We start from the raw sequence: 143,453 nt of genomic DNA on the forward strand, positions 1-143,453 counted from the left end.
CAGCGTGTGTGGGACCCGTACCCAGAGAGAGTCAGTGTGTGTGGGACCCATACCCCAGAGAGAGTCAGCGTGTGTGGTTGGGTGTAGGATAAGGAATCGTTGAGAATGGGGATGATTTTTGGATGTGGTATTGCTCTGAGCAGGCAGTGTGACAATGTTGAGTGAGCTGTGATGTAGATGGTGCGGGAGCTGTGTTCTTCGGTCTGTTGAGTATACTTTCTCTTTGACAGATGTGGAACAGGTTGGTACAGGAGCTGAGATGTGAGGTCAACCTTCTGCTCCCCACTCCCCACCCTTTTTCCACCCTCCTGGCACAAACGCTGTGAGCCTCTGATCCTGTCATACAGATGAAGATTTATACTCAGTATTCTGAGGTTCTGTCAGATGCCAACACACTGAGTCATACCTGTAGCTATTAACTCCTTCACTGCCAGCACCTTCTGCTGAGTCTGTGTGCAGAACTTCCTCACTACATTCACCATCTCCGGATATCCCAGATCCTGTATGATGCCACTGTCACTGTGTTGGGAAGCAGGGCAGCCAGTCCGCACCCTGCACAATCCCAAAACAGTGAGAAGTCTCACAATGCCAGGTTAAAGTCCAACAGGTTTATTTGGCAGCACAAGCTTTTGCAGCGCTTCTCCTTCATCAGGAATCACCAGCAATGATTTATTTTGGTAAAAGCAATTACAGATAAAGAATGAACAGAAAGCAGACAGAACTCTGGCTCCTCTTATTAACATCCAAAAGTCCGCATTCCTGACAGTGCGGCTCTCCCTCAGCACTGACCCTCTGACAGTGCGGCACTCCCTCAGTACTGACCCTCTGACAGTGCGGCACTCCCTCAGTACTGACCCTCTGACAGTGCGGCACTCCCTCAGTACTGACCCTCTGACAGTGCAGCACTCTCTCAGCACTGACCCTCTGATAGTGTGGCACTCCCTCAGTACTGACCCTCTGACAGTGCGGCACTCCCTCAGCACTGACCCTCTGACAGTGCGGCACTCCCTCAGTACTGACCCTCTGACAATGCGGCGCTCCCTCAGCACTGACCCTCTGACAGTGCGGCACTCCCTCAGTACTGACCCTCTGACAGTGCGGCACTCCCTCAGCACTGACCCTCTGATAGTGTGGCACTCCCTCAGTACTGACCCTCTGACAGTGCGGCACTCCCTCAGTACTGACCTCTGACAGTGCGGCACTCCCTCAGCACTGACCCTCTGACAGTGCGGCACTCCCTCAGTACTGACCCTCTGACAGTGCGGCACTCCCTCAGCACTGACCCTCTGACAGTGCGGCACTCCCTCAGTACTGACCCTCTGACAATGCGGCACTCCCTCAGTACTGACCCTCTGACAGTGCGGCACTCCCTCAGCACTGACCCTCTGACAGTGCGGCACTCCCTCAGTACTGACCCTCTGACAGTGCGGCACTCCCTCAGCACTGACCCTCTGACAGTGCGGCACTCCCTCAGCACTGACCCTCTGACAGTGCGGCACTCCCTCAGCACTGACCCTCTGACAGTGCGGCACTCCCTCAGCACTGACCCTCTACTGCGTGTTTCTGTGGTTTTAATACAACGAGCTCCCATCACTAGCTGTAACATGTGCTGGGACACGCTAATGTCAGAAAATGCAGAAGAAATCCAGTTTTTGTATCTCTATGATTGAATCAAAAAATGTTTCAAATGTGAGATAACAGGAGGCAGCATGTTCCTGTCAGTGTGGAGGGCAAGGCTGACAGGAGGGCGGAGTGACTGTGTGTGTGTGTGTGTGTGTGTGTGTGTGTGTGTGTGTGTGTGTGTGTGTGTGTGTGTGTGTGTGTGTGTGTGTGTGTGTGTGTGTGTGTGTGTGTGTGTGTGTGAGTGTAAGTGTGTGTGTGAGTTTGAGTGTGAATGAGAGTGTGTGTGTGTGAGTGAGAGTGAGTGTGAACTTGGAGTGTGAGTATGAATGAGCGAGTGTGAGAGTGAGTGTGAGTGTTAGTGTGATTGTGTGTGAGTGAGAATGTATGAGTGTGAGTGTGAGTGAGTGAGTGTGTATGTGAGTGAGAGTGTGAGTGAGCGTGTGAGAGTGAAAGTGACAATGTGGGTGAGTGCGAATGTGAGTAAATGTGAGAGTGATTGTGTGTGTGAGAGTGAGAGTGTGAGCGTGTGAGTGTGTGTGTGTGTGTGTGTGAGTGTATGAGTGAGAGTGTGAGCGAGTGTGAGTGCATGTGTGAGAGTGAGAGTGTGAGTGTGTGTGAGAGAGTGAGAGTGAGACTGTGAGTGAGTGTGAGAGTGAGAGTGTGAGTTTGAATGAGCGTGAATGTGTGAGTGAGAGTGTGAGAGTGTGAGTGAGTGTGTGTGAGAGTGTGTGTGTGTGAGTGTGTGTGCGAGTGTGTGTATGTGAGAGTGAGAGTGAGTGTGAGTGTGTGTATGTGAGAGTGGGAGTGTGTGTGTGTGTGTGTGTGAGAGTGTGTGTATGTGAGAGTGAGAGTGTGAGTTTGTGTGTATGTGAGAGTGTGAGTTTGAGTGAGCATGAGTGTGTGAGTGAGTGTGAGTGTGAGTGAGTGTGTGTGAGAGTGAGTGTGTGTGAGTGTGTGTGTGAGTGTGTGTGTGAGTGTGTGTGTGTGTGTGTGCGAGTGTGTGTATGTGAGAGTGAGTGTGAGTGTGTGTGTGAGTGTGTGTATGTGAGAGTGAGAGTGTGTGTGTGTGTGAGAGTGAGAGTGTGAGTTTGTGTGTATGTGAGAGTGAGAGTGTGTGTGTGTATGTGAGAGTGAGAGTGTGAGTTTGTGTGTATGTGAGAGTGTGAGTGTGTGTTTGAGTGTGTGTGTATGTGAAAGTGAGAGTGTGAGTGTGTGTGTGAGTGTGTGTGTATGTGAGAGTGTGTGTGTGAATGTGAGTGTGTGTCTGACTGTCTGACAGCTGAGGCTAAACCAGTCTGTTTACAATCTGGGGGAAATATTTGACCTGAGTTGAGTTTCCAGTTACATACCTGGTATTTGGATGGTCTGTGTCCATTCTGCAACATCACCAAAGCTGTCCCTGCCTCAGCTCAACCGTGACTCAGTACCTCCGGACCCGACTCTGCAACACCCCCCAACAGCTACTCCCACACATTCAATTGCCAGAAAATCCCATCTGCTTCATTAATGTCCTTTAGGGAAAGAAATCTGCTGTCCTTACCTGGTCTGGCCTGCATGTGACTCCAGAGCCACAGCAATGTGGTTTACTCTGAAATAACCTCTGAAATGGCTGAATGAGGCACACACTTCCTAAAGAAAGGTCAAAATGAAATAAATGGCAGATCACCCAGCGTCAGCCAATGACCGGGAAGCAACAGCGGCAAAGCCAGCCCTGCCAGCTCACAGAGTCCTCCTTCCTAAACGCTCAGTGCCAAAACTGGGGGAGTTGTCCCACAGAAAAATCAGGCAACACAATCACACTGACAGAAGTATACCTTCTAGATAATGTCCCAGACACCACCATCGCCTTCCCCAGGTATGTCCTGTCCCAACAGCAGGACAGACCCAGCAGAGGTGGCGACGGCACAGTGTTACACAGTCAGGAAGGAGTAGCACTGGGACATTAACATGTCATCATCAGCTCCAGACCTCACGGAGTCTCAGGGCATCCGGTCAAAAATGGGCAAGAAAAGCTCCTGCTGATTGCCACATACCATCCCCCTCAGCTGATAGATCATTTCCATGTGGAACACCACTTGAAAGAGGGCAAGGGCATCGAATGTACTCTGACTGGGACTCTTCAATGTCCATCACTAAGAATGGCTCAGTATCACCACTACTGAGCTAGAAAAGCACTAAAGGACATAACTGCTAGACTGGGTCAGCAGCAGGTGGTGAGGAAGCTAATAGGAGGGGAAAACCCAACCTCATCCTCAGCAACCTATCTGTCACAAGAGACCCCTGCACAGTCCCTGTGGAAACAAAGTCCCACCTTTATATTGAGGATTCCCTCCATCGATCGTATTGCGTGGCACTATCACCGTGCTCGATGGGATGTAATGGGATAAGGCAGTGGATGTTGTCTACATGGGCTTCAGTAAGGCCTTTGACAAGGTCCCTCACGGCAGACTGGTGCAGAAGGTGAAGTTGCATGGGATCAGAGGTGAGCTGGCAAGGTGAATACAAAACTGGCTCGGTCAAAGAAGACAGAGGATAGCAGGGAGGAATGAAACTCCATTCATGTGTTTCTGAATGGAGGGCTGTGACAAGTGGTGCTCCTCAGGGATCAGTGCTGGGACTTCTGCTGTTTATAATATATACATGATTTGGAGGAAAATGTAACTGATCTGATTAGTAAGTTTGCAGATGACACAAAGGTTGGTGGATTTGCAGAAAGCGATGAGGACCATCAGAGGATACAGCAGGATATAGATCAGTTGGAGACTTGGGCGGAGAGATGACAGATGGAGTTTAATCTGGACAAATGTGAGGTAATGCATTTTGGAAAGTCTAATACAGATAGGAAATATACAGTAAATGGCAGAACCCTTAAGGGTATTGATAGGTAAAGGGATCTGTGTGTACAGGTACACAGGTCACTGAAAGTGACAATGCAGGTGGAGAAGGTAGTCAAGAAGGCATACGCCATGCTTGTTTTCATCAGCTGGGGCATTGAGTTTAAAAATTGGCAAGTCATGTTGCAGCTTTATAGAACCTTAGTTAGGCTGCATTTGGAATATAGTGTTCAATTCTGGTCGCCACACTACCAGAAGGATGTGGAGGTTTTGGAGACGGTACAGAAAAGATTTACCAGGATGTTGCCTGGTATGAAGGGCATTAGATATGAGAAGAGGTTGGAGAAACTTGGTTTGTTCTCACTGGAATGATGGAGGTTGAGGGGCGACCCGATAGAAGTCTACAAGATTATGAGGGGCACGGACAGAGTGGATAGTTAGAAGCTTTTTCCTAGGGTGGAAGAGTCAATTACTAGGGGACACAGGTTTAAGGTGCGAGGTTTAAAGGAGATGTACAAGGCAGATTTTTTTACACAGAGAGTGTTGGGTACCTGGTGCTTGTTGCCAGGGGAGGGAGTGGAAGTAGATACGGCAGTGACATTTAAGGGGCATCTTGACAAGTACATGAATAGGATGGGAATAGAGGGATATGGTCCCTGGAAGGGTAGGGGGTTTTAGTTCAGTCAGGCAGCATGGTCAGTGCAGGCTTGGAGGGCCAAAGGGCCTGTTCCTGCGCTGGAACAAAGAAAATTCCAGCACAGGAACAGGCCTTTCGACCCTCCAAGCCTGCACCGAACATGCTGCCTGACTGAACTAAAACCCCCTACCCTTCCGGGGACCATATCCCTCTATTCCCATCCTATTCATGTATTTGTCCAGATGCCCCTTAAAAATCATTATCGTATCTAGGCTTTGAAGAAACTAGCAATTCAAGACTGGGCATCTATGAGTCGCTGTGGGCCATCAACAGCAGGAGAATTGTATCAACCACAATCTGTAACCTCATGTCCCAGCATATCTCCTACTCTACCATTATCACCAAGCCAAGGGATCAACTCTGGTTCAATGGAGACTGCAGGACGGCATGCCAGGAGCAACATTAGGGATAGCTAAAAACATAGTGTCAAGCTGCTGAAGCTACAACACTAGACTACTTGTGTGCCAAACAGCATAAGCAGCAAGTGATAGACGGAGCTAAGCGAGCCCACACACAATGGATCAGATCTAAGCTCTGCAGTCCTGCCATATCCAGCCATGAATGGTGGTGGAGAATTAAACAACTCACTGGAGAAAGATGCTCCACAAATATCCTCATCCTCTTACATCAGTGCAAAAAATAAGGCTGAAGCATTCACAACAATCTTCAGCCAGGAGTGCCGAGTGGATGATCCATCTCAGCCTCCTCCAGAGGTCCCCGGCATCTCAGATGTGTTACATATTTAAGTGGTTGCATGATTACTTTAAGAATCAGCCACATGATTTGCTAGTGATATCATTAGGGTGTTTCACAGACTCCTGCTTTAGTTTCAGTTTCTACTCTGTACAGGCAACTGCTCCTTCAATAAACCTCTTATTGTTATTTTGAATCTCGGTGTGCAAGCGCATCTTTTTATTTTTGTTTAAAACCCACAATGTTAACATAGTGAGGACATCACTAAAAGAAAACTGGCGATGAGTCGGGATTTCGTTTCGTCAAGAATATTGAGAACCATGAAATCCCGAGAATCCTCACAGCAAGAGGAGGAGAAGAAAAGAAAGCATTGTGGGTCCTCACACTTTGAACATTAGAAGGCTGCGGAATATCAACAACAGGATTGAAATTGAAGGGCCAGTGCAGGAAGTACACCGGGGGAGAAAAATTCTGTAGCCTCTCTGATCTGCAGAGTGTGTTGCAGTGTGGAGCGGCAGAGCCGGAGACTCACTATGCAGTTGAACTAAAGAGTAGAATTTCTGTGTGTGGTTTTAAGGAGAGGTTTTTTCTGGCCAGCAAAGGCTGAGATTCCAGGCAGTAGCTGGAATATTTGAAAAGGGATGCTTTACTGTACAGCTGGGGCCATTTGAGAAAAACAAGTCAACAGTCTCCAGGATGAAAGGAGAATACTGAGAAGACAGTAAAAATCTATACTGAGCAGTCTCGAGCAGCTGGTGCCTGTAAGGGCAATGCCGGGTCAATTCGAATCCACATGGCCTTTCAGTGAAGAAACTGAAAAGAGTTCCCCTGCAGTGTCTCAGTACTTTGTAAAAGTGAATAAATGAGCAGTTCATACCAGGTTTTCTCAGTAAAATAGGAAGTAAATCCTACAATTTGCTCCAGAACTTGGTTCATCCACAAAGCCAAGGACCAAAATGAACAATGATTTGACAAAGATTGATAGAGTCCATAGAATCCCGACAATACAGAAGGAGGCCATTTGGCTCGTTGCATCTGCACCAACCACAATCCCACCCAGGCCCTATTCCTGCAACCCCTCGCATTTACCCTCCCCCTGATGCTAAAGTCAATTTTAGCATGGCCAATCAACCTAACCCGCACACCTTTGGACTATGGGTGAAAACTGGAGCACCGGGAGGAAACGTATGCAGACATGGGGAGAATGTGCAAACTCCATCCAGTGACCCAAGGCCAGAATTGAAGCCAGGTCCCTGGCGTTGTGAGGCAGCAGTGATAACTATTGTGTCACTGTGCCCCTTGAAGAGTATTACTTTCCAGAGTCACTTATCATCATGGGAGGGTTCAGCTTCCACCAAAGGATTCAAGTGGGAGGCAAAAGCATTGCTCAGTTTATGGCAACTGTAAAATGGCTGGCACAACATTGTGAGTTTGGTGAGTCATTAGAAGATACTCTTTAAGATTGTCTAGTTTGTGGTCTCCAAAATGAGGCTATCTAAGGAAGATTGCTTCCTGGAAATGCTTTGACTTTAAAGACAGCTGTAGAAATCACAGTGTCACTGGAACTGGTTGCTAAAGAGGCTTTACAATTTGGTGCAGGAATGAAGATCCACAAGTTGGGAACTACCCAAAAGAAGTCAAAACAGCAACAAGGATGTCACAGATGTGCCAAAATGGGCCATTCAATGAGTGAATGCTGGAACAAGGATAGTTAACGGGCTATCAGTAATATCACCACAGCGCGGTCTGAATTTAGCACGGCCACCTGATCAGCACAACTTTCGGACTGTGGGAGGAAACCGCAGTACCCGGAGGAAACCCACGCAGACACAGGGAGAATGTGCAAACTCCACACAGACAGTGACCCAAGGCCAGAATCGAACCCAGGTTCCAGGCACTGTGAGGCAGCAGTGCTAGCCACTGTACCACCCTGCGGTGAATCATGTAGGATCTAGATAGTTCTGAAGGTAAGTGGACAACCTACTAGGGTGGAGGTTGATACTGGTGATTTGATTTGATTTATTATTGTCACATATATTGGGATACAATAAGGAGTACTGTTTCTTGAGCGCTTTACAGACAAAACATATCATTAATAGAGTACAGAGGGGAGAAGGAAGGGAAAGGGTGCAGAATATAATATTGCAGTTACAGATAGGGTGTAGAAATAAATCAGCTTAATACAAGATAGGTGCCTTTAAAAGTATGATGGCAGCAGGGAAGAAGCTGTTCTTGAGTTGGTTGTTACGTAACCTCAGACTCTTGTATCTTGTTCCCAATGGAAGAAGGTGGAAGAGAATGTCTGGGGTGTGTGGGATCCTTAATTATGCTGGCTGCTTTGCCGAGGCAGTGGGGAGTACAGACAGAGTCAACGGATGACAGGCTGGTTTGTGTGATGGATTGGGGTACATTCATGATATTTTGTAATTCCTTGTGGTCTTGGGCAGAGCAGGAGCCAGACCGAGCTGTGATACAACCAGGAAGAATGTTTTCAATGTGCATCTGTAAAAGTTGGTGAGAGTCGTAGCTGACATGCCAAATTTCCTTAGTCTTCTGAGAAAGTAGAGGCATTTCTGTAACTTTAATTTCTGAGACTACACACCAACAAAATTGGTGTCCCAGGCCACCCCTCCCCCACACCACCTCAGCTATTACTTGGGTATAACCTGCAGGCCTTGGAGACCTGGGGCAGCAGCATGGTAAAACAAATCAGGTTTCTTACTCTTGGTCACATTTCAGTGATTGGGTTTGACTGTGATGCTCTACATTTTCAGATGGCACCAAGGAGGCCTACCTACTGCGGACCCCCTCTCCCCCACCCTCCCCACTCCCCCACCCACTCCAGGAAGCAGTGTTGTGAGAAATCCCTTCCCCACTTTCCCTTCTGCCAGTCTGACCAACACACTCAGGAATGGCCAGGTAGTCAAGGGGCCATCGCTACCACAGGACAGATGTCCATAGCAGAAAGGAGAGAGTCAGACAGGGGGAGGAGGAGGGGGAGAGAGAGAGAGAGAGAGAGAGAATGTGGCCCATCCCCTTGGGAATTTTGGGGGTCTGTTTATGGCACTGCCTCCCCTCCCCACGATAATCACACAAGGCCACATTGCAATGAGAAACCGATATCTGGGAGTTAATGAACCTAATGTTCCCTGGCAGCCACAAGTTGCAGTGATTGTGTTAACGGCTGTCATTATCTATTGCCTGAGAAAAGCTTTCCTGTCTCACAGCGTGTATGTGTGTGTGTGCGCTGAGGTAAGTCCCACTCACAGCTCACACTGATCTCCACGCCTCCAGCTACCCTGATAAGGAATGCCTGAACTGTGCAGAGTGCAGTGACAGTGTCTGATTACAGGGACACCTCCCACAGCCTTCCCCCCCTCCTCCATCACCACTCCCCCCCACCCCCACCACCATCCTTCTCAACCTCTGACAGACAGCCCTGGTCCAGCTGCTCCCTACAAGACCCCCCCCCCCACCCCCCCCCAGCTACTACTCACCCAAAACAGCTCTGACAGAGTCTGGCAGCCTCTCCCCTGCTGCCTCTGACTCTATTCTTCTGTAACTGAGATTAGACAGCAGATGTGTAGCAAGTAAGAGAAAGCGGGCGAGAGAGACGGAGAGAGAGTGAGAGTCAGTCAGCATCAATCTACAGGGACTGAATGAAGGACTGATCTCGATTGGAGTCGGAGGACGGACAGAGAAGAGGGGTTCGGATAACTGAGAGAAACTTCCACCCTGTAAAACACAAACAATTTCGACAAGTCGGGTCTGGTTGTTTGGGTTGGAGACACATTTAAACACATGGAGTCTAAGAGCTTGGTGGAGCCTGAGCCTGCCACTCTCAGGCAGGCTGTGGGCTACTTTGAGGGAACATTGCAGGAGGCGATTAAGGAGGTTCATGTGGACATTAGCGCGCTAAAGAGGGAGGTGGAAAAGCGCATCGAGGACATGTTCAAACTCTTGAACCCCCTCTCCCAGACACTGAACCACCTCCAACAGGAGAACCTGGAGCTGCGAGATCAGGTACGACACCTCTCCCACCAGCTGGAGAACCTGACAACGGCCAGCGGTAATCGATGGCCCTCCGAGAAAGCTGAGACTAGCCAGCAAACTCCGGACGTACCCACTGTCCGGCCACCCTATCACAGACCCTCGACTACAACCAATGTAAGTAATATATAAATCTGCTGGGGGGCAGTTGCGGTAGAAGGATTATTTAAACCTCATCCTGAATGAGATTAGACCGGTGAGCCTTACGTCAGTGGCAGGGAAATTATTGCAAAAGATTCTTAGGGACAAGATTGACCCACATTTGGAAACAAATGGACGGATTACTGAGAGGCAACATGGTTTTGTGAAGGGGAGGTCATGCCTCACTAACTTGATTGAGTTTTTCGAGGAAGTGACGAAGGTGATCAATGAGGGAAAGGCAGCGGATGATGACTACATGGACTTCAGTAAAGCCTTTGACAAGGTATCTCATGGCAGCCTGGTAGGAAAGGTGAAGGCACACGGGATCAGAGCAGAGCTGGCACACGGGATCAGAGCAGAGCTGGCATACAGAACTGGTTTGGCCATAGAACAAAGTCTGACAACACCAGGTTTTAGTCCAACCTATTTATTTGATAATATACTCGCAAGCTTTCGAGGGGTTACCCTCTTCGTCAGGTGAATGGAGAGTTCTCCATTCACCTGACGAAGAGGGTAACCCCTCGAAAGCTTGCGAGTATATTATCAAATAAATAGGTTGGACTAAAACCTGGTGTTGTCAGACTTTTTACTGTGTTTACGCCAGTCCAACGCCGGCATACCCACATCTTGGCCATAGAAGACAGAGTTTAGCAGTAGAGGGGTGATTTTCTGGATGCAATGCTGTGACTCGCAGTGTTCCACAGGGATCAGTCCTGGGGCCTTTGTTGTTCGTAGTAGATAGAAATGATTTGGAGGAAAACGTAGCTGGTCTGATTAGTAAGTTGGTAGATGACACAGAAATTGGTGGAGTTTGGATAGTGAAGAGGATTATCAGAGGATACAGCAAGATATAGACCATTTGGAGACTTGGGCAGAGAAATGGCAGATGGAGTTTAATCCAGACAAATGTAAGGTAATGCATTTTGGAAACACCAATGCTTGTAGGAATTATACAGTAAATGGTAGACCTCTTAAGATATTGACAGGCAGAGAGATCTGAGTGTACATGTCCACCAATCACTGAAAGTGGCAACGCAGGTGGATAAATTAGTCAAGAAAGCATACGGCATGTCTGCCTTCATCAGTAAGGGCATTGAGTTTAAAAATTGGCAGGTCATGCTGCTGCTGTACAGAACCTTAGTTAGGCCTTATTTAGAACATTGTGTACAATTCTGGTCACCACACTGCCAGAAGGACGTGGAGGCTTTGGAGAGGGTACAGAAGAGGTTTACCAGGATGTTGCTTGGTCTGGAGGGTATCAGTTATAAGGAGAGGCTGTATAGACTAGGATTTTTTTCTCTGGAGCACAGAAGGCTGAGGGGTGATCTTATAGAGGTCTATAAAATAATGAGGGACACAGATCAGGTAGATAGTCAATATCTTTTCCCAAAAGTAGTGGAGTCTAAAACTAGAGGGCATAGATTTAAAGGGAGACGAGAGAGATGCAAAAGTGTCCAGAGGGGCATTTTTTCACACAGAGGGTGCTGAGTGTCTGGAACGCGCTGCCGGGGGAGGTGATGGCAGCAGGTGCGAAAGCAGCATTTAAACGGCATCTAGATGATTACATGGATAGGAGGGGAATGGAAGGAGACGGACTCCGTAAGTTTTGAGTTTAGGCAGGCATCATGATTGGTGCAGGCTTGGAGGGCCTGTTTGTTCTTTGAGACTCAGCACCAGGGCAGCTTTCCTGGGATGTCTGGTCTACAGGGTCAGTACAACAAATACTCAATGAGTCCCCCCACACAGACTCTCACTGGGTTACGCGTCCCACACACTGACTCTCACTGGGTTACGGGTCCCACACACTGACTCTCACTGGGTTACGGGTCCCACACACTGACCCTCACTGGGGTACGGGTTCCACACACACTGACTCTCACTGGGGTACGGGTCCCACACACACTGACTCTCACTGGGGCACGGGTCCCACATACACTGACTCTCAATGGGGTATGGGTCCCACACGCACTGACTCTCATGGTATGGGTCCCACACACACTGACTCTCACTGGGGTACGGGTCCCACACACACTGTCTCTCACTGGGGTATGGGTCCCACACACACTGACTCTCACTGGGGTATGGGTTCCACGCACACTGACTCTCACTGGGGTACGGGTCCCACACACACTGATTCTCACTGGGGTACGGGTCCCACGCACACTGACTCTCACTGGGGTACGGGTCCCACACACACTGATTCTCACTGGGGTACGGGTCCCACACACACTGACTCTCACTGGGGTACGGGTCCCACACACACTGACTCTCACTGGGGTACAGGTCCCACACACACACTGACTCTCACTGGGGTACGGGTCCCACACACACTGACCCTCACTGGGGTACGGGTCCCACACACACTGACTCTCACTGGGGTACGGCTCCCACACACACTGATTCTCACTGGGGTACGGGTCCCACACATACTGACTCTCACTGGGGTACAGTCCCACACACATTGACTCTCACTGGGGTACGGGTCCCACACACACTGACTCACACTGGGGTAGGGGTCCCACACACACTGACTCTCACTGGGGTTCAGGTTCATATACACTGATTCTCACTGGAGTACAGGTTCCACACACACTGACTCTCACAGGGGTACAGGTCCCACACACACTGACTCCCACTGGGGTACGGGTCCCACACACACTGACTCTCACTGGGGTATGGGTCCCATACACACTGACTCTCACTGGGGTATGGGTCCGTATACACTGACTCTCACTGGGGTACAGGTCCCACACACACTGACTCTCACTGGATTACGGGTCTCACACACACACTGACTCTCACTGGGGTACGGGTCTCACATACACACTCTCAGTGAGGTACGGGTCCCACACACACTGACTCTCACTGGGGTACGGGTCCCATACACACTGACTCTCACTGGGGTATGGGTCTGTATACACTGACTCTCACTGGGGTACGGCTCCCACACAAACTGACTCTCACTGGGGTACGGGTCCCACACACACTGACCCTCACTGGGGTACGGGTCCCACACACACTGACTCTCACTGGGGTACGGGTCCCACACACACTGACTCTCTTTGGGGTAAAGGTCCCACACACACTGACTCTCACTGGATTACGGGTCTCAAACACACACTGACTCTCACTGGGGTACGGGTCCCACATACACTGACTCTCAATGGGGTATGGGTCCCACACGCACTGACTCGCATGGTATGGGTCCCACACACACTGACTCTCACTGGGGTACAGGTCCCACACACACTGACTCTCACTGGGGTACGGGTCCCACACACACTGACTCTCACTGGGGTACGGGTCACACACAAACTGACACTCACTGGGGTACGGGTCACACACAAACTGACACTCACTGGGGTACGGGTCCCACACACACTGACTCACACTGGGGTACGGGTTCCATACACACTGACTCTCACTGGGGTACGGGTCCCACACACACTGACTCTCGCTGGGGTACAGGTTCCACACACACTGACTCTCACTGGGGTACAGGTTCCACACACACTGACTCTCACTGGGGTACGGTCCCACACACATTGACTCTCACTGGGGTACGGGTCCCACACACACACTGACTCACACTGGGGTAGGGGTCCCACACACACTGACTCTCACTGGGGTACAGGTCCCACACACACTGACTCACACTGGGGTACGGGTCACACACAAACTGACACTCACTGGGGTACGGGTTTCACACACACTGACTCACACTGGGGTACGGGTCCCATACACACTGACTCACACTGGGGTACGGGTCCCATACACACTGACTCTCACTGGGGTACGGTCCCACACACATTCTCTCACTGGGGTACGGGTCCCACACACACTGACACACACTGGGGTAGGGGTCCCACACACACTGACTCTCACTGGGGTTCAGGTCCATATACACTGATTCTCACTGGGGTACAGGTTCCACACACACTGACTCTCACTGGGGTACGGGTCCCACACACACTGACTCTCACTGGGGTACGGTCCCACACACATTGACTCTCACTGGGGTACGGGTCCCACACACACTGACACACACTGGGGTAGGGGTCCCACACACACTGACTCTCACTGGGGTTCAGGTCCATATACACTGATTCTCACTGGGGTACAGGTTCCACACACACTGACTCTCACTGGGGTATGGGTCCGTATACACTGACTCTCAATGGGGTACGGGTCCCACACACACTGACTCTCACTGGATTACAGGTCTCACACACACACTGACTCTCACTGGGGTACGGGTCCCACATACACTGACCCTCACTGGGGTACGGGTCCCACACACACTGACTCTCACTGGGGTTCAGGTCCATATACACTGATTCTCACTGGGGTACAGGTTCCACACACACTGACTCTCACTGGGGCATGGGTCCGTATACACTGACTCTCAATGGGGTACGGGTCCCACACACACTGACTCTCACTGGATTACGGGTCTCACACACACACTGACTCTCACTGGGGTACGGGTCCCACATACACTGACCCTCACTGGGGTACGGGTCCCACACACACTGACTCTCACTGGGGTATGGGTCCCACACACACTGATTCACACTGGAGTACGGGTCCCACACACACTGACTCTCACTGGGGTACAGGTCCCACACACACTGACTCTCACTGGGGTATGGGTCCCACACACACTGATTCACACTGGGGTACGGGTCCCACACACACTGACTCTCACTGGGGTACAGGTTCCACACATACTGACTCTCACTGGGGTACGGGTCCCACACACACTGACTCTCACTGGGGTACGGGTCCTGTCTGGGGTATGATGATGTGAGCAACACCACTGAAGCAGTTTATCTGCTCACTATCACATTGCAGTTTGTGGATCTTGCTGTGTAAACACTTATTGCTACAATTGCTACATTACAATCGTGACTAAACTTCAAAAAGTACTTTGCTACCTGCTGAAGTTGTGGCAGGCACTATACAAACGCAACTCTTTCCTTTCACTCAGAAAAAACCCTACAGAATTTTAAAGATTGTTTTGAGCTGTTTATCTGTTTGAGCTGGTAACACGGCGAGAGATCATCACTCATCATCACTCACTTTACACTGCAGAGAGCACAGACGGAAGAGACGGAGAGACAGAGAGATAGCTGCACATACATTAAGACGTAGACAGGGTGGAAGAGATATCGACAGACAGCAAAGACAGAGTGATGGAGAATGAAAGACAGACAGAGAGGCACAGAGAGAGAGAGAAACACAGAGAGGGACAGAGAGAGACACAAAGAAACAGACACAGAGAGAGAGAGATACACAGAGAGACAGTGAGAGAGACACAGAGAGAAAGATACTGAGACACAGAGAGAAAGACACTGAGACACAGAGAGAGACACACAGACAGAGACACAGAGAAACAGACAGAGAGACAGACAGAGACACAGAGAGAGACACCCAGAGAGAGACAGAGAGAGAAAGACAGAGAGAGAGACACACACAAAGAAAGACACAGAGGAGAAGAAAGGCAAACTACGACACAAGGTCCTGGAGGACTGAAGGGTTCATGTTGATTTTGTTCCAAATTCAATGTTTCTAAACCTCAGTGATTGGAGAACATAACGATAAAATCTCAGTCAGATAAACAGATTCTCAGAAATCTTCTCAGAAATAGCACTCAGAATGGCCAATCTGAAGCCAGAATGGATGACTCACTGTGCGGTGACATTTCAGTTCATGGTTTGACTGAGAAAAGGTCATGTGGGTAATATCCAAGCTGAGAATGAACTCACACTCACTCTGTACCCACTGTCGGCACAAACAGTCCCAGGACAGGTACAGCACGGGGTTAGATACAGAGTAAAGCCCCCTCTACACTGTCCCCCATCAAACACTCCCAGGACAGGAACAGCACGGGGTTAGATACAGAGTAAAGCTCCCTCTACACTGTCCCCCATCAAACACTCCCAGGACAGGTACAACACGGGGTTAGATACAGAGTAAAGCTCCCTCTACACTGTCCCCCATCAAACACTCCCAGGACAGGTACAGCATGGGGTTAGATACAGAGTAAAGCTCCCTCTACACTGACCACCATCAAACACTCCCAGGACAGGTACAGCATGGGGTTAGATACAGAGTAAAGCTCCCTCTACACTGTCCCCCATCAAACACACCCAGGGCAGGTACAGCACGGGGTTAGATACAGAGTAAAGCTCCCTCTACACTGTCCCCCATCAAACACACCCAGGGCAGGTACAGCACGGGGTTAGATACAGAGTAAAGCTCCCTCTACACTCTTGTTTAAAAATGGCTGCAGGGAAAAGCTTGGGAACTATAGGCCAGTGAGCCTCACATCTGTAGTGGGTAAGTTGTTAGAAGGTATTTTGAGAGACTGGGTCTACAGGTATTTAGAGACACGAGGACTGATTAGGGACAGTCAGCATGGCTTTGTGAGTGGAAAATCATGTCTCACAAATTTGACTAATTTTTTTGAAGGGGTAACCAAGATGGTTGATGTGGGCAGTGCAGTTGATGTTGTCTACATGGACTTTAGCAAGGCCTTTGACAAGGTACCGCAAGGTAGGTTGTTGCATAAGGTTAAATCTCACTGGATCCAAGTTGATTAGCTAAATGGATATAGAATTGGCTTGATAACTGAGGACAGAGGGTGGTTGTAGAGGGTTGTTTTTCAAACTAGAGGCCTGTGACCAGCGGTGTGCCTCAGGGATCAGTGCTGGGTCCACTGTTATTTGTCATTTATATTAATGATTTTAGTGGGCATGGTTAGTAAATTTGCAGATGACACCCAGATTCGTGGCCAAATGGACAGTGAAGAAGGTTATCTAGGATTGCAACAGGATCTTGATTAATTGGGTCAGTGGGCTGACGAATGGTAGATGGAGTTTAATTTAGATAAATGCAAGGTGATGCATTTTGGTAGATTGAACAAGGGCAGGACTTAGTTAATCGTAGGGTGTGGGGAGAGTTATAGAACAAAGAGATCGAGGGGTATATGTTCGTAGCTCCTTAAAAGTGGGGTCACACAGAGGTTGTTGAGTGTCTGGAACGAGCTGCCAGAGGTAGTAGTAGAGGTGGGTACAATTTTGTCTTTTAAAAAGTGTTTAGACAGTTACATGGGTAAAATGGGTATAGCGGGATATGGGCCAAATGCAGGTATTTGGGACTAGCTTAGGGGTTAAAAGAAAGGGCGGCATGAACAATTTGGGCCAAAGGGCCTGTTTCCATGTTGTAAACCTCTATGACTCTACACTGTCCCATCAAACACTCCCAGCACAGGGTTAGATACAGAGTTAACCTTCCTCTGCACTGTCCCCAACAAATATTCCCAGGACAGGTACAGCATGAGGTTAGATTCAGAGTAAAGCTCACTCTACACTGTCCCCATCAAACACTCCCAGGACAGGTACAGTGCAGCATTAGATACAGAGTAAAGCTCCCTCTACACTGTCCCCCATCAAAACATTCTCACCTTTAGGTACAAGTGCCGCACTGTCAGAGGATCAGTGCTGAGGGGGTGCCACACTGTCAGACGGTCAGTGCTGAGGGAGTGCCGCACTCTCAGAGGGTCAGTGCTGAGGGGGTGCCACACTGTCAGACGTCAGTACTAAGGGAGTGCCGCACTCTCAGAGGGTCAGTGCTGAGGGAGTGCCGCACTGCCAGACGGTCAGTGCTGAGGGAGTGCCGCACTGTCAGAGGGTCAGTACTGAGGGAGTGCTGCACTGTCAGAGAGTCAATACTGAGGGAGTGCCGCACTGTCAGAGGGTCAGTGCTGAGGGAGTGCCGCACTGTCAGAGGGTCAGTACTGAGGGAGTGCCGCACTGTCAGACGGTCAGTGCTGAGGGAGTGCCGCACTGTCAGAGAGTCAATACTGAGGGAGTGCCGCAGTGTCTGAGGGTCAGTGCTGAGGGAGTGCCGCACTGTCAGAGGGTCAGTACTGAGGGAGTGCCGCACTGTCAGAGGGTCAGTGCTGAGGGAGTTCTGCACTGTCAGAGGGTCAGTACTGAGGGAGTGCCGCACTGTCAGAGAGTCAGTACTGAGGGAGTGCCGCACTGTCAGAGGGTCAGTACTGAGGGAGTGTCGCACTGTCAGAGGGTCAGTACTGAGGGAGTGCTACATTGACTTTGATCATCTGTGTTAAAATCCATATATGTGACTTAGAGAGAAGACGTATTTGATAAAAATTGGGACATTTTCACTGTGTCTGGGTGATATACACTGACCATCATTTTTATTGGGTCTGTATTTTCACTATCAATCCTTTGTGGATGTTGTCAGGAGTTTACTCCTCAGGAGCAAAACTCTGGGGAAGAAGGTGGGATGTGACTGTCGATGAGTGGGAGCAGATGCAGGCACTGGAGGCAGGGTGAGAGGTTGCTTTTATAAAACCCTGTTTATTGGGATGGTTGCTAGCAGCAGCCTCCCTGTAGATTCCAGGCCACAGACTATTCAATGCTTCAGTTGGGTAGCAGTAAATCATTAGCTGGGATTGGCCTTTGAAGTGAGTGTCCATTGAGAGGGGGAAGCTGGGAATTGTACCCGGTTAACAGGTCACTGCTGTGAAACTGGGCTGGATCAAGTGAGGATTGATGCGGTGGTCAGGTTTACAGTGCATCCTTGCCAGTTCCCACTTTATTCTGCCTAGCCTGACACCCCGTGCACCCCACCTCCTGGAACCTGGATAGTAACGTAAGCCCATCTTATTCACACGGAGATTCAGTATAACTGGGAGTGGGCTCGAGTGGGAGCTCTAAACCTGTCTGTGCCACTCTTCCCCAGTGTTAATAACTGGGCCACTTTATCCCCACATTTTGGATGTAAAGAATCTCATTGTCACTGTTTTGAGGGAGCTCTGGGGTGTTCCCCTGGTATCGCATGACCAACATTCAATCCACATCATAAACAGCAATGGGGTCTGCTCACTTTCACATTGCAGCTGGTGAGATCTTGCTGTGTAGCACAACATCTAAGGCATGGTGGCACAGAGATTAGCACTGCTGCCTCACAGTGCCAGGGACCCAGGTTCAATTCCAGCCTTGGATCATTATATGTGTGGAATCTGCATGTTCTCCCAGTGTCTGGGTGGGTTTCCTCCAGGTGCTTCAGTCTCCTCCCACAATCCAAAGATGTGTGGGTTAGGTTGGTTGGCCATGATAAGAACATAAGAACATAAGAAATAGGAGCAGGAGTAGGCCATCTAGCCCTTCGAGCCTGCCCCGCCATTCAATAAGATCATGGCTGATCTGTCGTGGCTCAGTTCCACATTCCCGCCCTCTCCCCATAACCCTTAATCCCCTCTCCTATCAAAAACCCATCAACCCGCGTCTTAAAAATATTTAGCGAGGCAGCCTCCACCACTTCAACGGGCAGAGAATTCCAGAGATTCACCACCCTTTGAGTGAAGAAGTTCCTCCTCAACTCCGTTCTAAACCGCCCCCCTTTTATCTTGAGGCTGTGCCCCCTAGTTCTATTGTCTTTTTTGAGCGGGAAGAGTCTTTCCACCTCTATCCTATCCATCCCATTCATCATCTTATACGTCTCAATGCGATCTCCTCTCATTCTTCTAAACTCTAACGAGTACAAGCCCAGTTTATTTAGCCTCTCCTCATAGCTCAACCCCCTCAACTCCGGTATCAGCTTAGTAAACCTCCTCTGCACTCCCTCCAAGGCCAAAATATCTTTGCGCAGGTGCGGCGCCCAAAAATGCACACAGTACTCCAGTTGCGGCCTCACCAATGCCCTATACAGCTGCAGCAAGACCTCCCTACTTTTATATTCAATCCCCCTCGCTATGAAGGCCAGCATCCCATTCGCCTTCCTGACCACCTGCTGCACCTGCAAGCTGGGTTTTTGCGACTCATGCACAAGGACCCCGAGGTCCCTCTGCACCGTCGCCTGCTGCAGTTTTTCGCCTCGTAAGTAATAGTCCTTCCTACCATTTTTCCTACCAAAGTGGACCACCTCACACTTGCCAACATTAAATTCCATTTGCCATTTCCTGGCCCATTCGTCCAGCCTATCTAGATCCTTCTGCAGACTCTCAACACCCTCCGCACAATTTGCCGTTCCCCCAATCTTGGTGTCATCAGCAAATTTCGACACTCTACACTCGGTTCCCTCCTCCAGATCATCTATATAAATGGTAAAAAGCTGAGGCCCCAGCACCGACCCCTGGGGCACTCCACTAGTCACCATCCGCCAATCCGAATAGCACCCGTTGACCCCCACTCTCTGCCTCCTATTTGACAACCAATCCTCTATCCACGCTAACACCCTACCCCCAACTCCATGTCCCTCGACCTTCTGCAATAACCTCTTGTGAGGCACTTTGTCAAACGCCTTCTGAAAATCTAGAAAGACCACATCCACCGGCTCTCCTCTATCCACCGCCCTAGACACATCCTCATAGAACTCCAGTAAATTTGTCAGACACGACTTCCCTTCAATGAAACCGTGCTGCGTCTGCTCTATCAAGCAATTCCCTTCAAGATGCTTTGCAATTTCCTCCTTAATGACAGATTCTAACATTTTACCTACCACAGACGTTCAACTAACCAGCCTATAATTTAAATTATCCATTAAATGATAAATTGTCCATTAGTGTCACGACGGATTAGCAGCGTAAATATGTGGGTCATGGGGATAGGGTGGAATTGTTGGTACACGTTCGATGGGCTGAATGGCCTCCTTCTGCACTGTAGGGGTTCTACAATTTTATGACTATATGTCAAAGGTTCTGCATTGGCTTTGGGACATCATGGGGTAGCTATAGAAATGTGACTTTCTATAATTATCCCAGGGAAACAACTCACCGAGGCTCCTTCAACAATTGCTTCCAAACCCACCACCTCTGCCATTTGAAGGACAAGAGGCAACAGATATCTGGGAACACCACCACAAGTTCCCCTCCAAATCACTCAATTATTGCATTTCCTTCACTGTTTCCAGTTCAAATCCTTCCTTAACAGAACAAAATACTGGCCAATACATTCTGTGATGCTAATGACCTGTGAATGAATAACTAAAATGAAGGTTCTTTCTCCAATCTCTGTCTCGGGTCCCTAAGAAGTGCGAGGGGACAGTAACAAGCCTTTGGCCCATTGTATCCATGCTAGCTCTCTGTTCAGCAATCCACTGTCCCATTTCCCCTCTCTATCCCTGTAGCCCTCAACTTTCCATCCAAATTCCCTTTGAATCATTCACCTTCCCCATTTCCACCACCCTCATGGACAGGGAGTTCAGGTCATTACCACTCTCTGCATCTCCTCCCAAAACCATAAATCCATCTCCCCTCATCCTTGTACATCAGCTAATGGGACTGGTTTTTCCTTGTCTCCCTTATCCAAACCCGTCCCAATCCGGTAAACTTCCATCTGATTTCCTCTCAACCTCCTTTACTCCAAAGAGAACAACTCCCGCTTCTCCAATCCTAACACTGTAACTAAAACCCCCAAATCACGGTAGCACTGCTGCTTCGCAGTACCTGGGGCCCAGGTTTGATTCCTGGCGTGGGTCACTGTCTGTGCGCAGTCTGCACGTTCTCCCCATGTCTGCGTGGGTTTCCTCTGGGTGCTCCGGTTTCCTCCCACAGTCTGAAAGACGTGCTGGTTAGGGTGCACTGACCTGAACACGCACCAGGGTGCGGCGACTAGGGGAATTTCACAATAACTTCATTTCAGTGTTAATGTAAGCCTTACTTGTGACTAATAAAAAACTTCTTAAAAAATCCCTGAAACCATTCCGGTAAATCTCTGTCTGAAGATGTGGGATAGTTGGGTGAGGACAGAATTGGGATTTGAAATGCTGGCCCACACAATGAATAGCTGGTCCACAATGCCGTAAGGAATGGTCACTTTGGTTATGGTGTAGATGGGAGCTGGACCCAGACAAGGATCTGAGGGTGGATAACAGAAGGGAAAAGAATGTGAGGGAAGCAGCAGGAATGTGAGAGGAGCCACATTGCTAGCAATCAGAGGCTAATGCAACAACTCTACCTGACATGGTCCCTACTCCAGGTAATGGTCCAAATAACAAAATTTATATAGCGGTCAGTGATGGGCAATCTGTGGCCCAGGGGTCACATGCGGCCCATCCGGGTTCTGAGTGCGTCCCCACAAGACATTTTGTTGACCATTATCCAGAGACAGGGTTTCCAGATTCCGCTGATTCCCATCCACGTAGTTTTTTCCCAATCGTTGTGACTGAAGTGATTCACACGTAAAGGTAAGGGTGAGTGAAGTGAGGTGTGTGCGGATTGTTCACACTGACTGTGAGAGCCGTGCGCTCCCTCTGTGTCCAGAGTGTCAATATTCCTTTTGTTTTTACCATTTGAAGTCGATGACAGTTCTATTAATAGAGAAGCGATGAAGCATTTTCTCTAACTCGCTATGAAATATTTGGTGTGTATTGAATGTATTTAATCGTATCCATGGGGTCACGGTTGGTGAATGATTTCAATCCTGTGTCCCACTCAGGTGGAGGAGCGGTCACTCACGCTGCCCACTCACTAACCCAGGTTGCGAATCATTGCTGTCGGCTCGTTAGGCTGGTTTCTGGGATGGTGGGAATGGGGTTGTCTGAAAGGAAAGGTTGGGCCTGAACTCATTGGAGTTTAGAAGAACTTACAACGTGTAAGATTCGAAGGAGGCTTGATAGAGTGGATATTGAGAGGATGCTTCCCTTGAGGTGGCGTTAGAACCAGGGGGGAACACTTTAACGGTAAGGAGCCTCTCTTTTCGGACCGAGATGAGGAGCAGTTGCTTCCCTCCCAGGGTGGTTTGTTTTGGGAATTCTCTTTTCCAGGTGGAGCTTGGCTCACTGAACACATTCAAGGCCAATTTGGACAAATTGTGATTGACAAGGGATTCGAGGATTACTGGGGGACAGACAGGAACATGGAGCTGAGGCTACACCCAGATCAGCTATGGTGAATGGTACAGCAGACTTGAGGGGCCCAATGGCTACCCCTGTTCCTAATTTTTATGTTCTTAGCATCTTTACCGTGATAAAATACCATAAGGAACTTCACGGAAATGGAACCATACTCAACACCAAGTCACATCAGGAGATACCGGCCAGATGACCAAAGGATTGGTCAGACAGGGAGGTTTTCAGGAGAAAATGATATAAGAAGGATAGAAGTTTCCAGAACTTAGATCCAGACTAAACAAAAGCCTGGCTCCTAGAGAGGGCCTTTGGGAATGGGGGGCATACAAGAGGCAAGATTTGGAGGAGCGCAGAGATCTCGGAGCGTTAGGGTTGAAGGAGGTTACAGAGATGGATTCCACATTATCTGATTGCATATTTGGGTAGAGGAAATCTCAAATTCTCGCTGAGGCTGGGGATTAGCAGAGACTGTTCAGAGGTCAGATGTTAATGAGTATTAATGCTTGTGGAACCATGGGATAAAGGCCAGCCATGAGCTTACTGAATGGTAGAACAGGCTTGAGGGGCCGAATGGCCTCCTATTCTGGGAAAAACGCTAAATCATTCCGATTTGGTGAACGAACCTTTTCACTGTGAAAGTAGGAATTACAGAGCTAATCCCATATTCCCAAAGGAAGGAACTGTCCAAATGAATTCAGTTTACTGTTGTTATTAAACCTGACTGGAGGCAGTTAATGGATCAAATGGTCAAAGGAACAGAGAGAGAGAGAGAGAGACAGAGTGTGTGTGAGAGAGAGAGAGAGACAGAGAGAGAGATAGACAGAGAGAGAGTGAGAGAGAGAATGAGAGAAAGTGAGTGAGTGACAGAGTGAGAGACAGAGAGAGAGTGAGAGAGCAAGAGAGAGAGAGACAGAGAGGGAGAGAGAGAGCAAGAGAGAGAGAGAGAGAGACAGTCAGAGAGGGAGCGAGAGAGAGAGTGAGAGAGAGAGAATGAGACAAAGGCAGAGACAGAGAAAGAGAGGGAGAGACAGTGAAAGAAGAGAGGCACAATGGGAGAGAGACAAAGGGAGAGAGACAGAGAGAGATGGAGAGAGAAAGACAGAGAGGAAGAGAGGCAGTGGGAGAGAGAGACAAAAGCAGAGACAGAGAGAGACAGAGAAAGAACAGAGACATACAATGGGAGAGAGACAAAGAAAGAGTGACAAAAGGAGACAGCCAGACAAAGATGGAAAGAGAAAGACAGAGAGGGAGAGAGGCAGAGGGAGAGAGAGGGAGGCAGAGAGAGCGTGAGGCAGAGAGAGAGAGTGAGGCAGAAGGGCAGATAGAGAGACAGAGAAATGCAGAGGGGAGAGAGACAGCGCTGGCAGTTTAGCATTGTCGAAGGACATGGCCCTTTGGCTGGTGTGTTTGACAGGACCATCTGTTGCTGATCCATGTCTATCATTGTGCTGGCTGTTTGTAGCCTCCCCCGCAGAGTGGCTGGAACATTCTGAGCAGCTGATGTCACCAGTTGCTCCAGCAGCTTTTCTCCTGCAGTTTCCTCTGTTTCAGTGTTTCTCCCAATCCTGGCTCCAGTCCCTCTTCCCGAGCCTCCCCTTCCCCCTATTCCCCACCCCCCCGTTCCCCTCCCCCACTAACAGCTGCCTCACATAAAATCACATTACACACTTGTGATTTTTTTAAAGGCAAGATCCAGTTTGTCAACAATGCACTCACCATGAACACCAGCTGTGGAATCTTATTGCAAGAATCATTCATCTTCCAATTCTCAGCAGTGAGCTTATTTACTGGCTGGCTAATCACACAAACTTCCTGACTATAGGGTGAAAGGGCGATACGTAAATGGAAATCCTTTAACTCACAGAATCACACAGAACAGGAGGCTATTCGGCCCACTGTGCCTCTACTAGCTCTTTGAAACAGCTATCCAACTAACCTCAATCTATCCCTGCCCCACATTTGAAGTTTTCCAGTATTTATCCAATTCCCTTTTGTAAGTTCCTATTGAATCTGCTTCCTCCATCCTTCCAGAACACGACAACTCGGAGTCTCTACAAACACATCTCCCCTCACATTCCTCTTCCCAAATGATCAAAATTTCTCAGTTTGGAACACATCTAACTTCTGCTCAGAAACTGCACATATCACTTTTTATTCACAATAAGAGAGGACACAGTTTCAGGATGAGGGGTCAGACATTTAAGATGAGATGAGGAGACATTCCTTCAGCCAGTAGTGTCATGGGCCTTGGGCAGCATGGTGGTACAGTGGTTAGCACTGCTGCCTCACAGCACCAGGGACCCAGGTTCAATTCCTGGCTTGGGTCACTGTCTGTGTGGAGTCTGCACGTTCTCCCTGTGTCTGTGTGGGTTTCCTCTGGGCGCTCCGCTTTCCTCCCACAGTCCAAAAACATGCAGGTTAGGTATATTGACCATGCTAAATTCTCCCTTAGTGTCAGGTGGACTAGTTAGGTAAAAGTGGGGTTATGGGATGGGATTGATGGGCTGAATGGCCTCCTCCTGCACTGTCGGAATTCTATGATTCTTTGGAATTCTCTACCCTGGAGGGTTGTGAATCTCCATTATTCAGGAAAGAGGGGATTGAGTTTTGGATTCCAGAGGAATCAAGGGATATGGGGAGTGGACAGGAAAGTGGATTTGAGGCAATTTTATTGAATGGTGGAGCAGGATTGAGGGGCTGAATGGCCTCAGCCTATCTCTTAAGATCTTATGTCACTTTGCTCTCCTTCCATTCCCTTTTTGGGAACCCAAGGTGAGAAGACAGCATTGAGACCAAAAACAAGAGAAGTTTTAAAACCTATATGAGGAGTTTATCAATGTTACAAGTAGGCTGACATAAACACTGCAATGAAGTTAATGTGAAAATCCCCTAGTCTCCTGTTTGGATACACTGAGGGAGAATTTAACATGGTCAATACACCTAACCAGCACAGCTTTCAGACTGTGGGACGAAACTGGAGCACCCGGAGGAAACCCACGCAGACATGGGGAGAATGTGCAAACTCCACACAGAGAGTGACCCAAGCCAGGAATCCAACCCAGGTCCCTGGTGCTGTGAGGCAGCAGTGTTAACCACTGTGCCACTGAAGTTACAGGTGGTGAGGATTCGGCAGGTTCAGAATGGAGTGAATGCAGGAGATGGTGCAAAGAATCTTGACATTTCCACAATCCAGGGAGGTGGAAGATTGGGTGGGATCGGGGACAACAGTAATATCAAAACAGTGACTGGATTTCAGTCTAAGACAGGGAAATGCTTTAGAACATCCCAAAAGGTGCTATATAAATGCAAGTTGCCCCTTTACAGATGAGAGTGGAAATGCTGATTAGGCAACAAGCTGTTTTCTGTGACCAGAAACATCGAGACTCTCCTGTCATGGGAACTGTGTCCACGTTTTAAACAGTGTGGGTTTGTTAGACTTTGCACTTGTTAAGGAGAAGAGTTTATGACCAGAAAAGAGACAGGGTCCTGGGCTGGGCTGGATAAGCTCCATTAACACCAGGGGAGAATGGGCCAGGAATATCGATGATTAGATACAAGAGGAGAGGTTAAAGAGATAAGAAAACCTGGAATTGTTAGTGAGACTCATGAGGATATAATTAAACGGTCTTTGGAGAATTGAAAGAAGCCGGGGGAGGGGTGTGTGGGGAAGGGGGAGGGGGAGGCTTTCACTATTCAATGGGGGAGGGACAGCGTAGCGACTCACTCATTACCCTGAGAACTGGAGTTTGTGAGCACTGTTCACTGGAGAAAGGTGATGAGCAAACGGGATCGGATTGGTGAAGAACAAATCCTCACTTGGAGCAGGGGGTGAGTGTGGGGTGGGGTGGGGGGGGGGGGGGTGCGGAGGTGGGAGGGGGACTCTCAGCCCTGAGAGCCTGGCTTAACGGAGAAAGAGTCAAGGAGAATCAAGGGGTGATCTTATAGAGGTGTGTAATAAGATCATGAGAGGCACGGATAGGGTGAGTGCACTCTGTCTTTTTCCCAGGGTTGGGGAATCAAAAACTAGAGGGCAGAGATTTAAGAGGGGAAAGAATGAATGGGAACCTGAGGAGCACCTTTTTTAAACGGAAGGTGCTGTGTGTGTGGAATGAGCTGTCAGAGGAAGTGGTTGAGGCAGAAACATTGACAACATTTAAAAGGCATTTGGACAGATACATGGATAGGAAAGGGATTTGGGCCAAATGCAGACAAACGGGATTAGCTTAGGTGGGGTTTTTGGTCAGCATGGACCAGTTTGGGCCGAAGGGCCTGTCTCCGTGCTGTAGATTCTATGAAGAGTGATCAGTTATAATCTAAGACAGAGCAATGTGACTGAAAGTGGATAGTGTTCATATCTACAGTCGGACATATAGTGACAATACGCTGGTATCTGTTGGTCTGCAGTGATCATAGTCTCCAGACAAGGCCATAGTCTATACTGCCAGCACTGGGAGCCTTCCCTCGCTCGCCAGTGAGTTTGGGCTGACTGGATCATGATCTGGGGCAGCGGACCTGTCCAGTCTAAGGGACATCTGACCAATTGTAGCGCCTCAGCTGCTAACCATGACTCTAATCAGCAAACTCAGACAGACCAGGAACCCAATCCGGAACTTTCTATTCAGAACCATCCCACCTGGTACATTCACCTGCTAACCCATTTGCTAGAAGATGTGATATTGTCATGCCTTATATTATGTTTACAACAAAGCCAACTTGCATTTATATAGCACCTTCAACACAGAATCATAGAACTCCTACAGTGCGGGAAAAGGCCATTTGGCCCATTGAGCCTGCTCTGACCACAATCCCACCCAGGCCTGTAATTCCACATAGTTAACCTGCTAATCCCTCTGACATTAAGGGGCAATTTAGCATGGCCAATCCACCTAATCTGCACATCTTTGGAGTGTGGGAGGAAACCAGAACACCCGGAGGAAACCCACACAGACACGGGGAGAATGTGCAAATTCCATAAGGTCACCAGAGGCTGGAATTGAACCTGGGTCCCAGACACTGAGGCAGCAGCGCTAACCACTGTGCCACCGTGCCACCCTTCCCAGAGTTTCACAGGAACGATTCATTCAGAATTTGACACGGGGCAGATGTGGAGATATTAGGTCAAGTGATCAAAAGCTGGTGGATTTAAGGAGTATTTTTAAGGAGTTTAAAGAAGAGTTAGAGTGACGGAGAGGTTGAGGTAGAAAATTCCAGAGCTTAGGACCCAGATACATAAAAGGCATATCTGCCAATGGTGGAGTGATGGAACACACGAGGGGTCAGATTTAGATGAGTGCAGAGATCTCGGAGGGTTGTCGGGCGAGAAAGATCTGAATTTGAAAAAACAGGAGCAGACAGAGGCCATTCAGTCTTTCGAGTTTGCTCCACCAGTCAACATGATCATGGCTGATCCTCAATCTCTGCTCCCATGCTCTCCCCGCATTTGGGTAATGGTTTAATCGTCCTATTAGAGTACAGTCAATCATCCCTCCAAAATCACAGCCAATGTTTGGGGCAGCACGGTGGTTAGCACTGCTGCTTCACAGCACCAGGGACTTGGGTTCGATTCCCAGCTTGAGTCACTGTCTAGGTGGAGTCTGCATGATCTCCCCATGTCTGCATGGGTTTCCTCTGAATGCTCTGGTTTCCTCCTGCAATCTGAAAGACGTGATGGTTAGGTGCATTGGCTGTGCTAAATTCTCCCTCAGTGTACCTGAACAGGCGCCGAAGTGTGACGACTAAGGGAATTTCACGGTAATTTCATTGCAGCGTTAATGTAAGCCTACTTCTGATAATGACTAATAAATAAACCGAAATGTTATTTCAAACAGGGAAACATGTCTCTACAACACTGACTCACAATTATTAATCCAATGTTTATCACTCATTATTCTTAGTACCTGTCCAATTACCTTCCAATCTCTCGTCTTACTCTGCCACCTCCGTGGAACACTGGGGTACAATTCCCACACTTGGGACTGTCCATATTTAGTGTCTGAGCTGCAACACTCGGTATTTTGTAAACTTAGCGGTGGTAGATTTTTATCCCACATCCTGCCCCCCCCCACCGCCCCCACCACACTGCATGCTCCCCACCCGCTCCCCTCCACCTCTTGGTTACCCTCCAATATACTACAGGACCAGCTAGCTACTCCTCCCATTAATTGCAGTTGTGTGAAAATCAAAGAGCTTCTGTAAAGGATGAAGGTTAACCAACCCTACCAGCCAGGCAGTGATGAGGTCCCCAGTGTCTCAGTGTGGGCTGAGCAACTCTTAACAGATCCTGCAGACTCACCCTCTAACCCAATTCCACTTTTGAAGAATGCTGCCTCCCAGCTCTGCTCCCTGGGCCTCTCAGTGTCATTCTATTTAAAGATCATTGTTTATGCTCCATCTGTCATGGATCAACAGTTATAACCGGCTCATCTTTCTCCCTCTCTCTCACTCTGTGTCATCATGCAAGACGTAACGTTATAAACAGGGTACAGTTCAGGAAAAAACTGGGCTTTCAGTGCTGCAGTGAAAGTGTTAGAAAGTAAATATTGGCAGGGAGTGTGGCTGAGGTTCTACACCCCACACCTTGAATCAGCCTCAATACTGTTAACAATTGGCAAAGCTCGGAATCTGAGACCTGAGATCGACCCAAGTCTTGTTGGGTAAGGGTATTGCATGGAATTGAGGGATCAAAGAGTGGATAACAGATCGGCCAGGGAATAGGTTTGAGGGGCTGAATGGCCTCCTTTTGTCCCTAGCTGATTGATAAAGGATCACACACGAATCTTCCACCAGTTGGTACAGCTTCACTGCTGCTGAATGATAGTGTCGGGGAAGGAGCTGCGTTGTCCCTGACCTGGGGATGTCCCAGAACGTTTTATAGCAAACCAAATATCTTTGAGGTTTAGTCACTGTTGTAAAGCTGGAAACACAGCAGCCCATTAGTGTATGGCACAGTCACATAAGCAGGCTTGTAATAATGAGCGGATAGTGATGCTGACTGAGGGGTGAATGTTACCCAGGACACTGGGGAGATCTCCCTTGCTTGCTGCGGGATCTTCCACGCGGAAGGTGGTGTGTAAATGGAAAGAGCTGCCAGGTTGAGGCAATCACTAATCAATAGCAACATTTAAGAAGCATTTGGAGAAGTACTTTGATGGGAAGGATTAGAGGGATATGGGCCAAACGTGGGCAACTGGGACTAGTTGGGAAGACAGGATGGTCAGCTTGGACCGGTTGGGCTGTAGAGCCTGTTTCTGTGGTGCTCTATGACTCTGTGTCCCCCAGTGAGGCAGTGCCTGCAGCAACGCAGCACTCCATCAGCCAAAATGTTCTGTCCAAGTCTCTGGAGTGGATTTTGAAGTCACAGCTTCCTGCCGGAGATGGGAGTGCTGCCCGAGGCGGACACCTGGAACGTCTGAGATTTCACCCACTCTCCTGTGGTTTAACCAGCTGCGTGCTGACTGCCACAGGACCATCCTCACTCACTAACCACACAGCCAGAGACACCAATGGTCAGAAATAAGAGTTTAATTCTTCCCTCCTCTTGCCCTTGTCCCTCCCCCACCCAACTGTTTTTATTATTCAATGGGATATGGGCATCGTTGGCTGGGCCAGCATTTATTGCCCATCCCTAGTTGCCCCGGGAGGGCAGTTGAGAGTCAACTACATTGCTGTGGCTCTGGAGTCACATGTAGGCCGGACCGGGTAAGGACAGCAGATTTCCTTCCATAAGGGATATTAGTGAACCAGATGGGCTTTACCGACAATGGTTTTGTGGTTATCATTGGATTCTAAATTCCATTTTTTTTTATTGATTCAAACCTGGGTCCCTAGAACACTGGTTGAGTTGCTGGATTAACAGTCTAGCAATAATACCACTAGACCATTGCCTCCCCAGCTCAGCCACCATCTCAGTTTGGTTTGGGAGTGTCCCATACTGGGTGTTGAATGGGAAGCTCTCTCTCTGCTCAGGTCCTGACCATCCCACTCACTCTTGCTAAGCCTCATTTTTAATCACCACAGTAAAATCCAGCTTTTCTCACTTGATTTTCTCACATATGATTACTTTCTCTTGTTTTCCTGGCCTGACATATCTTGAAGAGGTAATTCTGGTCCCAGCTCTCCTGCAATGGGTTCATATTTGATACATCTCAATGTGGAACTGGGCTTTTTTCCTCATTGATAAAACGAGGTGGGAGATGTGCAGAATCTGCACGTTCTCCTCGTGTCTGCGTGGGTTTCCTCTGGGCAATCCTGTTTCCTCCCAAACTCCAAAGATGTGCAGGTTAGGTGGATTGGCCATACTAAATTCTCCCGAGATATACAGGTTGGGGGGATTAGTGAGCTAAATACGTGGAGTTAGGGGTAAAGCCTGGGTAAGTGTCAGTGCAGACTTGATGGGCCAAATGGCCTCTTTCAGGATTCTATGATACAAAAAAGTGCCAACCAGTTGAATGACCTGTTCTCAGTTGCATTTTCTTGACAATGTCCTCCTTGGGAGGGATGGATCTCCCTACTCCCCGGGACGGATCTCCCTACTGCCCAGGACAGAATTCCCTACTCCCCGGGATGGATTTCCCTACTCCTCAGGGTGGATTTCTGTACTCCCCGGGATGGATCTCCCTACTCCCCAGAACGGATCTCTCTATTCTCTGGGACAGATTTCCCTACTGCCCGGGATGGAATTCCCTACTCCCCCGGACGGATTTCCCTACTCCCAGGGACAGGTTTCCCTATTCCCCGGGACAGATTTCCCTATTCCCTGGATGGAATTCCCTACTCCCCGGGACAGATTTCTCTACTCCCCGGGACGGATTTCCCTACTCCCCAGACGGAATTGCCTACTCCCCAGATGGAATTCCCTACTCCCCAGAATGGATTTCCCTACTCCCTGGGATGGATTTTCCTACTCCCACAGACAGATTTCCCTATTCTCTGGGATGGATTTCCCTTCTTCCAGGGACGGATTTCCCTATTCTCTGGGATGGATTTCCCTACTCCCCAGGACAGAATTCCCTACTCTCCGGGACAGATTTCCCTACTCCCCGGGATGGATTTCCCTACTCCCTAGGGTGGATTTCCCTACTCCCCAGACGGATTTTCCTATTCTCTGGGATGGATTACGCTACTCCCCGGGACAGATTTCCCTCCTCCCCAGGACAGATTTCCCTACTCCCTGGGACAGATTTCCCTACTTCCCGGGACGGATTTCCCTACTCCCCGGGATGGATTTCCCTACTCCCACAGACAGATTTCCCTACTCCCACAGACAGATTTCCCTACTCCCAGGGACAGGTTTCCCTATTCCCCAGGATGGATTTCCCTTCTCCTAGGGACAGATTTCCCTATTCCCCGGGATGGATTTCCCTTCTTCCAGGGACGGATTTCCCTAATCTCTGGGATGGAATTCCCTACTCCCTGGAATGGATTTCCCTACTTCCCAGGATGGATTTTCCTACTCCCACAGACAGATTTCCCTATTCTCTGGGGTGGATTTCCCTACTCCCCGGGACAGATTTCCCTACTCCGCGGGACAGATTTCCCTACTCCCCGGGACGGATTTCCCTACTCCCCGGGACGGATTTCCCTACTCCCCGGGACAGATTTCCCTACTCCCCGGGACAGATTTCCCTGCTCCCCAGGATGGATTTCCCTACTCCCCGGGATGGATTTCCCTACTTCCCGGGATGGATTTCCCTACTCTCCAGGACAGATTTCCCTATTCCCAGGATGGATTTCCCTACTCACCAGGACAGAATTCCCTACTCCCTGGGATGGATTTCTCTACTCCCGCGACAAATTTCCCTACCACCCAGGATGGGTTTCCTTACTCCCTGGGTCAGATTTCCTTACTCCCCGGGATGGATTTCCCTACTCCCCGGGATGGATTTCCCTACTCCCCGGGATGGATTTCCTTACTCCCCGGGATGGATTTCCCTACTCCCCAGGACGGATTTCTCTACTCCTTGGGATGGATTTCCCTACTCCCCAGGACGGATTTCTCTACTCCTCAGGACAGATTTCCCTACTCCCTGGGTGGATTTCTCTACTTCCTGGCTCCAAATGCTGTGAAGTTTGACTTGCTGGGTTTGTGAAACTTAACCTATTTTCTTGATCTTCTTCCTTTCTTTTAGCCTGATGTACAGACAGCAGAGCAGAACGGGACAGACGCTGGCAAAGTAACCAAACTTAGTGCAGAAATGAACATGCTGCACTCCACTCGAGGTAAGGCAGGCGGTAATCCTCCCCTCAACAGCATTGCTTCCATATGGTCACATGGTCTTCATTATTTTTGGTTTTCTAAGGCAGTGTCCAGTTCTTCACCTCTTCCTACCTCCTCGCCCCCATCCTCCTCCCACCTGCTAGAGGAGCAGTTTCTCAGCTGCTGTCTGAATATCCACTATAAGATTCCTTCCATCTGGACCTCAATCCTGGAGCTTGTTGTGGTTCAGTGTGTAGCCATCATGCCTCAAGTGTCACCAAGCTTTGGGTTTGAGTCCAGCATTCACACTGACTGACATCCCCACGTTGAAGGCTAGGGGCAGGTGCTGCTAACTGGAGTTAGGTGAGAGGTCAGGCATTTCTCATGTGTCAGTGCGGACTCGATGGGCCAAAGGGCCTCTTTCGCACTGTTTGATTCTATGATTCAGGAGCAGTACTAAGGGAATGTTGCACTGTTTGTGGGAAGGTGATGGCCTTGTGGTATTACCACTAGACTATTAATCCAGAAACTCAGCTAATGTTCTGTGGACCTGGGTTCGAATCCCACCACAGCAGCTGGTGGAATTTGAATTCAATAAAAGAAAGAATATCAGGAATTAAGAATTTACTGATGACCATGAAACCATTGTCGATTGTTGTAAAAACGCATCTGGTTCACTAATATCCTTTAGGGAAGGAAATCTACCATCCTTACCAGGTCTGGCCTACATGTGACCCCAGTGCCACAGCAATGTGGTTGACTCTGAACTGCCCTTGGGCAACTCGGGATGGGCAATAAATGCTTGCCAGTGTCTGTAGGTGGATCTCGTCAGTTGAATGCCCGGCCACCTGGAATGGGCATCTATAAGATCAGGAACACGTGGCCCAAAAAAGGCCCAGCACAATCTACATGAAGGCACGACCATGGATGGCTCGGCCACTCCCAGGGTGCATGTCCTCTGCTCATATTGTGTTTGCTGAGTCTGACAACTTCCACAATGCCCAACTAGGCCATCAGACATAGCTCCTGGCCAGTGCTTTCATCCTGCTTTGGTCAGGATGGGCGCTGTATAACTCTTGGACAAGGGGCTATTGTCCCAGGGGTAGTATAACGCCCCCCACAATAGCACCCCATCATCACAAGCTATCTCATCCTTGTGTTGCCAATATGGCTTCATTTGCCCTGCCTTACTGAAGTGCCACCCTGTCAGTATCAAATGGTGCACTGAGAAAGATCTTGACCTTTGATAGCAATGGGTCCCTAACTGTCCACGATTTGATGTGGGTGGCTGAAACAGGCACGGTGTCTATTATTAGGTGAAATTATAGGCCTGTGAGCCTGACGTCAGTGATGGGGAAGCTTTTGGAGAAGATACTGAGGGACAGGATATATGCACATTTGAAGAAAAATGGACGAGTTAGTTACAGGCAGCATGGTTTTGTACAGGGAGGGTCATGCCTCACCAACTTGATTGAGTTTTTTGAGGAGGGGACAAAGATAATTGCGAGGGAAGGATTGTGGATGTAATTTATATGGACTTTAATAAGGTGTTTGACAGACTGGTACCAAAACGAAAATCATGTTGAATTCGGGTTGGGCTGGCTAGATGGATACAGAACTGCTACTGACAAAGTAGCAATGGAAGGGTGTTTTTCAGAATGGAGATCTGTAGCTAATGGTGTTCTGCAGGGATCAGTGCTGGGACCTCTGTTGTTTGTAGTATATATAAATGATCCGGAGGAAAATGTGGGTGGTTTGATTAGTAAGTTTGTGGATGACACGCAGATTGGTGGAGTTGCTGATAGTGCCGGGGATTGTCAGAGGATACAACAGGATACAGATAGATTGGAAACAGAAATAGCAGATGGAATTTAATCCATGATACGGAGATGCCAATGTTGGACTGGGGTGGACACAGTAAGAAGTCTCACAACACCAGGTTGAAGTCTAGCAGATTTATTTGGAATCATGAGCTTCTGGAGCGCTGCTCCACTCACCCGATGAAGGAGCAGTGCTCTGAAAGCTTGTGATTCCAAATGAATGGACTTTAACCTGGTGTTGTGAGACTTCTTACTGAGTTTAATCCAGGCAAATGTGAGGTGATGCATTTTGGAGGATCAAATTTAGGCATGAATTATACCGTAAATGGCAGAACCCTTAGGAACATTAATACACAGAGGGATCTGGGTGTGCAGGTCCACAGTTCCATAAAAGTCGCAACACAGCTGGCCAAGGTGATTAAGGAGTTTTATGGCACGCTTGCCTTCATCAGCTGTGGCATTGAGTACAAGAATTGGCAAATCAATTTGCAGCTATATAAAACCTTGGTTAGAGGGATACAGACCGAGTAAGGGCAGAAGGTTTTTTTTTTAGTTAGGGCATTATGATCAGGACAGGCTTGGAGGGCTGAGGGGCCTGTTCCTGTGCTGTACTTTTTTTTGTTATTATTTCCACTTCATGTCCTCATGTCAGGGGCATGTTCTCCACTACGCTTCCTGAAATCGATGACTATCTCTTTTGCTTTGTAGACATTGAGGGAGAGATTACTGATAGATTCCCTATCTCATTCCTGTACTCTGTCTCGTCATTGTTTGAGATCCGACCCACAACGGTGGTGCCGTCAGAAAGCTTGAAAATCGAGTTGGAGGGGAATTTGGCCACATACTCATAGGAGTATAAGGAATATAACGGGGACTGAGAACACAGCCTTGTGGGGCACCGGTGTTGAGGATGATCGTGGAGGAGGTGTTGTTGCCTATCCTTACGGATTGTGGTCTATGAGTTAGGAAGTTCAGGATCCAGTCACAGAGGGAATTGTCAAGGCCCAGGCCATGACGAGGCCCAGACGAGACACAAATGGTGATTGAGCGTAATGACATTACCGTGTGGGTATTTACTGTAACTACTCTCTGGAGTCTTCTTCCAGTTCCAGTTGTTGGTAAGCATGCCTTAGATCAGGCTGAATATATTTGAGGCTCCTCTGTTAACTTAGCATAGAGGTCCCCTATCCTGGGAATTGGGTAACAATCTAGCTAGGTTCCCCTGTTTACCGTCAGTTTATAGTCCATGCAGATAGAACATAGAACATTACAGCACAGTACAGGCCCTTCGGCCCCCGATGTTGCACCAACCTCTAAAACCAATCTAAAGCCCATCTAACCTACACTATTCCAATATCATCCATATGTTTATCTATTGACCATTTAAATGCCCTTAATGTTGGTGAGTCTACTACTGCTGCAGGCAGGGCATTCCATGCCCTTTCTATCTCTGACATCTGTCCTATATTTATCACCCCTCAATTTAAAGCTATGTTCCCTCGTGCTAGCCAGTTCCATCTGAGGAAAGAGGCTCTCACTGTCCACCCTATCTAATCCTCTGATCATCTTATATGCCTCTATTAAGTCACCTCTTAACCTTCTTCCCTCTAACGAAAACAGCCTCAAGTCCCTCAGCCTTTCCTCATAAGACCTTCCCACCATATCAGGCAACATCCTGGTAAACCTCCTCTGCACCCTTTCCAATGCTTCTACAGCCTTCCTATAATGCAGCGACCAGAACTATACGCAATATTCCAAGTGCAACCACACCAGCTGCAACATGACCTCACGGCTCCGAAATTCAATCCCTCTACCAATAAAAGCTAACACACTGTACGCCTTCTTAACAACCCTATCAACTTGGGTGCCAACTTTTAGGGATCTATGCACATGGACACTGAGATCTCTCTGCTCATTCACACTACCAAGTGACTTACCATTAGCCCAGTACTCTGTATTCCTGTTGCTCCTTCCAAAGTGAATCACTTCACACTTTTCTGCATTAAACTCCATTTGCCACCTCTCAGCCCAGCTCTGCAGCTTATCTATGTCCCTCTGTATCCTGCAACATCCTTCCGCACTGTCCACAACTCCACCGAGTTTAGTGTTATCTGATGGGGATGATGGGTGTGGCCCATTTGGAAAACTGCACAGGCTTGAGGATGCCCAGTCCTCCAGCATTTGACATCCACATTCTGTGTAATGTGTAGGGTACTGGGTGAGCTCAGAGAAATGTAGGTGTTGCCTTTGGATTTAACCTTTTGTTTTGGAGCTTTAACCCCAGATCCCTCCGGAATACCTCCTGATATTTCCATAGAAGCTCTTAGAATCCCCTATCCTGCACATTAAATGTTTCCAGTCAATCCAGTTTTATTTGTTTTACCCAGGCCTGTCCCATGAGACTGGGCCTCTGTCCTTCAATCACCCTGATGGGTAGCTGGGCCGAATGGTTCCTATAGAATACCAACATGGAGATTGCCCTCACATTGCCTCATGTCTCTCTGGTGTCTCTCCAGTGTATGTCACCAGAGTAGCCTCAGAATGGCTCAAGTTTAAGAGCTGCAGGCCCTTCTGGAGATGACTGAATGTTTTATTCTCCTATGGGCAGTGGCCCCAGCACAAGTGTTGACCTCTATCTTTGGGTGATGACCGTTAACCATTAGAACAATCTCAATGGGAATCCCTTGCTGAGTTGGACTTGGTTGAACGTGGAGGCCTTGGGATCCCTCCTTTGCTTCCTCTGCCAGCTTATTCACAGAGGCTGTTTTCATCATTTGCTTTCTTTCTGGAATGTTCTGTGCATCCTGCTTCGCTCCGCACCTAGCTTGCAGATCACCCTTCCTTTCATATCTGAAACAGATAGAATTCTTGCACTGGCACATCTCTTCGCGGGTGGTCTCCCCCAGATTGGGAACATGCCTCACACCCTGGTGCTGAATGTCTCCGTTCAGGCTCTGCTGCCCTCACTCAGGCTGGTCTCAGAGCAGCTATTTCCTGATACAACCTCACTCTGCTCAACTCACACCCGCCTGCCTTGCTCAGTGCACTTGGTCACTTGGGCCATCTCTGCTGCTTTCTCCAATCAAATCTTCGTTTCAGGCAGCAGTTTCGTTGGGGTGTTGGGGTTCTCGATCCCACAAACCAAGCGATCCCTCAACATATCTCCTAATGAAGGCCTGAACACACAGTGCTCAGCCAGCCATCGAAGTATGGCCGAAAGCCGGAGACCAATCCTCCTGGATCGCTAACGGCAAAATAAAATCTATATATTTGCATGATGATGGAAGGTCAGAGGTTATAGTGATCCTTAACTAAATTGACTAACTGGTTGAAGGTTTTGTGTCTGGAGTTCAGGGTGATATCAAACCCCAAACCAGATTGTAAGTCTGTGAGCTGCAGGCTGTGAATGGCATTCTTGCTGCTTCGTCTTGGCCACTATTTCATTTGCCATGAAAAACACGGCAGCCTCTCAACATACAGCCCACAACTCTCAACTCTGGGATCAAATGACTCAATCTTTCCAAAATAGCAGCATCATTAAAACAAAGTCTGTAGCTTTTCTCCTTTGAACTTTGAGTGATCGCTCTCCATCCCCCCCAACTCTGCACTGCTGCTTTCAACAACTAATCTGCTTTATCCTCGTCGCCAGTGTAGCAACTGCAGGCAACTTGATGTGGCAAACCAAATGAAACCTTCCAGCCCCAGGAATGCGCACCCTCACTTCCAATTGGCACAAGTTCATGTTAATTTAATAATTGTATTAAATTTACCCTTAATGCATCTGCTCAAAAAAGAATAACCCCAATTCCTCAGTCTTCCCACAAACTCAGGATTAGTTACAATACGCAAGCTCCAATCAGTGTTTTAGACAAGTTTAGCATAACTTCCTTGTTTTCCTATTCCTCTATTAACAAAAGCCAGGAGCCCATGTGCTTTGTTAACAGCCTTCTCTACCTTTTCTTCCAAACCCTTTCAAACTGTACCATTTATATTGCTCTTCTCATTCTTGCTGCCAGAATGCTTTCCCAATGGGGGTCAGTCTGAGAGTGGGGACTTAGAATTCATAGGAACGCACAGTTTGCACCGACAACAATCCTCATGCAGGCCTTATTCCTACAACTTCACATATTTAACCTGCTAATCTCTCTAACCTACGAATCCCAGAACACCACGGGGCAATTTAGCATGGCCAATTCATCTAACCTTTGGACTTTGGACTGTGGGAGGAAGCCAGAGCACTCGGAGGAAACCCACGCAGACACAGGGAGAATGTGCAAACTCTACACAGACAGTGACCCAAGCTGGGAATCGAACCCGGATCCCTGGTGCTTTGAGGCAGCAGTACTAACCCACTGTGCTATCCTTATTTGCAATGGGACACAATTCCAATAAAATGTGACTTTTCACCCAATGCAGGTAAGGAACTGACAACAGCCCGGCAGACTCCAGCTGTGGCGTTACAGGAACACGAGCCCGCAGCGGTGGGACTCGCTCACCTGCCCATCACCGCGGTTACCAAATCAGGGGAGAAATTCTCTGCGGAAATGTCAACGAGCACAACCTCGCGGTCAGAAAACCTCAACCAGTCGGCTGCGAGCAGGCACCAGACGGAGAGCATCAGTCAAACTGTGCACCAATCCGGTGAGTGCAGCCAGAGACTCAATCATCTCCCAGGCACCTTTCCAGCTTTTGGCCTCAGTTCATAGAATCCCTACAGTGCAGAAGGAGGCCATTCGGCCCATTGAGTCTGCACTGATCACAATCCCATCCTATCCTCATAACCCCATGCATTTACCCTAGCTAGTCCCCCTGACACTAAGGGGCAATTTAGCACAGCTGATCCACCAAACTTGCACATCTTTGGACTGCAGGAGGAAACCGGAGGCAATCCATGCAGACATGGGGAGAACGTGCAGACTCCACGCAGACTGTGACCCAAGCCAGGAATTGAACCCAGTTCCCTGGCGCTGTGAGGTAGCAGTGCTCACCACTGTGCCACCTGATAGAGCACTCACTGCCTGGGGGTAATTCAGGTGGTAAAGAAAGACTGGCTCCTTTCACACTCTCTGGACGTCAAAAACTATCTACAGCCAATGACATACTTTTGAAATGTAGTCACTAATGTCATATGGGAACCATGGCAGCTAATCAATGCACAGTAAGATCCCACATACAGATATAAAATAATGATCAATAATCTGTATTTAGAGATTTTGGATAAAGAATAAATATTGGACGGTTCACCAGCAGAAAACTCCTGCTCTCTCTTTGATGAGGAGATGCCGGTGTTGGACTGGGGTGGGCACAGTAAGAAGTCTAACAACACTAGGTTAAAGTCCAACAGGTTCATTTGGAATCACAAGCTTTCAGAGCACTGCTCCTTCATCAGGTGAGAGTCACCTGGTGAACTTTATCCTGGTGTTGTGAGACTTTTTGCTGCTCCCTCATTGAAGAAATGAAGGATATTTTTTACATTGTCCTAAGAAGCATACAGGGCCACAGTTTAAATTCATCTGAAGACATCACCTCTGACAGTGCGGCACTCCCTCAGCACTGACCCTCTGACAGTGCGGCACTCCCTCAGCACTGACCCTCTGACAGTGCGGCACTCCCTCAGTACTGACCCTCTGACAGTGCGGCACTCCCTCAGCACTGACCCTCTGACAGTGCGGCACTCCCTCAGTACTGACCCTCTGACAGTGTGGCACTCCCTCAGCACTGACCCTCTGACAGTGCAGCACTCCCTCAGCACTGACCCTCTGACAGTGCGGCACTCCCTCAGTACTGAACTAGAAGTGTGTGCTCAAGTTATGGATTGAATCCTTTGGGATTTGTATCGGTGTCAGAGTGAGGCAGTGCTGTCCATAGAGCTAATAAAACAGCTCTTCAGTTTGGATTCTAAACCTTGCTGTAAAGACTGGGTAATGGAGTGGTGTTTCACTGGGAAGATTTATACTGACTGAAATTTGCCACATTCCCAAGAGGAAGGGCCTTGCTGATCCTGCAGGAATCTGTGGGATTGTCATCCCATCATTGTTTCAAACACCGGCAACAGCTGCCAACTTCCATCAGCACGGACACTCGGGACTGACCGTCTCCCCCCTGCTGAAGACTGACCGTCTCCCCCCTGCTGAAGACTGACCGTTTCCCCCCTGCTGAAGACTGACCGTCTCCTCCCTGCTGAAGACTGACCATCTCCCCCCTGCTGAAGACTGACCGTCTCCCCCCTGCTGAAGACTGACCGTCTCCTCCCTGCTGAAGACTGACCATCTCCCCCCTGCTGAAGACTGACCGTCTCCTCCCTGCTGAAGACTGACCATCTCCCCCCTGCTGAAGACTGACCGTCTCCTCCCTGCTGAAGACTGACTGCCTCCACCCCTGCTGAAGACTGACCATCTCCCCCCCGCTGAAGACTGACCGTCTCCTCCCTGCTGAAGACTGACCATCTCCCCCCTGCTGAAGACTGACTGCCTCCACCCCTGCTGAAGACTGACCGTCTCCCCCCCGCTGAAGACTGACCGTCTCCTCCCTGCTGAAGACTGACCGTCTCCCCCCTGCTGAAGACTGACCATCTCCCCCCCTGCTGAAGACTGACCGTCTCCCCCCTGCTGAAGACTGACCGTCTCCCCCTGCTGAAGACTGACCATCTCCCCCCCTGCTGAAGACTGACCGTCTCCCCCCCGCTGAAGACTGACCGTCTGCCCCCCTGCTGAAGACTGACCGTCTCCCCCTTGCTGAAGACTGACCGTCTCCCCCTTGCTGAAGACTGACCGTCTCCCTCCCGCTGAAGACTGACCATCTCCCCCCCCCGCTGAAGACTGACCGTCTTGCAGTTACAAGTGGTGTACCTCAAGGATCTGTTTTGGGGCCACTGCTGTTTGTCATTTTTATAGATGAGGGTGTAGAAGGATGGGTTAGTAAATTTGCTGACGACACCAAAGTCGGAGGAGTTGTAGACAGTGAGGATGGATGTCACAGTTTGCAGAGGGACATAGATAAGCTGCAGAGCTGGGCCGAGAGGCGGCAAATGGAGTTTAATACGGAAAAGTGTGAGGTGATTCACTTTGGTAAGAATAACAGGAGTACAGAATATAGGGCTAATGGAAGGACTCTTAGTAGTGTGGACGAGCAGAGGGACCTCGGGGTACATGTGCATAGCTCCTTGAAAGTTGGCACCCAGGTTGATAAGGTTGTTAAGAAGGCGTATGGTGTGTTAGCTTTTATTGGTAGAAGGATTGAATTTCGGAGCCGTGAGGTTATGTTACAACTGTACAAAACTTTGGTGCGGCCGCACTTGGAGTATTGCGTACAGTTCTGGTCGCCGCATTATAAGGAAGAAATGGAGGCATTGGAAAGAGTGCTGAGGAGGTTTACCAGGATGTTGCCTGGTATGGTGGGAAGGTCTTATGAGGAAAGGCTGAGGGACTTGAGGTTATTTTCATTGGAGAGAAGAAGGTTACGAGGTGACCTGATTGAGGCATACAAGATGATCAAAGGATTGGATAGGGTGGACAGTGAGAGCCTTTTACCTCAGATGGAGATGGCTAACACAAGGGGACATAGCTTTAAATTAAGGGGTGGTAATTATAGGACGGATGTCAGAGATAGGTTCTTTACTCAGAGGGTAGTAAGGTCGTGGAATGCCCTGCCTGCAGCAGTTGTGGACTCGCCAACTTTAAGGGCGTTCAAATGGTCTGTGGATAGGCATATGGATAGCATTGGAATAGTTTAGGTTAGAGGGTCATTAGATTGGTTCCACTGGTCGGCGCAACATCGAGGGCCGAAGGGCCTGCACCGCACTGTAACGTTCTATGTTCTGTGTCTCCCCCCCTGCTGAAGACTGACTGTCTCCCCCCCTGCTGAAGACTGACCGTCTCTCCCCCCTGCTGAAGACTGACTGTCTCCCCCCTCTGCTGAAGACTGACCGTCTCTCCCCCACTCTGCTGAAGACTGACCGTCTCCCCCCCCGCTGAAGACTGACCGTCTCCCCCCGCTGCTGAAGACTGACCGACTCCCCCCCTGCTGAAGACTGACCGTCTCTCCCCCACTCTGCTGAAGACTGACCGACTCCCCCCCTGCTGAAGACTGACCGTCTCTCCCCCACTCTGCTGAAGACTGACCGTCTCCCCCCGCTGCTGAAGACTGACTGTCTCCCCCCCCTGCTGAAGACTGACCGTCTCTCCCCCACTCTGCTGAAGACTGACCGTCTCCCCCCGCTGCTGAAGACTGACCGACTCCCCCCCTGCTGAAGACTGACCGTCTCTCCCCCACTCTGCTGAAGACTGACCGTCTCCCCCCCCTGCTGAAGACTGACCGTCTCTCCCCCACTCTGCTGAAGACTGACCGTCTCCCCCCGCTGCTGAAGACTGACTGCCTCTCCAATGGCATGGCTTCAGTGCAGGGAGCTGGTATTGACAGCTTGCTGACTCGCGTCCGTTAATGAGGAAAGCAGTGTTATTGTTTTGATTCCGGGACACACTGCCTTTGGCTGTGGAGGCCACGGATACTTTTTATTGATTACTGGGATGCCAGCATTTTCCGCCCATCCCCGATTACGCAGGAGAAGGTGGCAGTCATCTGCCTTTTGGAGCACAACCGTGTCTCACACAGCCAGTTCAGACAGTAGTTAGGACTCAGCCACATTGCTGTGGCTCTGGAGTCAAATGTAGGCCAGACTGGGTAAGGACGGCAGATTTCCTTCCCTAAAGGACATTAGTGAACCAGATGGATTTTTCTAACAATCCAGTCAGTTGATAGTCAAGATTACAGAGATGCTTCTAGATTTATTTAATTAATTTTAAATGTGCCAGCTGCTGTCGTGGGATTCAAACTTACGTCCCTGGATTGTTAGTCCAGATTTCTCAATCCTACAATGCAGGAGGCTATTTGGTCCATCGAGTCTGCACTGGCCATAATTCCACCCAGGTCCTATCCCCACAAGTCCTCATGTTTACCTGCTGAATCCCCTGACACTAGGGTTAATTTAGCATGGCCAATCCACCTAACCCCCACATCTTTGAATTGTGGGAGGAAACCGGAGCACTTGGAGGAAACCCACGCAGACACGGGGAGAATGTGCAGACTCCGCATAGAATCGAAAGCCGGGAATCGAACCTGGGTCGCTGGCGCTGTGAGGCAGCAGTGCTAACCACTGTGCCACCGTGCCGGCCAGAATAACCTCAGCTGGGACAGGAATTGAATCCGTGCTGCATCATGAACCAGCTGTCTAACTGAGCTAAACTGACCCCACAGCATATAAAGACTCTGCACTTGCTATCATAGAGATGCAGATGGAATCAGTGATGTTGAATAGGAATGTTGTGCAGAGTAGCTGTAAAGGTCTCTGAAGCTATGAATGGTGGATAAGGAAAGCAGTGTGTTTGTGATTTGTTTCTGTAGAGCCTCATTGCTGCATTTTCTTTGTTTCTTTTTCAGACAAGAATGTCAGTGTCAGTAAGACTGTCTCTTCCATCAGTTACTCAGTGTCCAGTGACGTCCGCCAACCATCCAGGTAGTGACTCAGGGAGATCATTCCAAGCTTTCAAACATGCTCAGTTCTGACCAACTCCACCCCATGCCCTAACTCCTCCTTGTTGCAGAGTCTCCCGGCTGCTCTGCTCTTTGTCAACTCTCGCCTGAAGACTCTCCCAACTCTGGAAACTTGTTCTCATCCAAAACTCTGTCATCCATGTCTTAGCTCACACCAAGCCCCCGCTATCTGTGCTCACGGACCTCACTTGTCTCAGGGTCTGACCATCCCTATAATTCTCATCCTTGTTTCCAAATTCCTCCTTGGCTCCGTCTCTAACCTCCAGCCCCACAACACTCTGAGATCTCTGCAATCCTCTCATTCTGACCTCCTGAACATCCTGGAGTTTAAACATTTCCACCATTGATAGCCATGCCTTCAGCTGCATGAACCTTCAGCTCTGGATTCCCTCCATAAACCTCTCCACATCTCTCTCCTCCTTTAAGATGCTCCTTCAGCTGTCCCATTATCTCCTTTATGTGGTTTGGTGTTAAAAATGTGTTTGCTAAACTTCCTGGGAATGTACATTCAAGGCTCTGTGTAAATGTCAGTAAAGAATTGAAGATCAGAGGGGTTGGGGAAGAGTTTTCGGGTGTGGTTTGAGGGTTTAAGTTATTCCTGGCACCTTCTGGAAGTTCACTTTGAGCTCATAAGCTTCACGACCATAAAAGGCCAACACTGAGGTTACAAAAATACGAAGAGAACGCCACTCATATCTCCACATTTACTGCTCCTTCCTAGAGATGGAGCTTTTCCTACTTGGGGTTGAGTAGAATTTCATAGAGTCCCTATAGTGCAGAAGGAAGCTACTCGGCTCATCAAGTCTGCACCAACCACAATCCCAGCCAGGCCCTACCCCCATAACCCAATTACCTTAGCTAGTCCCCCCTGACACTAAAGGTCAATTTAGCATGGTCAATGCACCTAATCTGCACACCCTTGGACTGTGGGAGGAAGCTAGAGCATCTGGAGGAAACCCATGCAGACACGGGGAGAACGTGCAAACTCCACACAGACAGTGACCCAAGCTGGGAATCAAACTTGGGTCCCTGATGCTGTGAGGCAGTAGTGCTAACCACTGTGCTACCGTGCCACCCCGATTTGAAGGCTACTTTCTTACAGTGAGTCATAGGGCAGGACTGAATGGCCTCACTTGAGCAAGATTGAAAGTTTCTGCCCGAGGTCAATGGACATTTCCGTTGTCTGCCTCTTGCCTGCTCCAATTCCATGCAGGTGAGGCATTAGAATTCCAGTGACAGAGTCACAGAAGTCCACAGCACAGTAAAAGGCCCTTTGGCCCATCACGTTTACACTGGTCAAAGACAAACCACCCCAACTATTTTAATCCCATTTTCCAGCACTTATCCCATAGCCCTGTCTGCCTTGACACTGCAAGTGAATATCTAAATACTTCTCAAATACAATGAGGGTCTCTGCCTCCTCCACCCTTTCAGGTAGTGAGTTCCAGACTCCCACCACCCTCTGGGTGAGAAGGGTTTTCCTCATATCTCCTCTAAGCCTCCTGCCCCTTACTTTCAATCTCGAGTTGGCAACTTGACTCTACGAGAGAGAGCTGGGATTTTCTGAACTCCCACGTGGCACCTCATCAACTTTTATTAACCTGATCCCAAATCTGTCTGAAACATGAAAACCACTCACACTTCACTGCCCGGCCACTAACAGGATTAAGATAATCGCAACAAGAACTGAAGATGAAGGTTAGGAACAGGTCAGCAATGTGGGTGATTAGAAGATGAAAAACTCAATGATAAACTGCTGTTAAATCAGAATAAAAGCAAAATACCGCAAATGCTGGAAATCTGAAGTAGGAACTGGAAATGCTGGAAAATATCAGCAGGTCTCAACAGCATCTGTGGAGGGATGGAAGCAGAGTTCAAGTCTCAAGATTCATACGTATATCTGAATTAGGAACAGGAGTAGACCACTCGGCCCCTCGAGCCTGCTCCACCATTCAATAATGGCTGATTGGTTTGTAACTTCAACGCCACATTCCACATTTGGACAAAGGGTCGTCTGGACCTGAAACGTCAACTCTTTTCTCTCCTTACAGATGCTGCCAGACCTGCTGAGATTTTCCAGCGTTTTCTCTTTTAGTTTCAGATTCCAGCATGCGCAGTAATTTGCTTTTATCCACATTTCTGCTGACCACCCCCCCAATAATCTTTCATTCCTTTATTAATCAAGAATCTAAGCAGCTCCACCTTAAAATACTCAAGGATCTGCTTCCACTGCCTTTTGAGGAAGAGAGCTCCTATTTCTTATGTTCTTATGTTCTTATGTTTAACGGCTCTGAGCGAACCTCTGTCTAACATGAGCGACCTCTTATTTTTAAACACCGGTCCCTAGTTCTAGATTCTCCCACAAGCAGAAACATCCTTTCCAAATCCATTCTGGTAAACCTTCTCTGAACTGTTTATCTCATATTTACATCCTTCCTTAAATAAGACCACCTACCTAACCTTTTGTGATTCATGCACTAGAACACCCTCTAATCCTCAGAGCTCTGCCTCCTCTCACCACGTGGATAGCAAACCTTTTTTATTCTTCCTGCCAAACTGTTTGACATTTGCTGACATTATGCCCCATTTGCCAGATTTTTGCCCACTGCCTTAACCTATCCATGTCCCTTTGTAGCCTCCTCATGTCCTCTTCACAATTTACTTCCCTACCAATCTTCGTGTTGTCAGCAAACTTAGTGACCATCCCTTCAGACCCTCCATCCCAACCATTTGTAGAATTTGGAAAAAGTGGATGTCCCAGCCCTGATCCCTGTGGAATCTGTCACACTCTGCCAACCAGAAAAAGACCCATTTATGCCTACTCTGTTTCCTGTTAGCTAGCCAATCTGCAATCCATGCCAATGTGCTACACCCTACAACATCAGCTTTTATTTTCCACAATAATCTTACATGTGGTATCTTATGGAGTGTCTTCTGGAAATCTAAGTACAGTACATCCACCAATTCCCATTTATCCACAGCACATGTGACTCTTCAAAGAACTCCAATAAATTGTTAAATGTGATTCCCCTTTCACAAAATCATGTTGACTCTGCCTAATTACCTTGAATGTACTGAGGTGCTTCCTAAAACATCTTTAGTAATGGTTTCTAACGTTTCCCTCTGACAGATGTTAGGCTGACTATAATTTCCTGCTTTCTCTCTCACTCCCTATTTGAATAAGAGTTATATTTGTTGTTTTCCAATCGAATGGAACCCTTCCCAAATCTTGAGAATTTTGGAAAATTAAAACCAGTGCATCAATATCTCATTGGCCACCTCTTTTGAGATCTCACGGTGAAGTCCGGGGATTTGTCAGCCCACAGACCCAACAATTTGCTCAGTACCACTTCCCTGGTGATTAATTTACCCGAGTTCCACCCTTCCACTTCCTGATTGAAACTTTAACTCTGTTTCCTCCCTCTACAGATGCTCCCAGACCCCGTGAGCTTTTCCAGCATTTTCTGTTTTTATTTCTGTTACGCTACAATCCACAAACACTTCTAAAAGTTTCACATTATTATTTGAAAAAGAAGAACGTGAAAGGGTGCGGGAAGAGAGGGGAAGAGTGGGATTTGACTAGCTGGGATATTTAATTTGCTACGGATCTGGATTAAGGCTGGCAGATTTCCTTCCCTATAAGACATTAATGAACTGGATAGGTTTTTACAAAGGTTTCATGGTCAGTGTTAGACTTTCAATTCCAAATACTTATTGAATTCAATCACCATCTGGCACAGTGGGATTTGAACCTGGGTCTCCGAGCATTACTCTGGATTTCTGCTCTGGTGACAATACCACAATGGTAGTGACTCTCCCTGGAGCTGTTTTCTTTGGAGAAGATTAAGGAGATTTGATTGGGGTGTTTAAAAATCTCGAGGGGTCTGGGCAGAATGGATAGGGAGAAACTGTTCCCATTGGTAGAAGGATTGAGAACCAGAGGACAGAGATTTGAAGTCACTGGCAAAAGAACCAATAGTGACAGGAGGAATAGTTTCCATGCAGCGAATGGTTAGGATTTGCAGTGCACTGTCTGGGAGTGTAGTGTAGGGAAATTTAATCATGGTTTTCAAAGGGAATTAGATAATTTAAGGGAATAAAAATTGAGGACTCCAGGGCAGGGATGGGCGAGAGGGACTAACTGGGTTGCTCTTGCAGTGAGAGAGTAAGAGCTAGATGGGCAGAAAAGTCTCCTTCAGTTCTGAAACCATTCTATCACTGCACCCCCATGTTGGAATATCTGCTCTGTTTACTTGTAACCCTGTTTCTTCGCAGTGTACTCAATCTTTATCCAGATCCAGCCACCAAATCCCAATCCCCTCCTCCAACCCTGCCCCGACAGGGTGAGAAGCGTCCACTGCTGATGAGGTCACAGACACTGCCCCGGACCTCTGGACCCCAATCCAGGAAGGCTCTCTTCGAAAAGTTTGAACAGGAAGGCACAAGGTAAGACTGAACCCAGGAGTCCTGCATCTTACAGACTGCAGAAAGTCAAGGATCGCCCACACTTGTAGCACAGACCAAAATCCAGGCTGTCACACACACTGTCAGTGCTGAGGGAGCGCCGCACTGTCAGAGGGTCAGCACTGAGGGAGTGCCGCACTGTCAGAGGGTCAGTACTGAGGGAGTGCCGCACTGTCAGAGGGTCAGTACTGAGGGAGTGCCGCACTGTCAGAGGGTCAGTACTGAGGGAGTGCCGCACTGTCAGAGGGTCAGTACTGAGGGAGTGCCGCACTGTCAGAGGGTCAGTACTGAGGGAGTGCCGCACTGTCAGAGGGTCAGTGCTGAGGGAGCCCCGCACTGTCAGAGGGTCAGTGCTGAGGGAGCGCCGCACTGTCAGAGGGTCAGTACTGAGGGAGTGCCGCACTGTCAGAGGGTCAGTACTGAGGGAGTGCCGCACTGTCAGAGGGTCAGTGCTGAGGGAGTGCCGCACTGTCAGAGGGTCAGTGCTGAGGGAGCGCCACACTGTCAGAGGGTCAGTGCTGAGGGAGTGCCGCGTTGTCAGAGGGTCAGTGCTGAGGGAGTGCCGCGTTGTCAGAGGGTCAGTGCTGAGGGAGTGCCGCGTTGTCAGAGGGTCAGTACTGAGGGAGTGCCGCACTGTCAGAGGGTCAGTACTGAGGGTGTGTTGCACTGTCATTGGGAAAATGCTAAGGGAGTGCTGCACTGTTGGACGAGATCCTAAAACAAGACTCTGCCTGCCCTCTCAGATAAACATGGTCACTGCTGGGTAAAGAACAGGATGGGATGAAGATCTGTCCAGTGTTCTGGGGCCAATATCTCTCCCTCAACCAACACTAAAGAGTTATTATCTGACCGTATGATGTTGCAGTAAGTGGGATCTTGCTGTGTACAACCTAGCTGTTTCCTGCAATGCTAATAGTGATTGTACCTCAACAGTACATCACTGGCTGGAAGGTGCTCTGAGACATCCTGTGGTTACAAAAAGCACTGCCAAAATACAGTTATTTCTGGCTTGCAGTGAAGATACTCTCTTGCGTTCCCCTCCCTTTCCTCCTGCTGTGTTGTGAAATCTCACTTTGATGCAGTCCCATTGGTTTCCCTACGCATTCACTCATTCTCCAACAATGAGATAGGTAGGGTGCGTTTCTGGAATATTCCATCAGTGAGGGTTCACTGCTGTGTCCAGTCCTGACCCAATGACCCTAACCATGAACTTTCATGGCACTGACCAATGAATAAGTCTCAGGAGATGCATCCATGGCTGAATTTCTGTGACCCATGGACTGAGGCCAAGTGTAGTGTCTTAGCTTGGTACACTGACAGGAAATGGATTCTGGGGCTTGTATGGGCTGGGGTGATACATTAACCCACTGAACCAGACCGGCATCTTAAGTAAAGTTTATTAGTCACAAGTAAGGCTTACATTAACACTATAATGAAGTTACTGTGAAATTCTCCTAATTGCCACAGTCTGGCACCTGTTCGGGTCAATGAACCACGTCTTTCAGACTGTGGCAGGAAACTGGAGAACCCGGATGAAACCCATACAAACTCCACACAGACAGTGACTCGAGGCTGGAATCAAACCCGGATCCCTGGCGCTGTAAGGCAGCAGTGCTAACCACTGTGCTACCATGCTGGCTCTTAGAAATCTACCACTTAGAAACAAATTTAAACCAAGTAGGACATAATACATGGAAAGGAAAAATGTTTCAGGCCATGGGGTAACAGCAGGGGGAAAATGAGACTAATTGAAGAACTTTCACGTCATCAGCCCAGGCAATGACAGGCTGAATGGCCTCCTGTGAGTATATCTATCCAATTCATTAAAGTGTTTATTCTGAGTGTGCCTGGGATGAGTGTGGCTTGTAGTCTAAGCCCAGAACAGGTCTGTTTTACACTGCCGTTACCCATTCTTTCAGGGGAAAGGCTGGTGCTCCAAAGGGAAAGCTCCAAAGATCCCAAAGCTTTGGCGTGGCCAGTGCAAGTAGCATCAAACAGATCCTTCTGGAGTGGTGTCGCTCCAAGACAATAGGATACAAGGTAAGCAAAGGGTTAATGCTTATTGATTTACCCAGAGACAGAGAGAGCGCAGCTGGCAAAAGGTGGTGATTAGAACTAACTTCACTGATGTACAGACCAAGATCCATTGGTCAACGGAAGATTGGAAAACGGCTAATGTTACGCCGTTGTTTAAGAAGGGTGCCAGGCAAAAGGCGGGGAATTATAGGCCGGTTAGTTTAACGTCTGTGGTAGGTAAAATGTTAGAATCCATCATTAAGCAGGAAATTGCGAGGCATCTTGAAGGGAATTGCTTGATAGGGCGGACGCAACACGGTTTCATTAAAGGGAAGTCGTGTCTGACAAATTTACTGGAGTTCTATGAGGATGTGTCTAGGGCAGTGGATAGAGGAGAGCCGGTGGATGTGGTCTTTCTGGATTTTCAGAAGGCGTTTGACAAGGTACCTCACAAGAGGTTATTGCAGAAGGTCAGGGGACATGGAGTTGGGGGTAGGGTGTTAGCGTGGATAGAGGATTGGTTGTCAAATAGGAGGCAGAGAGTGGGGGTCAATGGGTGCTATTCGGATTGGCGGATGGTGACTAGTGGGGTGCCCCAGGGGTCGGTGCTGGGGCCTCAGCTATTTACCATTTATATAGATGATCTGGAGGAGGGAACCGAGTGCAGGGTGTCGAAATTTGCTGATGACACCAAGATTGGGGGAACGGCAAATTGTGCGGAGGGTGTGGAGAGTCTGCAGAAGGATCTAGATAGGCTGGGCGAATGGGCCAGGAAATGGCAAATGGAATTTAATGTTGGCAAGTGTGAGGTGGTACACTTTGGTAGGAAGAATGGTAGGAAGGACTATTACTTACGTGGCGAAAAACTGCAGCAGGCAACGGTGCAGAGGGACCTCGGGGTCCTTGTGCATGAATCGCAAAAACCCAGCTTGCAGGTGCAGCAGGTGGTCAGGAAGGCGAATGGGATGCTGGCCTTCATAGCGAGGGGGATTGAATATAAAAGTAGGGAGGTCTTGCTGCAGCTGTATAGGGCATTGGTGAGGCCGCAGCTGGAGTACTGTGTGCAGTTTTGGGCGCCGCACCTGCGCAAGGATATTTTGGCCCTGGAGGGAGTGCAGAGGAGGTTTACTAGGCTGATACCGGAGTTGAGGGGATTGAGCTATGAGGAGAGGCTGAATAAACTAGGCTTGTACTCGTTAGAGTTTAGAAGAATGAGGGGAGATCTCATTGAGACGTATAAGATGATGAATGGGATGGATAGGATAGAGGTGGAGAGACTCTTCCCGCTCAAAAAAGACAGTAGGACTAGGGGGCACAGCCTCAAGATAAAGGGGAGGCGGTTTAGAACGGAGTTGAGGAGGAACTCCTTCACTCAAAGGGTGGTGAATCTCTGGAATTCTCTGCCCGTTGAAGTGGTGGAGGCTGCCTCGCTAAATATTTTTAAGAAGCGGGTTGATGGGTTTTTGATAAGAGAAGGGATTAAGGGTTATGGGGAGAGGGCGGGAAAGTGGAACTGAGCCACGACAGATCAGCCATGATCTTATTGAATGGCGGGGCAGGCTCGAAGGGCTAGATGGCCTACTCCTGCTCCTATTTCTTATGTTCTTATGTTCTTATGTTTAATTAACTAGTCACTATCAGAATGGAGGAACTCAATGGGTTAAATTAGGAAGCAAGATTATATAAGCTAGTTGCACGCCTTGGAAATTAGAAGGTTCAGACTGAATGGCCTCCTGCTGTTCCTGTGTAACAGGCTTGAGAGGCTGAATGGACTCCTATTCCTATATTCAGTTAGGACGTGGGATTTCATCATAACATAGAAACACAGAACAGTACAGCACAGTGCAGACCCTTCGGCCCTCAATGTTGTGCCGTGTTATGTCCAAACCCAAGGTCAAGCTATCCCACTCCCTATAATTCTGGTGTGCTCCATGTGCCTATCCAATAACCGCTTGAAAGTTCTTAAAAGCGTCCAACTCCACTATCACAGCAAGCAGTGTGTTCCACATCCCAACCACTCTCTGAGTAGAGAATCTACCTCGGACATCCCTCCTATATCTCCCACCATGAACCTTATAGTTATACCCCCTAGTAACAGCTACATCCGCCCGAGGAAATAGTCTCTGAACGTCCACTCTATCTATCCCCCTCTTATCTTATAAACCTCTATTAAGTCGCCTCTCATCCTCCTCTACTCTAAAGAGAATAGCCCCAGCTCCCTCAACCTTTCTTCATAAGACCTACCCTCCAAACCAGGCAGCATCCTGGTAAATCTCCTCTGCACTCTCTCCAATGCTTCTACATCCATATTACAGTGAGGTGACCAGAACTGCGCACAAATCTGCATAACAGGTTTGAGGTTCTTGCTTCCACTCTGGAAGAGGACGAGGCAGGTGAGGTTGGTGAGCAAACTGCACACGGTACAGTGATGCAGCAGGACATAGGCAAAGAGAAGGGGAAAAGGAACGTAGTAGTGATTGGGGATAGTGGGGTGAAGGGTATTGACACTGTCCTTTGTCACAATGACAAAGTGCACAGAAGGGTGTGTTGTCTGCCTGGTGCTCGGGTACAGGATGTCGCAGCTGGGCTGCAGAGGAATCTGGAGTGGGAGGGTGAGAACCCAGTTGTGGTGGTACATGTGGGTGCCAGCGACGTAGGCAAAGTGCGGACTGAGGATCTGGGGAGGGAGTATGAGAAGCTGGGAATGGAATTAAAAAGTAGAACCGACAAGGTGGTCTTCTCTGGGCTACTGCCTGAACCGAGTGCAGACGGGCGTAGGGTTGACAGGATAAAGGAAGTGAATGGGTGGCTCAGAGATTGGTGTGGGAGGAATGGGTTCGAATTTATGGGGCATTGGCACCAGTATTGGGGTAGGTGGGACTTGTTCGGGCGGGATGGGGTTGGTCTGAATCGTGCTGGGACCAGAGTGCTGGCGAATCGAGTAAAGAGGACTGTAGACAGGGCTTTAAACTAATTAGGGGGGGGGAGGGTGCGAGGGTAGGTGATGTTAGGAGGTCTACAGTTAAGGATAGGGTACAGGTAAGGGAAGAGGCTGAGGATGTCCCAAGTGGTGGCGTTACGGCAAATAGGGTCCAGAAGAAGGCTGGGATGAAAGCGCTTTATCTGAATGCACGAAGCATTCGGAATAAAGTGGATGAGCTGGTGGCGCAGATCGACACAAATGGATACGATCTGGTGGCCATTACAGAGACGTGGCTGCAAGGTGACAGGGACTGGGAGATGAATGTACAGGGCTATCAAGTGTTTAGGAAGGATAGGCAGGAGGAAAGAGGGGGTGGCGTAGCTCTGCTGATTAAGGACAGCATCAAGGTGGTAGCAAGGGATGATATCGGAGCCAAAGAGCAGAAAGTGGAATCGTTGTGGGTGGAGATTAGGAACAGCAAAGGGAGGAAGACGCTGGTGGGTGTCGTCTATAGGCCCCCGAATAATGATCTGGAGGTGGGGCGGGCTGTTAACGCGCAAATAAGTGCGGCGTGCAGGAATGGGACGGCAGTAGTTATGGGGGATTTCAATCTGCATATTGATTGGTCGACCCATGTTGGACGAGGTGGGCTCGAGGAGGAGTTCTTGGAATGCTGCCGGGATAGTTTCCTGGAACAGTGTGTGTTGGAGCCGACGAGGGAGCGAGCTATCTTGGATCTGGTGCTATGTAATGAGGCGGGTAGAATTAGGGACCTTGAGGTGAAGGATCCTCTTGGAGAGAGTGATCATTGTATGGTGGAGTTTCTGTTGCAGATGGAGGAGGAGAAAGTGGGTTCCCGGACACGCGTCCTTTGTTTGAATAGAGGGGAGTATGGTAGGATGAGAGAAGAATTGGCGAATGTGGACTGGGGGAGCGCGTTGGAAGGTAGGTCTGCTGAGGAGCAGTGGAGGATCTTTAAGGAGATCTTTCTTGGTGCTCAGCAGAAATTTATTCCGATGGTTAAAAAGGACAGTAGGAAGAGAGGTAATAAGCCGTGGATAACGAAGGAGGTGAAGGAAAGTGTTAAATTAAAAGCGGAGGAATTTAGAGTAGCTAAGAGCAGTGGGCGAGAAGAGGATTGGGAGAGGTTTAAATGTCAACAAAGATTGACAAAAAAGTTGATAAAGGAGGGTAGAAGAAGCTATGAAGCTGGGCTAGCGCTTAATATAAAAAAGGATAGCAAGAGTTTTTATAAATATATAAAAAGGAAGAGGCTGGCTAGGGTGAACGTTGGTCCCTTAGCGGATGAGAAAGGGGACCTAGTGGTAGGGGATGGGGATATGGCTAAGGTCTTGAATAACTTTTTTGTTTCTGTCTTCACGGAGGAGGACGTGAATAATTTGCCGGGTGTTAGCGATGGAAAGGTGGTAGGACTGGAGGGTCTTAATGACATTACTGTTACTAGAGAGGTGGTGCGCAACAGACTGGAGGGGCTGATTGTGGACAAGTCCCCAGGACCGGATGGAATGCATCCGAGGGTTCTGAAAGAAATGGCGGAGGTGATAGTGGATGCCTTGGTGGTTATTTTCCAGACGTCGCTGGATTCCGGGGAAGTGCCGGAGGATTGGAAGACGGCTAATGTTACGCCGTTGTTTAAGAAGGGTGCCAGGCAAAAGGCGGGGAATTACAGGCCGGTTAGTTTAACGTCTGTGGTAGGTAAAATGTTAGAATCCGTCATTAAGGAGGAAATTGCGAGGCATCTTGAAGGGAATTGCTTGATAGGGCAGACGCAACACGGTTTCATTAAAGGGAAGTCGTGTCTGACAAATTTACTGGAGTTCTATGAGGATGTGTCTAGGGCGGTGGATAGAGGAGAGCCGGTGGATGTGGTCTTTCTGGATTTTCAGAAGGCGTTTGATAAGGTACCTCACAAGAGGTTACTGCAGAAGGTCAGAGGACATGGAGTTGGGGGTAGGGTGTTAGCGTGGATAGAGGATTGGTTGTCAAATAGGAGGCAGAGAGTGGGGGTCAATGGGTGCTATTCGGATTGGCGGTTGGTGACTAGTGGGGTGCCCCAGGGGTCGGTGCTGGGGCCTCAGCTATTTACCATTTATATAGATGATCTGGAGGAGGGAACCGAGTGTAGGGTGTCGAAATTTGCTGATGACACCAAGATTGGGGGAAAGGCAAATTGTGCGGAGGGTGTGGAGAGTCTGCAGAAGGATCTAGATAGGCTGGGCGAATGGGCCAGGAAATGGCAAATGGAATTTAATGTTGGCAAGTGTGAGGTGGTCCACTTTGGTAGGAAGAATGGTAGGAAGGACTATTACTTACGTGGCGAAAAACTGCAGCAGGCGACGGTGCAGAGGGACCTCGGGGTCCTTGTGCATGAGTCGCAAAAACCCAGCCTGCAGGTGCAGCAGGTGGTCAGGAAGGCGAATGGGATGCTGGCCTTCATAGCGAGGGGGATTGAATATAAAAGTAGGGAGGTCTTGCTGCAGCTGTATAGGGCATTGGTGAGGCCGCAGCTGGAGTACTGTGTGCAGTTTTGGGCGCCGCACCTGCGCAAGGATATTTTGGCCTTGGAGGGAGTGCAGAGGAGGTTTACTAGGCTGATACCGGAGTTGAGGGGGTTGAGCTATGAGGAGAGGCTGAATAAACTAGGCTTGTACTCGTTAGAGTTTAGAAGAATGAGGGGAGATCTCATTGAGACGTATAAGATGATGAATGGGATGGATAGGATAGAGGTGGAAAGACTCTTCCCGCTCAAAAAAGACAGTAGGACTAGGGGGCACAGCCTCAAGATAAAGGGGGGGCGGTTCAGAACGGAGTTGAGGAGGAACTTCTTCACTCAAAGGGTGGTGAATCTCTGGAATTCTCTGCCCGTTGAAGTGGTGGAGGCTGCCTCGCTAAATATTTTTAAGAAGCGGGTTGATGGGTTTTTGATAAGAGAAGGGATTAAGGGTTATGGGGAGAGGGCGGGAAAGTGGAACTGAGCCACGACAGATCAGCCATGATCTTATTGAATGGCGGGGCAGGCTCGAAGGGCCAGATGGCCTACTCCTGCTCCTATTTCTTATGTTCTTAATATTCCAAATGTGGTCTCAACAAGATCCTGTATAGTTATAGCATAACCCCACAGCTCTTAACTCAAGCCTCCTGTTAATAAACGCTAACAGCCTTCTTCATGGCTCTATCCACTTGAGTGGCAACCTTCAGACATCTATGGATATGAACCCCAAGATCTCTCTGTTTCTCCACATTTCTCTGAACCTTGAGGTTGGTCCTGTAATCCTCATTCAAGTTTGTCCTACCAAAATGAATCATCTCGCACTTATCAAGATTAAACTCCATCTGCCACTTTTCTGCCCAGCTCTGCATCCTATCAATGTCTCTTTGTAGCGTACAAGAGCCCTCCACCTCATCCACTACTCCACCAATCTTGGTGTCATCAGCACATTTACTAACCCACCCTTCAGCCCTCTCTTCCAAGTCATTGATAAAAATCACAAATAGCAGAGGACCCAGCACTGACCCCTGTGGTACACCGCTGGTAACTGGCCTCCAGTCTGAAAATTTTCCATCCACCACCACCCTCTGTCTTCTATGAGACAGCCAGTTACTTATTCAATCAGTCAAATTTCCTTCTATCCCACATCAATTGTTCGACCTTCGTCTACACACTTAGTTACCTCCTCAAAGAACTCAATCAAATTTGTGAGGCAGGACTTACCCCTCACGAAACCGTGCTATCTCGGATTAAACTACATCTTTCCAAATGGTCATAAATCCTATCCCTCATTTGGACCCTTTCCATTAACTTCCTGACCGAAGTAAGACTAACTGGCCTATAATTACCAGGGTCATTCCTATTTCCTCTCTTGAAGAGAGGAACAACATTCGCCACTCTCCAATCCTATGGCACAATCCCCGTGGACAGTGAGGACCCAAAGATCAAAGCGAAAGGCTCCACAATCTCATCCCTTGCCTCCCAAAGTATCCTGGGATGTATCTCATCTGGCCAAGGGGACTTATTGACCTTCAAATTTTTCACAATTGCTAATACATCTTCCCTCAGAACATCTACCTCCTCCATCCTATCAGCCTGTATCACACTCTCATGCTGAAAAAACATGGCCCCTCTCCTTAGTGAGCACTGAAGAAAAGTATTCATTCAATGCCTCACCCATCTCTTCTGACTCCATGCACAAGTTCCCAATACTATCCTTGACGGGCCCTAACCTCACCCTGGTCATTCTTTTATTTCATGTGTGGTTTGCACTCCTGGTGAGCCGTGTTCACGTGGGGATGTTGCGTGACGACAGGTTCAAGCCAGGCTCTGACTTCTCGGAATGGAATACGCTAACAATACTCTGAAACGTAGAGACCATGGATACTACACCAGAGAGTGACTATAAGAGTGACAGAGCAGAGAGAACACCAATGTGGGGAGGGCAGGATGCTGAGGGCCCTCACTTTGCACTGTTTCTGACCTGGACTGTATTCTGCAGAAGGCAAGGACTGGCAGCCACTGGAACAGAGGAAGGACAGGGAGCTGTACCCCATCATTCTCCACCCACCCAGGGAGCCCGTGTGTGTGGCCAATTGAAAAGCAGCCTCGGTGGCAGTATCTCAGTCTCAGGTTGAGGAGAACAGGATGAATATTTAGAAGCAGCATTGAAGAAAGTCAGAGTACACACAGAATGGGTGGTGAAGTGGATTACACACTATGGTTTCTCACCGATAGGACGGCTGCACTGTCGGAGGTGCCACATTTACAGACTAGATCTCCTCAGGCGGATATAAAAGATCCCAAGACACTATTTGGAAGAACAGTAGGGGAATATTCCCCACTACCTTGATGAACATTTGGCCTCGCAAACATCATAGGAACATTATGGATGAGATTCTCCCGCCTCCCAGCCATGTGTCTCCCATGTCTTGTTTGTTAGCAGCTGGATTCTCTGGTCCCACTCCTGTCAATGGGAATTCCCAATGACATCACCCTATGCCAGCAGGAAACCCACGGTTGTGCTGTCGGCGGGACTGGAGAATCCCGCCAGAGTGAACAGCCAAAGAATTCCGACCTATGCCTTTCTTTGCAGAACATTTGAGGCCTTTTGGTATCATTATTGCAAAAATACCATGTTTGTCAAACACTCAATCTTCTACTTGGGAAATACCTGCAGAAATCTGTCCACATGTCCCAGGAATATCAATACGAATTTCGTCAGGAGTCTGGCCTTGTGACTGGTTTATGATCATGAAATCTGGAAGTTAACCCTGTATTTAGCCAGTTCTGGGATCACTGTAGCCTTTATAACTTCAGGGGCATGGAATTCCCCAATGAAAGGGCAACACGGTGGCACAGTGGTCAGCACTGCTGCCTCACAGTGCCAGGGACCCAGGTTCGATTCCCGGCTTGGGTCGCTGTGTGTGGAGTTTACACATTCTCCTCGTGTCTGTGTGGGTTTCCTCCGGGTGCTCTGGTTTCCTCCACAGTCCAAAGATACGTGGGTTAGATGGATTGGCTGTGCTAAATTCCCCCTGTCAGGGTAGACTAGCTAGATTAAATGCATGGGGTTACGGGGTTAGGGATCGTGGTCGGTGCAGACTCAATGGGCTGAATGGCCTCCTTCTGCACTGTGAGATGGTATTATATGCAGGGGAAAGGTTGTTGTTCTTGCAGGTTGTAAATCTCCCTCTGTTCCTTGCAGTTGATCGACATCCAGAATTTCTCCTCGAGTTGGAGCAACGGGATGGCGTTTTGTGCCCTTGTCCACTCCTTCTTCCCAGAAGCCTTTGATTACAACGAGCTGAGCCCCAGTAATCGCAAACAGAACTTTGAGCTAGCGTTCAGCACGGCTGAGTGAGTACTATCCTTTCACATTCAGCCCAGCCCTAACAAGGCCCTGTCACTGTTACGAATGTAAAGGCCGTAATTTTCCGATGGTTCACGCCAGAAGGATTTTCCCATCTCGCTGCAGTGAACAAAGATTTGGCTTGTTACCAAAATCTCTGATTTCACTGCAGCAGGAGCATGAACGGGTGGTAAGGTTGCACCCAGAGAGGTGGGGAAATCAGAATGTCCAGGCTGGGTAACAGGTACAGCTGCCTGGGCTGAGAATCTCTGTTCCAGCTCACAGATTCCATGTTACTTTTACACAAGGATTAGGAGCAAACCATTCGGCCCATCAATCCTACTCCACATTATCCTGTCTGCCGTCATTCCCAGCCCTTGACTCCCTTGTTGATCAAAAATATATCAAACTCAGCATTAATATATTCAATGAGGCAGCCCCCACTGCTCTTTGGGGAGATAATTCCTCACCAATGAGAGCCAGAGAGAAGAAATTTCTCTCCATCATAAATGGGAGACCAGTTATTTTGAAACTGTGCCTCGGAGTTCTAGATTCCTCCACAAGAGGACACCCCCTCTTGGCACCTACCCTGTCAAATCCCCTTAGTATGCTTCAATCAAATCATCTCTCATTTCTGTAAACTCCAGTAATGTAAGCCCACCTTTCCCCAGAAAACAATCTCTACATCCTAGGGAAACTTCTTTGAACCACACTTGACCTCATGAAGTAGTTGGGAGAGCTTCAGGCCACTGGGGAATGGTATGATAAGCAATGCCGGCCTCGCTAGGGCTATCTGCACCCCTGATGTGGAGATGCCGGCATTGGACTGGGGTAAACACAGTAAGAAGTCTCACAACACCAATTTAAAGTCCAACAGGTTTATTGGATAGTAAACGCCACAATCTTTTGGAACGCTGTTCCTTCGTCAGGTGAGTGGAAAGTTCTGATCAGAAACAGGGCATATAAAGGCACACACAGTTTACAGAATACTGATTAGAATGCGAGTCTTTACAGCTAATCTGCTATTCAAGTCTTAAAGGTGCAGACATTGTGAGTGGAGTGTCATCTGCACCCCCACAGATTTTTTTTAAATGAAATTTTGCATGTTTAGTTCCCAGGGGACCCCAGGAAACGGTGCAGAGCAGGCAATAGCTTCAGCCCACAGATACCAGGTCGATGCTTGCAGATGGCAGATCTCAGTTAGTCAGCTTCTTTCAAGGTGCAGTCTTTCAGATGGGATGTTAAGTGATACCCTGTACGCAAAGGTTCACTCCTCAATTCTAAGAAGAATCTAAGAAGGGGCAGCATGATGGCACAGTGGTTAGCACTGCTGCCTCACAGCACCAGGGACCTGGGGTCAATTCCCGACTTGGGTCACTGTCTGTGCGGAGTCTGCATGTTCTCCCCGTGTCTGCGCCGATTTCCTCCAGGTGATCTGCTTTCCTCCCACAGTCTGAAAGACATGCTGGTTATGTGCATTGGCCATGCTAAATTCTCCCTCAGTGTACCTGAACAGGCACTAGAGTGTGATGACTAAGGGATTTTCACAGTAACTTCATTGCAGTGTTAATGTAAGCCTACTTGTGATTAATAAATAAACAAACTTTAAATTAAGAAGATCTCTCCAGTGTCCTGGCCAGTAAGTTAGTGTGTAAACTGGCTGCTGCAGTTCTGCCATCACTGTCGCTGATGCGGCATTTACATTTAGAGGTGATGGAAGGTGCTATGGTTTGATCCTTGTTCTTGATGTTACAGGAAGCTGGCTCACTGCGACAGGCTGATTGAAGTGGAGGACATGATGGTAATGGGGCACAAACCCGACCCCATGTGTGTGTTCACCTACGTCCAGTCGCTGTACAATCACCTGCGGCGTTACGAGTAACTCCCCATCTTCTCCACCATCAGCACTGGGCAGGGAGAGGCAGGGTGGGCTAAGCGTCTTACTCACTCTCCCAGGCTGGCAGAGTCAACGGGCAGGCTCTCGGGTGGGCAGCACCAATGTCTCACAACAACTAGAGTGGAGACACGCTCTCAAACAATGTAAACCGCACAATTGTCAGTATTCACAGCAGAGTAATAAAGGCCACGTACACCGATGTAGCAGCTCACTTCAGATGAAAATAAAGAGTTGACTTATATTATCGAAGAATCATTCTTGACACCAGCTTTTGACAAGGAATCCAGATTCACCATTGCAATCCAGTATGATTAATGAAACCAGGTGCATTCAGTGATTCACCTCTGAACCAGGTCAGGGGTTAAATAGAGTCAAACAGCACAGAAACAGGCCCTTTGGCCCACCGTGTTTATGCTCATCTACACCAATCCTATTTACCAACAGTTGGTCCATAATGTACTATGCCTTGATGATTTAAGTGCTGGTAAGTGATTGTAAGTGATTTAAGTGATTGTACAAATCAAGTTATTTGATGAAGAGACCAGGAAGGTTGACAAGGGCAGGGTGGTAGACATAGTCTACACAGATTTCAGTAAGACCTTTGATAAAGTACCACATGGTAGGCTGCTCTGGAAGGTTAGATCACATGGAATCTAGGGAGAGGTGGCAAAATGGATATACAATTTTGTCATATGTATTAACATAGTGAAAAGTATTGTTTCTTGCGCTATACAGACAAAACATCCCTTTAATAGAGAAGGAAAGAGAGTGCAGAACGTAGTGTTACGGTCATAGCTAGGGTGTAGAGAAGGATCAACTTATTTCTAGATAGGTCCATTCAAAAGTCTGACGGCAGCGGGGAAAAGCTATTCTTGAGCCAGTTGGTAAGTACCTCAGACTTCTGTATCTTTTTCCCAATGGAAGAAGGCAGAAGAGAGAATGTCTGGGGTGCGTGGGGTCCTTAATTATGCTGGCTGCTTTGTCAAGGCAGTGGGAGTTTAGACAGAGTCAATGGATGGGAGCCTGGTTTGCGTGTTGGATTGGGTCACATTCATGATTTTTTGTAGTTCCTTGCAGAATTGGGCAAAGCAGGAGCCATACCAAGCTGTGATACAACCAGAAAGAATGCTTTCTATGGTGCATCTGTAAAAGTTTGTGAGAGTTGTAGTTGACATGCCAAATTTCCTTAGTCTTCTGAGTAGAGGTGCAGATGGGCTTTCTTAACTATAGTGTCGACATGGGGGGACTGGGACAGGTTGTTGGTGATCTAGATATCTATAAAGTTGAAGCGCCCGACACTTTCCACTTCGTCCCTGTTGACTTAGACAGGGACATGTTCTCCTTCATGCTTCCTGAAGTTAATGACAATCTCCTTCATTTTGGTAACATTGAGGGAGAGATTTTGGTCGCCGCACCAGTTCACCAGATTCTCTATCTCATTCCTGTACCCTGTCTCGTCATCGTTTGAGATCCGACCCACTACGGTGGTGTCATCAGCAAACTTGAAAATCCAATTGGAGGAGAATTTGGCCACATGGTCATAGGTGTATGAGTATAACAGGGGGCTGAGAACACAGCCTTGTGGGGCTTAATGGTAGGAAATAATGTTGGAAGGATGCTTGTCGAACTGGAGACTTGCGTCTAGTGGTTTGCCTCAGAGGTCAGTGCTGGACCCATTGCTGTTTGTTATCTCTATCTATGATTTGGATGAGAACGTACAAGGCATGATTAGTAAGTTTGCGATGACACTAAAATAAGTGGTCTTGTAGACAGTGAGGAATTTGATTTGATTTATTATTGTCACATGTATTTGTATACAGTGAAAAGTATTGATTCTTGTGCACAGACAAAGCATACCATTCATAGAGAAAGAAAGGAGAGAATGCAGAATGTAGTGTTACAATCATAGCTAGGGTGTAAGGAAAAGTTCAACTTAATGCAAGGTATGTCCATTCAAAAGTCTGATGGCAGCAGGGAAGAAGCTTTTCTTGAGTCGGTTGGTATGTGACCTCAGATTTTTGTATCTTCTTCCTGTTGGAAGAAGGTGGAAGAGAGAATGTCCAGGGTGTGGGGGGTCCTTAATTATGTTGGCTGCTTTGCCAAAGCAGTGGAAAGTGTAAGCAGAATCAATGGATGGGAGGCTGCTTTGCATGGTGGATTGGGCTACATTCACAATCTTTTGTAGTTCCTCGCGGTCTTGGACAGAGCAAGAGCCATACCAAGCTGTGATACAACCAGAAAGTATGCTTTGTATGGTGCATCTGTAAAAGTTGGTGAGAGTTATAGCTGACACGTCAAATTTTCTTAATCTTCTGAGAAGGTAGAGACGGGTTTGTGGGCTTTCTTAAATATAGGACAGGTTTTTGGTGATCTGAACACTTAAAAACTTGAAGCTCTTGACCCTTTCTACTTCATCCCCATTAATGTAGACAGGGGCATGATCTCCACTATGCGTGCTGAAGTTGAAGACAATCTCGCTCAGTGCTGAGGGAGTGCCGCACTGCCAGAGGGTCAGTGCTGAGGGAGTGCCACACCAGAGGGTCAGTACTGAGATAGCACCATACTGATTCTGTACTGTAAATTTCATGTAGCTGCCTCTTCAACTGGTGTCCTCATCAACTGCAAGAAACAGATTATGGAGGACTAGGGACGTACAAAGTCATATGCAAGTTAGATGGCAGTAGGTTGTTCTTTTCGGAGAATAATAATAAAATACAGGAACAGTCTGCTGTTTTGTGCGATGGATGCTGATTTACTGAATTCCTCCAGGCAAAGTTTGGACTGGTTTCTGGCAAGGTACCGCAGGAAAATCAGAACCATCTCCTGCACTAAAGTTTGCCAGATGAAAATTTAATGTTTATTTGTTAGTGGCACAAGTAGGCTTAGATTAGCACTACAATGAAGTTACTGTGAAGATTACTTATCCCAAATCAGCCAGGGTTTCTCTGCCATCCTCAGGGTATTGATCAGGGCACAGTCGTTAACACTGCAAGTTGATGCTGAACCTGATCTAATGAGCGGCATAATTCCCCTGCCCTTCAAATTCTGCCACCATGTTTACGGATCTTAGAGAATAACAAAGAACAAAGAAAATTACAGCACAGGAACAGGCCCTTCAGCCCTCCAAGCCTGTACCAACCATGCTGCCCCTCTGAACTAAAACCCCCTACCCTTCCGGGGACCACATCCCTCCATTCCCATCCTGTTCATGTATTTGTCAAGATGTCCCTTAAAAGTCACTATTGTGTCTGCTTCTACTATCTCCCCCAGCAGCAAGTTCCTCACTACCCTCTGTATAAAAAAAACTTGCCCCATACATCTTTAAACCTTGCCCCTCACACCTTAAACCTGTGCCCCCAAGTAATTGAGTCTTTCACCCTAGGAAATGCCCCTCAAACTTGTAGACTTCAATCAGGTCGTCCCTCAACCTCCGTCGCGCAGTGAAAACAAACCAAGTTTCTCCAACCTCTCCTCATAGCTAATGTCCTTCATACCAGGCAACATCCTGGTAAATCTTTTCTGTACCCTCTCCAAAGCCTCCACATCCTTTCCATAGTGTGGCAACCAAAATTGAACACTGTATTTCATGTGTGGCCTAACTAAGATTCTATAAAGCTGCCACATGACTTGCCAATTTTTAAACTCAATACCCCAGCCAATGAAGGCAAGCATGCAGTATGCCTTCTTGACTACCTTCTCCACCTTCAGTGACCTGTGTACCTGTACGCCCAGATCCCTCTGCTATCAATATTCATAACAGTTCTGCTATTTACCTTATATTTCCTATCTGTATTAGACCTTCCAAAATGCATTAACTGACATTTGTTTGGATTAAACTCCATCTGCCATCTCTCTGCCCAAGCCTCCAACCAATCTATATTCTGCTGTATCCTGTGATGGTCCTCATCGCTATCCGCAAATCCACCAACCTTTGTATCTTCTGCATCTAGTTACATTTTCCTCCAAATCATTTATATATTACAAACAGCAAAGGTCCCAGCATTGATCCCTGAGGAACACCACTTGTCACAGCTCTCCATTCAGAAACACGCCCTTCCACTGCTATCCTGTCGTCTTTGACTGAGTGAGTTTTGTATCCACCTTGCCAGCTCACCTCTGATCCCATGCGACTTCACCTTCAGCACCAGTCTGCCATGAGGGACCTTGTCAAAAGCCTTACTGAAGTCCACGTAGACAACATCCACTGCTCCGTCCCCATCACTCCCTCAAAAAAACTCAATCAACTTAGTGAGACATGACCTCTCCTTCATAAAACCATGTTGCCTCTCACTAATATGTCCACTTATTTCCAAGTGGGAATAAATCCTGTCTCGAAGAATCCTCTCCAATAATTTCCCTACCACTGACATAAGGCTCACTGGCCTGTAATTACCTGGATTATTCTTGCTATCCTTCTTAAACAACAGAACAGCATGGACTTTAACCTGGTGTCATGAGACTTCTTACTGTGCCTATCCCCAGTCCAACTCCGGCATCTCCACACGATGAGATTTACTGTAATAGTTTAACATCTCATCTGAAGAATGGCTCCTCCAGCACTGCAGCACTCAGAGCACAGAACAGGAAGTGTTGACTGCACTGTGTTTCCCGATTGGTGGGGGAGATTCCCTGAACCCATTCTAGGAATTCTGGTGTTGTGGAAGTTAGACTCTTTGTATCCTCTCTCTCAATACGTTGGAGTTCAGTCCCTAAAAGCTGAAACCAGTGAGAAACCGTCAGGGTAAGTTATTTATTCAGACTGGTGTTAGTGGCTCCATCTGGTGCTATCCAATATATTATAAAATTCCTCTTTACTGGCTGCCAATCAGTAGGTATTCTGTGAATTGATAGAACTTGAGGTTTTTGAAAAGTGGGAGGGTTATAGTCAAAGCATTCTGTAAACCACTGCTATCCAGGTCTGTCCTCTAGCCCAAACCAGCAGCTGGGGGAGGCTTCCAGCGATGGCAAACCGCCCCCGAGAGATGGGGGGTCTGGGGCAGTGACAGTGTATTCGGGAGGTGGGGGGCGGGGGGGTGCAGCAGCAGTAACAGTCAACCCCAATGACAGCAAACCTGGGGGGTGTTGTGTATGGAGTCTGTGTGCACAGTGGCAGTGAACGTGGAGGGAATGCCCCAGTGACATGTATATTGAGGAAAAAAAAGCATCTCATTCATGAACCTCGGTTGGAGAATGAACAAGTTGCCCAAAGAGCAGGGAGAATGTAGAGCTTGCTCACCACAGGGAACGATCAAGTTGAATAATGTAAACACAGAGAAAGAAACAGAAGGATGTGCAGATAGGATGAGATGAAGCAGGGTGAGAGGTAGCTTGTATGGAGCACAAACAGCAGCATAAAGCAGCTGGGCCAAATGGCCTCTGTCAGGCATTCTACGTATTTTGATCAGTTATTTGTCATGTCATTAGTGAAGAATGGGTAAGATTTATCCAGTAAATTATAATGTAGGAATTAAGTGCTCCTGAATTGAGTGAGGCACTTTCTTCTAAAATTAGTAGCTGTGTTTAAAACGTTGTTACCACAGCAACAATTGTAGATAGAGTGAGTGATTTCTATTGGTCAAATCCTGGTGTAAGAGTATCACTGCACTCAATGGTGCTATCCCTGACCACATTGGGTATCCTCGCAACCCACTATGGCTTGTAAACAGTAACTGACACAATCTCTCCTGCAGTCAGCATTCTAGCTATTCAGGAGAGTGTTCACTGTCCTGGAATCCTGCCACCTTGTCACCACCCTATGCCCCAACGGCAGAGTGAGAGAGGCTGCAATGCTGCATTCAGGCAAGCTCAGGGCACCCCCAAGGGATTCACTCATGCAAGCACAATGCCATTGCAGTCTGCGAGTTTTAGGAGTGCCCTGTGCCTAGTAAGCTGGTCTTAACCAAAGTAGCTTCACTCAGAATGGAGATAAGGGAGAGGAGAAAATCACTCGGACAGGGCTCCTGTCCAGATCTCACATCAGTAATCTCAGCAGCAAAGCAGACCAGAATAAAGGCCCACTGTTCTATATTTTTGGAGATGACATCTCAGCCTGAAACACCCCGAGGGAGGAGTAGGCAAGGAATAGGTTGGACCAAGGGAGACACAAAACTCAATTCTATAAACATAAAATTAAATATATACACATGTATTTTAAAAACAGAACTATACCCGGAGAATCCAGGAAAACAACATTTAAAACAAACACTGCAAAGAGCTTAACAATACGTTTACCCAAAAGGTATTTTGGGCTTTTTTTTGTTTTAACAAGTAACAGAGCTGGCACTGTGTTGGAGAGTTAATCAGCTAAATCCTAACTGAGCTGTTGCAGCATGGCTCAGCATGCTGGCTCATCCACTGGGCTGCCATCGAGATCTGCAGTTAGCAAAGTACCCAGAACGGACTGAAGAATGGAGACTTTGCAAACATCTTCCAATGGAAACAGGACACGGCGTGGAAACCATCAAAACAAGCAGCAAAAGAGAATAAGCAACCCATTTACATTTCCTTCAGCAATAGTAAGAATTCTCACAACACCAGGTTAAAGTCCAACAGGTTTATTTATACCTCAGGCTAAAGGGACAATCCTTTAAAACAGATGAGGAGGAATTTCTTCAGCCAGAGTGGTGAATCAGTGGAACTCTTTGCCGCAGAAAACTGTGGAGGCGGGGTCAGAGTGTCTTTAAGACAGAGATAGATAGATTCTTGATTATTAAGGCGATTGAGGTTATGGGGAAAAGGCAGGAGAATAGAGATGAGGAAAATATCAACCATGATTGAACGGCAGTGCAGACTTGATGGGCCGAGTGGCCTAATTCTGCTTCAATGTCTTATGGTCTTATTTGGTATCACGAGCTTTCAGAACACTGCTCCTTCATCAGGAGAGTGTAGAAGTGAGACTGTTAACTGTGTCCACCCCAGTCCAACGCTAGAATCTCCACACGGTGGCTACCACTGACACCTCAAACTGCCGGCTCAAAGTGAGTCACCTGATGAAGGGGCAACACACCAAAAGATCGTGGTACCAAATAAACTTTTTGGAACTTTAACTTGGTGTTGTGAGACTTGTTACTGAACTTACCCCAGTCCAATGCCGACATCTCTACATCACGGCTACCCGTAAAACATGATGTGGAGATGCCAGCGTTGGACTGGGGTAAACACAATAAGAAGTCTGACAACACCAGGTTTAAGTCCAACTGATTTATTTGATAGTAAACTCACAAGCTTGAGGTTTCCCTCTTCATCAGGTGAATGGAGAGGGAAACCTCAAAAGCTTGTGAGTTTACTACCAAATAAATCTGTTGGACTTGATATTTTGGCCCTGGAGGGAGTGCAGAGGAGGTTTACTAGGCTGATACCGGAGTTGAGGGGATTGAGCTATGAGGAGAGGCTGAATAAACTAGGCTTGTACTCGTTAGAGTTTAGAAGAATGAGGGGAGATCTCATTGAGACGTATAAGATGATGAATGGGATGGATAGGATAGAGGTGGAGAGACTCTTCCCGCTCAAAAAAGACAGTAGGACTAGGGGGCACAGCCTCAAGATAAAGGGGAGGCGGTTTAGAACGGAGTTGAGGAGGAACTTCTTCACTCAAAGGGTGGTGAATCTCTGGAATTCTCTGCCCGTTGAAGTGGTGGAGGCTGCCTCGCTAAATATTTTTAAGAAGCGGGTTGATGGGTTCTTGATAAGAGAGGGGATTAAGGGTTATGGGGAGAGGGCGGGAAAGTGGAACTGAGCCACAACAGATCAGCCATGATCTTATTGAATGGCGGGGCAGGCTCGAAGGGCTAGATGGCCTACTCCTGCTCCTATTTCTTATGTTCTTATGACTTAAACCTGGTGTTGTCAGGCTTCTTACTGTGTTTACCTGTAAAACAGGCAGCTGAGGGTATTGAGTACTTCACTAAACATCCAGTCACTAAGGCAGCTTTGCTGATAATGTCCATTTTAACTGGGTTATTGTGCACTTCTTTGGCAAGTGGCGCTGATGGGAAATCTGACCTGGACAGTGCAGTACTGAGCGTCAGCGAGAGAGTGAGAGGCAGACAGGAAGCAGGCTGCGCCATGCGGATGCTGACACTTCTCAGTCAGATTTTCAGAACTTGTTGAGAAATTTGATGATCTCATCATAAATGACAAAGACAATGGCCACATCCAGACACACTCTGGTCAAACGTGGAACTGTCCCTTTATAAAACCTGCAGCACACAAAGGAACGGCCTCTTAGGGAAAAAAAAAACAGGGACTTTGACTCTTAATTCAGAGTGGGCAGTAAAATGTAACAATCAATACTTACGCAAGTAATCCCTCATTTTTAACGATCTGATACGCACAGTCCAATGTGTTCCTGTATTTGGAAGATTCAAGGCCCTATAATGAAAAAGGGGGATGAAAATAGAACAGTTTCACAAAATAGACCCATAGAATCCCTACACTGCAGAAGGAGACCATTCAGCCCATCAAGTCTGCACTGACAACAATCCCACATAGGCCATATCTCCTTAACTCTGCACATTTACCCCGCTAATCCCTCTAACCTATACATCCCAGGACACTAAGGGGCAATTTAACAGGGCCAATTCATCTAACCAGCACATCTTCCAGACTCTGGGAGGAAACCACAGCACCCAGAGGAAACCATGCAGACATGGGGAGAATGTGCAAACTCTGCACAAGCAATGACCCAAGCTGAGAATCAAACCCAGGTCCCTTGCACTGTAAGGCAGCAGTGCTAAAAACTGTGCCGAGGTTTCAGTACACACCATGGCAAAGACGTGAATTTCCACAATCTCACAATGCCCTAAAGCTTATTATTAATGTAGGAAATACAACTGGTGCTGGAAGAGTCAGTACAAACAGCAATGATACATGATCAGATCATCTGAACTTAGGTGATATTGGTCGATGGATAAACTCAGGGTAGAATCTTTGCTCATCTTTCACATATGAGGGGGCAGGTGGGATTTCGGTTTAATGTCCCATCTGCAAAGGCAGTGCCACACTCCCTCAGTACTGCACCGTGAGCACCAGGCTGGTTATATGCTCACAAAGATGACAGAAGGGGTCAGTGAAGGGCATGGTTACAACCATCCCCAGCTGTGATTCCCCAAGGTCTGGGTGACACCCCTCAATTTGTCACCATCCAGCTGGGGTTATCCCCAAATTGTTACAAACCCAGATGGGGGAGGGGTAACTGGCTAGGTGTCTTTATTCAACCTATCCTCTGCTGGTAGCAACAAGGTTTAATCTATCAAAGTTCCCTTTTCCAGAGCCACCAGCTATGCTTAAAAAGGAACCAATTTAATTAATGAATCAACCAACTTCAGAGAATCAGAATAAGTTTATTAGCTACCAAAAAAAGTCAGGAGAAATGGTAAAACACACATCTACATTCATACAGATGAGAAGAATTGAGTCCAATGGTAAGCAAATATAGTTTATTTATTAGTCACAAGTAAGGCTTACATTAACACTGCAATGAAGTTACTGAGAAATTCCCCTAGTCACCACTGTCCAATGCCAGTTCAGGTCAATGCACCTAACTAGCATATCTTTCAGACTGTGGGAGGAAACCAGAGCACCAAGAAACCTATGCAGCCACGGTGAAACGTGCAAAGTTCACACAGACAATGACCCAAGCCAGGAATTGAACTCGATGCTGTGAAGTAGCCGTGCTAACCACTATACCAAGAAGTTATATGGATAGTCCCTGAGTTGAGGTATAGCTGTGGTAGCATTGTGGATGTAAGAAATGATTGCATGACAGTTGACACGTGCAGTCAATTGTTCGATTCAGGCGTTCCAAAGGAGATTCCTACAACGGACGGACAGATGGACAACCCCTCGTGTGTATTTCAGGAGGAAACTGGAATACACTGGTCAGTCTAGGCAATTATACCAGGATCCTTGAGATAAGATGGTCATGGTGTGGGATTTTCTGGCTGCGCTGACCCCAAAACTGGAAAATCTCACGCAAGGTAAATGGACCTTTCCATGGTCTGCCCCCCCACCCCCCCATAACTCTCTCACTCACTGATTCCTGTGGCGGGCGAGATTGGAAAACTTGTCCCTTTACGTTCCTTTGTCTCTACTGGAGATGGTCATCAATTTTTGGGTGCTTTTGCAAGAAGCCTGGGTGGAAACACAGGGAGGGGTCCATTGCCCCTTAGAGCAGGGCTTTTGAAACAGGGTGCCACAAGAACCATGGAAGTGTGCAGTGGCTGGCTGGGGTGTCAGTCCAGGGGAATGGCCTGAGAATCACACTACACCTCTCTGAGGGAGGGACTGTAGCTAAAGGATCAGTGGAATAGTGTGGAAGCCAAGTGGAGAAGAGAGGCAGAGGGGGAGATGGGGGCAAGAACATGGTTAACAACACGTCTTGTGGAATTTTCTGTACAAAAAGAACCAAAACAAAACCCACTGCCAGTCACTAACGGATTTGAGTGCTTTCTGTTTTACATGTTATGGATTGTAAAGCTCAACATTAAAAAAAATAAAAAAGTTTGACTGATGTTGTTTTACAAGAAGGACCATAAGATATAGGAGCAGAACTGGCCACTCGGCACATTGAATGACAGAGCAAACTCGATCATGGCTGATATTTTTTTCATCCCCATAACCCCTGATCCCCTTATTAATCAAGGAGGTTAGCATGGACTGCAGATATCATGGTGCTTGTTGGTTTTCTGGGTTTTTTTTGGCAAGGCACTGAGATGGTTTGACTAAAAAAAAGCGTAAATGCACTTTTAAAACATGTCTGAATAGAACCAAAAAAAAAATTGATTTATAAGTGCGGATAATTTAAAACAGCCCCAGTGGGAACCTCACCTCAGATGGTGCTTTTATCTGGTCTGTAAGCTTACTCCACAGCAATTTATTTCAGTCACAATCTTTTAAAGGGTCATATATTGGAGGTGGAGAAGAGGTTGGTTTCAGGGGAGGGAGGTGAAAGAGGGTGACAGAAGGTTCCAGAACGTTTATGTCCACTTGGGATGGTGCTTCGTTCATTCATCATGATTTAATTTTTAACCAACACCCAACCCAGGCTGCCGGCATCCTCCCTCTTTCCCACCCCTTCCCCATCTATCTCACCTCTCCAATAATCTTCTACTCTGCAGTCAATCTTCACCAGGTCAGCTGGAGCTGCCCAAACATGGCTTTGAGTTCCATTTACACTATTTCAAGCTTTAAGAATAAGTTTACAGTTCCTTCGTCAGGTCTGTGGAAAGTTCTCATTCCAGTCACTAAAGCAGACTTCTGACATCACCCTCTGTCTCCTACAACTGAGCCAATTTTGAATCCACTTTATCAAATTACCCTGTATCCCATGTGAATTTACCTTCTTTACAAGTCTCCCACGTGGACCCTGTCAAAGGCTTTGTTGAAATCCATATAAACTACATCGACTGTACTACCCACATCTACACATCTGGTTCAGCTCCTCAAAAAAATTCAATCAAGCTTGTTAGGCATGACCGCCCTCTGACAAAGCCCCCGTGCTGACTACCCCCGATCAAACCTTGCCTCTCCAACTGGAAATAGAGGCTCTCCTTTAGAACTCTCTCTAATAGTTTCCCTACCACTGACATGAGATGCACTGGCCAGTAGTTATCTCCTGGTTAGCAATGCTAACCGTTGTGCTGCTTATTTCACTTTAAGTGCAATGAGAAAAATCAACAGGTTTTTTTGATCAGTCACAATTTCCTTCCCATTGATGTTGCATCAGTTGGTGCTTTGACATGCTTATGAGGTTGAGGAAAGTGGAGTTGAAGAATATTGGAGGTATGTATCAAAAGGTTTACAGTGTAAAGGGATTTTAGTTATCTCTATCATATTTCCTCTTAAGCTTCTTCAAAGGAGAACAGTCCCAACCTCACCAGTCTATCCTCATAACTGAAGTTTCGCATCCCTGGAACCAGGCCTCTCTCTCCAATGCATTCACATCCTCCCTATAGCTTGGTGCCCAGAACTGTTTACAATATTCCAGCTGAGGTCTAACTACTGTCTTGTTTAAATTCAGCATAACCTCTTTATCCTGTACTTTTTTTTAAATGCAGGAGGCCATTCATCCCATCGCGTCTGCACCAACCACAATCCCACCCAGGCCCAATCCCCATAACCCATATATTTACCCTAACTAGTCCCCCTAATGTCTAAGGGGCAATTTAGCACGGCCAATCCACCTTACCCATTGTTGACTGTGGGAGGAAACCAGAGCACCAAGAGAAAATGCACACAGACATGGGGAGAATGTACAAACTCCACACAGTAACCCAAGCTGGGATTTAAACCCAAGTCCCTGGCGCTATGAGGCAGCAGTGCTAACCACTGTACTCTATGCTCCTATTAATAAAGCCCAGAATACTAGAACACAGAACAGGCCCCATAGCCTCTAAGCCTGCACTGACCATTCTGCACAACTGAACTAAAATCCCCTACCTTTCCATATCCCTCTATTCCCATCCTACTCGTGTATTTGTCAAGATGCTCCTTAAAAGTCACTATTGTGTCCGCTTTCACTACCTCCCACAGCAGCAAGTTCAATGCACCCACTACTCTGTGCACTGTATGCTTTATTGACTGCCCTCACCACCTGTCCTTCCACCTTCAATGATCTCTGCACATACACATCCAGGTCCCTCTGTTTCTGCACCCTTTTAAGAATTCTACCCCTTATTTTATATTATCTTTCCATATTCTTCCTAAAATTCACCACCTCACACTTCTCTGCTTCAAACTTCAACTGCCACCTTTCTGCCCACTCCAACTTGTGCGTCCTTCTGAAGTCCTACACTGTCCTCTTCACAGTTTACAATATTTGCAAGTTTTTAAAGTCCAATATTTCCATGTATAATTTCCTGCGTTTTTTCCTCATTGTTGTGACAGTACAGACAAAGCACTCAGCTTGGTGCAAACAACTGTAATATTTGAGGTATTAGCGAGTTGTTCTACAGCTCTCCCGGGAGGTTGCGGAACTATATTAGTCACAACAGCAGAGTGAGTTTTCAAGCAGGTTTTCATTGAATCAGCACAGGGCTCTGATCCAGAACACACCAAACACTACATCCAACTCAGGTCAGCCTGACACAGGGAGATAGCTAAACACGAGCAGAACACTGACAAGCAGAGTTACAAGAGGAATCTTGATGAGGAGTATTCAAGAGGGTACTTATTGAAGTTCTTTTGATAATAAGCAGTGTAGGAATGGCAAAAGATAAAACATCATTTTAGGTTAGACACTAGAATCAGGTTTCAAGGAGAGGACAAACACCAGGACATTATACACAGAGAATGATGAAAATCCAGGACAGATTCCAGGGTGGAGGAAACCACGAAAAAAATGAAGTGAAACGTACGTTGAGGTGCGAGGGCTGTAGGTTTCCTTTGAAGAGGAAGGAAGGAAGGATAGTCCTTATCTGGATCTTGGCTGCCATCTGCTGTAAAAGCTGCCAAACTGAAAGGGATGATGTGGAATTGCAGGCGTTGGACTGGAGTAAGCACAGTAAGTAGTCTTACCACACCAGGTTAAAGTGTGAAAGGTTTATTTGGTAGCAGGAGCTTTCGGAGCATCCTGTTGGACTTTAACCTGGTATTGAGAGACTACTTACTGAAACTGAAAGGAACTAAGAAAAGAGTGAACTAACTGGATTCAGACAGGGTCAGAGTTAGCAGAAGCAGGAGGGCATGAGGGCGAATGCCACAGGGCTGGGTGTGGGAATGATGGGCAGTAGAGACTTTGGACTGAGAACTTACCTCAAGGAAGCTTAATTTTCTTCCTCACCAAGTGGTAGGAACCAAATGAAATTGCCAGTTAAATTCCCCTCAGAGTCTGAAAGAAATCATTGGTTACTGAGGCTTCTGTTAAGTCAGGCAGCAGTCACACAGGGAAACAGCCCTGACTGGGTGGTAGCAATTAAACAGCGGTGACCAAATAGAGATAGCTTTCAGCAAGTTTTTTTCTGTGTGGGTGTTAAGAGTAAGATATGGCTTTTTTTGCATTTGTGTTAAGGGGGGAACTTGAGTTTTGGTTTTACTTTAAAAGATGCCTGCATTTTAACAAGGTTTTACAACTCAAAAGTAGGGAAAAAAAACTATGCTGTTGCCTAGCATCAAGGAGTCAGACAGAAAAGGCAGTTGCAGTTCAGTTGTAAGCAGCATCGCACAGAAAGACCAGAGCATGAAGGGTGAAACAGAGCAAGTTCTAAACTAAAGAAACTCCAAAAATCAGAGGGGGAACAGGAAGGTGACAACTAAGTTGTCTCGATTCACTAGGATGCTACCAGGACTTGATGGATTGAGTTATAAGGAGAGGCTGAATAGACTGACTTTTTTCTTTGGAGCATAGGAGGCCGAGGGGTGACCTTCTAGAGATCTATAAAATAATGAGGGGCATAGACAAGGCAGATAGCCAATATCTTTCCCCAAACATAGGGGAGTCTAAAACTAGAGGGTGTAGGTTTAAGGTGAGAGAGGGGAGATACACAAAAGGGCCCAGAAGGGCAACTTTTTCCACAGTAGTGTGTGTCTGGAACACGCTTCAGAGGTAGTAGTAGAGGGGGGTACAACTTTATCTTTTAAAAAGCGTTTAGATAGTTAAATGAGTAAGATGGGTATAGAGGGATATGGGCCAAATGCGGGCAATTGGGATTAGCTTAGGGTTTAAAACAAAGGGCGACAAGGACAAATTGGACCAAAGGGCCTGTTTCCATGCTGTAAACCTCTGTGATTCTAAGCCCGGGAATGAGAAGGGTCGTGAACAGGTATATTGTTTCAGTGAAGAACAAAGGAAGGCTCCAAGTTTCAAGTGAGAAAGTTGCAGGAAGCAGACTTAAGAGTGAAATGGGCCTGTGAAGCAATGGTGTTCTGTTGCTATGGCACAATACTGAGAGTGGAAGGCAAAGTTTGAAAGAACACAGTGATTTAGGGGAGAGGAACATGAGGAGAGATTGAAACCCTGGGAGGTGGACCCTTGTGAAAGGCATCCAAGAGAAAGTGGTGGTTGGGAGATGCTTCCATAGCAAGCATATTTTGAGCACTGAGCTTGGAAACCTCATGTGAAAGACAGAGTTCCAGTGAGATCAATGTGACAAGCTCTGGGGGCTTAATGAGAAATCTACTGAATCTCTTTAGGAGAGTAACATGTCAGACCACAGGCCATCTATTGGTTTAATGGGCTGTGCATTTATTGTGATGGAGTACAAGATAGATTTTGTAACTTTAGTGGAGTCATGTGACTGTGCAGAATTCAATCCCCATATTCCAAAACAAAGTTAGGACCTCCCTAGGTTCAGACTCATCTAGTGCTATCAGCTGTGATCATAACATGGGAATGTGACAGTTAGGTACTTGGAGCCAGACTTACCATCACGCCCAGTTCCTTCCCATAGGACAGGGCAGGCGGGGAGGATCCCAACCCCAGCCTTCTCTTTATCTGAGATTTCCTACACTATACCACACTTTACCCTTTGAAGTGCTCTGGGACATCCTGAAACTGAATGGCACTACAGAAATGAAGGTGTGTGTGTAATTGCAGTACGCACATTTGAACATTTGAAACTGCACCCTAATACCCTGTTCCTCACCTGCATCCTTGTCTTCACCACATCCAGAGGGGTATTCCCGAAGACACTGGCTGCCCCAGCAGTCACTCCAAATATAGCCGTGATAAATGGATTAACTTGTTTGTTTAGATCGTCACCTGAAAATACAGAACCTCTCAGTGACCCAAATTCCAATCATGCCATTGATCTATCTTATGCCACACTGTAAACCTGACTCAGCGAAACACTGGTCCAAGGCACGATGCTAGCTCCCTCAGGTATCCCCCAGGTCTGAGCAATTTCCAGACAATAGCAGGAGCAAGGGGAACGGGGAATGCTCCCTCTCCCCTCCTTTTCACAGTAATGCTTTACCTGTATTCACAGGCTCTCTCAAAAGACCCAAAGTCTGCAATGTAAAATGGACGGATAGTCAGCATCCCTCCTCCCCCCTCACCTATGAGTAGATAGTCACCCAGTGCTAAACTCAGGGAAATAATCCCCCTCCTCTTCCCTCTAAGTGCCAGTGGGTAAAGGAGATGGAAAGATGCCTCTTGCTAACCGCTCACCTTTATACCAATTACGTAGGGTTGTCATCACAAAGAAACGGATTGCTTGGTTTGAGCCTTGTTTGAGGATAGTGGCGGCCAACCCCTGGTACGTTCCTCGAATACCTGAAAAGAGACAGTCAATCCCTCAATGAGATTTCCTCAACTACCCCTGGCATGCTGCCTTGTGAACTGCTACAGCCCCCGAGATGTAGCTATACCCACAGGACCGTTAGGATTCCAGCATTTTCACTTCTTGAAAATGTTAATTTCTGCAAATTGTGGAGCCTCTTTAGCAGCCAGTTCCATCAACACTGGCTTTACTGCTGCTTTTAAAGTCAAAGCACGCTTGGTAAGCAATCTTACTGGATAGCCTCATTTTGGAGACCACAAACTAGATAAATCGTGAAGAGTATCTTCTAACGATGCGCCAAACTCAACGTTGTGCCAGTCTTTTTAAAGGTTGTCACAAACTGAGCAACGCTTTCGCCTTCCACCTGATTCAGGGGAACCTGAACCGTTCCGTGATAATCAGTAGTTTGAGTGTAATGCTCTTCAAGGATCTTTGTCAAGTCATTGTAAATTTTGGGTTCCTGGCTTTGCTGGATAAACCAAGCTCCAGAGCAAATTGAAGATTTTACTTCCCATTGTATTGCGAAAAGCTGGTATGAGCAACTCATTTGCAGTTTTATTCACTTCTACAAAGTATAGAAAACACTGTGCACGGGAACACCTGATTCAGTTTCTTCACTGAGAGACTACATGGATTCTATGACCCAGCACTGCTCTTGCAGGCACCAGCCGCTCGAGACTGCTCATTTTGTTTTTTTTTAAAAAAAAACTGTCTAACTAGTATGCTGTTTATTATCCTGGAGATCACAGACATGACGTATTTTGTTTTCCAAAAGGTCCCCAGCCATACAGCAAAGCACTGCTTTTTTCAAATACGCCAGATGCTGGCTGGAATCTCAGCCTTCTCCGATGGGAAAACCACCTCTTTTAAAACCACAAAAAAGGTTTTTTCATACTTGGTCTTCCACCTGGCACTTCAGTCTTTAATTTGATTTGTCATGTACTGGGATACAATGAAAAGTACTGTTTGTTGCAAGTTATACAGACAAAAAGTGTACCATTCACGAAGTACATAAGGGAGAAGGAAGGAAAGGAGCGGGGGCAGACTGAAATGCTAGTCATTGATATTTCTCTGCACCTAATGTAATGCAAGGTAGGTCCATTCAAAAGTCTGACAGCAGCAGGGAAGAAGCTGTTCGAGTCGGTTGGTAACGTGACCTCAGATTTTTGTATCTTTTGCCCAAAGGAAGGTGGCGGAAGACAGAATGTCTGGGGTGCATGGGGTCCTTAATTATGCTGGCTGCTTCTTCCAAGGTAGCAGGAAGTGTGGACAGAATCAATGAATGGGAGGCTTGTTTACGTGATGGACTGGGCTTCATTCACAAAACTTAGTTCTTTGCAGTCTTGGGCAGAGCAGGAGTCATACCAAGCTGTGATGCAACCAGAAAGTGTGCTTTCTATGGTGCATCTGTAGAAATTGTGAGTGTTATATCTGACACAGCAAATTTCCTTAGTCTCCTGAAAAAGAGGGGCATTGGTGGGCTTTCTTAACAATAGTGTTGGCATGTAGGGACCAGGGCAGGTTGGTGGTGATCTGGACACCAAGGAACTTGAAGCGCTCAACCATTTCCACTTCACTGTTGATGTAGACAGGGGCATGTCCTCCACTACGCTTCCTCAAGTCAATAACTACCTCCTTCTCTTTACTGACATTGAAGGAGAATTAGTCATTGCACCAGTTCACCAGATTCTCACTCCTGTCTCGTCATTGAGATCTGACCCACTACGGTCGTATCAGCAAACTTCAAAAATCGAGTTGGAGAGGAATTTGGCCACACAGTTATAGGTGTATAAGGAGTATAGCAGGGGGCTGAGAACACAGCCTTGTGGGGCACAGGTGTTGAGGATGATTGTAGAGGAAGTGTTGTTGCCTATCCTTACTGATTGTGGTCTGTGAGTTAGCAAGTTCAGGATCCAGTCACAGAGGGAAGTGCTGAGCTCTAGGCCATGGAGTTTGGAGCAGAGTTTTGTTGGGATAATGAAGGTTGAGCTGTCTTTAATAAATAAGAGTCTGACTCAGGTGTCCTTGTTATCTTGGTGTTCCAGGGTTGAGCATAGGGCCAGGGAGTTGGCGCCTGCTGTGGACCTGCTGTGGCAGCAGGCAAACTGAAGTGGATCCAGGCAATCTGGGAGACTGGAGTTGATTCGTGTAATGACTAGCCTTTCAAAGCACTTCATAATGATGGATATCAGAGCCACTGGGCAGTAGTCATTAAGGCAAACTACCTGGCTTTCCTTTGGTACTGGGATGATGGTTGTCTTCTTGAAGCAAATAGGGACTTCACGTTGGTGTAAAGAGGTTGAAGTCATCTGCGAATACTCCTGCCAGCTGATTCACGCAGGATCTGACTGCTCACCTGGGTACCCCATCCAGGCCAGTCACTTTCCATGGGTTGACTTTCAAGAAAGCAGCTCTAGCGTCTGCGATGGTGATTTCAGATACCAGTTTGGCCGAGGCTTCCAGGGTGAGTGACATCCTCTTGTTGATCTCCTGCTCAAAACAGGCATAGAATGCACTGAGTTCAGCGGGGAGGGGGTCTGTTGTTACCGGCAATTCTACATGCCTTTATCTTGTAGCATGTTGTATGGACCTTGCCATAGTCAGCAGGGGGTCAATGTGGCTAGCCTGAGACTGTAGTTTGGTCGAGTAATGTCTTTTGGCATCTTTGATGGTTTTCCTTGGATTGTATCTTGTTTAGGTCAGGATTGCCTCACTTGAACACCTCAGAACTGGTCTTCAGCAACCAGTGGATATCCCTGTTCATCCATGGTTTCCAAATGGGGAACACACGGATTTGCTTCTTTGGCACATAGTCCTCTACATGCTTACTAATGAAGTCAGTTACTCTAATGGCATACTCGTTCAGACTGGTCAGAGTTTTTAAATACTGACAATCCACTGACTCCAAGCAGTCCATAGATCATCTGATTCCTCAGGCCAACATTGCACGACTTTCTTTGATGGATTCGCCCGCTTCAGTTTTTGCTTGTAAGCCGGGAGCAGGAGCAGGAGCAGGAGCGCAGCCTTGTGGTCTGAATTGTCAAAGTGTGGGCAGGCAATAGAGGTAGGCATGTTTGATATTGGTGTAGCAGTGGTCTAGGAAGTTTAGACCTCTGGCGGAACAGGAGACATGTTGGTGGTACCTTGGTAGGACACTTGAGTTTGGCCTGATTGAAGTCCCCGGCCATGACAAATAAGGCCTTGGGACATTTTGTCTCAAGGCTGTTTGTGGTGGTGTATGTGTCGCCTTCACATCCACATGGGCTGGGATGTAAACAGCCGTCAGGATAACAGAGATGAACTTCCACAGAAGGTAGTAGGAGCAGCATTTTAACATCAGGTATTTGAAGTCCGGGGAGTAGAAACCCACCAGTGTTGCTGGATCTAAGCATCACAAGGTGTTGATTAGGAGGCAGACACCATCTCTCTTAGCCTTGCCCGAGGCCTCTGTATGGTCCATTGGGTGGGTGGAGAAGCCATCTGATTGTAGTGCACAATCTGGTGAAGCCAGAGTGAGCCATGTCTCTGTGAAACAGTGTACCATCTCTCAGTTCCCTTTGAGAAGTGAATCTGGCTTTAAGTTTAATCAAACTTCAAGAGATCCTGTTGTTCTCCCCAGTCTAATATTTGATGGGCAAGGACCCACAATTTTTATTTCTTCTAATTAGGATCCTTTCTCAACATCCTCAATGAAACAAAATCCAATTTGTCACCAATTTTGTTTGTGATGTACCAATTAAAATAACTCCTCAGAGGCCAGTGTACCTTCATCAGATTCCCTTTATTTACAAAATTGTCTTTGCTCCTTAGAGTGCTTCAGATACAAAGCCAGAATCTAGTGTCAGTAGCTCTGACATGCTCATTATATAATAGTTACATGCACACAGGTAAAACTCCGATTGGTCAGAAAATTACTACTTCAATCAAGGAGCTCATACTCAAGAGGTCACCTTCACAGGTCTCTTCCAGGTCATTACACTAACTAGGTTAGGGGCTGTGGGTTTTGAACAAAAAAAGAATATGGTTTGCATGCCCAGATTCAAACTAACAAGTTTCATTCTCAGTAGTCTTGCCTATACAGAGTAAACAAAGTAAGATAGCAGACTCTGCAACACCCTTATAGCATTACCATCAAATCATGTGATCAGCTCTTAAAGCAACCAGATAACCAGTTAAATATGTAACCCCACCCAACAGGATGTCTCCAGGAAATATGCTTTGACATTTTGATACAATTTTGTACTAAAAAGCGAGTCTTGCACCACTGAGGTGCATTGTGAATGATGACCCTGATTCACAGATCTATAGCTCAAACCCGAAGGAACAAGTGTGTGGGCAGCTGTAAGTATCAGCTAGACCTGAGAGATAACGGGACTAAGGCTTAAAGATAGTTTAAGGTTGCATCCTGAGGGATTTGAATTGAAGTTTAGGCAGATACGTGGGATTTACTTGTGGTTTTTATTGGAGGCCTTTTATTAATAGGATGATGCTTTGGATTTTGTTGTTACACTAGTTTAAACTTCTTGCGTCAGGAACTTTTACGTTGTAAATAAAACATCTGTGATTGAGCCAAAAAGCTTTTCTTTCATAAAATCCTAAAGAATTGACAGTAGGGGTGAATGGGAGCGAGCACCTCTTACACCTTGTAGGTGGTACACAGCTGCCACTGTGTGCTGGAGATGGAGAGAAGTGAATGGTGGTCAATGGAATGGTAATCAAGCGGGGCTGTTTTGCCCTGGATGGGGTCAAACTTGTTGGAGCTGCACCCATCCAGACAGGTGGAGAGTATTTCGTTACAATCCTGACTTGAGCCTTGTAGACAGTGAACAGGCTTTGGGGAGTCAGGCGAGTTACTCACCACAGGATTCCGAGGCTCTAACTTGCTCTTTAGCCACTGGCTCGTCCAGTTCATTTTCTAGCCAGGATGTTGATAGTGGGGATTCGGCGATGATAATGCCATCAAATGTCATGGTGCAATGATTGTGTTCACTCTTGTTGGACTTGGTCATTGCCTGGTATTTGTGTGGTGCGAATGTTACTTGCCACTCACCTGATGAAGGGGCAGCGCTCCGTAAGCTCATGCTAACAAATAAACCTGTTGGACTTTAACCTGGTGTTGAGGGGCTTTTTGTACTTACCCCAATCCAATGCTGGCATCTTCACATCATTGCTGCTTTTGAACATGAACTGCTTCAGTATCTGAGGAATTATGAATGGCATCGAATATTGTTCGCTGATGACTGCGCATGCCTGCTTTAGACCTTATGATGGAAGGAAGGTTATTCACGAAGCAGCTGAAGATGGCTGAGCCTAGGGCTCCTTGATGCCGTACGCTGTCAAATGCTGCCTTGATGTCAGGGGCACTGATTCTCACCTCAAGAATTCAGCTCTTTTGTCCATCTCTGAACCAAGGCTGTAATGAGGTCGGAGCTAAGTGGTACTGAACCCAAACTAAGCGCCATTGAACAACTTATTGCTAAACAAGTGCCTCTGACAGTGCTGTTGATGACCCCTTCCATCATCTATTTCAATAGGAAAGTGGGTAACAATGCATAAAAGCAAATTACTGCAGATGCTGGAATCAAACCAAAAGAGAGAATGTTGGAAAATCTCAGCAGGTCTGGCAGCATCCGCAAGGAGATATCACAGCTGTCAAAGGGTTATCTGGACTCCAAACATCAGCTCTTCTCTCTCCTTACAGATGTTGTCAGATCTGCTGAGATTTTCAGCGTTTTCTCTCTTTGGGTAACATCGCATGATTTCAGCAGATACCCGGTATTACGTGAATTTGCTGGTAAAACAACAAGAGGAAAAAAGTGTGTGACTTCTATATTCATTATATTTAATTGTATGGTGGATATTAATTTGGGCATTCACTTGTGTTCCTGTGTGAAGAACAAACTGAAGCTGTGATTGTTGGTGAGGAGGCGCATGCTTGTAATGCACAAATGAAATAAAGGCTTACAAAATTTTGTAAAGACTGGCTCAAATCCCACCCTTCACCGCGTGGATTTCGCGCACACATCCTGTGGAGAGAGAAACAGAGTTCACTTTTAGAATCCTAAACAATTCTTCCATACTCAATTTGAAAGATTAACTGTTTCTCTCTCCACAAATGCTGCCTGTTTTTAAATTTCAGATCTCCAGCATTTGCTTTTTATCATAGCAGTACAATTGCAATAAGAACATAAAAACTAGGAGCAGGAGTAGGCTATCTGGCCCCTCGAGCCTGCAACACATTCAATAAGTTCATAGCTGATCATCGAATTCAATATCCTGATCCCCCCTTGATCCCTTCAGCAATTGCGATGGCCAGGAACTAGAGAAATCCAGAGGATGTACCTCCTTTCTGGTTGTATCACAGCTTGGTATGGCTCCTGCTCTGCCCAAAACCGTAAGCAACTACAAAAGGTTGTGAATGTAGCCCAATTCATCACGCAAACCAGCCTCCCATCCTCTAACTCTGTCTACACTTCCCGCTGCCTCAGTAAAGCAGCCAACATAATTAAGGACCCCACGCACCCCGGACATTTTCTCTTTCACCTTCTTCTATTGGGAAAAAATACAAGTCTGAGGTCACGTACCGACCGACTCAAGAACTGCTTCTTCCCTGCTGCTGTCAGACTTTTGAATGGACTTACCTGGCATTAAGGTCATCTTAAAGATTCGAAACTCATCAGCTGGTTCTTTAATATCCTTTAGCCCCATCAGTGATTGTAGTCACACAACACACTGACCTTTATCCCCAGAGTCTCGGGATGGGCAGGAAATACTGATGTGCCAGTACTGTCCACATCTGAAGAATGAATAACTAGATACGGGAGGAACGACTGTGTGCTTCCCGTGCTGTTGTGTTTGGACACTGACAGACCCACTCTTCCAGGGCTTTCGTCTATGTGAAAAGCACACCAATTTTACGGAAATGGAGAGCGTATATACAATTCTCCCAAAAACTGCTCTTTCCGAGGAGACACGTATCTTGCCCCTTGATCCATTCATGTCAAGATGGGCCTACCTTGTTCTCGAATAATCTCCCGGAGACCATGGAAAAACCCATGGTATTTTGGATTACGTGAGCTTTGGTCATGAATAAACTTCACCTGGAAAATTAAAAAATATTATTTCAACAGTGAACTAAGGCATTGAGACAAAGGATACAGTTAAATCACAGAATACAGGACAATACATAGGTTATAAGGTGCACTACATCAACTCACCAAGGCTCCAGCAACAGCCTTCTCCCAAACCTGTAATCTCTAGTATTTAGAAGGGCAAGGCAGCAGACATGTGAGAACACCACCACCTGCCAAGTTCCACTCCAAGTCACACATCATGCTGACTTGGAACTATATAGCGCTCCTTCACTGTCACTGGGTCAAATTCCTGGTTTGGAACGCCTCCCTAACATCACTGTGTACGTACCTATAGTAAAAAGTCTGACAACACCAGGTTTTAGTCCAACCTATTTATTTGATAATATTCTCACTAGCTTTCGAGGGGACAGCCTCTTCGTCAGGTGAATGGAGAGTTCTGGCCTCAGACAGAGCATATAAAGCACAGACAGTTTAGAGATTACTGATTCGCATTTTAATCAGTAATCTCTAAACTGTCTGTGCTTTATATGCTCTGTCTGAGGCCAGAACTCTCCATTCACCTGACGAAGAGGCTGTCCCCTCGAAAGCTAGTGAGAATATTATCAAATAAATAGGTTGGACTAAAACCTGGTGTTGTCAGACTTTTTACTGTGTTTACGCCAGTCCAACGCCGGCATACCCACATACGTACCTATACTCAGGGACTGCAGCGGTTCAAGGCGGCAGACCACCACCTTCTCAAGAGCAATAAATGTTGGTCACGCCAACTGAATGTATAAAAGTTATATCACGCACCCTATGTAGGAGGCTCACTGGACCCAAGTTACCTTAATAAAAGCCAAGCCTTGCTCACAAGCTCTAACCAGATTTACCAAAAGACGTTTAGGTGAATTAATCTAAGATATATTCTTTTGTTAATGATGCCACGTAAATACTGTCTCAGGTCAGACCTTTTTTCACTTCCGACCCTGGATTATCAGCTGGTCCCAGCGAGAGGACATTATATTACCTTTATAGTCTCCATGGGACACACAACCACCACAGCTTCAGCCACCCCAGCTCCCAGGCCACACTGAAAGCTCCGCCACTTTGTCAGCACTCCCTTCTCATCAATCATCTGATTGCGCAGAAATTCAAACATCCCAAACCTGGAGGACAAAAAGGCAAGATGCAGTCAGGATCATTCACGGCATCAAGCCCGATGGCAACACCACTTGTCTATTTATTCATGGGCTCCATTGGCTGGGCATTGACAAGTCAACCACATTGCTATAGATCTGGAATCACGGTAAATTTGCTTTCTTGAAAGACTTTAGTGATGGGTTTTAACAACAATTCACAATGGTGTTACGGTCATCACAAGACTTTTAATTCCAGATTTTTATTGGATTCAAAATTCACCAACATGTCCTGTTGAGATTCCCAGGTCCCCAGAGTATCAGCTCAATTACTAATCCAGTGACAATACAACTACACCACCACCATTTAGGACTGGATTCAATGGATATTAGAAGTGAGAGGGGACCTCATAGAAAATTCTAACAGGATTGGACAGAGTAGATTCAGAAAGAATATTCCCAGTGGTGGACAGTCCAGACTAGGGATCGTAGTTTGAGGGCAAGGAGCAAACATTTTAGAGCTGAGGCGAGGAGAAATTTCTTCACCAGAGGATGGTGAATGTGGAATTCATTACCACAGAAAGTAGTTGAAGACCAAATATTGTGTGATTTCAAGAAAAAAATTAGATATATCTCCCGGGGGCTAAAGGGATCAAGGGATATGTTTGGCGGGGGGGGGGGGGGGCGGGGGGGTGTAATCAGGCTTGAAGGGCCGAATGGCCTACTCCCATTTCAAGTTTCTATCTCATTGCTGCTTGTAGGAACTTGCTGTGCATAAATTGACTGCCATGCTTCCCTATAATCCACCACTGACTCTTTTGTTGTGGGATGCTTTGATCCTTATAAAATGACATGGGAGGCTGAGAGAGATTCAATTTGAGGTGTATAAAGTTCTAAAGATCTAGATTGGATAGACCTACTCCCTTTAGCAGAGAGGTCAATAACCAAGGGTAAGGGGTTTGGGGGCGGGGGGGCGCGTTGCTGTCATCAATTTAAATACAGCAATTAGAAATGGAACCAATTATTTTCGCCCAGAGGGTAGTGGGAGTCTGAGGGATCATGACAGAGCATCTTGGAAAGGATGCTTCCTCTTGTGGGAGAATCTAGCACTAGGGGTCACTGTTTAAAAGTAAGTGTCACCCATTTAAGACAGAGATGAGGAGAATATTTTTCTGAGGGTTGAGTGTCTTTGGAACTTTCTTCGCAGTGGAAGGTGAGTTATTTGGAAGGTGAATATTTTTAAGGCAAATCTAGATAGATTGTTAATTAAAAAGGGGGTGAAAGGTTACCAGTGTAGGTGGGAATGTGGAGCTGATGATCAGCCACGATCTTATTAGATGGTAGCAGACTCGAAGGACTGAGTGGCCTCCTGCTGTATATTGATATGAACTCTCAGCTTGAGAGAAGGATAGAAGCAGAAACCCTCATTGCATTTAAAAAGATCTTGGAAGTGCTGCAGTCTCCAGGACTCCGAGTCAAAAGCTGAAGATTAGGCTAATACATCTTTACTGGCCAGCACTGATAGAATGGACTGAATGGCCTCATTGTGTGCTGCCAAATTGCTACAAGTCAAAATTCTGATCGATAGATATCTACAATTATAAGGCTGTCCAACTTCTCACTTGGAATTTCTAAAACAGAGTACTAGGGCACAAGTAAAGTGAGGTTGTGCTGTGTGAAATAGGATGCAGCAGCCAGTGTCTGCTGCTTAAACAGCTTTCAACCAGGGAGCAAACACATTTCAGGTTTCCAAGTTAACATTCCCATCACTGTCACCCAGAGTGGCTCCAACCCACAAACACTGATTTATACAGCAGACAGATGCTTCATAGAAAGCATTCTTTCCAAATGTATCACAGCTTGGTATGGTTCCTACTCTGACCAAGACTGCAAGAAACTATAAAGGGTTGTGCACAAAGTCCAATCCATCACACAAACAAGCCTCCCATCCATTAACTCTGTCTACACTTCCCGCTGCCTCAGCAAAGCAGCCAGTGTAATTAAGGGCCCCATGCACCCCAGACATTCATTCTTTCACCTTCTTCCATCGGGAAAGGGACACAAAAGTCTGAGGTCACGTACCAACCGACTCAAGAACAGCTCCTGCCCTGCCACTGTCAGACTTTTAAATGGACCCACCTTACATGAAGCTGATCTTTCTCTACATCCTTGCTATGACTGTAATACTACATTCTGCACTCTCTCATTTCCTTCTCTATGAACGGTATACTTCGTCTGTATAACGCACAAGAAACAATACTTCTCACTGTATACTAATACATGCGACAATAATAAATCAAATCAAGGCATTGATGTGGAGGTGTCAGGCCTGACAGTTTTTAATGTATATTCACCATCAGTAAATCAAAGCTCAGAACGCAGATCCTGATTCTCTCTGTGCTTATCTTACCCAGTGTACTGTCTCACCCTCTCCCACTATAACATCCACTCTGCCCCTATCCTTCTGTCACTGGACAGATACCCATCATAATGCTGCCACTTGGGGACATTTCTGTGATACAATTACAGAACATTTCAAAATCAATGATTCTCACCTTGTTTACTCTGTACATCACCTGTAACAGCCCCATTTACAAATGGAGGGCAGTATCTGGACATTCTGCTCCCCAGATACCAATCAGCTAAATTAGAAGCAAGTTGATTTGTTCCTTCAAGGTTAAGAGACAAAGTGATCAAATTGATATTTTAAAATTATAATGGAACCTGACTATTGCTGCAGAAACAGGGAGTGAGGAGGGAAGAGAGACAAGTCTCCAGCTAGAATTCAACAGAATGTGGACAGGTGAGGGAGTAGAGAGGAAAGGAGTGGAGGACCCAATCTGATCAGAATCTTACTGAATGGCAGAGCAGACTCAAGGGGCACGTAGCCCACACCCGCTCCTGTCACAATGTTCCCAACTGAAAGCAATAGCATCCATCCGGGAATTTCTCCGTAAGCAAAACATCACTTTGGCTGACACAGTGGTTAGCACTGCTGCCTCACAGTGCCTGGGACCTGGGTTCAATTCCAGCCTTGGGTCACTATTTGTGCAGAGTCTGCATGTTCTCCCCATGTCTGCGTGGGTTTCCTCCGGGTGCTCTGTTTCCCCCCCACAGTCTAAAGATTTGCGGGTTACTTTGATTGACCATGCTAAATTGACCTCTATCACGAGGATTAGCAGGGTAAATACATGGGGTTATGGGAATAAGGCCTGGGTGGGATGTGGTTGGTGCAAAATCAATGGGCCAAATGGCCTCCTTCTGCACTGTAGGGATTTCATGATCACACAGCAAGGACATCAGAAAATCCACATTATAATCTGATATCATTGTTCTCAAATATTTGTCCATAAACCCGCTCCTTCTTTATCCTCATATTTTCCAGCTTTTAACTTGTTTCAGTCTCTTACCTGACTGCTGATTTTGGAATGGAACCGTAGAGCAGAGAGCTGAGACCTCGATATAATCCTTTAACTCCGTGATCCCGAACAGTCACTCGGACACAGTCAACTGCCGAGAGAGCAGATTATTAATTCCTGGAGCTCATCAGTGGGGAATCAACTACCACTCAACGCTCTCCCTGCTCCCAGTTTTATAAAAGACAATCCTTCTCTCCTGAGGCTAACAGCAATTTCCCAGATCCATGTTACTCAGTTAATGGTAGGGTGATGGGGAGAGTTACAGAACAAAGATTTCAGGGTACATGTTCATAGCTCCTTGAAAGTGGAGTCACAGGTGGACAGAGTGGCTAAGGCAGCATTCAACATTCTTGGTTTCATTGGTCAGAACATGGAATACAGGAATTGGGGCATCTTGTTGAAGTTATACAAGACATTGTTAAGGCCACACTTGGAATACTGTGTACAGTTCTGGTCACCCTATTATAGAAAGGATATTATTAAACTAGAAAGAGTGCAGAAAAGATTTAATAGGATGCTACCGGGACTTGATGGATTGAATTATAAGAGGCTGGATAGACTGGGACTTTTTCCTCTGGAGCGTAGAAGGCTGAAGGGTGATCTTATAGAGGTCTAAAATAATGAGGGGCTAGATCAGCTAGATAGTCAATATCTTTTTCCCAAAGACAGGGGAGTTTAAAACTAGAAGACAGATTTAAGTTGAGAGGGGAGAGATACAGAAGTGTCCAGAAGGGCAGTTTTTTCAGAGGGTGATGAGTGCCTGGAACAAGCTGCCAGAGGTAGTATTAGAGGCGGCTACAATTTTGTATTTTAAAAAGCATTTCGACAGTTACATGGGCAAAACTGGTACAGAGGGGTATGAGCCTAATGCGGGCAATTGGAACTAGCTTAGTGGTTTAAAAAAAAGGCGGCATGGACAAGTTGGGCTGGAGGGCCTGTTTCCATGCTGTAAACCTCTAAGATTGTATGTGTGTTTGTCTGGCTCATTGCTGCAGCATGGTTGGTGCAGGCTTGGAGGGGCTAAAGGGCCTGTTCTTGTGCTGTAATTTCTTTTGATCATACAGCAGCCTCACAGACTCCACCGAGAAGTGGATTCCAACTGCTCCCCCCTCCACAGGGAACCGGGCAGAAATCAGGATATCACTGAGTATGGGCCTCTGGGAAGCAGCCACAACCTGCACATTTCCTGTATCAGTAGAGCTGCCACTAAACTGCCCCGTGTCAGGATCTTTAACTAGGCTGCCCTACAGTGCCGCAACATGAGTGTTATTACCCAATAGCTCTGCAGAACAAGGAGCTGCAGCTTGCAAGAAGCTGAATGATCTGCAACCTGTGGCCACACACACATGATGTGGATGTGCCAGCGTTGGACTGGGGTAAACACAGTAAAAAGTCTGACAACACCAGGTTTTAGTCCAACCGATTTATTTGATAGTAAACTCACAAGCTTTCGAGGGGACTCCCTCTTCGTCAGGTGAATGGAGAGTTCTGGCCTCGGACAGAGCATATAAAACACAGACAGTTTAGAGATTACTGATTAGAATGTGAATCTTTACACCTAACCTGCTGTTCAAGTCCTAAAGTGGCTGACAATGTGTGTGGAAGGAGCACTGATCACAGGTTAAAGAACATAAGAAATAGGAGCAGGAGTAGGCCATCTAGCCCTTCGAGCCTGCCCCGCCATTCAATAAGATCATGGCTGATCTGTCGCTGCTCAGTTCCACTTTCCCGCCCTCTCCCCATAACCCTTAATCCCCTCTCCTATCAAAAACCCATCAACCCGCGTCTTAAAAATATTTAGCGAGGCAGCCTCCACCACTTCAACGGGCAGAGAATTCCAGAGATTCACCACCCTTTGAGTGAAGAAGTTCCTCCTCAACTCCGTTCTAAACCGCCCCCCTTTTATCTTGAGGTTGTGCCCCCTAGTCCTACTGTCATTTTTTGAGCGGGAAAAGTCTTTCCACCTCTATCTTATCCATCCCATTCATCATCTTATACGTCTCAATGAGATCTCCCCTCATTCTTCTAAACTCTAATGAGTACAAGCCCAGTTTATTCAGCCTCTCCTCATAGCTCAACCCCCTCAACTCCGGTATCAGCCTAGTAAACCTCCTCTGCACTCCCTCCAAGGCCAAAATATCTTTGCGCAGGTACGGCGCCCAAAACTGCACACAGTACTCCAGCTGCGGCCTCACCAATGCCCTATATAGCCGCAGCAAGACCTCCCTACTTTTATATTCAATCCCCTTCGCTATGAAGGCCAGCATCCCATTCGCCTTCCTGACCACCTGCTGCACCTGCAAGCTGGGTTTTTGCGACTCATGCACAAGGACCCCGAGGTCCCTCTGCACCGTCGCCTGCTGCAGTTTTTCGCCCCGTAAGTAATAGTCCTTCCTACCATTCTTCCTACCAAAGTGGACCACCTCACATTTGCCAACATTAAATTCCATTTGCCATTTCCTGGCCCATTCGTCCAGCCTATCTAGATCCTTCTGCAGACTCTCCACACCCTCCGCACAATTTGCCGTTCCCCCAATCTTGGTGTCATCAGCAAATTTCGACACTCTACACTCGGTTCCCTCCTCCAGATCATCTATATAAATGGTAAAAAGCTGAGGCCCCAGCACCGACCCCTGGGGCACTCCACTAGTCACCATCCGCCAATCCGAATAGCACCCGTTGACCCCCACTCTCTGCCTCCTATTTGACAACCAATCCTCTATCCACGCTAACACCCTACCCCCAACTCCATGTCCCTCGACCTTCTGCAATAACCTCTTGTGAGGCACTTTGTCAAACGCCTTCTGAAAATCTAGAAAGACCACATCCACCGGCTCTCCTCTATCCACCGCCCTAGACACATCCTCATAGAACTCCAGTTGCAAACCCAGGCAAGCCACGGGGGGTTACAGATAGTGCGACATGAACCCAAGATCCCTGTTGAGACCGTCCTCACGTGTGTGGAACTTGGCTATCAGTCTCTGCTCAGCGACTCTGCGCCGTCGTGTGTCGTGAAGGCCACCTTGGAGAACGCTTACCCGAAGGTCAGAGGCTGAATGCCCGTGACCACTGAAGTGTTTGCCAACAGGAAGGGAACAGTCTTGCCTGGTGATTGTTGAGCGATGTTTATTCATCTGTTGTCGTAGCGTCTGCATGCAGATGCCCTCCAAGCCTGCATCAACCATGCTGCAGCAATGAGCCAGACAAACATACATACAGTCTTAGAGGTTTACAGCATGGAAACAGGCCCTCCAGCCCAACTTGTCCATGCTGCCTTTTTTTTAAACCACTAAGCTAGTCCCAATTGCCCACGTTAGGCTCATACCCCTCTGTACCAGTTTTGCCCATGTAACTGTCGAAATGCTTTTCAAAATACAAAATTGTAGCCGCCTCTAATACTACCTCTGGCAGCTTGTTCCAGGCACTCACCACCCTCTGAAAAAACTGCCCTTCTGGACACTTCCGTATCTCTCCCCTCTCAACTTAAATCTATAATACTCATGTTGCGGCACTGTAGGGCAGCCTAGTTAAAGATCCTGACACGGGGCAGTTTAGTGGCAGCTCTACTGATACAGGAAATGTGCAGGTTGTGGCTGCTTCCCAGAGGCCCATACTCAGCGATATCCTGATTTCTGCCCGGTTCCCTGCAGACGTTACGACAACGGATGAACGAACATCGCTCAACAATCACCAGGCAAGACTGTTCCCTTCCTGTTGGCGAACACTTCAGTGGTCACGGGCATTCAGCCTCTGACCTTCGGGTAAGCGTTCTCCAAGGTGGCCTTCACAACACACGACAGCACAGAGTCGCTGAGCAAAGACTGATAGCCAAGTTCCACACACACGAGGACGGTCTCAACAGGGATTTTGGGTTCATGTTGTACTATCTGTAACCCCCGTGGCTTGCCTGGGTTTGCAAAACCTCACTCACTGTACTGTCTGGAGACAATACACATCTCTTTAACCTGTGATCAGTGCTCCTTCCACATATATTGTCGGCCACTTTAGGACTTGAACAGCAGGTTAGGTGTAAAGATTCGCATTCTAATCAGTAATCTCTAAACTGTCTGTGCTTTATATGCTCTGTCCGAGGCCAGAACTCTCCATTCACCTGACGAAGAGGGAGTCCCCTCGAAAGCTTGTGAGTTTACTATCAAATAAATCGGTTGGACTAAAACCTGGTGTTGTCAGACTTTTTACTGTGGCCACACACACACACAGCAGCAAGAATGAGAGATTCATTTTCTGTGCACTGTAGCATGGGAGAACCAGCAAAAATCCGCAAGCATTTCTCACCAATTGCCATTCCAGAGTCTACTTCTTTATAACAAGGACGTATTTACCAATGCCCTTATAACGTGGAGGATTTGCTCGCTCATCAAGCTGTAACTGTGTTTTCACATACTCCGTTGGAAACGTGATGCAGATTTCTATTCCACCAGCCAGTCCACCTACACCACAGAAAGATCATTATCTTTACGTAGGAACAAAGGAATTATGAGCAGATGTCAGCAAATTCAGCCCTTGGAGCCTGCTCCACCATTCAATCAGATCATGGCTGATCTCTCCCTGGTCTCAAATCCACCTCCCCACCTGTTCCCCATATCCCTTTATTTTATTAGGAATATATCCATCTTTTTCTTCAAACCATTCAATGATTCAGACTCCACTGCACTATGGGCAGCAAGTTCCACAAATTCACCACCCTCTGCCAGTACAGTGCCTCCTCATTTCAGTGAAAAATCTCCCACCTCTCAATCTATACCTGTGACCTCCTGTTCGAGATTGCCCCATAAGGGGAAACATTTGGTCAACATTTATTTTATCAATCCTTTTTAAAATTTTATATACCTCAATCAGATCCTTTCTCATCCTTCTAAACTCCAGTGAGTACAAGCCCAAACTGTTCAATCTCTCCTCACACACCAATCCTTTCATCCCTGGAATCAACCTGGTGAACCTTCTTTGAACAGCCCCCAAGACCACCATACCCTTCCTCAAATAAGGAGGCCAAAACCGAACACAGTGGTGGCAAATCCCCCAGCCGCTGTGCTGCTCCATTGGCACATGCACTGTGCTTCACTCAGCGCTGTGTTGCCAATCTGGAGTGGGAATACACACCCATGACTTATCAGTGTGAATCATGCTGAGGCACTCTGCAATGCTCAGTGTCAGAGATTTGTTCTGGTGACTATAGTACAAAAATTGACAGGAATTACTCCAGGTTTCCTGTCCATTGAGCACTTGGAATTTTTTTGAGAGTATCCCAGCCAATACTCTAGACTTGCCCACACCATCACCCTATACAATCTGGTGAACTGGTGCAATGACAATAACCTCTCCCTCAACATGAACAAAATGAAGATTGTCATCTACTTCAGGAAGCATAGTGGAGGACCCATGTCCAAACTAATAGGGACAAAATAGAAATGGTCGAGAGCTTCAAGATTCTAGATGTCCAGATCACCAACAACCTGTCCTGATCCCCCATGCCGACACTATTAGAAAAGCCCACCAATGCCTCTGCTTTCTCAGAGAACTAAGGAAATTTGGCACATCAGCTACAACTCTCTCCAACTTTTACAGATACACTGTAGAAAGCATTCTTTCTGGTGTATCACAACGTGGTATAGCTCCTGCTCTGCCCAAGACCACAAGGAACTACAAAAGGTCGTGAATGTAGCCCAATCCATCATGCAAACCAACCTCCCACCCACTGACTCTACCTTCGCTTCATGCTGCCTCAGCGAAGCAGCCAGCATAATTAAGGGCCCCAGACATTCTTGCTTCCACCTTCTTCACCTCCATCGGGAAAAGATACAAAAGTCCAAGGTCACGTACCAACCCACTCAAGAACAACAACTTCCTTGCTGCTGTCAGGCTCTTGAATGGACCTACCTCACATTAAGTTGATCTTTCTCTATACTCTAGCTGTGACTGTAACACTACATTCTGCACTTTTTCCTTTCCTTCTCTATGAACAGTATGCTTTGTCTATATAATGCACAAGAAACAATACTTTTCACAGTACGTTAATACATGTAACAATAATAAATCGAATTACAATTTAATGTATGGTCACGCAAACTTCAAACATCCTCGGGGTCCCTTCATACTACTGCCCTCATCTTCCTCTCCCTCACACACATTAACCCCCCCCCAACCCCTGCAGTGCCCCCGTCTCCCCCATCCCCCACCTGCCAGGATGGCTTTCACCGGGTGGATTGTTGGTTTGGAGCCTCCAGCCGGAGTCGCTGCCGCCCAGCGCCGCCGCTCCGCCCCGGGGGCTGCGGCCCACCCCGGCCTGGCGGAGCAGGAGGAGCGGGTGGCGGCAGCCATGGCGGCAGAGGGCCCGGTGTGTGGGAGGAGGGGTCCGCTGTCCAGGCTCTGTCCCAGTATCGGTCTCGGTGTCCCGGAGCCCGGTCTCCCGGCGCCGGCTCTGTCTCGGTGCCGAGGCCCGGTCTCCCAGTGTCGGCTCGGTGTCCCGGAGCCCGGTCTCCCGGTGCCGGCTCGGTCTCAAGGCCCGATCCCGGTCTCCGCTTCGCCGCCGCCGCCGCAAAACTCGCCTCAAATTCGGCGCGACCAGGAAGCCCCGCCCCCTCCCAAGGTTGCCTCCCATTGGCTGATACCAACTTGCGTCTGATTGGCTACTGGAATCCTGCTACACCATTGGCTACAGCCGGGATAGTGTTGCTTAATGATTGGTTACTGAAGCGGAGCATCTGATTGGCCGCTTCACAGATGACTGAAAAACCAGAAAATAAAAATGCTCAAAAATCCAAAAACTCCAAAAAATCCTCAATAAAAACTCCAGAAAATCAAAAAATCCTCAATAAAAACTCCAGAAAATCAAAAAATCCTCAATAAAAACTCTAAAAACCCAAAATATAACATATCTTCAATATGAAATCCAAAAATACCTCAATAAAAGTTGCTGAGGAGGGCTATATGAAGTTCTGAGAGGAAAGGGGCTGAGTGGGGGGGTTTAAGCAGGGAAGGAGCTGAGTGGGGTCGGGTGGAGTCATCCTCAATGGAGTGGCCCATTGTTTGGGGGAGTGGTGGTGAATGGACCATCATGCCTGCTAATAGTAGTACAATTAGTGGGTTTAAATAATTATCAGGTTGCAGCCTGCCATGGGCAGGAAGCCAGGTCGGGGCCAGCAGAGTGGGTGAATCCTGGCAGCCCTCATGCCCAGTAAGAAGCCTCACAACACCAGGTTAAAGTCCAACCAGTTTATTTGATAGTAAACCCACAAGCTTTCAGGGTTTGCCCCTTTGTCAGGTGAGTGGAGAGTTCTGGTCATGCCCGGCAGGAATCCATATTTTTGGCTGCACCACATTCGGCGAGGCATTGGGATTTCTGTTGGTTGACTGACAAGGGCAGTGAATCCCCTGATAAGATCCTGAGGGGGATCCTTACAGTGTAGTTGTGGAAATGATATTTCCTCTTGTGAGAGAATCTAGAATCAGAAGTCACTTTTTAAAAGTAAGGGGTTGCCCATTTGAAATGGAGATGAGGAGAAACTTTCTCCACTCAGAGTGTTGTGAGTTTTTGAACTCTCTTCCTGGAAGGAAGGTGGAAGCAAAATGTTTGAATATTTTTAAGCAGAGGTGAATATATTCTTAGTAAGCAAGGAGGTGAAAGGTTATTGGGGATAGCCAGGATGCAGATTTGAGGTTCTATGGGATCAGCCTTGATCTTATTCAATGGTGGAGCAGGTTAGAGGGGCCAAATGGCCTACCTGCCATTCCTAATTTGTATGTTTTGTAAATAGCTTAAAGGCGGAGAGAGAGGCAGGAAGGTTTAGGGAGGGACTTCCAGTTCTTAGGGCCTAGGCAGCTGAAGGCATGGGAGTACAGAGATCTTGGAGGATTGTAGGGATGGAGGAGATCACAGAGATTCATGAGGCATTTGGACATTAGGATGAGGATGTTAAAATGGTCTGGTTCCCTGACTGGGGGAGGTGATGTAAGTGAGTGAGCACAGCAACCATTGGTGCAAGGGGTTCAGTGTGAGTCAGAGGCTGGCTGCAGAGATGTGGATCTCCAGATAGTTAAAGAGTGTGGGGCTGAGTGAGTGGAAGTGGATGAGCCTGGAATCTCAGCAATGCAGAGATGTGGTACTCCTGATAGTGAGCGATTGGAGAGGGATGGATCTGGAATCTCAGCAAAGCATAGATGTGGCCCTCCTTATGTTATAGGCTGTGGGGGTGGGTAAGGGGCAGGAATGGGCCTGGAAGCTCATCAATCCTGAGTGGGCTCCTCATGTTAGAGGCTGTGAGGGTGGCTGAGGGGCAGGGAGGGGTCTGGAAGCTAAGCAACGCGGGGTGGACTCCTGATATTAGAGGCTGTGGGAGTGAGTGAGGGGGCAGGGATGGGTCAGTAGTGCTGGGTGTGGGACAGGGATGGGTCTGGAGTCTCAGCAATGCAGGGTGGCCTCCTGATATTAGAGGCTGTGGGGGTGAGTGAGGGTGTGGGTATGCCGGCGTTGGACTGGCGTCAACACAGTAAAAAGTCTGACAACACCAGGTTTTAGTCCAACCTATTTATTTGATAATATGTGATATTTGATAATAGTGAGAATATTATCAAATAAATAGGTTGGACTAAAACCTGGTGTTGTCAGACTTTTTACGGTGAGTGAGGGGGCAGGGATGGGTCTGTGGGGTTGGGTGAGGGGCAGGGATGGATCTAGAGGCTCAGCAATGCAGGATGGGCTCCTGATATTAGAGGTTGTGGGGGTGAGGGTGGATGGGGGGACAGGGATGGGTCTGTGGGAGGGGGCAGGGACGGGTCTGGAGGCTCAGCAATGCAGGGTGGGCTCTGGGGGTTGCGGCTCATTCACTGTGCACAGACTCTGTCCCTTTAAGGTTCAGATTTCCCGCCCTGCCAGTCTGCCCGCCCCCTCACCCCTATTGGCTGGGAATGTCACCCCGCCCCCGGCACGCGGTGTTTCCACGGTGACCGTTACCAGGCGACACTGTTGTTGATGGGCAAACTGCGGCTGCGCGAACCTGGGGCAGCGAAAGAAGCAGCGGAGCGGCTCCGCAGGCAAGTCCCAGCCCGGGGAGAGAGAGGGACCCGGCCCGGGGAGAGGGAGGGGGCACCCCCGGCCCGGGGAGAGAGAGGGGGCACCCCCGGCCCGGGGAGAGAGAGGGGGCACCCCCGGCCCGGGGAGAGAGAGGGGGCACCCCCGGCCCGGGGAGAGAGAGGGGGCACCCCCGGCCCGGGGAGAGAGAGGGGGCACCCCCGGCCCGGGGAGAGAGAGGGGGCACCCCCGGCCCGGGGAGAGAGAGGGGGCACCCCCGGCCCGGGGAGAGAGAGGGGGCACCCCCGGCCCGGGGAGAGAGAGGGGGCACCCCCGGCCCGGGGAGAGAGAGGGGGCACCCCCGGCCCGGGGAGAGGGAGGGGGCACCCCCGGCCCGGGGAGAGGGAGGGGGCACCCCCGGCCCGGGGAGAGGGAGGGGGCACCCCCGGCCCGGGGAGAGGGAGGGGGCACCCCCGGCCCGGGGAGAGGGAGGGGGCACCCCCGGCCCGGGGAGAGGGAGGGGGCACCCCCGGCCCGGGGAGAGGGAGGGGGCACCCCCGGCCCGGGGAGAGGGAGGGGGCACCCCCGGCCCGGGGAGAGGGAGGGGGCACCCCCGGCCCGGGGAGAGGGAGGGGGCACCCCCGGCCCGGGGAGAGGGAGGGGGCACCCCCGGCCCGGGGAGAGGGAGGGGGCACCCCCGGCCCGGGGAGAGGGAGGGGGCACCCCCGGCCCGGGGAGAGGGAGGGGGCACCCCCGGCCCGGGGAGAGGGAGGGGGCACCCCCGGCCCGGGGAGAGGGAGGGGGCACCCCCGGCCCGGGGAGAGGGAGGGGGCACCCCCGGCCCGGGGAGAGGGAGGGGGCACCCCCGGCCCGGGGAGGGGGAGAGGCCGTCTAGCCTGGGGGAGGGGGTACCGAGCTGGGGGAGGGGGTACCGAGCTGGGGGAGGGGGTACCGAGCTGGGGGAGGGGGTACCGAGCTGGGGGAGGGGGTACCGAGCCGGGGGTTGGGGGCGCCCAGTGGGGAGAGGGAGTGCCCAGCCCATGTGGAGGGCACCCAGCCCGGGGACTGTGATTACTGATTCTGGGGACTGTCATGTGCTGTCCCTCACTCCCCTCGACAGTCCCTCACTCCCCTCGACAGTCCCTCACTCCAGAGAGGATGCCTCATCCCTTTTCCCATGTGGAACCCTGTGATTGGCGGTGACCTCTCACCCTAGGCTGTGGTGTAACCCCTGACCCTGGCTATGCTCCCAGTTGCTCAGGTGGCTTGATACCAGATTCTGGCTGAGGAATTACTCCCCCATAATGCCTTGGAATGTTTAACCATGTTAAAGGCACTATATAAATGCGATTACTATTGCTGTTCCCTCTCCCTCTACGCACCAACAATAATGCGGAGGGTGCATGATAAATATTAAAGATGAATATTGAATAATGATTGGAGAGTGAATATCTGGTTTTCAGCAGCTGGTAGGTCACGATGGCCAAACTGGTGCAGACACGAACCAAGTTCCTGCCCCAAGAATGGCATCTGTCCAACAAGAGTCGCTATAACAATGCAGAGGTTCAGCGCTCGAGGTCGGAGCGCCAGGTCTTGGAGAGTGAGAGGCTGGTGGATGAGGTAGAGAACACCACGAGGAAGACTCAACGAGATGTCAACAAAAAGCTCGGTAAATCCTTTTTGACCATTGCCTTTATTACAATCTTTATGTTTTGACTTAATTTTTTGGTTTGATTTGATTTATTATTGTCACGTGTATAAACATGCAGTGAAAAGTGTTGTTGCTTGCATGCTATAGAGACAAAGCATACAGTTCATAGAGAAGAAAGGAGAGAGTGCAGAATGTAGTGTTATAGTCATAGCTAAGGTGTAGCGAAAGAGCAACTTAATGCGAGGTAGGTCCATTCAAACATCTCTCAGCAGCAGGGAAAAAGCTGTTCTTGAGTCGGTTGGTACACGACCTTAGACTTTTGTATCTTTTTCCTGACGGAAGATGGTGGAAGAAAGAATGTCCGGGGTGCGTGGGGTCTTTAATTATACTGGTTGTTTTGCCGAGGCAGTGGGAAATGTAGACAGAGTCAATGGATAGGAGGCTGGTTTGTGTGATGGACTGAGGTTGTTTTCCTTAGAGCAGAGAAGGCTGAGGGGAGAATCTGATCAAGGTGTATAAAATCAGGAGCAGCAGAGTTAGGGTGGACAGTTAGGGGGCATAGATTTAAGGTAAAGGTGACAGGCATACCATATTCAATCTTGCCATCGTTGGCCTCAGCTGGTTAAGGTAGTGAGTAGCTGGGCTATTTAGACCAGGAATGTCCCGGGGAATCATATTCTGTGACAGTTAATGGAAGATGTACTCCAGTTGCCTTGAATAATGTTCAGTGGCACTACATCAAGGCAATGAGTAAACACCTTCAGGAGGGAAACGAAACTGCTGAGGAAAGAAAATGGCATAAGCGAGAGTACTTGGGGGTGGAGTGAGGCAGCACAGAGCCCTGTCCATAGCTGATTAGGAGGGAGATTGGAGCCAGCACAGAGCCCAATCTGCATACTACAGCATGGTGGCTAAGTGGAGCCAGCACAGACCCCAGTTGATGGTACTGGAATGGTCCATTTTGCCAAGCGGTGTAAAAGCTGCCGCCCAGTTTACGTGGTGCTGCTATAGCAGTTTACAAAAGAAGGAATGAAATGAGGCAAAGTAAACTGCTCAAATTAATATTAAAAAGCTGGCCTCATGGCTAATGCCCTCCATACCAGGCAACATCCTGGTAAATCTTTTCTGTACCCTCTCCAAAGCCTCCACATCCTTCTGGTAGTGTGGTGACCAGAATTGAACATTATATTCCAAGTGCGGCCTAACTAAGGTTCTATAAAGCTGCAACATGACTTGCCAATTTTTAAACTCAGTGCCCCAGCCAATGAAAGCAAGCATGCTGTATGTCTCCTTGACTACCTCCTCCACCTGCATTGCCACTTTCAGTGACCTGTGTACCTGTACACCCAGATCTTATTGCCTATCAATACTCTTAAGTGTTCTGCCATTTGCTGTATATTTCCTATCTGTATTAGACCTTCCAAAATGCATTACCTCACATTTGTCTGGATTAAACTCCATCTGCCATCTCTCCACCCAAGTCTCTAACAGACCAATATCCTGCTGTATCCTCTGACGGTCCTCATCACTATCTGCAAATCCCCACCAACTTTTGTGTCATCCGCAAACTTATTAATCAATCCAGTTACATTTTCCCCCAAATCATTTTTATATATTACAAACAGCACTGATCCCTGAAGAATACCGCTCATCACAGCCCTCCATTCAGAAACACACCCTTCCACTGCTGCCTTCTGTCTTCTTTGACCGAAAGAAATCTCGCAACACCAGCTTAAAATCCAACAAGTTTATTCGTAGCAAAAGCCGCAAGCTTTCGGAATAGGCTGTCCCTTCGTCAGGTGGCTGGGAGTTCTGACCGACCAGTTTTGTAGCCACCTTGCCAGCTCACCTCTGATTCCATGCGATTTTACCTTCTACACAAATCTGCCATGAGGGACCTTACTGAAGTCCATGTAGACAACATCCACTGCCCTACCCTCATCAATCATCTTCGTCACTTCCTCGATAAACTCGACCAAGTTTGTGAGACATGACCTCCCCTTCACAAGACCATGTTGCCTCCCACTAATATGTCTACTTATTTCCAAGTGGGAATAAATCCTGTCTTGAAGAATCCTCTCCAATAATTTCCCTACCACTGATGTAAGGCTCAGCAGCCTGTAATTACCTGGATTATTCTTGCTATCCTTCTTAAACAAAGGAACAACATTGGCCATTCTCCAATCCTCTGGGACCTCCCCTGTAGCCAGTAAGGATACAAAGATTTCTCTCAAGGCCCCAGCAATTTCCTCACTTGCGTCTCTCAATATTCTGGGAGAGTCAAGTCCATTTCCCTCCCTATCTCTGAAACCTCTTCCAGCCCCTACAACCCTCCCTATCTTTATAACTCCTTACACTGGCCCCTATCTCTGTAATCTCCTCCAGCCCCTACATCCCTCTCTATCTTTGTAACCTCCTCCAGCTGCTACACCCCTCCCTATCTCTCTGACCTCCTCCAGTCCCTTCACTTCCCCATATCTGTAATCTCCTCCAGCCCCTATACCCCCTCCTTATCTCTATAACCTCATCCAGCCCTGACATCTCCTCCCTATCTCTGTAACCTTCTCCAGCCCCTACATCCCCTCCCTTTTACTGTAACCTTTTCCAACCCCACAACACTCCAAGATCTCTGCACTCCTCCCATTCTGACCAGTCCTGAATCCCATCATTCCACAGTGGGTGGTCATATTTTCAGCTGCCTGGGGCGTAAGATCTGGAATCCCCTCCCTAAACCTTACTGGGTCTCACTTCTCATTTATTTGATTTGATTTATTACTGTCACATGTACCAGAATACTGCAAAAAGTATTGTTTCTTGCATGCTATACACAGACAGAGCATACCGTTCATAGAGAAGGAAAGGGGAGAGTGCAGAATGTAGTGTTACAGTCATAGCTAGGGAGTAGAGAAAGATCAATTTAATGCGAGGTAGGTACATTCAAAAGCCTGACAGCAGCAGAGAAGAAGCTGTTCTTGAGTCGGTTGATACGTGACCTCAGACTTTTGTATCTTTATCCCGATGGAAGAAGGTGGAACGGATATATCTGGGATATGTGGAGTCCTTAATTATGCTGGGCTGCTTTGCTGAGGCAGCGGGAAGTGTAGAACAGCGTCAATGGATCAGAGACTGGTTTTGCGTGATGGATTGGGCTACATTCATGACCTTCTGTAGTTCCTTGCGGTCTTGGGCAGAGCGAGAGCCATACAAGCTGTGATACAACCGGAAAGAATGCCTTCTATAGTGCACCTGTAAAAGTTGTTAAGCATCATAGCAGACATGCCAAATTTCCTTAGTTTTCTGAGAAAGTAGAGGCGTTGTGGGCTTCTTAACTGTAGTGTTGGCGGGGGGGGGACCAGGACAGGTTGTTGATGGCTGGACACCTAAAAACTTGAAGCTTTCGACCATTTCTACTTTGTCCCCATTAATGTAAACAGGGCATGTTCTCCACTCCACTTCCTGAAGTCCATGACAACCTCCTTCACTTTGTTGACATTGAGGGAGAGATTATTGTTGCTGCAGCAGATTCTCCATCTCATTCCTGTACTCTGTCTCATTGTTTTGAGATCCGACCCACTACGGGATTGCGTCACAACAAACTTGAAAAGTTTAAGACTTTCCTTTAAGCCAAGCTTCTAATCACCTGTGTAATATCCTCTCTCCCCTCTCCCCCCCCCCCAACCCCCCCCCCCCCAGGTATCTTGGTGTCAGATTTCTGTCTGTTTAACACTCCTGTGAAGCATGTTGGGACATTTTATGATGCAAAGGTGCTATATCAATGCATACTGTTGTTGTTGTAGAACAGAGGATCGAGGAGGTCACTTACTGGGAGAGTGAGCTAAACACCAAGCTTGAAGAGCTCTCAGATGAGACAGAGCTGCTAATGGGACAAAAGACACGCTTGGAAAAGTCTCTGGACAGTTACTTTGCTCTTCTGTGTATCTCTCAGCAGTGTCTCCTCAACCGGTACGGACTGCTCACAATAATCTGGGACAAAATTAATAGTCACATGAACAAGTGTGGGTTAGTTTAAAAAAACCAGCCTTTGTTAAGGGAAAATTATGTTTAACTAACTTGCTGGAGTTTTTGAAGAGGTAACAGAGAAGGTTGATTCTTGGGGGGTGATTATACTGAGGAGTTGAAGATGTTTAAAGGATTCAATGGGATTGATAGAGAGAAACTACTTTCTCTGGGGCAGCGTGGGGTGGGTGGGGGGGAGTGGGAGGGCGGGGGTCCAGAACTGTTGGGCAGAAACTTAGAATTTGTGCCAGGCCCATCAGGGTGATGTCAGGAAGCAATTCCTTAACCATTGGAGACTGGGAATCTGGAACTGGGAATCTAGAACACTCTCCCTCAAAGTGCTGTTAATGCTGGAGGAGCATCAATTGAAATGTTTTGGTTGGATTCAGAGAGGGTTACAGACAGAAAGCGGAGTAGAGATACAAATCAGTCATTGTCTCCTCCTGCTCCTAGAATCTCATCCATTGTCCATGGACACAGCTTCCAATGGGGTATTGAATATTGCATGGGAGCAGGAAGGGCTAGATCCCATTTTAGCTCATTCTCATCGTCACTCTCACTGTGGGTGATGTGGGTGTCACTGACTAGGCCAGCATCTATTGCCTGTCTCTAATTGCCCTTCAGAAGGTGGTGGTGAGCTACTTTCTTGAATTACTGCAGTCCATATGGTGTAGGTACACCCGCAGAGCTGTTAGGGAGACAGTTCCAGGATTTTGACCCAGCGACAGTGAAGGAACGGTGATATATTTCCCACTCAGGATGATGAGTGGCTGGAGGGGGACTTCCAGGTGGTGGTGGGGTTTCCATGTGTCTGCTGTCCTTGTCTTTCTAGATGGCAGAAGTCATGGGTTTGGAAGGTGCTGTCTAAGGATCTTTGGAGAGTTGTTGCAGTGTAGATGGTACACACTGCTGCTACTGAGTGACAGTGATAGACGGAAGAGATATTGAAAGTGGCAGATGGGGTGGCCAATAAAGTGGTGCGGCTTTGCCCTGGATGATTTTGGGCTCCTTGAGTGTTGTTGGAGCTGCACCCATCCTGGCAAGTGAGAGTAAAATCCTGGGGCTAGCTGAGAGAGGAAATCTCCAATCTGTCTTTGCCAGTGAAATGTATGTTTTCTGGATGGTTTTTGCAGAGAGAAGCGAGTCGGGATTGACCTGGTTCACGATGAGGTGGAGAGAGAGCTGCTAAAGGAGGTGGAGGTGATCCAGGGGATTATGGCACTGCTCAAACGCACTATTGATCAAACAGAGGAACAGCTCAGGTCAGTGAGCACCGGCCACTCGCTGGACAACAGCCTGAGCCGGCAGGGTCTGGAAACAGGCCATACTGTGGGGGAGAGGGAGGGAGGGAGGGAGAGCGCTGGGGAGGACTCAAGAATACAGAGTGGCTTATTCAAGAAAATCCGTGGGAATTCGATGACATGGAGAATCCATCTCCATCAGAGCTTGGTACATTCTGGGATTGACACAAGAATATTTGGGGAAGGGGCAGGGGAGGTGGGCAGCAAGTAAAACGTTTTGCATCCGAAACATCTCTTCGGGGTTGGATGTGGTTCAGTGGATAACATGCCCACCCTCCAAGGCAGGAAGTTGTATGTTCAAAATCCCTCCACAAACATGAGCACATAGCCCATGTTGGCACTCCTGTACAATACCGAGGGAGCGCCGCACTGTCGGAGGGGCAGTGCCGAGGGAGCGCCGCACTGTCGGAGGGGCAGTGCCGAGGGAGCGCCGCACTGTCAGAGGGTCAGTACAAAATGCTCCAGGTGATCTGGTCTCATGAAAGATTATAGAAAAGCAAATCCTTTTTTACTTTATTTGTCATAGCTTGCAAAGTATTCTGCTAAACTCTCTCCATTCAAACTGCAGGTTAAATCGCTCGGCTAAGTTTTACTTGGAGAAGGATCTGAAAGACAAGTCCACTGCTTTGAAAGTGGACAAATTCACTGCCAATCTGACCAATCACTCTCCAAATATCAATTACTCGCCAAATGTGGTCAGGATTGAGGGGAAGTAAGTATTGCTGTCTGTTCTCACTGTTCAGCTGCGGGAAAGGTAAACTGTCCATGAGAGGGAGCTAGCCACATTTCCTTGGGATGTGAGTGTCACTGGCTGGGCCAGCATTTATTACCCATCCCTAATTTCCCCCTGAGAAGGTTGTGGTGAGCTGCCTTCTTGAACCTGCTGCAGTCCATGTGGTGTAGTACATCAGAGTGCAGTTAGGGAGTGAGTTCCAGGATTTTGACCCAGCGACAGTGGAGGAACGGCGATATAATTCCATTCGGGATGGTGAGTGGTGATAGTTATGCTGTTGTAGAGTGAATTGTCTTCAATCTATTCCACAGAGGAAACCGGTGTTGTGGAACCCATCCCATTTCATACAGGGGCCTGTAAAAGGCAGAAACACTCACGCCCAGAGGTGGTGCAGTCACCATAGAAACATAGAAGATAGGAGGAGGCCATTCGGCCCTTTGAACCTGCTCCACCATTCATCACGATCATGGCTGATCATCCAACTCAATAGCCTAATCCTGCTTTCTCCCCATAACCATTGATCCCATTCACCCCAAGTGCTGTATCCAGCCACCTCTTGAATACATTCAATGTTTTGGCATCAACTACTTCCTGTGGTAATGAATTCCACAGGCTCACCACTCTTTGGGTGAAGAAATGTCTCCTCACCTCCGTCCTGATTTATCCTGAATCCTCAGATAGTGACCCCTGTTTCTGGACTCCCCCACCATCAGGAACATCCTCCCAGCATCTACCCTGTCTAGTCCTTTGGAATTTTATAAGTCTCTATGAGATCCCCATCGCTCATTTTCCTCCAATGATTTGGCAATGCAGGTGGAGAAGGTAGTCAAGAAGGCATACAGCATGCTTGCCTTCATCGGCCGGGATATTGTGTTTAAAAATTGGCAAGTCATGTTGCGGCTTTACAGAACCTTAAGCTGCATTTAGAATATAGTGTTCAATTCTGGTCGCCACACTACCGGAAGGATGTGGAGACTTTGGAGAGGATACAGAAAAGATTTACCAGGATGTTGCCTGGTATGGAGGGCATTAGCTGTGAGGAGAGGTTGGAGAAACTTAGTTTGATCTCACTGGAGTGACGGAGGTTGAGGGGTGACCTGATAGAAGCTACAAGACTGAGGGGCATGGACAGAGTGGATAGTCAGAAGCTTTTTCCCAGGGTGGAAGAGTCAATTACTCGGGGAACAGGTTTAAGGTGTGAGGGGCAAGGTTTAAAGGAGATGCACGAGGCAGATCTTTTTACACAGAGTGGTGGGTGCCTGGAACTCACTGCTGGGGGAGGTTGTGGAAGGGGATACAGCAGTGACTTTTAAGGGGCGTCTTGACAAGCAATGAATAGGATGGGAATATTGGGATATGGTCCCTGGAAGCGTCGGGGGTTTTAATTAAGTCAGGCAGCATGGTTGGTGCAGGCTTGGAGGGACAAAGGGCCTGTTCCTGTACTGTAATTTTCTTTGTTCTTTATTCATTCGTCTGAACTCCAGTGAAAACAGTCCTGACCTACTCAATCACTCCTCATATATCAGTCCCGCCATCCTCGGAATCAGCCCGGTAAACTTTCACTGCACTCCTTCAAGAGCAAGAACATCCTTCCTCAGAAAAGGAGACCAAAACTGCACACAATACTCTAGGTGTGGCCTCACCAAGACCCTGAATAATTGCAGCAACACATCCCTGCTCCTGTACTCAACCTCTCCTCATTCTTTCCTTCCAGTGATGTGGAATTGCCAGCTCTGTCATAGAAAGGCACGGTGATTCCTCCTGACAAATGTCAGAAGACTAAGGAAATTTGGCATGTCTGTAACGGCTCTCACCAACTTTTATAGATGCGCCATAGAAAGCATCCTTTCTGGTTGTGTCACAGCTTGGTCTGGGCTCCTGCTCTGCCCAAGACCACAAACAACCACAAAAAGTCGTGAATGTAGCCCAATCCATCACGCAAACCAGCCTCCCATCCATTGATTCTGTCTAAACTTCCCGCTGCCTTGGCAAAGCAGCCGGCATAATTAAGGACCCCACGTTCCCTTGGACATTCTCTCTTCCACCTTCTTCCATTGGGTAAAAGATACAAAAGTCTGAGGTCACGTGCCAACTGACTCAAGAACAGCTTCTTCCCTGCTGCTGTCAGACTGTTGAATGGATTTACCTTGCATTAAGTTGATCTTTCTCTACAACCTAACTACATTCTGCACCCTCTCGTTTCCTTCTCTATGAACGGTATGCTTTGTCTGTATAGCACGCAGGAAACAATACTTTTCACTGTATGTTATTACATGTGACAATAATAAAGCAAAGCAAATCAACATGTCTCTTAGCTGGAATCGGACAGCAAATCATCCTGATGAATCTGAGGTAGATTAACCACTGAATAACCTATTGGCAGCTCACAGAATCCTACAGTGCAGAAGGAGGCCATTCAGCCCATTGAGTCTGCACCATCCACAATCCTACCCAGGCCCTTTCCTCATAACCCCTTGCATTTACCCTAGCTAGCCCCCCGACACTAAAGGACAATTTATCATGGCCAATCCATCTAACCCGCACATCTTTGAACTGTGGGAGGAAACCGGAGCACCTAGAGAAGACCCACGCAGACACGGGGAGAACGTGCAAACTCCACACAGACAGTGACCCAAGCCGAGAATCGAATCCAGGTCCCTGGTGCTGTGAGGCAGCAGTGCTAACCACTGTGCCACTGTAGAGCTCATCATTCTGCCATGTATATTGGTCATTGGCAGGTCACAGGGGTAAGAGAACTTGTCTTGCTCAAGTACAGCACCCCTGGGCTGTTATTGCAAAGCTGCTGTGGGGGTGACATGTTGGCACAGTGGTTAGCACTGCTGCCTTACAATGCCAGGGACCCACGTTCAATTCTTGGGTCACTGTGTGGAGTCTGCATGTTCTCCCTATGTTTGTGTGGGTTTTCTCCAGGTGCTCTGGTTTCCTCCCACAGTCTGAAAGACATGCTGGTTAGGTGCATTGGCCGTGCTAAATTCTCCCTCAGTGTACCCAAACAGGTGCTAGAGTGTAGTGACTGGGGGATTTTCACAGTAACTTCACTGCAGTGTTAATGTAAGCCTATATGTGATACTAATAAATAAACTTTAAACGAGTCCACTCCACCCAGTCAAAGGCTTACAACAAAGAACAACACAGCACAGGAAACAGGCCCTTCGGCCCAATGAGCCCACGCCGCCATTTCAACATTGAGTCCCCTCTTCCACCCACGACCTTTGGCTACGTTAGGAAACCACATTGAGGGGTGAGTAATTTAGGGACAATTTGTTACGCCAATCAGCCTAAGAGCACATCTTTGGGGTGTGGGAGGAAACTGGAGCACCCGGAGAAAACCCACGCAAGCACGGGGAGAATGTGCAAACTCCCACAGACACCGGCCCAAATCCATGGATCTGCACAGCAAACAGTGATAGTCACTGAGCTGTTGTGTTGCCCATCAGCTGGTCCAGTTTAAGCACACACAACGACGCAAAGCACTAGGCTACTCTTGAAACATCCAAGAGCAGCACTCGTACGACCCACCGTGTGTATACCCCTCGTTGGACAACAAGGTGGATCGAATCACCTGTGGATTAAAAGAGAAAAACATCAATACCATTCACATCCTTATACAAACATTCAAGGGAATCCCCAGAAGCTCAAAAGTAAAACAAGTGAGCCAGAAAATATGATGGAAGGTCCATAGGAATCAGTTGATTCCCAGGAATGTCCCAAGGCTCTTGATCCTTATTTAAAACAGTCTCCTATATCCCTCCGTCTCTATTTCGCTCATGCGCCTATCTAAATATCCCTTAAACAATTCCAGTGTGCCTGCCTCCACCACCTTACTTGGCAGTGTATTCCATACCCCCACAACCCTCTGTGTGAAAAACCTCCCTCTAACATCCGAATTATACCTCGCCCCCCTCACGCTAAGCCCATGGCCCCTCGTAATATTTGTTTCCAATCTAGGAAAAAGCTTACCACTGTTTACTCTATTTATACCCTTCATAATCTTATACACCTCTATTAGATCTCCCCTCATTCTCCGTCTTTCTAAGGAAAACAGCCCCAATTTGCCCAATCTTTCCTCATAACCTAGTCCTTCCATACCAGGCAGCATCCTGGTAAACCTCCTCTGCACTCTCTCCAGGGTCTCCACGTCCTTCCGGTAGTAAGGCGACCAGAACTGGACACAGTACTCCAAATGCAGCCTAACCAATGTTCAATACAACTGCAACATTAGACGCCAGCTCTTGTACTCTATACCCCTTCCTATAAAGGCTAGCATTCCATAAGCTTTCTTCGCAACCTTCTCCACCTGTGCTGCCACCTTCAGCGACTTGTGCACTTGCACTCCCAGGTCCCTCTGTGTTTCTATACTCTTAATTGTTCTACCCATTATCATGTAACTCCTCCCTACATTATTTCTTCCAAAATGCATCACCTCGCACTTATCAGGATTAAATTCCATCTGCCATATATCTGCCCAGTATACCAGCCTATCTATATCCTGCTGTATTGCCTGACACTCCTCTTCACTGGCCACAAGTCCAGCCATCTTTGTGTCATCTGCAAACTTGCTGATCACACCACGTACTCCCTCTTCCAAGTCATTTATGTATATTACAAATAGAAGAGGTCCCAGTACTGAGCCCTGCGGCACACCACTAGTGACAGACCTCCAGCTAGAAAAGGACCCTTCCACTACTACTCTCTGTCTCCTATTACCGAGCCAGTTATCATCCATCTAGATACCTGGCCTTGTATCCCATGAGCCTTAATCTTTTCAACCAACCTACCATGAGGGACTTTGTCAAACGCCTTACTGAAATCCATATAGACGACATCAACGGCTTGTCCTTTGTCGACCGTTTTTGTCACCTCCTCAAACAATTCTACCAGATTCGTAAGCTATGCTGCGTATCCCTAATCAGATCGCAACACTCTAAATGCGTGTACAGCCTATCTCTGAGAATCCTCTCCAACAACTTCCCTACCTCTGACGTCAAACTCACCGGCCTGTAGTTACCAGGGTTATCCCTACTACCCTTTTTAAAACAATGGTACCACGTTCGCTATCCTCCAGTCCTCTGGGACCTCACCTGTGTCCAAAGAAGAGACAAAGATTTGCGTCAGAGGCCCAGCAATTTCATCTCTCACCTCCCTAAGCAGCCTGGGATAAGCTTCCGAGTGGAATTTGTGGGGAATGTGGAGCTAATCCTTTGCTCCTTGGAGAATTGGGCCTGATGTGTGTCATGGGGAAGGAGAAGAGAAGAAAGCGTGGGACTGGAGATCTACAATCTCACTCTATCAATATCACCATCAATCTTTATCCCCCAAATAGTGCTTAAAGCCAGTGATTGTCAGATTGCTGCTTGTGGAATCTTGCTGTGTCAAAATTAGCTGCCAAGTTTCCTGTACACGTGACTATATGTCATTGGCTGAAAGGCTCTTTGGGATGTATTGGGGTTGTGAAAGAGACCCATGAGGTCAGCCTTTTGGAGTATGAGCTCCCTGATTGAGGTAATGATTATCTGTCTAAACAGGGAGTCTACTTGTGGATAGAATGAGTGTGTCAGGGTTACTGACACTCCAGGTTCTCACTTTGTACCTGCAACACTCATAGGAATGGAACAGAGTTTGTAAATAAATAAAGGTGAAGGCTTCTGAGGAGTTATTTCAGAAAGGCACACTATTATAGAATGATACAGGGCACATGATGAGACCATTCAGCCCATTGTACCTATTCTAGCCCTTTAAAAGAGTCAATCAATTAATAGTGAAAGGTGCACTAGAAATTGAAGTTTCTTTTTCTTTGTAACAAGTTTTCTTCAGCTGTATAGACAGATACCCCATCCCGTCTGAATTCCCACACTTCACACTGTGTGAACAAATCTCTCCTCGCAGCTACGATTTCTTTTAATTTCTTTTAATTTGATTTGATTTATTATTGTTACATGTATTAACATAGAATGAAAAGTATTGTTTCCTGCGCGCTACACAGACAAAGCATACTGTTCGTAGAGAAGGAAACAAGAGAGTACAGAATGTAGTGTTACAATTTCTCTCTCATCTATTATTTTTATTGTTGTTTATATGTAAATGTACAGCAAAAGTTAAACATTCAAAGTACTTCTCGGAAATACATTTATTACACAATGTAAACACATGTAATTTAATATTATACTGGTCAGAATAACTTATCAAAAATGTCCAGAATTTGCCATGTCCTAACTGAACTGCCAAGTGCTGGGATAGATTGATAGGCAGAGTGGCTAAAACTTACATGATAGAGAGAGAAAGGATAAGTGTTGGTGAGACTAACTGGATAGCTCTGTTAAAGAGCTGGCACTGACCCTGGCACTGTCCCCCAGAACCCCTGTCCCTGTCTCTCCTTGTCCCTGCCTGGCTTAATGCTTGTCAGTTAACTGTTAGACACCATCAACTTGTGTATTCTCCATGGTAACATCAATCAGAGTTCATTTGCCAATCAATCAGCAATCTCTTCTCATATGCTGTGAAGTTGTTGTTTCCCCTGACATTGATATTCCTGAGATTGTCCTGATGAGTGCGTGATGAAAAGCTTTGACAAAATGTCTTTCTTCAGCAATTCTTCAAGTTCTTTACTATCAAACAGATCGTTGTTAACCTTTATTTTGTTATTATTAATTAAATATTTTTTAACAAATGAGCAATACACGCAAGACAAATTTCTGTATGGATAATTAAAGTGAATTAACTGAATTAAATAAAATGTTTGTTGGGCCAGGGTATCAAAGGACTTGGAGCAAACAGGGTTGACTTTAATCAGGATCTAACTGATGGAGCAGGCTTGAGGGGCTGAATGGCCTCTCCCTGTGCCTACACAACAGGAGCAAGGGGCTGAATGGCCTCTTCCTGTGCCTACACAACAGGAGCAAGGGGCTGAATGGCCTCCCCCTGTGCCTACACAACAGGAGCAAGGGGCTGAATGGCCTCCCCCTGTGCCTACACAACAGGAGCAAGGGGCTGAATGGCCTCCCCCTGTGCCTACACAACGGGAGCAAGGGGCTGAATGGCTGCTGTCTGTTCTGCTGGTCCATCCTCAATATCTTTGGTCTGTATTTACAGCTCGGTCACCCCTCAGGAATGGCAAGACTTCACCAACACAAACATCGTCAACGCTGACAAACAGAAGAATAACTCGACTGCCATGCGCTCCCTGATCGATGGCATCTTATCACAAACAACCGATGATATGCAGAAACAGGTGGTGGCTGTGAACCGGGCCTTTAAATTTCGCATCCAGGAAACCAGAGACGCCAAATGCAAATTGGAAAAACATCTCAACAAGGTCAGTGTTTGTAATGTCACTGTCGCCATGGAGACGTGACTTGGGGGTAGCTCATATTCTCACCATCACTAAGACCATTGTGGTACAGTGGTTAGCACTGCTGCCCAAAGCACCAGGGACCCAGGTTCAATTCCCGGGTCACTGTCTGTGTGGAATCTGCACGTTCTCCCTGTGTCTGCGTGGGTTTCCTCCGGGTGCTCCGGTTTCCTCCCACAGTCCAGTAGACGTGCTGGGTAGGTGCATCGGCCATGCTAAATTCACCCCCAGTATACCCAAACAGACACTGGATCATGGTGACTACGGGATTTTTCACAGTAACTTCACTGCAGTGTTAATGTAAGCCTACTATGACTAATAAAAATTTTAAAAACCCATTCCCTTTCCACTACGGTAGCATTACCCATCAACCCCTCACACCTGCCGTATCGTCACCACACTGATTCGAACAGTATTATTGTTCGGTTCTACACAACGTGAGTGTTGTTGAAAAAAAGAGACAGGCCATTGAAGCTTTTCATCTTGCACTCATCAGAATAACTCACAAGAATACTGAAATTCATTCACCATCACGACACTTTGACCAATCAGAGTCAACTTACCCTTTTTGAATTTAATTGAAAGCTTGGGGGATAACTGTTCCTTGGTACACTCTCCATGGCAAGCAAGAGGTGACTTGATTAAAACATAGGAAATAGTAGCAGAAGGAGGCCATTCAGCCCATCAAGCCTGTTCTGCCATTCATTATGATCGTGGCTGATCATCCAACTCAATAGCCTGATCCCACTTTCCTCCCATATCCTTTGATTCCTTTAGCCCCAAGAACGATATCTAACTGCTTCTTGAAACATCCAATGTCTTGGCCTTCATGCTTTCTGTGGTAGAGAATTCCAGAGGCTGACCACTCTCTGGGTGAAGAATTCCCCCTCATCTCAGTCCTAAAAGGTTTACCCTGTATCCTTAGATGAAGAACCCTGGTTTTGGACACCCCTACTGCCAGGAACATCCTTCTTGCATCAAAACATCTAGTCCTGTCAGAAGTTTACAAGTCTCTGTGAGGTCCTCTCTCATTCTTCTGAACTCCAGCGAATATAATCCTAACTGACTCAATCTCCCTCATTTGTCAATCCTGCCATCCCAGGAATCGGTCGGTAAACCTTCTCTGCCCTCCCTCTATTTCAAGGACAACCTTCCTCAGAAAAGTCGATCAAAACTGCACACAATACTCTAGGTGTGGCCTCACCAAGGCCCCTGAATAATTGCAGCAACACAATCCTGCTCCTGTACTCCAAACCTCTCGCTATAAAAACCAATGTATCATTTGCTGCCTTTAGCACCTGCTGAACCTGCGTGCTTACTTTCAGTGACTGGTGTATGAGGACACCCAGGTCTCACTGCACATTCCCCGCTCTCAATCTATCGCCATTCAGATAATAATCTGCCTTCCTGTTTTTGCTACCTCACATTTATCCACATTGTGCTGCATCTGCCCTGCATTTACCCACTCACTCAGCCTGTCCATATCACACTGAAGCATCTCTGCATCCTCCTCACAGCTCATTCATCCAGCTTTGTGCCATCTGTACATTTGGAAATATTACACAGTGAATAGCTGTGGTCCCAGCACTGACCCCTCACTAGTCTCTGCCTACCGATCGGAAAAAGACAAATTTATTCCTATTCTATGTTTCTTATTTGCCAACCAGTTTTCTGTCCGTCCCAATACACTTCCCCCAATCCCATGTGCTTTAAACTTGCTCACTGATCCCTCACGTGGAACTTTGGCCAACGTCTTCTGGAAGTCCAAATAAATCACATCCACCAATTTCCCCTCATCAACTCTACTAGTTACATCCTCAAAGAATTCCAGTAGAAATGTCAAGCATGACTTCCTTTACATAAACCCATGCTGACTCTGTCCAGTCCTGCCACTGTTTCCAAGTTTTTTGCGGTCAAATCTTTGATAATGGATTCTAGAACTTTCCCCATGACTGACATCAGGCTGACTGGTTTATAAATCCTTGCTTTCTCTCAGTCCCCATTTTTAAATAATGGGGTTACATTAGCTACCCTCCAACTGTAGGAACTGTTCCAGAGTCTATAGAACCTTGGACAATGGCCACTATTTTGTTGTTTTATAAAAGTTTAGTCTCTCTGTCACTGTCCCTGTCTTTCTCTCCTTGACTCCCTCTCTCTCTCTCTCTCTGTCTCGCTCCCTCTCCCCGTCCCTGTCTCCCTGTGTCTGTCTGTCTGTCTATCTCTCCCCCCCCACACCTCCCTATCCCTATCTCCCTTTTCCTACCTGTGTCTGTCTCACTCTCTCTCTCTCACTCCCCATCTCTCTCTATCTTCCCCATCCTTATCTCTGTTTCTGTGTCTGTCTCTTTATCTCTGTCTGTCTCTCCCTGTCCCTCTCTCTCTCTCTCCCTTGACCCAGTCCCTGTGTCTCTCTCTCTCTCTCTCTCTGTCCCTGACACTCTCTTATAGTCCCTGTCCCTCTCTCTCTCTCTCCCCCCTGTCCCTGTGTCTGTGCTCTCTCCCTATCCCTGTCTCTGTGTCTGTCTCTCCCTGCCCCATCCGTCCCTGTTCTCCTGAAGTCTGTTTTCTAGATTTCTAAGTGTGAAGCTGTTTACAGACTGTGAGCTGATGAGTTGTAGCCCAAGTGCTGTTGGATTAACAGAGATCCAGTGATGTTCTGAACAATGTAATTCCGTTTGGAGGTTTGGTGGTGTTCTTGTTTACAGAGTTTTCTCTCTTTCTCAGGTGTTGGATGAGATTTCAGCGCAGGAGAAGAACATTGACCTGCTGAAGAAGGCGATTATGGACGAGGAAGGGCCCATGATGGTGGCCCAGACCCGCCTGGACACACGCACTAAACGGCCAAATGTGGAGCTGGTCCGAGACCCAGCACAGTACCGGCTGATCAGCGAGGTGAAGGAGATCACAGATAATGTGAACAAGTGAGTTACTGAGCGGTGGGGAGGGGGAAAGGATCGAGAGTCAGACAGTATTGAGGGTGGAGGGGTGTCACAGAGAGGGATAGAGAACTTTAGGAATCATCGCCACATTACACAGACACAGCAGCAACATTATGGGTAGTCAGCTACAATCATATGGCACAGAGAAAGGCCACTCAGCCCCTCAAGTTTGTGCCTGCTCTTTGAAAGGACTATCCAATTAGCCCTCTGTTCCTGTGCCCTTTCTCCACAGCCCTGTGTTAGAGACCGTGTAGAGAGCGAGGGAAAGGAGGCTCTGTAAGAGTATAAATAGATTACAGAGATATTGACAGGTTAAATGAGAGGACTGAAAATTGGCAACTGGAATTCAATGGGAAAATGGGAGTCTGTTTTGGAAGAAAGAATGAGATTATTTAAATGCAGAGAGACTGCAGCAAGTAGTAGCATAAAGGGGTTGGGCAGGGTGGGGGCGGTCCTTGTTCGTGAAACTCAGAAAGCTAGTGTACAGGTGCCGGGGGTGATAGGGAAAGCAAATGGAAGGTTGGCTTTTATTTCCAGGGAGCTGGAGTATAAAAGTAAAGAGGTTTTGCTGTAACTGTACAAGATACTTGTGAAGCACGTTTAGAATAGTGTGTACAGTTTTGGATTCCTTATTGAAGGAAAGGTATATCAGTGCAGGCAGTACAGAGAAAGGTTACTCGGATGATCTGGGGTCCAGAGGGGCTGCCATATGAGGAGAGATTAAACAGGTTGGGTCTGTACTCCTTGGAGCTCAGAACAATGAGCGGTGATTTGAAACATACCAGATTCTGAGGCGGGGTGGACAGGGTAAGTGTTGGGAGGATGTTTCCATTCCTGGGAGAGTGTGGGACTGGGGATATGACGAAGAATTAAGGGGGTGCTCATTTAAGATGGATTTGGGGAAGATTTTCATCTCTTAAAGACTGGTGAATATTTGGAATTCTTTATCCCAGTGAGATAACCCCTGATACTTGTATGGGGGAAATCACTGATTGGCCTTTCTGTATGACTCATTGAATATGAGCTCCCTGGGGATTGGTAATTACCAAGTGGAGCTCATATACTGGGTCCTGTATAAAGCAGGACTCTGAGTGGGTCCATTATTACATAAGAACATAAGAAATAGGAGCAGGAGTAGGCCAACTAGCCCTTCGAGCCTGCCCCGCCATTCAATAAGATCATGGCTGATCTGTCGTGGCTCAGTTCCACATTCCCGCCCTCTCCCCATAGCCCTTAATCCCCTCTCTTATCAAAAACCCATCAACCCGCGTCTTAAAAATATTTAGCGAGATAGCCTCCACCACTTCAATGGGCAGAGAATTCCAGAGATTCACCACCCTTTGAGTGAAGAAGTTCCTCCTCAACTCCGTTCTAAACCGCCCCCCCCTTTATCTTGAGGCTGTCGCCCCTAGTCCTACTATCCTTTCTGAGTGGGAAGAGTCTCTCCACCTCTATCCTATCCATCCCATTCATCATCTTATACGTCTCAATGAGATCTCCCCTCATTCTTCTAAACTCTAACGAGTACAAGCCTAATTTATTCAGCCTCTCCTCATAGCTCAACCCCCTCAACTCCGGCATCAGCCTAGTAAACCTCCTCTGCACTCCCTCCAAGGCCAAAATATACTTGCGTAAGTGCGGCGCCCAAAACTGCACACAGTACTCCAGCTGTGGCCTCACCAATGCCCTATACAGCCGCAGCAAGACCTCCCTACTTTTATATTCAATCCCCCTCGCGATGAAGGCCAGCATTTGGAGTTTAATGCGGAGAAGTGTGAGGTAATTCACTTTGGTAGGAATAACAGATGTGTTGAGTATAGGGCTAACGGGAGGACTTTGAATAGAGTGGAGGAGCAGAGGGATCTAGGTGTATGTGTACATAGATCCCTGAAAGTTGGGAATCAAGTAGATAAGGTTGTTAAGAAGGCGTACGGTGTCTTGGCGTTTATTGGTAGGGGGATTGAATTTAGGAGTCGCAGCGTCATGTTGCAACTGTACACAACTCTGGTGCGGCCGCACTTGGAGTACTGTGTGCAGTTCTGGTCCCCACATTACAGGAAGGATGTGGAGGCTTTGGAGAGGGTGCAGAGGAGGTTTACCAGGATGTTGCCTGGTATGCAGGGGAGGTCCTATGAGGAGAGACTGAGGGATTTGGGGTTGTTTTCACTGGAAAGAAGGCGGCTAAGAGGGGATCTTATAGAAACATATAAGATGATTAGAGGTTTAGATAGGGTGGATGGTGATAGCCTGTTTCCTCGGATGGAGAAATCTAGCACGAGGGGGCATGGCTTTAAATTAAGGGGGGGTAGTTATAGGACGGATGTCAGGGGCAGGTTCTTTACCCAGAGGGTGGTGAGGGACTGGAATGCCCTGCCTGCTGCAGTTGTAAATGCGCCTAGTTTGGGGGCGTTTAAGAGATTGGTGGATAGGTTTATGGACGAAAAGGGATTGGTTTAGATTAGTGGGTCAATGTTTTTTTTTAAAAATAAGACTGGTCGGCGCAACATTGTGGGCCGAAGGGCCTGTTCCGCGCTGTAATGTTCTATGTTCTATGTTCTATCCCATTCGCCTTCCTGACCACCTGCTGCACCTGCAAGCTGGGTTTTTGCGACTCATGCACAAGGACCCCGAGGTCCTTCTGCACCGTCGCCTGCTGCAGTTATTCTCCACGTAAGTAATAGTCCTTCCTACCATTATTCCTACCAAAGTGGACCACCTCGCACTTGCCAACATTAAATTCCATTTGCCATTTCCTGGCCCATTCGCCCAGCCTATCTAGATCCTTCTGCAGACTCTCCCCACCCTCCGCACAATTTGCCTTTCCACCAATTTTGGTGTCATCAGCAAATTTCGACACCCTACACTCGGTTCCCTCCTCCAGATCATCTATATAAATGGTAAATAGCTGAGGCCCCAGCACCGACCCCTGGGGCACTCCACTAGTCACCAACCGCCAATCCGAATAGCACCCATTGACCCCCACTCTCTGCCTCCTATTTGACAGTAAAAAGTCTGACAACACCAGGTTTTAGTCCAACGTATTTATTTGATAATATACTCACAAGCTTTCGAGGGGACTGCCTCTTCGTCAGGTGAATGGAGAGTTCTGGCCTCAGACAGAGCATATAAAGCACAGACAGTTTAGAGATTACTGATTAAAATGCGAATCCTTACACCTAACCTGCTGTTCAAGACCTGAAGTGGCTGATAATGTGAGTGGAAGGAGCACTGATCACAGTTTAAAGAGATGTGTATTGTCTCCAGACAGCAGGTTAGGTGTAAGGATTCACATTTTAATCAGTAATCTCTAAACTGTCTGTGCTTTATATGCTCTGTCTGAGGCCAGAACTCTCCATTCACCTGACGAAGAGGCAGTCCCCTCGAAAGCTTGTGAGTATATTATCAAATAAATAGGTTGGACTAAAACCTGGTGTTGTCAGACTTTTTACTGTGTTTACGCCAGTCCAACGCCGGCATACCCACATCATGACTCCTATTTGACAACCAGTCCTCTATCCACGCTAACACCCTACCCCCAACTCCATGCCCCCGACCTTCTGCAATAACCTCTTGTGAGGTACCTTGTCAAACGCCTTCTGAAAATCAAGAAAGACCACATCCACCGGCTCTCCTCTATCCACCGCCCTAGACACATCCTCATAGAACTCCAGTAAATTTGTCAGACATGACTTCCCTTTAACGAAACCGTGCTGCGTCTGCTTTATCAAGCAGTTCCCCTCAAGATGCCTCGCTATTTCCTCCTTGATGACGGTTTCTAACATTTTACCGACAACAGACGTTAAACTAACAGGCCTATAATTCCCCGCCTTTTGCCTGGCACCCTTCTTAAACAATGGCGTAACATTAGCCGTTTTCCAATCTTCCGGCACTTCCCCGGAATCCAGCGACATCTGGAAAATAACCACCAAGGCATCCACTATCACCTCCGCCATTTCTTTCAGGACCCTCGGATGCATTCCATCCGGTCCTGGGGACTTGTCCACAATCAGCCCCTCCAGTCTGTCGAGCATTGGAACATTGTCCCAATTGGGACCTGTTGTTATTCACCATAGGGTAGTGGTAGTTGCTTGACTTTATTTTGTGCAATAAAGCACTGTTCCTTTCCAGCTGGCTCAGCGTTATACCAGGAAGCTGTGGAGGCTGAGTCCTGGAGCGTATTCAAGGCTGAGATTGATAGGTTTAATCAGCTGGGGAATTAAGGGTTATGGAGAGAAGGCAGGCAAGTGAACAGTGAGTGTTAGGTCAGCCATGATCTTAAAATGGTGGAGCAGGCTGGAAGGGCTGAATGGCCTCCTTTCCTATTTCTTATGATCTGGTAGAGGGAGCTCCACTCTGTATCTAACCCCGTGCTGTACCTGTCCTGGGAGTGTTTGATGGGGGGACAGTGTAGAGGGAGCTTTACTCTGTATCTAACCCCGTGCTGTACCTGTCCTGGGAGTGTTTGATGGGGACAGTGTAGAGGGAGCTTTATTTCTGAGGAATGGTGTTGTCTCGGGAGGGAATCTCTCTCTTTGTGAAGCACACTGGGGGACTGACTGTTTTTCTGTACAGGCTGAGGGAGACTCTGGCCCAGGCTGAGGCTGAGCTGCGGGGCCTGCGGCGGAACCAGTTGGCCTTAGAGGAGGAGATTGAAATCAAGACCAACAGTTTATATATCGATGATGTTCAGTGTATGAATCTGAGGAATTCCATTTCTGTCAATCACTTCTAGCAATACAGGACCGTACAGCTCTGTGAGACTGTCGACACTGTTTGTGTAAGGAAAACACTTTCTGTATCATAAGTAACACTTTAACGTGATGAAATTGTCTTAGTTTTATTTCTTTATCTGTGCTAGTTGGTTTCACTGCTTTCTTTATATGTGTCAGAAATATTAATAAATCTTTTTAAAATAAAATTAGATGCCTGTCAGTGTTTGTGTGGCTAAAGTGACCGGGTCTGAGCGATCTTCATCACATGACCTTGCGCCATCTCACCTGCATGCTTGCTATTGGTCACCTGACCTGCCAATCCACAAAGCCCAGCCCTGTCATTGGCTGCCCAGCCAGCAGACTAAGATGCAAGAACCCCATTGGGTGGAGTTTATGATGGATTCCCGTCATGTCACCTGTCCATTCAACTCCTGAAATATAACTGAACAAACTGCTGCAGGCTAAAATCCCAAATTGTATTTATTTAGTTTTAAAACATACACAGAATAAGAAAAGCAGCAGGACAATATTTTCACCCATGGAGGAAACAGAGCCTGTTAAAGATGCCTCAGAGTCTCAGCCAGCTGTGACTGATTTACTGTCAGACAAAATAAATGCTTCATTTACTAAGGCCACAAAGCACCTCGACTGATTTCCTGTTCCTCGTGGTCTCATTGTATTTTGGACTCTACCTTCGGAATGATGAAGGGACTGGAACAGTGTTATTCAGAGCTTTATTCCTTTCTCGAGTCTGGGATTACTTATACAAGATTAACAATTGGACATTGGACACAGCCTGAGTTGGAAGGACTCAGAGACAGAGTCTCCTCCACCACTTTTTGTAACAACATTCAAATCACTGACTAGACTTCAGTTAAACATGATTAATAAGCAGCAAGAAGTATTCATTTATAGTTCATAAGATATAGGAGCAGAATTAGGCCCATCAAGTCCACTCCGCCATTCAATCATGGCTGATGTGCTCCTCATCCCCATTACCCTTCAACCCATTACCAAATAAAAATCTGTTTAACTCCTTAAATTTACTCACTGTCCCCACTTTGGGGCAGCAAATTCCACAGATTCACAACCCTTTGGGAGAAGTAGTTCCTCCTCGACTGTTTAAAATTTGCTGCCCTTTATCCTAAGACGATGACCTCTCGTCCAAGAATGTCCCACAAGAGGAAGCATCCGCCCCACGTCTACTTTATCCACACCTTTTATCATCTTGAATGCCTCAATCTGATCTTCCCTCATTCTCCCAAATTCCAGAGAATTTCCAATTACTCAGTGCCCTTTACACCAATGGCTGCACCATTGTCCAACAGCAATGTAGGAATTAAAAAACAAAGAACAAAAACAGCCGGGAAACAGGCCCTTCGGCCCAACAAGCCCAAGCCGCCATTTTAACACTACTAGTCCCCCCCTCCACCCATGACCCTTATCTATTGTTTTATGGCCATCCACATTGAGGGAATCTGATTTAGGGACAATTTATTCCTGCCAATCAGCCTAACAGCACATCTTTGGGGTGTGGGAGGAAACCGGAGCACCCGGAGAAAACCCATGCAAGCACGGGGAGAATGCGCAAACTCCCACAGACACCGGCCCAAATCCATGTGTCTGCACAGCAAACAGTGATAGTCACTGAGCTGTCGTCTTGCCCAGTATCTGGTCCAGTTTAAGCGTACACTAACGATATGAAGCACTAGGCCAACCTCGAACAATGAGGAGCAGCAGTTGGCAAATCCAGCCTTCCAGCCCTGCTCCGCCATTCAATCAGATCATGGCTGACCTCTCCCTGGTCTCAAATCCACTTCCCCACCCGTTTCCCACACCCTCTCTCCCTTTTTTTAAATATCAGAAATATATCCATCTCCTTCTTGAAACCATTTCAATGATTCAGACTCCACTGTGCTCTGGGGCAGCAAGTTCCATAAATTCACCCCCCCCCTCCTCGAGAAGTAGTTCCCCCTCATCTCAGTTTTAAACCCACCGCCTCTCAACCTACACCTGGGATCTCCTGTTCGAGATTGCTCCATAAGAGGAAACATTTGGTCTACATTTACTCTATCAATCCCTTTTAGAATTTTATATCCCTCGATCAGATCCCCTCTCATTCTTCTAAACTCCAATGAATACAAGTCCAAACTGTTCAATCTCTCCTCACACGTCAACCCTTTCATCCCCAGAATCAATCTGGTGAACCTTCTCTGAACTGCCTCCAATTCCACCACATCCTTCCTCAAATAAAGAAACCAGAACTGGATACAATCCTTCAGATGTGGTCTCACCAGCACCCTGTACAATTGCAGCAACATTTCTCTACTTTTACACTCCAGTCCCTTTGCAATAAATGCTAACATCCCATTAGCCTTTGTTATTACTTGCTGCTGCAGCAGCATACTGACTTTGTGATTCATGAACACAGACACCCAGATCCCTCTACCCCGACACATTTTGAATCTGCTTTCCATTTAGGTACTAATTTGTCTTTTTTTCCTGCCAAAATGGACAACCTCACACTTATCCATATTGAACTCCATCTGACAAATTTTGGCCCATTCTCCTACCCTGTCTATATCCATCTGTAAAATCTTTATATCCTCTTCACTGCCTTTTTTCCCCCAATATTTTATCATCTGCAAATTTTGCTATGTTACCCTCTGTTCCTGTTTGCAGATTATTTATATAGATTGCCAACAGTTGAGGATTGACCCCTGCGACACCCCACTAGTTACATTTCGCCAGCCACAGAAAGACCAATTTATCCCAACTCTCTGCTTCCTGTCAGTCAGCCAATCCTCAATCTAATCCAGTACTCCACCCCCAATCCTCTACGACCTCACCCTCTGGATCAGTCTTTTATGTGGCAAACAGCACGAGCACCTTTAATACACTTCATCACAGCAACATCAACAACACAAGAGACCAAATACAGGTGGTGAGACTAGGACAGATCATCAAAAACCTGGCTGGAAAGGTCAGTTTTAAGGAGCATCCTAAAGGATTGAGGGGCAATGAGGTTCAGGGAGAGAATCACAGGGTTAGGGCCTCCAATGAGGGAGTGATGAAGGGGGGAACAGAATTGGGGGAAACACAGAGATCCCAGGGGGCTGTGGGGTTGGATGAAATGAGGAGATAGGGAGACGCTGAGATCATGGAGGGATTCGAACATGAGAGTGAGAATTTTAAAGTTAAATTGAAGTAATGTAGGTCAGTGAGAACAGGGATGATGGGTGAATGAGTGAGAGTCAGTGTCAGGGCAGCAGAGGTTTGGGATTATCATCTGATGGAGGGTGGGAGGTGATCATTGTTGAAACGTAAAACATTGTGATCAAAATCTGTATCAGTAACGTAAACATGACCTTAGCGTACCTTTAAGAGTTTTTAAAAATCTTTTAAATGTTCACTGCAGCACAAAGCCTGAGTTGGTGTCATTGTTGCTGAGCTGTGTGTAGGAATCTTTTATTGTTCCTTCAATGGTTTAAATGGGGATTTGTTTATTTTTAATGGGATGTTTTATGGCTCTGAATTGTTAGGAGGAAAACAGGTTGGCAGGTCAGCTGACAGGAGCTTGTTTGTTTTCAGCTTTGAGCTGCTGTTTCATTTCAGTTTAGAGGGACAGTAATATTTCTCTCTCCCCCTGGTTTTGGGAAATTCTGCAGTTTAGCTGAAAGCCTTCCTGGGGTAGACAATCTGCTGTTGGTGGCTTGACTGGAGTCTACCTGGAGTTCTGGGAAACTGTCCTGACTTCAAACCGCTCCGAGTATATCAGGAGAACTGCAGCATTCATCCAAAGGACTCAATTTCAGTATCATGTGAGTATTAGTCTGTGCTGTGTTAAACCTGTGGAAGGGTTCTGTTATGGGACTGGTTTGATTGGAACATCTTAGATCTATTTGCTAAGGGTTATACATTATCGTGGTTGTTTTGTTTTTGTGTGTAATTGATGATGAGTTTTTGCTAATTTTCTTACATGGTAACTATATTCTGAAATAAACTGTGTCTGATAAAAGCTCCCTAGTGGGTCATTTGAATTGTACCTGAAATTAAACCTTTCATGCTTATCCTCAAGATAAGTTCAAGATGCAAAACTTATGATCCACATGGGCTCCATAAAACACACTGGAGTTTCTGACCTGAACTGTAACACAAACTACATTCAGTAGAGTTAGATTCACACTGATTCTAATGTGACTAACACTAACAAAATGCTCAATAATGAACAGTTCCTGTAGTTTGAGATGTGGGACATTAGATTCTCCATCATCTTTCCTTTCCACTGTTTCAGTATTTTTTCCACGTGATGTCCTCCAATCGGTGAGTAGATTGAGTGGTTCCACACTGTAACCCTGTCTGGGGAACAGGTATAGGTCAGTAATAGATTCAGGAGAAGTTTTAAAATTCAGCAATAGACCGAGACGCTGATAAGGGGTTTTTTGCAAAAAACATCAAATCAAACTGCAAAACGGGTAAAGAAAAGGAAAAGGTTAGCCAAGAGAGACAGAGAAATTATAATGAGGAATAAAGATATGGCAGGCATTAAATAACAACTCAGCATCTTAAACATATTAGAACATTCCAAAGTTTCAAAATGTTAAAAAATATTTATCAACCTTCATGGTATTAAACACAGGAGACTGGAAACAGAGGGAATCCAAGTGAGATTGAAAAATTTAGAATCATCAGTAAATGTACTCATAGAATGCCACAGTGCTGAAAAGGCCATTCGGCCCATTGCATCTCCAAAACAGCATCTTTCCCAGGCTCTATCCCCTTAACCCCACACATTTATTCCACCAATCCATCTAACCTACACATCCTGTGATATTAAGGGTCAATTTAGCATGGCCAATTCACCTAACCTACACATCTTTAAAGTTTAACTTTAGTTATTAGTGTTGCAAGTAGGCTGTAATGACATTGCTGTGAAAATCCCCTAATCGACACAGTCCTGTGCCTGTTCGGGTACATGGAGGGAAAATTTAGCATGGCCAATGCACCCTAACCCACATGACTTTGGACTGGGGGAGGAAACCAGAGCACCTGGGAGAAACCCATGCAGACACGGGGAAAACATACCGACTCCTTACAGACAGGGTCCCTGGCGCTGTGAGGCAGCAGTGCTAACCACTGTGCCACTGTACTGACAGATACTGGGAAAACTGAAACAAAAATTTGCTGACCGAAGGAAATGAAAAGTAGCATGCAATCGAAATGGAGGGAGATTGCAGAACTCTGAGATACAGAGGGATCTGGGAGTCCGAGTACATGAATCACAGAGTTAATATGCAGGTACAGTGAGTGATTAAGGAGGCAAATGGAATATTGGTGTTTATCACAAGGGGAATTAAATATAAAAGTACCTCAACTACAGCTCCTCACCCTCCCCTCCCTGTGAGGACTCTACCCCATTCTCCCAGTTTCTTTACCTCAGTCATATCCATCCCAATGAGGTCACCTTCAAAAATGACACATCCGCCTTTTTCCTTAACCAAGGGTCCCCCCATTCTGTGGGTGACGGGACACTCAGCTGGGTTCAACACACTCCTCCTTCAGCTCCTGGGGCTGAATGACCTCCTCCTGTTCCTGTGTAACAGGCTCGAGGGGCTGAATGGCCTCCTCCTGTTCCTGTGTAACAGGCTCGAGGGGCTGAATGGCCTCCTCCTGTTCCTGTGTAACAGGCTCGAGGGGCTGAATGGCCTCCTCCTGTTCCTGTGTAACAGGCTCGAGGGGCTGAATGGCCTCCTCCTGTTCCTGTGTAACAGGCTCGAGGGGCTGAATGGCCTCCTCCTGTTCCTGTGTAACAGGCTCGAGGGGCTGAATGGCCTCCTCCTGTTCCTGTGTAACAGGCTCGAGGGGCTGAATGGCCTCCTCCTGTTCCTGTGTAACAGGCTCGAGGGGCTGAATGGCCTCCTCCTGTTCCTGTGTAACAGGCTCGAGGGGCTGAATGGCCTCCTCCTGTTCCTGTGTAACAGGCTCGAGGGGCTGAATGGCCTCCTCCTGTTCCTGTGTAACAGGCTCGAGGGGCTGAATGGCCTCCTCCTGTTCCTGTGTAACAGGCTCGAGGGGCTGAATGGCCTCCTCCTGTTCCTGTGTAACAGGCTCGAGGGGCTGAATGGCCTCCTCCTGTTCCTGTGTAACAGGCTCGAGGGGCTGAATGGCCTCCTTCTGTTCCTGTGTAACAGGCTCGAGGGGCTGAATGGTCTTCTTGTTTATAGACAGGGAGTTGAGTAATTGAAACAAATGTGGTTTATTCACCAAGGGCAGTGTGTATTTAAATACATTAATGAAAGGGTCAGAGATAACGCAGCAACTTTTACTTTCTAACTCAATTCTTATTCGCCCCCAGTCATCCACATCCCTGGTTTTATTCAGTCATATCGGAAGTAATTGGCTCGAACTGCCTCGAGTTTTATCGCCTTGGCCATTGCTGACACATTGTGGGTTACAGAGCTCACTCGCTGACACACAGCTGCCGCTGCCCTGTTTGAGTGTGAGATAGAGTGAGACTGCACACACCCTGTGGGAGACAGAGCAGAGAACACACCCCGAGGGGTGCAGGGAGTCTTCCCATAACACAGCAGGCTCATCCCAAGGGAATCCTCGGCCAATCGGGTGTGGGTGAGGTGGGGGGGAACGGCACGAGAACAATCCTACCTCACAGCAGCTCCCTTCGTCTCAGTCTATTCCTCCGCTGCCGACGAAAAAACCGACACTTCACCTTCGTCCGAGAGGGAGGAGGAGGGAGAGAGAGAGAGGGAGAGAGTGTGAATATGTGACAAGTGATAAGAACCAGAACTTCACTGCACTAAACATTCCAGAGTAACTCCTGGTTAATGGGTTTCCTCATAATCCAGCACTGAGCTATCCAACACCGTGCCCAGGGAGTGCCGCACTGACAGAGGGTCAGTACTGAGGGAGCGCCGCACTGTCAGAGGGTCAGTGCTGAGGGAGCGCCGCACTGTCAGAGGGTCAGTGCTGAGGGAGCGCCGCACTGTCAGAGGGTCAGTGCTGAGGGAGTGCCGCACTGTCAGAGGGTCAGTGCTGAGGGAGTGCCGCACTGTCAGAGGGTCAGTGCTGAGGGAGCGCCGCACTGTCAGAGGGTCAGTGCTGAGGGAGCGCCGCACTGTCAGAGGGTCAGTGCTGAGGGAGCGCCGCACTGTCAGAGGGTCAGTGCTGAGGGAGCGCCGCACTGTCAGAGGGTCAGTGCTGAGGGAGTGCCGCACTGTCAGAGGGTCAGTGCTGAGGGAGTGCCGCACTGTCAGAGGGTCAGTGCTGAGATCCTGTGCTCAATGTGTTGGAGAAATGGAGGGGGGGGGGGGCGGTGCGGGGTGCATGGATTGGTTTCCTGGTTAATATCTTTCTGGTTGTATCACAGCTTGGTCTGGGCTCCTGCTCTGCCCAAGACCACAAAGAACTACAAAAGGTCGTGAATGTAGCCCAGTCCATCACGCAAACCAGCCTCCCATCCACTGACTCTGTCCACACTTCCTGCTGCCTCGGCAAAACATCCAGTATAATTAAGGACCCCACGCACCCCGGACATTCTCTCTTCCACCTTCTTCCATTGGGAAAAAGATACAAAAGTCTGAGGTCTCGTACCAACCGAGTCAAGGACAGCTTCTTCCCTGCTGCTGTCGGAGTTTTGAATGGACCTACCTCGCATTAAGTTGATTTTTCTCTACGCTCCAGCTATGACTGTAACATTACATTCTGTACTCTCTCCTTTCCTTCTCTATGAACAGTATGCTTTGTCTGTATAGCGCGCAAGAAACAATACTTTTCACTGTATATTAGTACATATGACAATAACACATCAAATCGAATCAAATCTTGATCCCTGAGAGAATAAAACACTCTGGTCAATAACACAGTGCAGCTTGTAGGATCTTCCTCTGTACAAACTGACTGTGTTTGCTACAGTATAAGAATGAATGCATTTCCAAAGTACCTCACTGGTTGTGAGGCATTTTGGAGCAAAGGTTACAATAGGTGCTACAGGAATGCAAATCTTTATATTTCCTCTAGCGGTTTTGCAGGAAGCTGAGTAAATTTGGAGATGAAATGAATTCCTCTCAGACAGAGCTGGAAAGTGATATGAAACCCCCCTGACAGTTTACCTCGTGTTGCTGAAGCAGTTCATAAGGCAGGGCACAGTCACACACTGGGCAACAACCAATCTCATCCAAATCCTCAGTCCCCATAAAGGGAGATCTCCACGAGGAGGAGGCAGCCTGAGCACCCACCTGCTCACGGGGTATAGGGGTAAAGAAAGGGGGATAAGAGAGGCGAGGCCGGGACCTGGAGGAGGGGTAGGAAGGAAGGTCTTGCCACAGGGAAGTCTGAAATCTATCCACCAATCTGGAGAGTGGTCTGCATCCATTCTGTGAAAAGAGAGAGAGAGAGAGAGAGAGTTTGACAACAGTTCACTTCATCCATACCTGTTATAAGAACATAAGAAATAGGAGCAGGAGTAGGCCATCTAGCCCTTCAAGCCTGCCCTGCCATTCAATAAGATCATGGCTGATCTGAAGTGGATCAGTTCCACTTTCCCGCTTTCTCCCCATAACCCTTAATTCCCTTGTCTATCAGAAACCTATCTACCCGTGACTTAAATATATTTAGCGAGGCAGCCTCCACCACTTCAACGGGCAGAGAATTCCAGAGATTCACCACGCTTTGAGTGAAGAAGTTCCTCCTCAACTCTGTTCTAAACTGCCCCCCCTTTATCTTGAGGCTGTGCCCCCTAGTCCTACTGTCCTTTCTGAGCGGGAAGAGTCTCTCCACCTCTACCCTATCCCCCCCCCCCACCTCAGCCTTCTAAACTCCAACGAGTACAGACCCAGTCTATTTAAGTCTCTCTTCATAGTCCAACCCCTCATCTCCGGTATCAGCCTAGTGAACCTCCTCTGCACTCCCTCCGAGGCCAAAATATCCTTGCGCAAGTGCGGCGACCAAAACTGCACACAGTACTCCAGCTGCGGCCTCACCAGTGCCCTGTACAGTTGCAACAAGACCTCCCTACTTTTATATTCAATCCCCCTCGCTATAAAGGCCAGCATCCCATTCGCCTTCTTGATCACCTGCTGCACCTGCAGACTGGGTTTTTGCGACTCATGCACAAGGACCCCCAGGTCCCTCGGCACCGTAGCATGCTGCAGCTTTTCGCCCTTTAAATATTAATTCATCCTACTATTATTTCTACCGAAGTGGATAACCTCACATTTGCCAACATTATACTCCATCTGCCAGGTTCTCGCCCACTCGCTCAGCCTATCCAGATCCCTCTGCAGACTTTCCACACCCTCCACACAATTTGCTTTTCCACTCATCTTCGTGTCATCAGCAAATTTCGACACCCTACACTCAGCCCCCTCCTCCAGATCATCTATATAAATGGTAAATAGTTGAGGCCCCAGCACCGATCCCTGCGGCACTCCACTAGTCACCAACTGCCAATCAGAATAGCACCCATTGATACCAACTCTCTGCTTCCTATTAGACAACCAATCCTCTATCCACGCTAACACCTTACCCCCAACTTCTTGCACCCTAACCTTTTGCAGCATGTTATGTTAGGGAAAGAATGTTTTAAGGGATTTATTTTTATATTGGTAAACATTAGAAACAAGCTAATAAGTGTTAAAAGGGTTTAAGTCAATGTTTGTGTGCCTGAAAAGGTGAAACCTATGTTTAGATTCATGGTGGATAAAGGTGTTTATATGTGTGAGGTTGGTTTCAGTTCCATCTGTGTTTCTATTGTCCTTCGGGATGATATGAGGAGTAAATAAACCAGCAGTGGTTGTTTCGTACCTGGGGTCTTGCAAGGTCGAGAAGTTTTTAAGCTTTAGTTTAACTAACTTGATTGCAGTTAGAAATAGGCAATGAGAAAGAAAACAGTTCTCTCAGCTCTGCTGGAAGCAGTTGGTTTTAGAAGACTAAAGAGGGAATATTTCTATCAGCCTTGCTAGAGGAAAAGCCATACTATGGAGTAATAGTTAAAATAGATGCTGGAAATCTAAAATCTAACTAGCTAAGGAAACTAAGAGAAACAAAAAGAAGGTTTCAAGAAGTCTGGAGTTAACAGAGTTCACAGAGGGTTGGAAATGCATTGAACATAAGAACATAAGAAATAGGAGCAGGAGTAGGCCATCTGGCCCTTTGAGCCTGCCCCACCATTCAATAAGATCATGGCTAATCTGAAGTGGATCAGTTCCACTTTCCCACTTTCTCCCCATTACCCTTAATCCCCTTGCCTACCAAAAACCTATCTACCCATGTCTTAAATATATTTAGCGAGGTAGCCTCCACCACTTCAACGGGCAGAGAATTCCAGAGATTCACCACCCTTCGAGTGAAGAAGTTCCTCCTCAACTCCGTTCTAAACTGCCCCCCCCCTTATCTTGAGGCTGTGCCCTCTAGTCCTGCTGTCCTTTCTGAGCGGGAAGAACCTCTCCACCTCTACCCTATCCATCCCTTTCATCATCTTATACGTCTCAATGAGATCCCCCCTCATCCTTCTAAACTCTAACGAGTACAAGCCTAGTTTATTCAGCCTCTCCTCATAGCTCAACCCCCTCAACTCCGGTAACAGCCTAGTGAACCTCCTCTGCACTCCCTCCAAGGCCAAAGTATCCTTGCGCAAGTGCGGCGACCAAAACTGCACACAGTACTCCAGCTGCGGCCTCACCAGTGCCCTGTACAGTTGCAGCAAGACCTCCCTACTTTTATATTCAATCCCCCTCGCTATGAAGGCCAGCATCCCATTTGCCTTCCTGACCACCTGCTGCACCTGCAGGCTGGGTTTTGCGACTCATGCACAAGGACCCCCAGGTCCCTCTGCACCGTAGCACGCTGCAGCTTTTTGCCCTGTAAGTAGTAGTCCTTCCTACCATTATTCCTACCAAAGTGGATAACCTCACACTTGCCAACACTGTATTCCATCTGCCAGGTCCTTGCCCACTTGCTCAGCCTATCTAGATCCGTCTAGATAGGATTGGGGTACGAGGAGCCAGAAAGATACCGACAGTGGTGCTAAGGTTTGTGAGAAACTACTATAGTTTGGAGACATTCCTTGAAATAATTGTGGAAATCAGTGGCTGGACTTCCTGAGTTTGTGTAAAAGCTTTTAAGACAAAGGAAACCCAAAGGGAGAAACGTAAAACTGGAAAGTGAAATCGTGGTGGAATCAGTGGAAGAAAAGCATCATTTAAAAGAAGATTTGAAAGTGTCTTTTTCTGAAAGCAGAATTTGAAATCATTGGTGTGGAAGCTGGAGTTCTGTGAGAAAATAGCAAGGTATAAAAATCCTCTGGGGGATTCTGAGGAGAAATCCATAGGAATTCACTTGGGTTCAGTGAGGAGTGTACTTGACCACAGCCAGCCTGTGTGTTTGAAAGGGACTTTGTGTGTTAATGAGACCATCGTAGTTTAAAACCTACTTTGTAATCCGCGTTAATCTTAAAATCTGTGTGTAATTAAGATAAAGGGGAAGTAAAGTAGGAGTGCATCATAATCCATTGCTTGATGTTTAATAAATGTTTTGTTTCTTGTTGTTAAAACTAATTAGCATTCCCGTGACTTTGCCCCACTGCCCCCCCACCCCAGGGTCCCAGTATCCCCACTTCTGGGCCTGGGGTCTCTCTCACCTGGTGCTGTTGGAGCTGATCTTCCGGAAACATCTTTGTGCAGAATACACATGGAGTTTTGGAGCTTTTCCCCATCACAGGAGCGGAAGCTGTGGGGAGGTGAACAGAAGCAAAATCAGTATCTGCCCTCACTATCAAACACCAGGGGTGGGGGCGGGCACTCCCAGTTCATAAAACAGAATCACAGAATCCCTATAGTGCTGAAGGAGGCCATTCAGCCCATCGAGTCTGCACCAACCACAATTCCACCCATCCCCATAACCCCATGCATTTACCCAAGCTAGTCCCGCTGACACTAAGGGGCAATTTAACACGGCCAATCCACCTAACCCACACATCTTTGGACTGTGGGAGGAAACCGGAGCTTCCAGAGGAAACCCATGCAGACACAGGGAGAATGTGCAAACTCCACACAGACAGTGACCTGAGGCTGGAATCGAAGCCGTGTCCCTGGAGCTGTGAGGCAGCAGTGTCACCGTGCCACCCCAGGGTGAATTGGCTCACCTTTAATCAGATGATAGCTGATGGTTAACTCCAGCTCCACCATCCTGGACCAGTCCAGATCCCTGACCCTCCCAGTGTCCAGAGATCCATCAACCCAACTCCTGAATATAGGAAAATTCACACATCCCCAAAGGTAGAACGTTCCAGATTCAGGAGACGGACAGAGAACAATCCCTTCAGCCCAGGAAACAGTGAACCTTTAGCTCTCTCTGTCTGTAAGGGAGATGGTCGGGTTAAACATTGAAACCTGTGATGTTGGTGAGGAGAGGCTCTGAATTGATAGTCTCACAATGTGACTGGGACCAGGCCCAGGAGCACAATCTGTCTTTAACTGCAGTGATTATGGGATTATCCAGCTGTGGAGAGGCAGGAGGCTGGAAAAGCTTCGAACTGAGGCACCGACACCGCAATCGGCAGCTCAAGGCTTCTGTTTGATTTGATTTATTATTGTCACGTGTATTAACATACAGTGAAAAATATTGTTTCTTACGCTATACAGACAGAGCATACCGTTCATAGAGAAGGAAACAAGAGAATGCAGAATGTAGTACAGTCATAGCGAGGGTGTAGAGAAAGATCAACTTAATACAAGGTAGGTCCATTCATAGGCCTGACAGCAGCAGGGAAGAAACTGTTCTTGAATTGGTTGGTACGTGAGCTCAGACTTTTGTATCTTTTTCATGACGGAAGGTGGTGGAAGAGAGAATGTCCGGGGTGCGTGGGGTCCTTAATTATGCTTTTCTGAGGCAGCGGGAAGTGTAGATAGTAAGGAGCAGTGTCAGGGAGCTGGGGGCAACAAACTTCATCATTGCCCCTTCAGTTTCCCAGCGGAACAGGGTCACCCCTGTGGTCCCCACCGCCAGGAACCACAGAATCCCCACAGGGTAGAAAGAGGCCATTCGGCTCATCAAGTGTGGACCAATCCTCCAAAACTGCACCGTACCCAGGCTCGCCCCCTGCCATATCCCCGTAACCCCAAAACATTTAGCATGGCCATTTCACCGAACCAGCCCATCTATCACAGTACCTGCAGGAAACCCATGCAGACACGGGGAGAACGTGCAGACTGCGCACTGACAGTGACCCAAGCTGGGTCCCTGGCGATGTGAGGCAGCAGTGCTAACCACCCTGCCACCATGTTGTTTGGAGACAAATAATCTCTCCAAATCTCGACAGCCTCTCCCTGTGGTGAAGTCAAACAGGCCCCGGTGGGCAGCAATCTCTCACCTCCATGACACAACACAGTGGGTTCAAGTCTGTCCTTCAGGCAGTACTGAGGGAGTGGTGTACATGATCTGGAGATGCCAGTGTTAGACTGGGGTAAACACAGCAAGACATCTCACCAAACCAAGTTAAAGTCCAACTGGTTTATTTGGTAGTAAAAGCCACTAGCTTTCGGAGTGCTGCCCCTTCATCCAATGAAGGAGCGTTTCGAAAGCCTGGTGTTGAGAGACATCTTACTGTAACCGCACTGTCAGAGGGTCAGTGCCGAGGGAGTGCCGCACTGTCAGAGGGTCAGTGCTGAGGGAGTGCCGCACTGTCAGAGGGTCAGTGCTGAGGGAGTGCCGCACTGTCAGAGGGTCAGTGCTGAGGGAGTGCCGCACTGTCAGAGGGTCAGTGCTGAGGGAGTGCCGCACTGTCAGAGGGTCAGTGCTGAGGGAGTGCCGCACTGTCAGAGGGTCAGTGCTGAGGGAGCGCCGCACTGTCAGAGGGTCAGTGCTGAGGGAGCGCCGCACTGTCAGAGGGTCAGTGCTGAGGGAGTGCCGCACTGTCAGAGGGTCAGTGCTGAGGGAGCGCCGCACTGTCAGAGGGTCAGTGCTGAGGGAGTGCCGCACTGTCAGAGGGTCAGTGCTGAGGGAGTGCCGCACTGTCAGAGGGTCAGTGCTGAGGGAGCGCCGCACTGTCAGAGGGTCAGTGCTGAGGGAGCGCCGCACTGTCAGAGGGTCAGTGCTGAGGGAGTGCCGCACTGTCAGAGGGTCAGTGCTGAGGGAGCGCCGCACTGTCAGAGGGTCAGTGCTGAGGGAGCGCCGCACTGTCAGAGGGTCAGTGCTGAGGGAGTGCCGCACTGTCAGAGGGTCAGTGCTGAGGGAGTGCCGCACTGTCAGAGGGTCAGTGCTGAGGGAGCGCCGCACTGTCAGAGGGTCAGTGCTGAGGGAGCGCCGCACTGTCAGAGGGTCAGTGCTGAGGGAGCGCCGCACTGTCAGAGGGTCAGTGCTGAGGGAGCGCCGCACTGTCAGAGGGTCAGTGCTGAGGGAGCGCCGCACTGTCAGAGGGTCAGTGCTGAGGGAGTGCCGCACTGTCAGAGGGTCAGTGCTGAGGGAGCGCCGCACTGTCAGAGGGTCAGTGCTGAGGGAGCGCCGCACTGTCAGAGGGTCAGTGCTGAGGGAGTGCCGCACTGTCAGAGGGTCAGTGCTGAGGGAGCGCCGCACTGTCAGAGGGTCAGTGCTGAGGGAGTGCCGCACTGTCAGAGGGTCAGTGCTGAATATTTAAGGTGCGATAGTCAGTGTTTGGAAGGGGAGCAGCTTTGTGCTGGAATGTTGTGAAAGCCTCAAACAGAGAGGAACGGATTAGCTGGTCATTATCATTTTGTTGCTTGTGGGATCTTGCTGTGCATACATTGAAAACACATCATTGGCTGTCTCTTCGTTGTTGTGGTTACTATGGAAATGTAAGTGTGTGTACCGAACCCCGAGCGATGTTCTCTCGGGCAGGTTTGCTGGTGTAATTCCTGATCCCGGCACATCACGTATTTGCCGCAATCTCCACAGCGATTAGTTCGACTCCCGCACATCTCCTCGTGCTCCAGTAGGGTGCGACTCTGAGTCTCCAGATCACAGAACCGGCAGTTCAGCATTCGCTCCACACATTGCTCAGCCTGAGAGAGCAAGACACTCAGTCAATCCTCCTCACCCTCTTTAACCACCGAGCCCCGACATCCCCTCCCTATCTCTGTAACCTCCCCCAGCCCCTACACCCCCTCCCTATCTCTGTATCCTCCTCCAGCCCCCACACCCCTCACTATCTCTGTAACCTCCTCCAGTTCTTATACACCCCCCTATCTCTGTAATCTCTTTCTGCCTCTACACCCCTCCGTCTCATGCATCTCCTCCCTATCTCTGTAACCTCCAACAGCCCCTACATCCCTCCATAACATCTCATCAAACACTCCCAGGACAGGTACAGCACAGAGTTAGATACAGAGTAAAGCTCCCTCTACACTGTCCCCCCATCAAACACTCCCAGGACAGGTACAGCACGGGGTTAGATACAGAGTAAAGCTCCCTCTACACTGTCCCCCCATCAAACACTCCCAGGACAGGTACAGCACAGGGTCAGTGCAGAAATTGAGTCTCACCTGATGTGTCTCCAGTTTGCAGCGTTCCATTATTTTGTGACATTGAGAGCATTTTACCTACAGCAAATATAGAAATCAGAGTGAGACTGGGACCCTGGCTCTGTCCACCCCAGACCCTCACATGTGATCAGCTGTCATCCTCCTGGACCTTGTTGCACTCCCTGTTTTTGACCTGTGTGTGTTCTCTCTCTCTCTCTCTCTCTCTCTCTCACCTGGGTGTGTTCTCTCTCTCTCTCTCTCTCTCACCTGGGTGTGTTCTCTCTCTCTCTCTCTCTCTCTCTCTCTCACCTGGGTGTGTTCTCTCTCTCTCTCTCTCTCTCACCTGGGTGTGTTCTCTCTCTCTCTCTCTCTCTCTCTCTCTCACCTGGGTGTGTTCTCTCTCTCTCTCTCTCTCTCTCACCTGGGTGTGTTCTCTCTCTCTCTCTCTCTCTCACCTGGGTGTGTTCTCTCTCTCTCTCTCTCTCTCTCTCACCTGGGTGTGTTCTCTCTCTCTCTCTCACCTGGGTGTGTTTTCTCTCTCTCTCTCTCTCTCTCTCTCTCACCTGGGTGTGTTCTCTCTCTCTCTCTCTCTCTCACCTGGGTGTGTTCTCTCTCTCTCTCACCTGGGTGTGTTCTCTCTCTCTCTCTCTCTCTCTCACCTGGGTGTGTTCTCTCTCTCTCTCTCTCTCTCACCTGGGTGTGTTCTCTCTCTCTCTCACCTGGGTGTGTTCTCTCTCTCTCTCTCTCTCTCTCTCTCTCACCTGGGTGTGTTCTCTCTCTCTCTCTCTCTCACCTGGGTGTGTTCTCTCTCTCTCTCACCTGGGTGTGTTCTCTCTCTCTCTCACCTGGGTGTGTTCTCTCTCTCTCTCTCTCTCTCACCTGGGTGTGTTCTCTCTCTCTCTCTCTCTCTCTCACCTGGGTGTGTTCTCTCTCTCTCTCTCTCTCTCACCTGGGTGTGTTCTCTCTCTCTCTCACCTGGGTGTGTTCTCTCTCTCTCTCTCTCTCTCACCTGGGTGTGTTCTCTCTCTCTCTCTCTCTCTCTCTCTCTCACCTGGGTGTGTTCTCTCTCTCTCTGACCTGGGTGTGTTCTCTCTCTCTCTGACCTGGGTGTGTTCTCTCTCTCTCTGACCTGGGTGTGTTCTCTCTCTCTCTGACCTGGGTGTGTTCTCTCTCTCTCTCACCTGGGTGTGTTCTCTCTCTCTCTCACCTGGGTGTGTTCTCTCTCTCTCTCACCTGGGTGTGTTCTCTCTCTCTCTCACCTGGGTGTGTTCTCTCTCTCTCTCACCTGGGTGTGTTCTCTCTCTCTCTGACCTGGGTGTGTTCTCTCTCTCTCTCACCTGGGTGTGTTCTCTCTCTCTCTCACCTGGGTGTGTTCTCTCTCTCTCTCACCTGGGTGTGTTCTCTCTCTCTCTCACCTGGGTGTGTTCTCTCTCTCTCTCACCTGGGTGTGTTCTCTCTCTCTCTCACCTGGGTGTGTTCTCTCTCTCTCTCACCTGGGTGTGTTCTCTCTCTCTCTCACCTGGGTGTGTTCTCTCTCTCTCTCACCTGGGTGTGTTCTCTCTCTCTCTGACCTGGGTGTGTTCTCTCTCTCTCTGACCTGGGTGTGTTCTCTATCTCTCTCACCTGGGTGTGTTCTCTCTCTCTCACCTGGGTGTGTTCTCTCTCTCTCTGACCTGGGTGTGTTCTCTCTCTCTCACCTGGGTGTGTTCTCTCTCTCTCACCTGGGTGTGTTCTCTCTCTCTCACCTGGGTGTGTTCTCTCTCTCTCTGACCTGGGTGTGTTCTCTCTCTCTCTCTGACCTGGGTGTGTTCTCTCTCTCTCTGACCTGGGTGTGTTCTCTCTCTCTCACCTGGGTGTGTTCTCTCTCTCTCACCTGGGTGTGTTCTCTCTCTCTCTGACCTGGGTGTGTTCTCTCTCTCTCTCTGACCTGGGTGTGTTCTCTCTCTCTCTCTGACCTGGGTGTGTTCTCTCTCTCTCTCTGACCTGGGTGTGTTCTCTCTCTCTCTCTCACCTGGGTGTGTTCTCTCTCTCTCTCACCTGGGTGTGTTCTCTCTCTCTCTCTCTGACCTGGGTGTGTTCTCTCTCTCTCTCTCTGACCTGGGTGTGTTCTCTCTCTCTCTGACCTGGGTGTGTTCTCTCTCTCTCTGACCTGGGTGTGTTCTCTCTCTCTCTGACCTGGGTGTGTTCTCTCTCTCTGACCTGGGTGTGTTCTCTCTCTCTCTCACCTGGGTGTGTTCTCTCTCTCTCTCACCTGGGTGTGTTCTCTCTCTCTGTGTTCCTCGAGCTCTTGGGTCGGCACTGCCTCGTTGCAGAGTGTGCACAGCTGAATGAATCGCCTGCAGTGAATCTCGTGAGTGCGATAGTTGGAGGCAGCAATATCCTTTTTACTGCGGAGAGAAGAACACAACAGCAGGTTAAATCATCATCTTATCCCAGTGCTGTCAAACCTGTTAAACTCCCAGACTCAATCCAGCTGGGACAGAGATGGAGGGTTCTGCAGCACACAGAGGCCATTCATCCCACTGTACGTGTGCTAGCTTTCTGAAAGAATTAATCAATTATTCTTCACATTTCCACCGTCCTGACAACGCCTGCAGATCACAGCAACCCACTGAAAAACACAATCCCCACCCACAACACAGGGAGAGGGAATCTCTGATCAGAATAGTGCAAACTGTTGATCTGGAACAAGTGTCCACTGACTGGTAACCATGGCTACTGCATCAAAGATGCCATGAAACAACATCTTGGCATGGTGGCACAGTGGTTGGCACTGCCATCTTACAGCGCCAGGGACCTGGGTTCAATTCCTGGCTTGGGTCACTGTCTGTATGGAGTTTGTACATTCTCCCAGTGTCTGCGTGGGTTTCCTCGGGTGCTCCGGTTTCCTCCTGCAGTTCAAAAAATACGCTGGTTAGGGTGCATTGGCCGTGCTAAACTCTCCGTCAGTGTACCTGAATAGGCGCCAGAGTGTGGCAACTCGGGGATTTTCACAGTAGCTTCATTGCACCGTTAATGTAAACCTTACTTGTGACTAATAAATAAGTAAAATATCGTGCCTTTAGCATATATATCCCAGCATGCCTTACAGGAACATATCCCAGCACCACCTCAAAGCCCACAGGATAAAATTCGGACAGATGACCCAAAGCACGGCCAAACAGGTTTGATTTAAAGATCATCTCAAGGCGGGATTGGGAGAGGTTTAGGGAGAGGATTCCAGGGTTTAGGGTTCCCAAGCACCTGAGGGCACGGATTTGAGGGAATCGGGGACACACAAAAGCCTGGAATTAGAGAACACAGGGATTGGGGTTGTTTGTGTGGCTGAAGAGATTGGGGAGGGTGAGACCGTGAAGGGATGTGTAAAGGATAAAAATTCTGAAATAGGGAGCGTTGTTTAACTGGGAGTTGATGTAGATCAGTAATGGGTGAGGGAGACCGGCCCTGAGTTCACATACAGACAGAGTCAGAGCTGGAGTCTCTGACACAGAAACCGTGTCACTCTGTAAGACAATTCTAACCTAACAACACTCCTGTTCTGATACAAGTTACTCTCCAATAAAAATTCCAGATAATCTGCTTTTATCAAACTGATGAGGCTTGTCTCCAGATGTTGGTGGTTATGTTATTGACTGAGAGGGGAGGGAATGGGGAGGGACCCGACCCAGAGAGAGGAGGGAACGGGGAGAGACCCGACCCAGAGAGAGGAGGGAACGGGGAGAGACCTGACCCAGAGAGAGGAGGGAACGGGGAGAGACCCGACCCAGAGAGAGGAGGGAACGGGGAGAGACCCGACCCAGAGAGGGGAGGGAACAGGGAGAGACCCGACCCAGAGAGAGGAGGGAACGGGGAGAGACCCGACCCAGAGAGAGGAGGGAACGGGGAGAGACCCGACCCAGAGAGAGGAGGGAACGGGGAGAGACCTGACCCAGAGAGGGGAGGGAACAGGGAGAGACCCGACCCAGAGAGAGGAGGGAACAGGGAGAGACCCGACCCAGAGAGGGGAGGGAACGGGGAGAGACCCGACCCAGAGAGAGGAGGGAACGGGGAGAGACCTGACCCAGAGAGAGGAGGGAACGGGGAGAGACCCGACCCAGAGAGAGGAGGGAACGGGGAGAGACCTGACCCAGAGAGAGGAGGGAACGGGGAGAGACCCGACCCAGAGCGAGGAGGGAACGGGGAGAGACCTGACCCAGAGAGGGGAGGGAACAGGGAGAGACCCGACCCAGAGAGAGGAGGGAACAGGGAGAGACCCGACCCAGAGAGAGGAGGGAACGGGGGTGAGGGGGGGGGTAAGATCTGACCGAGAGGAGGGAACAGGGTTGGGGCTGCTTTCCACAGCTGAGGGGAGATCAGAGCCTCGCAGTGTCAGGGGGAATGGGCGAGAGTTTGACCTTCTTACCAATTAGTGCAGAAAATGGTCTCCTCATCTTCCGCCATTGTCGCTGTCACTGGACACAGAGACACCGTCACACACAGAAACCCTGATACCAACAGCACAGAACAGGGAGTCAGCAGAAACCAACATCATAAAGATTGCATCAAAACACACACCCACCACCCTCCCAACACCCCACCCACACACACGCCCCCATTACCTGTCCCCCCACACAGACACCCCACCTGTCCACACATCCCCACACACACAGCCCCCACCCCATCTGCCCACACAGCCCCCCTGCAACCCATTACCTACCCCCCCACACACACCCCACCCACATATGCAACAAAGTCACTCACAACACACACAAATACTCACATACAATTCACACTCACACCCTACACCCCAGTTAACACTCATCCTTGCACAACACTGAACTGCACACTTACTCATGACCACACGTCTACACACACACACACACACACAGTGTCACAGGGAATACAGTGTGTGTTACTGGTCTAACCCGCTGGCCAAACTCCAATGGAGAAATGGATGGATATAAAAGCAGGCCGTGCAGATAAGTTATTGTCAAATTCCAAATGGTTTATTCACGCTCTTTCGGGCAGGAAGCTTACCCTCCTCACCCAGTCTGGGGCGAGAGAGACCCCACTGGCTTCACTCTTCATGTTGAGGCTTTACTTGTATCAAAGCTGCTGGTGACTGAGTGTTAGGCAGGGCAGGGCAGCTGGCTAAAACACCAGGCAAAACCCCACAGCCCAAACCAGCAACTTCACAGTGGTTCCTGTTCCCTCAGCAGGGCTGAGAGAGAGAATTTATCACCGTCTCTGCAAACACCCAGTCTCTGCAAAGAATTCCAAAATTAAAAACATTTAAAATTTAATCCAGCCTCCAGTCCGGCCCTTACCCTGGGTTAGTTTCCCTGTCTTTCCGCTGTTCTCTCCCCCACCCTCTCTCCGCTGCTCAAATCTCTTCCTTTCAGTTTCACTTTCACAATTTTTCCTCAGGATTCTCGATGTGGGTTGGTCTAAACACAAACAGCTTTGATAGAGTTTCCCTTGGCTGAGTTACAGTCTGTGTGTGCCTGTCTCTGTGACAGGGGAGGGGGCACAGGCTCAGTGACAGTGTCGACCCCCCCACCCTGCCCCAACTGCAGTGAATCCAGCCTCAGGACAGAGGCAAACCCACCAGTGCCCCCACCCCAACCCTCACCCACACCCCCCAGTCCAAGCCTCTCCAACCTTAACCCCAACCCCATTAACTCATCCCCAACACTCACCTCCCCCCCCCTCCCCCCCCAAACTAAACATGTGGGTGAGGTTCATACCTTGTAAAATAAAAATACAGGATCATTCATAACGTAAAGGACTGGACACAGTGTGGATGGTGGGGCAGAGAGGGGCAAGTTGCTGCCTGAGGGTGGCACAGTGGTTAGTGCTGCTGCCTCACAGCGCCAGGGACCCGGGTTCAATACCCGGATTGGGTCACAGTGTGTGTGGAGTTTGTACGTTCTCCCCGTGTCTGCGGTTTCCTCCCGCAGTCCAAGGACTTGCTGGTTAGGGTCCACTGATCCGAACAGCCGCTGGAATGTGACGACTAGGGGATTTTCACAGTAACTTCATTGCAATGTTAATGTAAGCCTTACTTGTGACACTAATAAATTTTAGAGAAAAGGCAGCTTGTGTAGTTTGTATTTTTTTTAATCAATGATTGTAACAGAAAGACTCGAATACTAATAACAACATCTATAAAACAATATAACTCAGAGATATTGCAAAGATTTAAAAACATTTACATAACGGCCAGTTTAATAAAAACGAGACAATCTCCCAGACTGAGAGCATCAAGAAGGCAATCTGGGTCAGGGGGAGAGTGAAATCCTGGCACCCCACTCCCCCCCCACCCCCCCCGTCCTCTGACCACCCCCCCCACCCCCCCCCCCCCGTCCTCTGACCACCCCCCCCACCTCCCCGCCCGTCCTCTGACCCCCCCCCACCTCCCCGCCTGTCCTCTGACCCCCACCACCTCCCCACCGTCCTCTGACCCCTCCCCCCACCTCCCCGCCCGTCCTCTGACCCCCCCACACCTCTCCACCGTTCTCTGACACCCCCACCCGCACACTCAACCCCCCACCTCTCCCCGGCCTCTGACACCCCCCCACCTGATCAGGAGAGTACACAGAGCACAGAACAGCAATGATGGGCTGAATGGCCTCTCCTGTTCCTGCTGGATTAAACAGAAAGAATCCAAAGGGGTTTGGTGACAATTCCCACTCCCTGTGTCCCTCAGTCCTGGAAGATCCCCTCCCCCACCCCGCTAT

General features: G+C 48.0%; 4 protein-coding genes across 7 annotated transcripts; 2 read left to right on the forward strand and 2 right to left on the reverse strand.

Annotated features, from left to right (window-relative positions):
- The first annotated feature begins 9,323 nt into the window (after positions 1 to 9,323).
- Positions 9,324 to 61,886, forward strand: smtnl (smoothelin, like). 2 transcript variants are annotated; one of them, XM_080211074.1, is made up of 8 exons: positions 9,324 to 10,014; positions 33,048 to 33,138; positions 39,352 to 39,576; positions 44,371 to 44,446; positions 48,760 to 48,930; positions 50,868 to 50,988; positions 59,605 to 59,756; positions 61,504 to 61,886. In XM_080211074.1, exons 1-8 carry the CDS (start codon positions 9,649 to 9,651, stop codon positions 61,628 to 61,630), a joined length of 1,329 nt encoding a protein of 442 aa, XP_080067200.1. In that variant the 5' UTR covers positions 9,324 to 9,648; the 3' UTR covers positions 61,631 to 61,886. The 2 variants fall into 2 exon arrangements, with proteins under 2 accessions (XP_080067200.1, XP_080067201.1); XM_080211075.1 differs by lacking the exon at positions 39,352 to 39,576.
- A 7,669-nt stretch (positions 61,887 to 69,555) lies between these two features.
- LOC145357292 (tricarboxylate transport protein, mitochondrial-like) lies at positions 69,556 to 89,564 on the reverse strand. The gene is made up of 7 exons (XM_080210515.1): positions 89,485 to 89,564; positions 85,966 to 86,104; positions 84,878 to 84,962; positions 77,751 to 77,855; positions 77,227 to 77,342; positions 69,942 to 70,015; positions 69,556 to 69,843 (listed from the first exon to the last, which is right to left on the reverse strand). The coding sequence occupies exons 2-7, from the start codon at positions 86,095 to 86,097 to the stop codon at positions 69,741 to 69,743; spliced, it is 615 nt and encodes a 204-aa protein (XP_080066641.1). The 5' UTR covers positions 86,098 to 86,104; positions 89,485 to 89,564; the 3' UTR covers positions 69,556 to 69,740.
- Positions 89,565 to 99,838: 10,274 nt separating this feature from the next.
- On the forward strand, positions 99,839 to 121,449 carry tekt1 (tektin 1). The gene is made up of 7 exons (XM_080210558.1): positions 99,839 to 100,190; positions 103,970 to 104,135; positions 105,323 to 105,451; positions 106,059 to 106,202; positions 113,334 to 113,556; positions 116,317 to 116,513; positions 121,104 to 121,449. Exons 1-7 carry the CDS (start codon positions 100,001 to 100,003, stop codon positions 121,261 to 121,263), a joined length of 1,209 nt encoding a protein of 402 aa, XP_080066684.1. The 5' UTR covers positions 99,839 to 100,000; the 3' UTR covers positions 121,264 to 121,449.
- A 1,748-nt stretch (positions 121,450 to 123,197) lies between these two features.
- On the reverse strand, positions 123,198 to 142,208 carry xaf1 (XIAP associated factor 1). Of its 3 annotated transcripts, none has more exons than XM_080210746.1 (9): positions 142,041 to 142,208; positions 141,137 to 141,218; positions 138,986 to 139,121; positions 136,756 to 136,812; positions 136,083 to 136,275; positions 132,897 to 132,985; positions 129,370 to 129,633; positions 127,907 to 127,970; positions 123,198 to 125,598 (listed from the first exon to the last, which is right to left on the reverse strand). In XM_080210746.1, exons 2-8 carry the CDS (start codon positions 141,172 to 141,174, stop codon positions 127,908 to 127,910), a joined length of 840 nt encoding a protein of 279 aa, XP_080066872.1. In that variant the 5' UTR covers positions 141,175 to 141,218; positions 142,041 to 142,208; the 3' UTR covers positions 123,198 to 125,598; position 127,907. The 3 variants fall into 3 exon arrangements, with proteins under 3 accessions (XP_080066872.1, XP_080066871.1, XP_080066873.1); XM_080210745.1 differs by having other exon boundaries at positions 123,198 to 125,602; XM_080210747.1 differs by lacking the exon at positions 142,041 to 142,208 and adding an exon at positions 141,751 to 141,996 and having other exon boundaries at positions 123,198 to 125,602.
- Between the last annotated feature and the right edge of the window lie 1,245 nt (positions 142,209 to 143,453).

The sequence above is a fragment of the Carcharhinus amblyrhynchos genome, chromosome 23 (genome assembly GCF_965287045.1).
Source record: "Carcharhinus amblyrhynchos chromosome 23, sCarAmb.v2.hapA, whole genome shotgun sequence".
Taxonomy (NCBI): Eukaryota; Metazoa; Chordata; class Chondrichthyes; order Carcharhiniformes; family Carcharhinidae; genus Carcharhinus; species Carcharhinus amblyrhynchos.

Excerpts from the sequence above, each read along its gene's own strand:
- tekt1 (XM_080210558.1), top strand. The coding sequence starts at position 100,001 with ATGGCCAAACTGGTGCAGACACGAACCAAGTTCCTGCCCCAAGAATGG. Across the intron at positions 106,203-113,333 it reads GTGGTCAGGATTGAGGGGAA|CTCGGTCACCCCTCAGGAAT; the intron begins GTAAGTATTGCT and ends CTGTATTTACAG. Across the intron at positions 113,557-116,316 it reads TGGAAAAACATCTCAACAAG|GTGTTGGATGAGATTTCAGC; the intron begins GTCAGTGTTTGT and ends TCTCTTTCTCAG.
- xaf1 (XM_080210746.1), bottom strand. The coding sequence starts at position 141,174 with ATGGCGGAAGATGAGGAGACCATTTTCTGCACTAATTG. Across the intron at positions 136,813-138,985 it reads GAGAGAGAGAACACACCCAG|GTAAAATGCTCTCAATGTCA; the intron begins GTGAGAGAGAGA and ends TATTTGCTGTAG. Across the intron at positions 129,634-132,896 it reads ATCAGCTCCAACAGCACCAG|AATGGATGCAGACCACTCTC; the intron begins GTGAGAGAGACC and ends CTCTTTTCACAG.
- smtnl (XM_080211074.1), top strand. The coding sequence starts at position 9,649 with ATGGAGTCTAAGAGCTTGGTGGAGCCTGAGCCTGCCACTCTCAGGCAG. Across the intron at positions 39,577-44,370 it reads TCAAACTGTGCACCAATCCG|ACAAGAATGTCAGTGTCAGT; the intron begins GTGAGTGCAGCC and ends TTTCTTTTTCAG. Across the intron at positions 50,989-59,604 it reads CCAAGACAATAGGATACAAG|TTGATCGACATCCAGAATTT; the intron begins GTAAGCAAAGGG and ends TGTTCCTTGCAG.
- LOC145357292 (XM_080210515.1), bottom strand. The coding sequence starts at position 86,097 with ATGTTTGAATTTCTGCGCAATCAGATGATTGATGAGAAGGGAGTGCTG. Across the intron at positions 84,963-85,965 it reads GTCCCATGGAGACTATAAAG|GTGAAGTTTATTCATGACCA; the intron begins GTAATATAATGT and ends TTAATTTTCCAG. Across the intron at positions 77,856-84,877 it reads GGAGATTATTCGAGAACAAG|GTATTCGAGGAACGTACCAG; the intron begins GTAGGCCCATCT and ends GTCTCTTTTCAG.